The sequence below is a fragment of the Microcaecilia unicolor genome, chromosome 12, assembly GCF_901765095.1.
Source record: "Microcaecilia unicolor chromosome 12, aMicUni1.1, whole genome shotgun sequence".
Lineage (NCBI taxonomy): Eukaryota > Metazoa > Chordata > Amphibia > Gymnophiona > Siphonopidae > Microcaecilia > Microcaecilia unicolor.
In genome coordinates this window covers 73194684-73307489 of record NC_044042.1, presented here as the reverse complement: position 1 = coordinate 73307489, position 112806 = coordinate 73194684, and the positions used below count along the sequence as shown (strand labels likewise).

The window sequence follows — 112806 nt, the reverse complement described above, 5'->3', positions numbered from 1 at the left end:
AACTATGAGTGCACTGCTATAGGAACCCTGCATTGACTTGTCTAGTCCAACAGTGCAGATGAAGTCAAACACATTCTTGACTAAAATATGAACTTTGTGTGTAATTAAGTTGAACTAACAGCAGCTTGAATGCAAGTGTACATTGTTCATTGCGTTTTGTTTATCTTTTCTATCTGTGTACATTCGCCAAAGGCAAACATTTCTGATTAACACATATGCTTTCCTGAGTCACAGATGCAGCTACATGGTGGATAGTCTCAGAATGTTATAAAAGAATGGATTTTGCAACTAAATCAGACTTTTCTATGAATTCAGGCCCAAAGGAAACAATGAAAGAACTTAATAGGAGATTATTTGATTTTTTAAACCACATTCACCACTTAGAAGAGTCCAACTTGGTGCTTGAAAGACATATCCAGGAGCAAATAAAGAAAACTTCTTCAAACAACCATAACTGGAGCAAGGCGGAGGAACAATGTAGTGCTCTAAGACACTCTGTAAGTAATATTCTATTTGATTCAGTTTATTCTTCATATCCTGATTTTATTTTAAGCAGAGATCATTTTCAATAAGAATGTCTCCTACTTGCTAAGTTGCCACTTTGAATGTGCTTTTAGATGAACAACTGAAACACAGAAACATAGGGTGAGATGGTAAATAAGGACTGTAAAGCCCATCTAGTCAGCTCAAATGACTTCCTGTTGAAACTGCCATAGACTGCAAATTATCTCTAACTTTCCCTTCACTTCTGTGTGACCAAGGATCCTCTGTGTTTATTTCATCCTTTCTTGAATTCTATTACTGTTCATGGCTCTACTATCAGTACTGAAAGACTGTCCTTGAATCCACCACCATTTTATGCTACTCCTGCATACCCTTTGCTCTAGAATTTCCTTTCAACAGAAAAATGTTTGCTTCTTGTGTATTATAAATTTAAGGTATTTGAATGTCTCCATAATACCATCTCTCTTTCTCCTATCCTCTGAGGAAGGGGTGGGCAACTCCTGTTTGCTGGGACCCCAAACCGGTCAAGTTTTCAGGACAACTCTAATGAATAGGATAGGCATAAGATAGAGTTCTACACACCAGAGACAGTGCATACAAATCTCTTTCAGACATATTCATTAGGGATATCCTTAAACCTGGGGAATTTATGTCTTCTAAGATGTCCACTCCTGCTCTAGAATACATTTAAGCAGTATGTTTTTTCTAGCGAAAAATGTGCCGGTACTCAAATGCCAAGCCATCCTTCAGAGGTGGGGTATTCACTGAGGAACCCACCCCACAATAGCCAGGCCCCCTGCAACCAGTCACAGAATCTATGACAAGGCAGAATTGGTGTGTAGAGCCCGAGCTCTTTCTTTAAAACTTGGGGTTAATTTTAGCAGACAATGGAAAAGGTGCCGGTACTCAGTACCCCAAAGTACCCCCTCAAAAAAAGCCCTGCATTTAAGGTTTTGTTAGTCTCATTTTATAGGGCTTTTGGTGCAGACTCTGTGCATGCCAGTGGGTGCTTGGCCAGTCCCAATACTGAGAAATCCCCTACACTGTTTCAAGGGAAGAGTAATTTGTGTTCGGTACCCCAATTATTTTGAAAAGTTTGTTCATGTGCTGCACCACTTGATAGTGTGATTGGAAAGATAATTAATGACAACCATGAAAAAATTAATTGGCCATGGGATTTTATTTAGCACATATGGTTCTAGCCATGTTGGATCTTGCCAGATAAGCTATCAATGGTTTTTAATGCTAACCTCTAATATTGCTACTGTGCTATCTGACGCTTCCCAAATAATCACAGAAAGTCATGGCAGGATGCAGAGTGACTTGGAGAGGAAAATAAGTATTCTTTATGCTGAAGAGCAAAAATCTGGAATCTGTCATGAGACAATTTTATGGCTTTCCATTATAAATCGTATTGATTTATTTAATTAGGGAAAACAGCACACATCTGACGACAGCCAATTAAAACATTCAATATTTCTTTTTCAGATTTCTAAATTGGGTTTGGAGAATGCATTTCTTTCCCGGGAAATTGATAATAATCAGATGGACCTCGAGCATTTAGAAGACAGGTTGTCTTTTAATCTTTATTTTCAAATAGCAAACCAAAGTGGAATAAGGCAGTCTAGAACCCAGAAGCAGTGGCGTACCTAGGGTAGTTGACACCCGGGGCCGGTCATTTTTTAACACCCCCCCCCCCCCCCAAATCCAGTACTAGGCATACCGAGAATACAAAACATCAGGACCTATAGAGCGATTCTACCATACCATAAGCAGTCATTTCTACGAGTCACACAAGGAAAAGGAAAGCATCTTAAACACTACAGTGAGCACTAGAACATCAATTCACCTATTGTAAAACGAAACCAGACAGAATAGTACAGACTGTCGATCCTGCACAGTCAATGCCAACTGAAAGCCATGTCTTTTTCACAAACACAGATACACCCTAATCCACTATAGAATAAGTAGTAATATTTAAACTTTCTATTTAGACAAAAATTAAACTGAACCCCCAAGATGCCAGACTCTGCATACAATGCAACACCACAGAAACAGAAAACGTCCCCTAGTACTGTGCAAAATATAAAGACAGCAGATGTAAATTTGAAAAAACTAACAAATACCAATCACCACTTTACAAATTAACAAATAGAAATAAAACAAATAATATCATTTTATTGGACTAATACATTTAGCTTTCAGAGACCAAAATCTCCTTCCTCAGGTCAATACAGTATAGTGCTGTTACATTATCCTATCCTGACCTGAGGAAGGGGGTTTTGTTCTCTGAAAGTTAAGTCAAAATGTATTAAAATTAGTCCAATAAAATGATGACCTTATTTACATGTTCTACTTATAAACATTTATTAACACAGCTACAATACTATATCCTAAAGCAAAATAATTAAAATATATATTTACAGTTTGTTGTCTCTGGTTTCTGCTTTCCTCATCTTCTTTTCACTGTCTTCCTTCCATCCAGCATGTCTTCGCTCACTCTCTGCCATCCAGTGTCTGCCCTCTCTAATGTCCCTTCCATCCAGTGTCTGCCCTCTCTCTCTGCCCCTTCCATCCACTGTCTGCCCTCTCTCTCCCTTCCATCCACATCTGCCCTCTATTTCTGCCCCTTCCATCCACCATCTGCCCCAGTCTGCCATCTCTCTCTCCCTTCCATCCACATCTGCCCTCTATCTCTGCCCCTTCCATCCACCATTTACCCCAGTCTGCCCTCTTTCTCTCTCCCCCTTCCACCCACCATCTGCCCTTTCTCTCTGCCCCTTCAATCCATCTGCCCTCCCTCTCCCATCCATCCAAGGTCTGCCCTCCCTCACGCTCCCCACTTCCATCCAGGGTCTGTCCCCTCTCTCTCTGCCCCCTCTTTTCAGCCCCCTTATTCCACCTGCCCCTAGTTCCAGCCCCAGCCCACATCTCCCACCTGCCCCCCTTTTCAGCCCCACTATCCCACCAGTCCCCAGCCCTTTTCTCCCATCAGTCCCGAGCTTCAGCCCCAGCCAGTTCTCCCTGTCCCCTTTAAAGCCCCCAGTTTCAGCCCCTGCCCCGTTTCAGCCCCCAGTTCCAGTACTAGCCCCCTTATCCCAAATACCTTCCTTTTCAGCCCCCAGTTCCAGCCCCCTTCATCCACCACATGCCTTGCATCCCCCCTTTTCAGCCCCAGACCCATTCTCCCACCTGCCCCAGGCATGGACCCATTTTCCCTCCTGCCCCCTTGTCAGACCCCCAGACCCCTTCTCCCATCTGAGCACTCCCCTCCCCAATCCCCTTCTCCCCTATGACCACCCCCACCCTCCCCAATCCCCTTCTTCCCTCTGAGCACCCTCACCCTCCCCAATCCCCTTCTCCCCTCTGAGCTCCCCAATCCCCTTCTCCCCTCTAAGCACCCTCCCCAATCCACTTCTCCCCTATGAGCACCCCCACACTCCCCAATCCCCTTCTCCCCTATGAGCACCCCCACCCTCTCCAATCCCCTTCTCCCCTATGAGCACCCTCCCCAATCCCCTTCTCCCCTACGGTATGAGCACCCCCACCCTCTCCAATCCCCTTCTCCCCTATGACCACCCTCCCCAATCCCCTTCTTCCCTCTGAGCACCCTCACCAATCCCCTTCTCCCCTCTGAGCCCCCCCTCTCCCATCTGAGCCCCCCCCTCCGTCAAGAGGCCTGAGCCCTCTTCACCCTAAAGCCACCACCCTGCTTTTTTTTTTTAAATCCGTGCAGCGATGCAGACAGCGCCTCGCATCTGCCCTGCATGAACTGAAAAGAGGAAATCACTTTGCTGACGTCGGGCCTTCCCTCGCTTGTTGTCCTGCCCTCTTTTGAGGTAACTTCCTATTTCCTCGAGGGCGGGACAACAAGTGAGGGAAGGCCCGACGTCAGCAAAGCAATTTCCTCTTTTCAGTTCATGCAGGGCAGACGCGAGGCGCTGCCTGCATCGGCGATCGCTGCATGGATTAAAAAAAAAAAAACTGTCGGCTCTCGCGGAGCACCCCCCACCCGCTGACACCCGGGGCGGACCGCCCCCACCGCCCCCCCCCCTTGGTACGCCACTGCCCAGAAGGTGTACACTGTGTTTGCAGAATGACTTAACAATAAACAGTTTGCATGACTCAGGCACTAAGGGGCGAATTCTATATATAGCACTGAAAAAATTAAAATAAAAAAAGCGCTATTTTATAAGTTGCATTTAAAATTAGGTGTGGTTTATAGAATAGTGCTTATGCCCGGGAATCACACCTAACTATAGGCACAGCCATTTGTACCAACTGAAACGTGTGCCTAATTTAGGTGCATACATTTGCCCACATCTCCCTTATTCTAGAACAATGCATGTAAATGGAAGGAACGCCCATGCTCTGCCCATAACCCTCCCATTTCCACTCCCCCTTATTTTTTACTCATGCTTTACTCATGTTTACAATCCAATTAAATCTAATTAGTACCAATAATTGTTAAAAAGCCAGTTATTGGCACTAATTAACTTGTTATTCTATTAAATTGCACGTGCAAATTGGGCATGTGCCCAAATTTGAGTGAGCAATTTTGGGCAACTTTTAAAGAATTTGGGAGTATCTGCCTGCTAACTATGTGGTTTCTTCCATTTTATCCTATGTAATAATTTGCACCGCCAATGTTCCATGGCTGGCTGGCTGGGTTCGTAACATCTCCTGACGTCAGCCAGCCTCCAGCGTTCCATTCCCCCTCACTGTCCCACCCTCGCATCAAGAGGGCAGAACGGTGAGAGGGAAGGGAACGCTGGAGGCGAGCTGACGTCAGGAGGGATGCTACGAATGGAACGGAAGCCAGCGCCAGCCAGCCAGAGAACGTTCAGGTACAAATCGAGGGGAGGAGAGAATCACGGGACATCAAGGGGAGGGAGGGGAAGGGAAGGGAGGGCAGAACAGAGGAGAATTGATGGACATGGATGGGATGGGAGGACAGTAAAGGAGAGAATCGCGGGACACGGATGGGAGGGCAGGGAAGAGGAGAATCACTGGACATGGAGGGGATGGAATGGGATGGGAGGGGAGGGAAGGGAAGAATCACTGGACATGGAGGGGAGGGGAGAAAAAAAAAAGCTTACATCACAGCCTTCCTAGGGCCCGTTTCATTGTTGAGGAAACGGGCATGGTTCCACTAGTATATCTATAATTACTATTTGATTCTTATTAAAAAAAAAACTGGTCTGCAGAAAGGTCATGAATTCATGCTATCCATTGATTATATTTTTGTGACACAGAGTTGGACAGTGGGAGATAGGCCCAAAAACAATTTCTGAATCATACTTTACTATCAGGCTCATTTTCTAAAGAGATGGATGTCCAAAAAGTGACATAAATCGGCACTTGTATGGCCAAATCGGTATAATCAAAACCCGATTTTGGATGTCTTTCTCGGAAGTCAGTGCAAGGACATCCAAATCCCAAAGGGGCATTATCAGAGGCGTGTCAAGGTAGGACTTGGGTGTTCCTAAGACTTCGACATCTTTGAGCCATAATGGAACGAAGCAAAGGTGTCCAGGACTAAAACTTGGACGCTTTCACCCGGATCTGTTTTGATTATGAATAAGGCACAAAAATGTATCTGAAATGACCAGATGACCACTGGAGAGAATCGGGAATGACCTCCCGTTACTCTCCCAATGGTCACTAACCCCCCTCCCACCCTCAAAAAACATGATTAAAAATATTACTTGCCAGCCTTTATGCCAGCCTCAGATGTCATACTCAGGTCCATGACAGTGCATTCAGGTCCCTGGAGTAGTTTAGTAGTAGGTGCAGTGCACTTCAGATAGAAGGACCCAGGCCCATAACCCCCCCTACCTGTTACATTTGTGGAGGAAACAGCGAGCGCTCCAAAACCCACCAGAAACCCTCTGTACCCACATATAGGTGCCCCCCTTCACCCGTAAGGGCTATGGTAGTGATGTATAGTTAGAGGTAGTGGGTTTTGGGGGGGTTCTGTGGGGCTCAACATACAAGGTAAGGGAGCTGTGTACCTGGGAGCATTTTATGAAGTCCACTGCAGTGCCCCCTATTGTACCCGATTGCTGTCCTGGCATGTCAGGGGGACCAGTCTACTAAAAATGCTGGCTCCTCCCACATCCAAATGGCTTGACTTTGGACGTTTTAGACTTGGACATCTTTACGTTCGAAAATGGCCAAAAATCAAAGAGCATCCAAATCCAAGGACGTCCAAGGTATTTTCGAACACAAAGATGGACGTCCATCTTTTTTTGAAAATGACCTTTTCCCCGCCTCCGAATTTGGACATTTTACAAAGACATCCAAATTCCAACTTAGACGTTTCTTTCAAAAATGCCCATCTATGGGTAGATTTTGAAGGGGTAGTCAACGATGGAGATTTCCCAGATAGTTATATTATGATGAATAGGTTTGATCATTTTTTGATACAAAAGTGAAAGGACTATTGTATTACTAATGTTAAACATCAGGAGGACCCAGTATTATTTTGGGAAGCCTCAAAGGTAGTTTTAAGGAAGGGGAAGTGGTTTAAAATATGGGGAAAAAAGAGGGATATGGATAGTTCTGTTTTAAGACTAGAAAAGCAACTAACTTGTTAGTCTCACTCACACAAGGAGTGACTCGGGCTGCATATACTGCAGCAGGTCATGTTTATCCACTCCTACCCTAGCTGAGATAATATTTAACCATCTCTCTGACCTCATGTGCAACTTTCTTTAAATCAATCACCTTACTTTCTAACTTCTCCTATTTTCTTACCTATCTATATGTTACATCTTTGCTTTGTTCTATTACGTATTGTGTTGACATTGTAAGTAGTATACCATGCCATACTTTGTATTGTTTTTGAACATTTTTATTGCTGTAATTGCCTATTGCTCATGTTTGATCTATTCTTACTGTACACCACCTTGAGTGAATTCCTTCATAAAGGCGGTAAATAAATCCTAATTAATAAATAAATTGAGGATATATAAGAAGATTTTTGAAAGCTGCCTTGATAGAAAAAATAAGGATACAATTTTGACAAAACAGGTGGTTTTAAATACACTACTTCAAGAATACTGAAGGAGGAAAGATTTGAAATACTATAAGTACTGACTATATAGATTTGGTAACAAGCCTAGAAAGCTGTTGGCACATTTGATAATACCTTGGCTTGATCCATTATATTTAAAGCAACATCAAGAAATATTTTTCAAAGAAAGGGTGGTTGACTCTTGGAATGCCTTCCTGGTAGAGGACGGTAGAAGGGACAAAAACAGTAAAGGAATTAAAAAAGGTGTGGAACAAACACAGTGATTCTCTATATAGAAAGAGGATAAAATCAAAGTAGAGAGTATTTCCACACAAAGGAAAATATAAATGGCTTTCACGTTTCAAAAAAGGACAGAGGGGACTAACCACCTTACAGAGTAGTCAAGATGGACTATGCAGGTTTACATCTGCCATCATTTACTATGTCACTATGCTACTATTCTGTTCTTTGTCACAGTTGACAAATCAGCAAAATGTGATCCAATTCCTGCTTTTAATTATTTAATTCATACCTCATAACTGATGAAGACCATTGTGGCCCATCTGTTTAGAGCTTGATTATAAAGGCAGTTAGCACTGCATAGCAGTTCAGAATTTGATTCCCAGCCATTCACCCCAGGCTTAATCTCTGCTTTATAAGCTTTTAAGCTAATTAGGAGGATAGAAGGTTTAATTAGGGCACCTTCCTCAGACAGTAATTAGCTCTTAGCACAACAATGTTTTAGATCCTTGAGGAAAATATAAAATAGCATAGAATACAACTAATAAGCTTAAAGGATTTTAGTTTAGTTTATATACCCTGAATCCCTTAGTTACCTTAATTAGCAGCTCACCAATACTAAAAGGTAGGCGGCAGTCCAGCAGTAAGATTGGGTGAGGGGGAGGGGGGCTATCCATTTTTTCCACTGTTTCACATGTATGACTGTCTCCCAGTTGGTGAGAGGTATTATGTGTAAAGCTCACAGCACTCAGGGAATGAGTACAATTATTAGAAGCTGAAGACTTGGCGGAGTTGAGGCAGACAGAGAGGTATATAGACAGAGATGTATACAGAGACATAGTAGAGAGGTCCTACGTGCAACCTGGCAGCCTCTGTGCTGCTATGAAGAAGAAAAGTCACCTGTTGCCAAGACCTTCCCTCTAAGGATGTAATATCACCTTGCACTGAGAATGAATCTCCAAAGACATGTTCCCAGGAGGGAAGAGTTAGGACAGCTGTTATAGTTGGTGATTCAGTCATTAGGCATGTAGATAGCTGGGTTGCTAATGGACTTTAGAATCACTTGGAAACTTGCCTGTCTGGTGCGAAAGTGGTGTCAAGACTCATCAAGCCTACTGACCATTATCAATGCTACTCATCCATTTTGGCACAAATGATACTGCTAGGTATCCTACGAAACATATCAAATATGACTTCATGGTTCTGGGTCAGAGGGTGAAGCAGTTAGATGCATAGGCGGTGTTCTCATCAATCCTTGATGCTGAGGGTAAAGGCCAAATGAGGGAAGCTTGCATCCTGGAGCTGAATGTGTGGCTGCGTGCATGGTGCCAATGTGAGTGCTTTGGTTTCCTAGACCATGGGGATGATTTGCCAAGAGCTACTGAGCAGAAATGGTGTCCATCTATCAAAGAAGGGATGAAGTGTTTTTGTAACAGTCTGATTAATGTACTAAAGAGGGCTTTAAACTAAATTCACTGGGATGGGTGAGAAAAGCCCCAAAGTCATTAATAACCCTCAGGAATATAGACATCAAATACCTTTATAGAAATAGGGAAAAGGGTAATATCTGGAGAGCTTTGTATACCAATGCCTGTAACATGGGAACCGAATTTCTAAATCTAGAGGCTGTAATGGTAGAAGCCAACTTGGATTTAGTGGCGGTCATAGAGACATGGCTCACAGAGAACCATGACTGGGATATAGTTATACCTGGCTATAATCTATTCAGGAAGGACATTACTTCTGAAGTAATTCCTACATGGGGAATTCTGAAGTAATTCCTACATGGTGGAGGGGAGAGGAAAGACTACGCAAAACAGAGGAATTCAATAAATGGCTTGAGTCTTGGTGTAAAGAAGAAGGTTTTAGATACATAGGAGCATGGGGTAATACGTGGAAAAATAACAGGCTGTACTGTAATGATGGGCTACATCTTTCTGTGATGGGAAAAAGGATCCTTGGAGAGAAATTCAGACAATATGTTTCTAGACATTTAAACTAGAGGGTGGGGGGTGACAAAAGGAAACAAGGGATTTCAGAAAATCACCCCCAGAATAAACATGATGGCAGAGGGAATGGTCATGTAAATATAGTAAACCACCTAACTCACTAAGCACATGGAAAGCTATGTGCACAAATGCTCGTAGTCTAAGCAAAAAGGTTCAAGACTTGCAAGCCCTGATGTTTGAAGAAAACTTGGATATTGTTGCTATTACGGAGATGTGGCTCAACGATACTCATGAATGGGATGTGACCGTACCGGGCTATAATCTTTTTAGGAAGGATAGAGAGGGCCTAAGAGGTGGAGGAGTGGTGATGTATGTGAGAGACAATATCAGAGCAGCTGAAATGCGGGGAACCTGGGGAAAGGAAGAAGTTTTATGGATCATCCTGGAAAGAGAAGACATAACCCGTATCCACACAGGGCATATCTACAGACCTCCTGCGCAAACGGATCTGATAGAAGATATTCAAAAGATAGGTATGAAAGGGGAGGTGCTACTGTTGGGAGATTTCAATTTGTCTGACGTGGATTGGAACATCCCGTCTGCGGAATTGGAAAGAAGTATGGAGATTGTGGATGCCTGTCAAAGTGCCTTGCTCAGACAAATGGTGACGGAACCCACGAGGGAAGGGTCAATGCTGGATCTAGTGCTCACGAATGGGGGTAGTGTTTCCAATATCCGGGTGGGTGCCCACCTATGTAATAGTGATCATCACACCATATGGTTTGAAATAAGGGCAAAGGCGGAATGCGGACGCACAAAGCTCAAAGTACTGGATTTCAGATGTACTGATTTTGATAAAATGGGGGAATACGTGAAGAAGGAGCTATTGGCGTGGGAAGGCACAGGAGATGTGGAAAAACAGTGGTCCAAGCTAAAGGCTGCTATAAATATGGCGACTGATCTTTTTGTGAGGAAAGTAAACAAAAACAAGAGAAGCAGGAAGCCTACATTTGTTTTTAAGCACTAATGAGCACTGACACATTGGTTGAGAGTAACAACAACAGCAGCAGCACACAACAGAGCACAGGACTTGCCAAAGATAAGTGATGCAGTTTATCTGTATTGATAATTAACATCGACAAGAGACTGTATGATATGCTTAACAGCATCCAGTGAGAGAGGAAGGGTAGGCAGGTCCAGCGCTGTGATGGTTTGAAGTTGTTGTGCTAGATGCTGTTACCGTGATAAATGGTAAATTGGCACAGCAACACACACTGAGCACTGCATATTTAAAAATTTATAAAAATTGAATAATTCTGATTATTTAGGACACTGGTGTTAATTATTAACTACAGTTCAAATTAACAAATACCAGCTTGTAGTATTTTGAACCCTAAAGCAGTTTATAATTAAAATTTAATGCCAAGAAGTGTAGAGTGATGCACTTGGGGTGCAGAAACCCAAAAGAGAGATACCGAATAGGAGGGGAGAGATTAGTAAGCTCGACTCAGGAGAGAGACCTTGGGGTGTTGGTGTCTGAGGATCTGAAGGTGAAGAAACAATGCGACAAGGCAACTGCCGTGGCCAGAAGGATGCTAGGCTGCGTAGAGAGGGGCATAACCAGCAGAAGAAAGGAGGTGTTGATGCCCCTCTACAAGTCGTTAGTGAGGCCCCACTTGGAGTATTATGTTCAGTTTTGGAGGCCGTATCTTGATAAAGATGTAAAAAGACTAGAAGCGATGCAAAGAAAAGCTACAAAAAAGGTACGTTGCAAACTGTATGAGGAGACACTTGCTGACCTGAACATGTATACCTTAGAGGACAGGAGAAACAGCGGTGACATGATACAAATATTTGAAAGGTATTAACCCGCAAATAAACCTTTTTCGGAGACAGGAAGGCGGCAGAACTAGAGGACATGAATTGAGGTTGAAGGGGGGCAGACTCAGGACTAATGTCAGGAAGTATTTTTTCATGGAGAGGGTGGTGGATATGTGGAATGCCCTCCCGCGGGAGGTGGTGGAGATAAAAATGGTAATGGAATTCAAACATGCATGGGATAAACACAAAGGAATCCTGTTTAGAAGGAATGGTTCCGCGGAATCTTAGTGGAGATTGGGTGGCGACGCCGGTAATTGGGAAACAAAATGGAAGCTGGGCAGACTTCTACGGTATATGCCCTGATCGTGACTGAATAGATAGGGATGGGCTGGTGTGTAAATTTTAAGGGGCTTTGACGTTAGCGTCAGAACTTAGTACAAGAACAGTGGTGGGCAGACTTCTACAGTCTGTGTCCTGAGAAAGGCAAGGACAAATCAAACTCGGGTATACATATAAAGTATCATATACCATGTAAATGAGTTTATTTTGTTGGGCAGACTGTATGGACCGTACAAGTCTTTATCCGCCGTCATTTACTATGTTACTATGACAGAGTAGGAAAAAAAGGATACAGGAGTGGCATTATATGTTAAGAATAATATTTAAGTGATAGAATTTCATGACATATGGGGTAAAGAAGAAACACTGTGCATTAATCTAGAAAGAGGGAATGGAAATATATTTACATTGGTGTGATATACAGGTCTCCTTCACAGTCAGAAGAAATGGATAGAGATGTAATTGAAGACATTCACAAGATAGCTGTGAAAGGGGAAGTACAGGTGATTTTAATTTGCTGGGTGTTGATTGGGGCATCTCTGTTGTGGGGTCATCTAGAAGCAAGGGGATCTTGGATTCTCTACAGGAAGAACTGTGGGATGAGGCTATTCTGGACCTGGTGCTTACAAATGGGAAGAGTGTTTCTGATGTTACGGTGAGTGATCATTTGGCATGTAGTAATCACAAAATGGTGTGGTTCAATATTAAGACATAGGAGAAGAGGGCTTATTCAAGACTGAAGCTTCTAGACTTCAAAAGAACCAACTTTGTCAAAATGGGGGAATATCTCAAGGAGGAGTTAGTTGGATGGGAACAGCTGAAGGAAGTAGAACAGCAGTGGGCAAAACTAAAAGGGGCTATATTAAAGGCAACAAACCTATATGTTAGAATAATACATAAAAGTTAGAGGAAATTAAGGCTGCTTTGGTTCTCAGATGTAATAGCTGAAAACATAAGGGAAATAAGGTTAGCTTTATTTCCCTCCCTATCTCAGACAGCCTAAAAATACTCGGCGTCACAATCGATCGTAACCTTACTCTTGAGAGCCAAGTATATATTCCACTACAAACGGTCCACTCAATGTGGAAACTTAAACGTGTGTAACCTTTCTTCCCGAGGGAAATATTTTGTAATCTAATACAATCAATGGTACTAAGCCATGCAGACTACTGCAGCAGAATCTATGCGGGATGTAAATAACAACTCATAAAGGAACTCCAGACTGCCCAAAACACAGCAGCCAGACTGATATTTGGCAAAACACAATTCGAAAGTGCCAAACCCCTCCGAGAAAAACTACATTGACTCCCAATTAAAGAACGTAGTACCTTCAATATCTGCACCCTGGTCCACAAAATTATCTATGGCAATGTCCCAGGATACATGACAGACCTCATAGATCTACCAACCAGAAACAGAACCGGGTCATCATGAACATACCTAAACCTCCACTACCCAAACTGCAAAGGACTCAAATACAAAACAACCTATGCATCCAGCTTCTCCTATATAAGCACACAACTATGGAACGCACTACCAAAAGCTGTCAAAACAATCCATGACCATTTAAACTTCAGGAAATCACTAAAAACCAACCTGTTCAAAAAGGCATACCTTACTGACCCAACATAAATGCCTACATTCTGCAACACAGCATAACCAACGATCGTACTGGACATTATATAATCTTCCCTCTCTTCAAACCCCTTTGTGCCTGACTCTAATGTACCCCATTCGACCACAACATTACTTGTATTCGTTTCTCTGCCGGACCTGGTTAATGCCTTACGGCACTATGTAAGCCACATTGAGCCTGCAAATAGGTGGGAAAATGTGGGATACAAATGTAACAAATAAATAAAATAAATAAATTACAAGGCATCACAGAAAGAGGAAGACAGGCAAAAATATCTGGAAAAGTTGTCAGGAAAGCAAAGATGCAAATGGAAGAAAAGATAACCAATAAGGTAAAATTGGGGGACAAGACATTTTTTAGATATATAAGTGATAGGAGGAAGTGCCAGAATGGTATTGTGAGGCTCAAAGGTGAAGGGCAGGATTATGTAGAAGCTTATAAGGATAAAGCTGAATTGCTTAACAATTATTTCTGTTCTGTGTTCATGAATGAAAGGCCAGGGATAGGACTGCAGAAAACAAATGCTAATGGGAATGGATGTGTGGTGGACCAGGATCAATTCTCAGAAGACTGTGTTCATGAGTAGCTAGCTAAACTACAAATAAACAAAGCTATGGGGCCTGATGGAATACTCAGTGAACTCAGAGAAGTTCTGGCAGCTCCCGTCTGATCTTTTCAATACTTCCTTAGAGTCTGTAGTGGTCCTGGAGCCAGGGGCGTATCTGGCCTCCGGCGGTAGGGGGGGCCAGAGCCACAGGGAGGGGGCACATTTTACCCCCCCCCCTGCCGCCACCGACCCCCCCCCTCCGCCATTACCGGACCCCCCCACCGCCACCAACGACTCTCTCCACCCCCTCCCGCCGCCAGCCCTCCCCCGCTGCTGTTTCTTACTTTTGCGTCCGCTTCCTCCTGCGCCTTTAAAAATATTTCTTCAGCTGGCGGGGGACCCCAACCCCCACCAGCCAACCCGAGGTGACAACTTGCAAGTTCTTCCTCCGCCGTGGCCAACATGCTGGAGTTGAGCGTCTGAATCCAGTTCGGAGTCTGATGTCGCAGCACGTTGATGTCAGACTCCGAACTGGATTCAGACGCTTAACTCCAGCATGTTGGCCACGGCGGAGGAAGAACTTGCAAGTTGTCACCTCGGGTTGGCTGGCGGGGGTTGTGGTCCCCCGCCAGCTGAAGAAATATTTTTAAAGGCGCAGGAGGAAGCGGACGCAAAAGTAAGAAACGGCAGCGGGGGAGGGCTGGCGGCGGGAGGGGGGCCAGGGCAAAATCTGCGGGGGCCCAGGCCCCTGTGGCCCCACGCAGATACGCCCCTGCCTGGAGCTACAGGTAAGTATCTTTGATTTTTCTCAGATAAGTTATAAACCAATGGATATGAATAAACTATTCTAGGTTCTGAATAATTTTAGTTAATCAAGAGACCTTATAACTAGTAACAAAATACAAAATGATTTCCATCAGTAGAAGAATTATCTATCTTATAAGCAGAATAACTACATTAAGGTCTTCAATTGAATTGTCAATTGAGAACAAAATAAGTTATAATGCCTTTGTATCGGTCCATGGTGCGACCGCACTTCGAATATTGTATTCAATTCTGGTCATTGCATCTAAAATAAAATATATTGGAATTAGAAAAGGTACAAAGAAGGGCGACAAAAATGATAAAGGGGATGGGACGACTTCCCTATGAGGAAAGGCTGAAGCGTCTAGGGCTCTTCAGCTTGGAGAAGAGACGGCTGAGAGATATGATAGAGGTCTATAAAATAATGGAGTGGTAGACGTGAATCGTTTGTTTACTCTTTCCAAAAATATTAGGACTAGGGGGCATGCAATGAAGCTACAAAGTAGTAAATTTAATACGAATCGGAGGAAGTTTTTCTTCACTCAACGTGTAATTAAACTCTGGAATTTGTTGCCAGAGAATTTGGTAAAGGCGGTTAGCTTAGAGGGGTATAAAAAGGGTCTGGATGGCTTCCTAAAGGAAAAGTCCATAGACCATTATTAAATTGACTTGGAGAAAATCCACTGCTTATTTATGGGATAAGCAGCATAAAATGTATTGAACTTTTTCGGGATCTTGCCAGGTATTTGTGACCTGGATTGGCCACTGTTGGAAACAGGATCCAGGCTTGATGGACCTTTGGTGTGTCCCAGTGTGACAATACTTATGCACCTGTAGCAGCCTCTCACCAGCTCTGTAGGGGTAATTCTCCTTTCAAAACACTTCTTTTCAAGTAGCAATACCTATATACTGAGCCCTTTTCAATGAGTAGCAGGAACTCAGTTGAACAGCCACCACCCTTTGGACAGAACAACACTTTGACCTTACATTCCTGTCCTCCGCCCCCCCCCCCCACCCCCACCCCGGCTGTTTGTCTCAGTTCCAAAAGAAAACAAGAAAAAACTTCAGTATCAAAAAGTGCAAAGAAACAACAAGAGAGTCATTTTCACTATTTCAAGGTGAGTACCTTCCTTCTGTCCATCTTTGAGCCTTTTCTTCCATAGGCTCTCCTGGCTGGACTTGCTCAAGCCATGCAATCTCTCCTTTTCCTCAACTGGGGAATCTTCCTCCAGTACCTTCTTCTCCAAGCTTCTCCCCTCTCTGCTTTCTGAGGAGAACTTTTATAGGCCTTTAAAGCTAAACCCCACGCTTCCAGAATCCTCCCCCCACCTCTTTCAGCTGGGCTAGCTTTTCCTCAGTTCCTCCTCCCCCTGCTGGATTCTTGGAGAAAATCATCCTAACCCTAAGCCTTATATGAGTTGTAGTATCATTCATATTTAAAGAAAATCTACCCCAGGGAGTCAGAGCTCCCCCTGTGGCATCTTCATGTCATAATACCTCCTGTGCCTATCACACTTGTTTTTAAATGTTAGCGCCAGCAGCCTGGTTCCATTTCTGTTAAGGTGAAGTCTATCCTTTTGGAATAGTTTCTCCCTTTCCCAGAACGTTGCCCAGTTCCTAACAAATCTAAATTCTTTATCCTTGCACCAGTGTCTCAACCACACTTTGAGACTTTGGAGCTCTGGCTGCCTCTTGGATCCTGCATGTGGAACAGGGAGCATTTCTGAAAACCCTCTCTCCCACATTTTCCTATATCACTGGTACACACATGTACCAAGACAGTTGGCTCCACCCCAGCAACATCTAAAATCTCTATCTAGGTGACATGTGAGGTCTGCCACCTTGCACCAGGCTGGCAAGTGACCAAGTGATCCTCATTTCCATGAATCATCCAGCTATCTACATGTCTAAGGGTCAAATTACCAACTATAACAGCTGTCCTAACCCTTTTCTCCTGGACAGAAGCCACTAGAAACATATCCTCAGTGCAAGAGAATATTGTATCCACTGGAAGGCAGGTCCTGACTACAGGATTAACTACAGGATTACTTCCTATTTCACCAGGGTGATGCTCTCCTTTTAGGAAACTTCCCTCCTCCAAGACAGCACAGGGGCTGCCAGAATGGAGGTGGTACTTCTCTACTATGTCCCTGTAGGTCTTCTCTATGTACCTCTCTGTCTGCCTCAGCTCCTCCACATCTGCTACTCTAGCCCAGGGCCGTGCCTAGGGTCTCTGGCACCCCCTGCAGACTATCAGTTGGCGCCCCCCCCCCCCCCCCCCATGAAAATGATCGCTCACCACTTGCCACACTGAAAGGAATTGTCAGCAATATTCTTAGAAACAAATTGCTATACATTGCAAAATAAGATAGCAGATGTAAATTCTCAAAGTGGACATATTCCAAACGATAAAATGAAAATAAAATGATTTTTTTCTACCTTTGTTGTCTGGTGACTTTCTTTTTCCGATCATGCTGGTCCAGTATCTGATTCTGCTGCTATCTGTCCTCTTAACTCCATTTCCAGGGCTTCCTTTCCATTTATTTCTTTACTTTTCTCCTTTCTTCTTCATTTCTTGCTCTATATCCATTTCCAGCAATTTCTCCTCTCTCCCTGGGTCCTGCCCTCCCATCCATGTCCATTCTTGTCCCTATCTGCCCTTCCCTCCTCCATCCATAGCCAGCAATCCTCCTCTCTCCCCTCCCCTCCATTTTCAGCAATTTGTCCTCTCCCTGGGCCCTGCCCTCCCATCCATGTCCCTCTTTGCCCTTCCCTCCTCCATCCATAGCCAGCAATCCTCCTCTCTCCCCTCCCCTCCATTTCCAGCAATTTGTCCTCTCCCTGGTAGAGGCTATTATTAAAAACAAAATTACAGAGCACATCCGAGGACATGGATTACTGAGACCGAGTCAGCACGGCTTTTGTGTGGGGAAATCTTGCCTGACCAATTTACTTCAATTCTTTGAAGGAGTAAACAAACATGTGGACAAAGGGGAGCCGGTTGATATTGTGTATCTGAATTTTCAAAAGGCGTTTGACAAGGTACCTCATGAAAGGCTACAGAGGAAATTGGAGGGTTATGGGATAGGAGGAAATGTCCTATTGTGGATTAAAAACTGGTTGAAGGATAGGAACAGAGAGTGGGGTTAAATGGGCAGTATTCACAATGGAGAAGGGTAGTTAGTGGGGTTCCTCAGGGGTCTGTGCTAGGACCGCTGCTTTTTAATATATTTATAAATGATTTAGAGATGGGAGTAACTAGCGAGGTAATTAAATTTGCTGATGACACAAAGTTATTCAAAGTCGTTAACTCGCGACAGGATTGTGAAAAATTACAAGAGGACCTTACGAGACTGGGAGACTGGGCGGCTAAATGGCAGATGACGTTAATGTGAGCAAGTGCAAGGTGATGCATGTGGGAAAAAAGAACCCGAATTATAGCTACGTCATGCAAGGTTCCACGTTAGGAGTTACGGACCAAGAAAGGGATCTGGGTGTCGTTGTCGATAACACACTGAAACCTTCTGCTCAGTGTGCTGCTGCGGCTAGGAAAGCGAATAGAATGTTGGGTATTATTAGGAAAGGTATGGAAAACAGGTGTGAGGATGTTATAATGCCGTTGTATCGCTCCATGGTGCGACCGCACCTTGAGTATTGTGTCCAATTCTGGTCGCCGCATCTCAAGAAAGATATAGTGGAATTGGAAAAGGTGCAGCGAAGGGCGACTAAAATGATAGCGGGGATGGGACGACTTCCCTATGAAGAAAGACTAAGGAGGCTAGGGCTATTCAGCTTGGAGAAGAGACGGCTGAGGGGAGACATGATAGAGGTAAATAAAATAATGAGTGGAGTGGAACAGGTGGATGTGAAGCGTCTGTTCACGCTTTCCAAAAATACTAGGACTAGGGGGCATGCGATTAAACTACAGTGTAATAAATTTAAAACAAATCGGAGAAAAGTTTTCTTCACCCAACGTGTAATTAAACTCTGGAATTCATTGCCGGAAAATGTGGTGAAGGCGGTTAGCTTAGCAGAGTTTAAAAAGGGGTTAGACGGTTTCCTAAAGAACAAGTCCATAAACCACTACTAGATGGACTTGGGAAAAATCCACAATTCCAGGAATAACATGTATAGAATGTTTGTACGTTTGGGAAGCTTGCCAGGTGCCCTTGGCTTGGATTGGCCGCTGTCGTGGACAAGATGCTGGGCTCGATGGACCCTTGGTCTTTTCCCAGTATGGCATTACTTATGTATGTATGTACTTATGGGCCCCCATGTCCATCCTTGTCCCTCTCTGCCCTTCCCTCCTCCATCCATAGCCAGCAATCCTCCTCTCTCCCCTCCCCTCCATTTTCAGCAATTTGTCCTCTCCCTGGGCCCACATGTCCATCCTTGTCCCTCTCTGCCCTTCCCTCCTCCATCCATAGCCAGCAATCCTCCTCTCTCCCCTCCCCTCCATTTCCAGCAAATTGTCCTCTCCCTGGGCCCCCATGTCCATCCTTGTCCCTCTCTGCCCTTCCCTCCTCCATCCATAGCCAGCAATCCTCTCTCCCCTCCCCTTCTAGCAATTTGTCCTTTCCCTGGGCCCTGCCCTCCCATCGATGCCTCTCTGCCCTCCCATCCATGCCTCTCTGCCCTTCCCTCCGCGCCCTGGGGCCTTTATATCTTTTACTTCCGGTCGCAGCAGCGTCAGTGAAAGCGGAGCGCTGCCGACGTCTCCCTTCCCTTCGCGCTCTTGGTTCCCTCAATGTCCGCCTTCTTCTGACGTCAGAAGAAGGCGGGACACTGAGGGAACCAACGAGTGCAAGGGAAGGGAGACGTCGGCAGCGCTTTCACTGATGCTGCTGCTACCGAGGTAAAAGATTTAAAGGCCTCGGCGGTGTGGGGCGAGGGTAAGCACCGCGGCGGCGCCCTCCAGAAGTGGGCGCCCCCCTGCGGTGCTTACCCCGCTTACCGCATCGGCACGGCCCTGCTCTAGCCTCAAGAGACCGGCTTTTTTCTCTGACAGCTAGGAGCTCTTTGCACTGAGCACACATATATAACCTCTCGCCAACTGGGAGATAATCATGCATGTGACCCTTAATGCAAATGACCAGGTAGCACCCCTCTTACTGTTGCATTGCTGTCTCCATCTTAGAATTAATGAGTTGTTTAATTAAAACTTGTTAAAGTACTATGGTTAATAGACCATTATAAAGAGCCTTAAGATTATACTGTATATTGTGTGATTTATTTAGTGTTTGCTTCCCAGCAAGTATAAAAGTATTAAAGCCAATCACTTGCAGATGAAAATACTCTGTAATGGCAAACTACCCTCTTGTTAGAATTGACTATAAATTAAGACTGTAAATGAAGATATGTGCCAGGGGTGGGTGGGAAAGAAGAGTGAACTAGGTCCTGCTGTGTCTTCTATAGGCTATTTGTTAATGCTCTAGGCCAGTGATGGCGAACCTTTCAGAGACCGAGTGCCCAAACAGCAACCCAAAATCTAATTATTTATCACAAAGTGCCAACAGGACAATTTAACTCATTATGGGCGGGATCACCACATGACTCCACCCCTATGATAGCCACACCCCTTACACCAGCCATGGCGCATATAAACAGACATCATTGAAAATATTATACTAGTATAGGAGAAAAAAATAACATGATTTTTTTCATTATAAATCATTTCTGTAAGCTGTTACAGCTCCAGTATACCCAGTGCAAAATAAGATAGCAGATGTAAATTGGACATATTCCAAACACTAAAATAAAAATGATTTTTTTCTACCTTTGTTGTCTGGTGATTTTGTTTTTCTATCCATATTGGTCCTGTTCTCTTAACTCCGTTTCCAGGCTTCCTTTCCATTTATTTCTTTACTTTCCTCCTTTCTTCTTCATTTCTTGCCCTCCATCCATGTGCAGTTTTTCTCCTCCCTGCCCTCCCCTCCATCCACCCATGTCCAGCCACCCTCCTCTCCCCCCTGCCCACCCTCCCTCCCAGCGGCAGGCTTCCCACCCAGCACCAGGCCTCCCTCCCTCCCACCACCAGGCCTTCCACCCACCCAGCACCAGGCCACCCACCCAGGCCACCCGCACCAAGCCTCTCACCCACCCAGCACTTCCACCCAGCACCAGGCACCAGGCCGGCCTCCCACCCACCCACCCAGCACCAGGCCACCCACCCAGCACCAGGCCTCCCTCCCTCCCGGCACCAGCCCACCCGGCCTCCATCCCGCCCTCCGAGCATGAAATTTAAAAGTCTTCCTTTGTCGGGGTTAAGGCAGCGTCAGCAGTAGCAGCGAAAAGCGTGCTGCTGGCTCAGCGCACCTCCTTCAGCCTTCCGTCTCTCAAGCTCTGGTCCTGCCCTCATTTCCTGTTAGGGCGGGACCAGAGCTTGAGAAACAGAAGGCTGAAGGAGGCGCGCCGAGCCAGCAGCACGCTTTTCGCTGCTACTGCTGACGCCGCCTTAACCCCGACAAGGGAAGATTTTTAAATGTCCTGCTCGGAGGGAGGGATGGAGGCCGGGCGGGCTGGTGCCGGGTGGGTGGGAGGGACAAAGGGCTGGAACTGGCTGAGGCGACGGCCGGCACACATGCCAACAGAGAGGGCTCTGCGTGCCCTCTCTGGCACGCGTGCCATAGGTTCGCCATCACTGCTCTAGGCTGTAACAGTTAAGTTTCAACCTCTATCAGGAGTTCTGAGAGATGAGGGCATTTCTTTGGGTAAGCGAACCTTATTTTGCTCTGTGCTTTGGTGATTTAAAGGCTGAAATAAAAGAGAAATTGTAGGTTTATTGATAAAAGCAGTTTGAATTCAGACCTGCAGTCACTTAAAAAGTGAGCACTATTTAAAACATTTTGCCAATCAAGGTGTTATATATCATAAATGGTTAACTGCCTGATATTCAGCGTTATTTAACCGGCCAGGAACTGCTCCTGGCCAGTTAAATAGCCTTAAGCCGGCTAAGCTCTAATATTCAGCATAAGAAATCCAGCTATCTCAGCTGAATATTAGTGCTTAGCAGCTAACCCTGTCACCTGTTATGTTGTGCGACCTGGCCAGTTAGTGCCAATATTCATTAAGGTTAGCAGCCAGATAGACCAGCATAAATAGCAGGTCTATCTTTAGTCACTATAACTTAGCCAGTCAGATGATGAATAAATTTGCTATGTTCATAGGCCACTGCCCGCGGGAGGCAGCCCAACTAACTCCCGTGGTCTGAATATCAGCCCCTAAGTATCCTGCATGAAAAATGCGATATAAGCCAATTTGGCACAAGGTTTCTAGGAAGAAATTGGGATATCCAGGTTGAAACATGCACGGTTCACCAAATATTTCACAAAAGTGTTGCTTAATGCAGAGCTTTTAGTAAAAAAAAAAAGATTATATATATATATATATATATATATATATATATATATATATATATATATATATATATATATATATATATATATATATATATACTTGGAAACACATATAGATTGCAACATGTACAGCAGGAATAGGCATTTTAGAAAGGAACATGTGTAAAAAAAAAAAAAAAAAAAGAGTGGCATTACACTGGGTTTTGAATGTGTAAATGTCAATTTTATAACCTATACATGTGAGTGCTGGCATTTACCCTAAGTTCTAGATTTTACAAATCTGGATGTCCAGGAAGATCCAATTAAGGATCTTACCAGAAAATAAAAAACCTCTTCAGTTTTAATTTTTGAGGTTGTTTTGAACAACACAGTGATAGGTACAATTGCCTTCTTTAATTACATATGCAAATCCCATGTCCAAACAAACAGCTGACACACTTGCTTTGAAGCAGGTGTAAATGCAGACATGCATTTTTTTTTAAGTATGCACTTACTGCCACTGCAAAATTGGAAATTGTGAAGAAGGGGATAAGGGAACAGAGAGGGAGGGGTACCGGCGGAGGAGAAGACAACCCAGATTCTTAGCTCAAGGAGTTCCACATGTCAGGAGAAGGCATAGATCATTTTCCCCAGAGGGCTGGAGGCAGAGTAAAAACTACGATTCCCAGCAGCCCTTGAGGAGGTCTTACAACAGAATCAAAGACTTCTTATCCCAGCAGCCCCCGGTGGAGCCCAAGGAAAAGGCAGGTAAAGGTGAAACCCAAGACACGGTCGGGAGGCCAGGAATGGAGGGGGGAGCCTCTAAGCAGAACTAATCAGGGGGAGGAGGATCAGCTGGAGAATGGGTGGGGCGAGGAGCCCATGGAATGGAATGGGAGAAGAAAAGGAGGAGGAAGTGAGGCAAGAGGAGGCGATAGAAATTGCAGCTCTGGCAAGATCCAAAGGTAAAAGGCAGCAGGTAACCGCTTGGTGCGGGGTCTTGGTAAACAAGGGATGGCAGTGGCTATCGTGGAGGAGCCAGGAAGCGACGGGGTCAAGTGGGAGGAAGCCAGGAGATGGAGCTGGCCAGAAGAGGGAGGGGACCCCTGGGAACTCTCTGCCTCTAAACTGCTTGTTTGAACTATCTGTTTGGAAGTGCTTGTTTGTTTTCTTTGAACTGCTTCTTTTTCTTTATGGAACGGGGTTTTGCTTTTTGGAATTACTTGTTTTGAATTGCATCATTGGGGCTGCTGAGATTCATGTCCTGTTGGTTTATGAACATAAGTACATAAGTAATGCCATACTGGGAAAAGACCAAAGGCCCATCAAGCCCAGAATCCTGTCCCTGACAGCGGCCAATCCAGGTCAAGGGCACCTGGCAGCTTCACAAACATACAAACATTCTATACATGTTATTCCCGAAATTGTGGATTTTTCCAAGTCCATTTAGTAGCAGTCTATGGACTTGTCCTTTAGGAAACCGTCCAAACCCTTTTTAAACTCTGCCAAGCTAAGCACCTTCACCACATTCTCTAGCAACGAATTCCAGAGTTTAATTACACATTGGGTGAAGAAAATGTTTCTCCTATTTGTTTTAAATGTACTACACTGTAGTTTCATGGCATGCCCCCTAGTCCTACTATTTTTGGAAAGCGTGAACAGACGCCTGTTCCACTCCACTCATTATTTTATATACCTCTATCATGTCTCCCCTCAGCCGTCTCTTCTCCAAGCTGAATAGCCCTAGCCTCCTTAATCTTTCTTCATAGGGAAGTCGACCCATCCCCGCTATCATTTTAGTCGCCCTTCGCTGCACCTTTTCCAATTCCACTATATCTTTCTTGAGATGCGGCGACCAGAATTGGACACAATACTCAAGGTGCGGTCGCACCATGGAACGATACAACGGCATTATAACATCCTCACACCTGTTTTCTCTACCTTTCCTAATAATACCCAACATTCTATTCGCTTTCCTAGCCGCAGCAGCACACTGAGCAGAAGGTTTCAGTGTATTATCAACGACGACACCCAGATCCCTTTCTTGGTCCGTAACTCCTAACGTGGAACCTTGCATGATGTAGCTATAATTCGGGTTCTTTTTTCCCACATGCATCACCTTACACTTGCTCACATTAAACGTCATCTGCCATTTAGCCGCCCAGTCTCCCAGTCTCGTAAGGTCCTTCTGTAATTTTTCACAATCCTCTCGCGAACTAACGAATTTTAATAACTTTGTGTCATCAACAAATTTAATTACCTCACTAGTTACTCCCATCTCTAAATCATTTATAAATATATTAAAGAGCAGCACTGACCCCTGAGGAACCCCACTAACTACCCTTCTCCGTTGTGTATACTGCCCATTTAACCCCACTCTCTCTGTTTCTTATCCTTCAACCAGTTTTTAATCCACAATAGGACATTACCTCCTATCCCATGACCCTCCAATTTCCTCTGTAGCCTTTCATGAGGCACCTTGTCAAACGTCTTTTGAAAATCCAGATACACAATATCAACCGGCTCCCCTTTGTCCACATGTTTGTTTACTCCTTCAAAGAATTGAAGTAAATTGGTCAGGCAAGATTTCCCCACACAAAAGCCGTGCTGATTTGGTCTCAGTAATCCATGTCCTCGGATGTGCTCTGTAATTTTGTTTTTAATAATAGCCTCTACCATTTTCCCTGGCACCGATGTCAGACTCACCGGTCTATAATTTCCCGGATCTCCCCTGGAACCTTTTATAAAAATCAGCCTCACATTGGCCACCCTCCAATCTTCCGGTACCACTCTCGATTTTAAGGATAAATTGCATATCACTAACAGTAGCTCCACAAGTTCATTTTTCAGTTCTATCAGTACTCTAGGATGAATACCATCTGGTCCAGGTGATTTGCTACTCTACAGTTTGCCGAACTGCCCCATTATGTCCTCCAGGTTTACCGTGAAGTCAGTAAGTTTCTCCGACTCGTCCGCTTGAAATACCATTTCCGACACCGGTATCCCACCCAAATCTTCCTCGGTGAAGACCGAAGCAAAGAATTCATTTAATCTCTCCGCTATGTCTTTGTCTTCCTTGATCACCCCTTTTACCCCTCAGTCATCCAGCGGCCCAACCGATTCTTTTGCCGGCTTCCTGCTTTTAATATACCGAAAAAAATGTTTACTATGTTTTTTTGCCTCTACTGCTATCTTTTTTTCGTAATCCCTCTTGGCCTTCTTTATCTGCGCCTTGCATTTGCTTTGACACTCCTTATGCTGCTTCTTGTTATTTTCAGACGGTTCCTCCTTCCACCAGGTCTCAGTAATGCATATTATATCCAATTTTTCACTTAGTGCAATATATTCCAACTCTCCCATCTTATTTCTTAGACTTCTAGCATTTGCATATAGACATTTCAGAGTATGTTTGTTGTTCCTATTTGCATGATGCTTAGTGCTTGACACTATTGATTTCCCATCTTTTGTCTGATCTTTAGTTGTATTTAAAGGCACCTGGCCTGCCACGGTCTCTTGTGCAACCTCACTATCCAGAAACCCTACCTTCTCTGTTTGTGAGGTATCCTTGCAAGATACCTTATCCCGAACCATGCGCTGTTGTGTGACTGTCAGCCTTTCCCTCTTATCTAGTTTAAAAGCTGCTCTATCTCTTTTTTGAATGCTGACGCCAGCAGCCTGGTCCCACCCTGGTTAAGATGGAGCCCATCGCTTCGGAATAGGCTCCCCCTTCCCCAGAATATTGCCCAGTTCCTAACAAATCTAAAACCCTCCTCCCTGCACCATTGTCTCATCCACGCATTGAGACTCCGGAGCTCTGCCTGCCTCTTGGGCCCTGTGCGTGGAACGGGTAGTATTTCAGAAAATGCCACCCTAGAGGATCTGGATTTGAGCTTTCTTCCTAAAAGCCTAAATTTGGCTTCCAAAACCTCTCTCCCACATTTTCCTATGTCATTGGTACCCACATGTACCAAGACAGCCGGTTTCTCCCCAGCACTATCTAAAATCCTATCTAGGTGCCGCGTGAGGTCCGCCACCTTCGCACCAGGCAGGTAAGTCACCAGGCGATCCTCCTGTCCACCAGCCACCCAGCTATCTATATTCCTAATGATTGAATCGCCAAGTATGACAGCTGTTCTAACCTTTTCCTCCCGGTCAGCCATTGGAGATTTATCCTCGGTGCGAGAGGATAGTACACCTTCTGGTGGGTAGGTCCTGGCTACAGGAGTACTTCCTACTTCACCTTCTGGGAGACCTCCCTCCTCCAAGGTAGCACAGAGGCTACCTGACTGGAGGTGGGACCTCTCTACAACATCCCTGTAGGTCTCCTCTATGCAGTGGCATACCAAGGGGGGGGGGGGGGCGGTGGGGGCGGTCCGCCCCGGGTGCACGCTGCTGGGGGGGGTGCTGCGCGCCTGTTGGCTCTTCGTTTTCATGCTCCCTTTGCCCCGGAACAGGTTACTTCCTGTTCCGGGGCAGAGGGATCATGAAAACGAAGAGCCAGCAGGCGCGCGCCCCCCCCCCCCCCCAGCGGCGTGCACCCGGGGGGGGGGTTTCTTTCGCCAGGGGATCGGGGGTTCTTTTGCTGGGGGGGGGGGGCGTCGCGCTGTTCCAGCGGGGCGCATCGGCGATCCGCCCCGGGTGTCAGCCCCCCTAGGAACGCCACTGCCTCTATGTATTTCTCTATCTCCCTCATCTCTACCAAATCTGCTACTCTAGCCTCGAGAGAACGAACACGCTCTCTGAGGTTTAGGAGCTCTTTGCATCGGGCACACACATATGACACCTCACCAACTGGGAGATAATTATACATATTGCACTCAACGCAAAAGACTGGGTAGCATCCCTCTCGCTGCTGGACTGCTGACCCCCTCTTAGTGTTTTCAAGTTTCTCAATTTAAGAGTTGCTAAAGAGAGCTGCATTTTTGAAGCTGTGGAGATTCCTGAACTGCTTTGCTTTTGGAACTGCATTATTAAAAACTACTTTTTCTAAACTGTTTGTTTTTGGGATTGCATTCTTGAAACCGCTGGGATAATTTCCCTGGCGGATATCTCGGGAGCTGTGATGGAATAGTACCGCTGATGTACCTCAGGTCGGAGGGTACACCTGGAGGATTACAGGGAGTTGTACCTAAGTGGAATATCATATAGAAAACTTGGGCCGGAGGCCAGAGTTTTCCTGAGAGGAGCAGAGGGATCCTTCACAAAATATATGCATACTTTTCCAGCATGCACAGCATGTACAAAACACGCCTCCTTGAAAATTGTGCATGCCGAGGACATACACATGTAAAATTTTGTAAAATAGTTGTTGGCACATTTTGGTCATTTACATGGGTAAAAGTCATTATTTACACATGGAAAATCCGTGCAAGCCTTCTAAAATGACCTTCTATTCATCTTCTCATTACTATAATCCATACATCTCTCATACTGAGGTTCTGTAACTCTCTGTATTAAACTTTCAGGTGGAAGATAGAACAGCACCAGTGCAAATTACTGGAAGAAAAACTTAAATCACTGTATGGCTTGAAAGAACAGTTCACTCAGTCTATCCCTGGGCTAACAAGTGCAGTTCAAGAAACATGGGAAGAATACACCTTCTTAAAGATAAATCATCTGGAGGTAATGTATCTATAAGCTCCAGTTAAATACTGTAAGTAGCAAAAGGGTCTTTTAATGTATGGGCATGAAATATGCAGTCTCTAATGCTCCTTTATGACAACCAAGTTTCCAAGGCTGCCATCCCTTGTAGCTGAGGACACAACCTGGCTGATGGCTGCATGGTTCCCTGACCCTTCCTAGGTGGGCACAGCTCAACCTACCTGGATGAGTCAATGGGCACTGGATGAGGGGGGGGGGGGGGAGTTGAGCAGGAGCTGGTGGCAGGCTTTAAAAATGGTCATATGATCCCACCTCAAGGTGGGAAGGGGCCAGAGCCAAAGGTGGGGGGGGGAGCACATTTTGATCGCTACCCTGCCGCCGCCCCCCTCTGCCGCCCACTGTTGCCGCTGTACATCTTGGCTGGCGGGGGTCCCCAACCCCCGTCACTGAAGCACCACCACTGCAAATACCTTGCCTGGCAAGGATCCCCAACCCCTGCCAGAGGAAGATTTTGTCCAGCGCTGGTCTCTGGAGCTGCCGCATTGCCTGCCCTGCTCTCTCTTCCCCTCACATCCGGCACGCTCCTTTTAGTGAAACTGAGCATTTTCAGTAAAAGGAACATGCCCAACTGAAGGGAAGAGAGAGAGCAGGGCAGCCAATGTGGCAGCGGCGCCACAAACCAGTGCTGGACGAAGTCTTCAGCTGGCAGAGGTTGTGGACCCCTGCCAGCCAACCAGGGGCCCAGAGCAAATTTGGGGGGCCTAGGCCCACATCACTGCTGTGGAGGCCATGCTGCATGAGGTACATCAGGAGAAGATGAGAGCCAACAGGCCACATCTATATCACAGGATATACAGGCCCAGGACACAGATCCTTGACCTTACTAAAAAGCAGTGCATAGGCTATTTCTGCTTCGACAAGGCAGCCATTCTACATCTCCACCCCGCCACTCAAAGGAGGCAGCCCATGCTTGTGCACCTCAAAGTCAACTCTGCACTTGCTTTCTGGCCACTGGAAGTTGTCAATCTGTTCTGGCAGCCACTGCAAGACTTAGCCAGTCAGTCATTTCCCAGTGCATCACACACACCAATGACTATATTGCATTTCCCCAGACCCAGCTGCAGAGACAACACACAATGACCAATTCTATTAAGTTCCCAATTCCTCTCTGTCTTGATGTCATTAAGAACATAAGAGTAGCCATACTGGGTCAGACCAATGGTCCATCTAGCCCAGTATCCTGTTTCTAACAGTGGCCAAGCAAGGTCACAAGTACCTGGCAGAAACCCAAAACATGGCAGCTCCACGCTATCAATCCCAGGGCAAGGATTTGTTTCCTCATGTCTGTCTCAATAGCAGACTATGGACTTTTCCTCCAGGAACTTGTCCAAGCCTTTTTTAAAACCCAGATATGCTAACCGCTGTTACTACATCCTCCGGCAAAAGGTTTGACTGCACCCATGTGGCCTCAGGCAACAGAAGGACTTGGTCCAGTAGGTACTGGATTTTAAGAATGGGGACAGTGCATCTTGTTTTTAATTGTACATACGTTAGTGGGGATCGGTTCTTAAAACATTGTAAATAATCACTGGTTTTTAAGAATGGGGACAGTGCACCTTGTTATTATTTATTTATTGGGATTTATTAACTGCCTTTATGAAGAGATTCAACCAAGGTGTTGAACAAGACCATGGAGATGTGCTTTGAAAAAAATGATGCCAAGGTAGCAGAATGAGTCAACAGTGAAGGTGGGAGAGCTGAAAAGATTAGGAATTATAGAGAGGGATAGATTACGGTCTTTTATAGATAAAGAATGAGATGATTTTTGAACAGCCAGACAGCCACTTCATCAAGACAAGTTTGAAGAGGCTTTAAATCAATGAAACAATTATCTATATAGTCTATCAAAAGAATATTGTCTGCATAGTAGTGGGCACTGATATTGAAGGACTGAATGAAGGGAGCCAGAGAATTGAGGAAAATGTTGAAAAGGACAGGGGAAAGGATGGAACCCTGCGGAACTCCACAGGACAGGGGCAAGGAGGAGAAGAGCTGAGCAGTAGAGGTGGATACTGCAAATGAATAGTTTTCTAAGAAAGAGGAGAACCAACCAAGGACCTGACCAAAGATTCTGATTGCCGACAGTCTATGTAATAAGAGAGGATGGTGGACTAGGTCGAATACAGCAGAGAGGTCTAGGGAGACCACAAGGGCAATGTAACCTTTCTCTAAGTAACTGTGAAGTTCACAGAGAAGAGAAGAAAGGATGGTTTTAGTGCTATGACTATATCTGAACTCTGATTGGCACAGGTGAAGGGCATTAGTGGATTCAATATGAGTGATGAGTTGATGATAGATGATATTTTCCTATGAGTCTAGATTGGAATGGTAAGTTAGAAATGGACCAGTGTAGAAGAGGTTAGACTCTTCTTGATTATGGATTGTAATTTTATTTTCTTTGTTCTTATTTCTCTCCATGATGGGGGCTACTAGATTGGTTTATTATTATTTTGTTTTATTTATTTCTATTTGACGTTTTTTTCTGTTTTACTTGTTTTAATATGCAATGTATATAATACAATTTGGAGAAAAAAAAGAAATGGGCTAGAAATTAGCAGGAGCACTAGGATCAAGGGAGGTCTTTTTTAGGACGGGCCATACTATAGCCGACTTCCAAGAAGAGGGAACAGTGCTAGACAAAAGACTCTGGATTATGATCTGATGAGCATGGGGAAAGAGGAGATTTTCAGCCTTTCAGGTGGAACGAGATCAAGAGAACATGGAGCAAGGTTCATAGAGGAGAGGACATTGGAAAGGTAATCAATTGAGAGAAGATTAAATGCACTCTAGGATGAGGTCAGAATGGTTGGGAGAACCTAGCATTGGAGGCTGGTTGGGAAAGCAAACTTTGTAAATCATTGATCTTGGCATGAAAATATTGAGCAAGCTGAACAGAGAAAGGCACATGTGAGGTGGAGTTACCCTTAGAATGGGTAGGGGAGGTTAAAGAAGTATATGCACCAAATAGCCATTTATTAGGTTTAAGTGAAGAGGATATGAGATTAGAGAAATATATTTTCTTGGCTTTCTTAATCTGAGTGGTGTAAAAACATTGTTACAATCTACAGGTATGAAGGGCATTAGAAGAGTAATATTTTTCCCAGATTCTTTCGGCTCTGTATACTTGACATTTGAGCAAGCGGAGGCCATGATGATACTAGGGTTGTCAACGCTGAATGGAGAGACAAGAGAATTGACCTAGTCATTAATGAGATTATTTAACGTGGAGTCCCAGCACTGAACTTTCTCTTCAAGACAGGAAGCGGAGAAATCTTCAGGGAAGGGGGAAGAAAACAGTGGAATGGTATCACGGTCAAGACATTCAAGTCTGGTCCAGTACCCAGATGGAGGGGAACACTGGTTGAGAGCAGGAGGGACAGCATAAAAGAGAGGAGAAAGTGATCCAACCAGGACAAGGGGTTTCCTAGTAAATCAGAGATCAAAGAAATCAAAGAAGTCAAAGAAATAAGTAGGTCCAAGGTATGCCCACCAGAATGGGTGAGATAGGATACAACCTGATGCAGTCTGAGATCAGAAAGAAAAGTAAGAAAACAGGAGGTGCTAGGATTCACAGTGTCATCAATGTGCAGGTTAAAATAGCCAAAAGTAAGAACATTATTTAATACATTGGCAGCATCAGCTAAGGTCTAGTAAACCAGCTCCCATTCACTGGCAGAGGGTGGGAGCAATAGAAGAGGAGCAAGTAGAAAGGAGGTTTAGAGTGTAGGATAGAGGAAAGTGAAGTGAGGATAACTCTTTGACAACTAGTCTAGGAAATGTAATTACAGCAAGGCCACCACCATGTTTAAACAGTCTTGATGAGTACAATACTGAATAATCATGTGGGAGGCATTGAAAAAGACAGGCTTCATTCATGGGTCTGAGCCAGGTTTCCGTTTGACAGAGGAGGTCCAATTGGTGAGCATCAATAAGGTTATGTGTGAGGGAAGATTTAGAGCACAGAGATCAACAGTTAAAAATGACAGCATTGCAGCAGGAAAACATTGAGAGTAGGGGGAAAGAACAGCAGGAGACAAGATTGCTTACCTCGTGAGTCCGGGAAGATTGACGAAGAGCAGGGACGCAGTGGCCTCTATGAACTGAGATGGTAGGTGCTGAGGATATGGATCAAAGAGAAAACTCCAGAGGTAGAAAAAATACCAAAGAGTTTAAAGATTGTAGGGCTAGCCGGTGGTATGGGGTAGTTCAAAGATGGTCAATGGAGGGAAAGCCAATGGCATATCAGATCTTGATGGAAATTGCTCCTCGGAGTTTGCTCCAAGGAACTTGATCAAGGAGCAAGACCTGCTCCTTGGGTGCACACCCACAATATGTGCCATCACAGCACACAACACCACAGGGTTGTTGAATAAATCAGTTTGTCAAGCATGAATGACGTCATAGTCATGTGGGTGGCAGCATCTTGGTGCTCATGAGAGAGCCAGAATAGGTACCGGATGGCAGTCAGATTTCTGCAGAGGGAGAGAATACAATATCAAACTCTATAGCACAAAACACAGTCAGCCACAGAAAACCGAGTAGACAACAGTGAAACACTGCAGGGCTGTTTAATAAATCATCACTTTGTCGCTCAAAATTGAGTCACAGTCACATGGTGGAAGCATCTGGGTGCACACGGGAGAACTGGAATAGGCACCGGATGGCAGTCAGATTTTTTTTTAAATTTATAAGAAGTCTTTATTGAAATTCAAAGGGTGGGGCAAAAATATAAACAGCAGCCAACAAAAAAACAACAATACAGACAATAACTTTTGGATCATAGAAACCAGCAAGGTAATATAGCCCTGAAAACAATCTCATAGGCCACCCCTTGCACCAAATGGAAACACTATGAAACTTCAAACCTACCCAAACCCCCTCCCCAACCCCCCCCCCCCCCCCCCCCACCTCAAGGAAACCAGGTACAGGAGAGGAACCAACTGTAATCAAAGAGATCATCAGTCAAGCAGAACAATGACTAAGAAAAGGTTCCCAGGTGACTTCCCATTTATGAAGCAAGTGTCGATGAACAGCAAACAGACACTCCATTTCACAAATGTACCATAATTTACTGAGTCACTTCACCAGCGAAGGAACAAACAGTCTGTTGTTTCCAGTGCTCTGCCTTGGTAACTCGAGCAGCACACATAGCGTGGTGCACCAAAAGAGCTTGTGGAGGCTTAAGTCCAGGCACGTTATTGGGAAACAGGAAAAACAATGGTGACCAAGAAATTGGGTGGTCCAACCAAACTTGAAGTCTATGTTGAATCATTCTCTAAAAATCCCGAGCCTTCACAGAAGTCCACCAAATGTAACCCTTTATACCAATCTCCCCACACCACCTCCAACACAAGCCAGAGGCTCCAGGGAAAATGTGCTGAAGGTGGGCAGGTGTTAAGTACATAAGTACATAAGTACATAAGTAGTGCCATACTGGGAAAGACCAAAGGTCCATCTAGCCCAGCATCCTGTCACCGACAGTGGCCAATCCAGGTCAAGGGCACCTGGCACGCTCCCCAAACGTAAAAACATTCCAGACAAGTTATACCTAAAAATGCGGAATTTTTCCAAGTCCATTTAATAGCGGTCTATGGACTTGTCCTTTAGGAATCTATCTAACCCCTTTTTAAACTCCGTCAAGCTAACCGCCCGTACCACGTTCTCCGGCAACGAATTCCAGAGTCTAATTACACGTTGGGTGAAGAAAAATTTTCTCCGATTCATTTTAAATTTACCACACTGTAGCTTCAACTCATGCCCTCTAGTCCTAGTATTTTTGGATAGCGTGAACAGTCGCTTCACATCCACCCGATCCATTCCACTCATTATTTTATACACTTCTATCATATCTCCCCTCAGCCGTCTCTTCTCCAAGCTAAAAAGCCCTAGCCTTCTCAGCCTCTCTTCATAGGAAAGTCGTCCCATCCCCACTATCATTTTCGTCGCCCTTCGCTGTACCTTTTCCAATTCTACTATATCTTTTTTGAGATACGGAGACCAGTACTGAACACAATACTCCAGGTGCGGTCGCACCATGGAGCGATACAACGGCATTATAACATCCAGCACACCTGGACTCCATACCCTTCCTAATAACACCCAACATTCTATTCGCTTTCCTAGCCGCAGCAGCACACTGAGCAGAAGGTTTCAGCGTATCATCGACGACGACACCCAGATCCCTTTCTTGATCCGTAACTCCTAACGCGGAACCTTGCAAGACGTAGCTATAATTCGGGTTCCTCTTACCCACATGCATCACTTTGCACTTGTCAACATTGAACTTCATCTGCCACTTGCACGCCCAATCTCCCAGTCTCGCAAGGTCCTCCTGTAATCGTTCACATTCCTCCTGCGACTTGACGACCCTGAATAATTTTGTGTCATCGGCGAATTTAATTACCTCACTAGTTATTCCCATCTCTAGGTCATTTATAAATACATTAAAAAGCAACGGACCCAGCACAGACCCCTGCGGGACCCCACTAACTACCCTCCTCCACTGAGAATACTGTCCACGCAATCCTACTCTCTGCTTCCTATCTTTCAACCAGTTCTTAATCCATAATAATACCCTACCTCCGATTCCATGACTCTGCAATTTCTTCAGGAGTCTTTCGTGCGGCACTTTGTCAAACGCATTCTGAAAATCCAGATATACAATATCAACCGGCTCCCCATTGTCCACATGTTTGCTTACCCCCTCAAAAAAATGCATTAGATTGGTGAGGCAAGACTTCCCTTCACTAAATCCGTGCTGACTTTGTCTCATCAGTCCATGTTTTTGTATATGCTCTGCAATTTTATTCTTAATAATAGCCTCCACCATCTTGCCCGGCACCGACGTCAGACTCACCGGTCTATAATTTCCCGGATCTCCTCTGGAACCCTTCTTAAAAATCGGAGTAACATTGGCTACCCTCCAGTCTTCCGGTACTACACTCGATTTTAGGGACAGATTGCATATTTCTAACAGTAGCTCCGCAAGTTCATTTTTTAGTTCTATTAATACTCTGGGATGAATACCATCAGGTCCCGGTGATTTACTACTCTTCAGCTTGCTGAACTGACCCATTACATCCTCCAAGGTTACAGAGAATTCGTTTAGTTTCTCCGACTCCCCCGCTTCAAATATTCTTTCCGGCACCGGTGTCCCCCCCAAATCCTCCTCGGTGAAGACCGAAGCAAAGAATTCATTTAATTTCTCCGCTACGGCTTTGTCCTCCCTGATCGCCCCTTTAACACCATTTTCGTCCAGTGGCCCAACCGACTCTTTGGCCGGTTTCCTGCTTTTAATGTATCTAAAAAAATTTTTACTATGTATTTTTGCTTCCAACGCTAATTTCTTCTCAAAGTCCTTTTTTGCCCTCCTTATCTCCAACGAAACAGAACTTTAACAGCGTTTTCCTTAAAGGGCACAGAAACTGAAACCTTCAACAGTGCTTTTTCCAGAGTGCTCCACTCATCCTCAGCCAAATTGAAGCCTAGCTCACGCTGCCAAATCAGATGATGTAAGGTGTAAACAGGTGACTGTGAACAAAGATGTTTATATAAACAAATTATCAGACCCCAAGTACTTCTCAAGTCCTCACATAGGTCTCCTAACAAGGAATCCTCCCAAAGTACCTTAGAACAAATACAGGGTGAAGAAAGAAAATGGGATAGTTGAAGGAATGCATACCTAACCTGGGGCAAAAGAGGGTATTCCTCCAGAAGAGTAGAGAAAGAAAGCAAAGTATCTTCCTCAAACATCTGACCCCAAGTCTTGATGCCAAGGGAATACCACCTTGTAAATGCTTCGGGGACAAGCCTAGTGGGGAACAGAAGATTAAAGGCTATGGGAGTGAGATGAGACAAGATTTGATCCTGAGACAGAAAAAGACTATCCCAATAATAAAATGTAGTATAAATTGAGGGACACAGCCTACTACCAAGACACCTAAGTTTATGAGAAAGCCACATTAGGGCATCCAATGATCTTGGACCCAGAGATATCTGTTCCAAATGAACCCACAATTTGTGAGGATGTGCCTAATACCATTCCAGAGCCGCATGAGCCTGAGCCACTCTATAGTACTAAAAGACGTTGGGAACACACAGGCCTCCTTTTCGCTTGTTCTGGTAGAGAAAAGAATGGAGTAAACTAGGTCTTTTACCGGACCAAATAAAGTGAATGATTCGGTCCTGCACCTTAGAGAGGAATCCCTGAGACAGACAGAGGGGGAAAACCTGGAATAAGTAAAGTAAACATTGTAAGACAGTCATTTTAACTGTAGCTAAACCAAGATAGATCCAAACCCTTCCAACGGTCCAAGTCACGAGAGAGGTCCCGAACAAAACCAAGATAATTAGCAGAAAATAAATCCGAATAGGACAGAGTCAAAAGAACCCCTAAGTAGCTAATTCCACGTGAGGCCCAAACATACCTCCTGGCCTAAAATACAGACAGACAGACAGGGCGAGCCTTGACCGGTCTGGAGGGTCTAGAGGAAAGAAAATTAGCAGGTAAGATCTAATTTCACCTTCCTCCACGACCCTCCAGACCGGTCAAGACGCGTGGGACGTACCAAAGCAATAAATATCCTATGGGCGGGATCCACGAAGGCCAGAGGTCAACACTGCAGCCCCAAAGCCTGCCTCTTCCTTGGCATGCACATCAATCCTATAATGCTTAACAAAGGAATGCAAGGAAGACCAAACCGCCGCTCGACAAATATCTAACGGAGGAATCATACTACACTCCGCCCAAGAGGCCGCCATTCCCCTGGTAGAATGGGCCGAAAACTCCTTAGGAGCCAAGCGACCTTTTAGCAAATAAGCCAAAGCAATCGCCTCCTTTAACCACCTTGCTATCGTTGCCTTGGAAGCTGCTGCTCCCTTTTTTGCACACCATGCAGAACGAACAAACGATCAGAAACTCTATACTCCCGAGTTCTGGAAATATAACAACGCAAGACTCTCCGCACATCTAGCTTTGCCAGACGACGCTGCTCCGTATCCCCCGCCAAATTACCCAAAACTGGCAAGGAAATGACTTGATTAACATGAAACTCTGAGACCACCTTGGGCAAAAAGGACGGCACTGGCCACAATGAAACCTTTTCCTTGGAAAAAATCAAAAAGGGTTCTCTACAAGACAAAGCATGAAGCTCCGACACCCTCCGAGCTGAAGTAATGGCCACCAAGAAAACCGTCTTTAAGGAAAGATCCTTGTCCGAAACAGAAACCAAGGGCTCAAATGGCGGCCTAACCAAAGCATCCAGAACGAGATTCAAATCCCACGGAGGCACCATCCGCCGCCGAGGCGGTCGCAGCAGCTTAACACCCTTCAAAAAGCGAACAACATCAGGACTAGAAGCTAAAGACTTCCCCTGAACCTTCCCCCGAAAACAGGACAAAGCTGCCACTTGTACTTTTAAGGAGGACAAGGCCAGACCCCTGTCCATACCATCCTGCAAAAACTCCAATACATCCGTCACCAACGCCCGAAAAGGAAGAACCTGTCTACCTGCGCACCAATGTTCAAAGACTCTCCAGACCCGGACGTAAGCCAACGAAGTAGATTGCCTACGAGAGCTCAACATTGTGGCGATAACTCTGGACGAAAAACCTTTCTTCTTTAACCTGTGCCTCTCAAGAGCCAGGCCGTAAGCGAGAACCGATCCTGGCATAACTATCGGTCCCTGACACAACACCACTGAATCTGACAATGGAAGAGGATCCGCTACCGCCAGCCATACCAGATCTCCGAACCACGGCCGACGCAGCCAATTCGGGGCTATCAAAATCACCCGTCTGGGGTGCCGAGCTATGCGTTGAACTACGCGTCCGACTAGCGGCCATGGAGGAAAAACACACAGCAACTCCTGAGGCCAGGGCACCAGAAGAGCGTCGATCCCTTCCGCTCGAGGGTCCCTCCGATGACTGAAAAACCTCAGAACGAGCATTGTGGGCCGTTGCCATCAGGTCCACCTCAGGAAGCCCCCAGACCGACACAATGCGCTCGAACACCGACCAATGCAGAGACCACTCTCCGGGGTCTAGAGTATGCCTGCTCAGGTAATCTGTGTCCACGTTGTCCACTCCGGCCACATGTGCCGCGGAGAGCGCTAGAAGGTGACTCTCCGCCCATTGGCACAACAGCTCCGCCTCCTCCGCGACCGCCTGACTCTTCGTGCCCCCCTGATGGTTGACATAAGCCACGGTGGTGGCGTTGTCGCAGAACACCCTGACTGCTTTCCGGAACAGAAGACTCTGAAAAGCCTGAAGCGCGAACCGAATGGCCCGAGTTTCCAAACGATTGATGGACCACTGAGCCCACCGACCTTGAGCTACTTGCCCGAGACAATGAGCTCCCCAGCCTTGTAGACTGGCGTCTGTGACGAGGACCACCCACTGCGGGGCCTCCAATTACTACTACTACTACTATTAAACATTTCTATAGCGCTACTAGACTTACGCAGCGCTGTACAAATTAACATGAAAAGACAGTCCCTGCTCAACAGAGCTTACAATCTAAATTGGACAGACGAACAGACAGCTAGGGGTGGTGAAATTGCAGTGGTAGGGGTGATAAGTGAGGGTGTTGAGTAAGAGAGTCATGGTTAGGAGTCGAAAGCAGTAGCAAAGAGGTGGGCTTTAAGCCTAGACTTGAAGACAGCCAGAGACTGAGCCTGACGTACTGGCTCAGGGAGTCTATTCCAGGCAAAGGGAGCAGCGAGATAGAAGGAACGGAGCCGGGAGTTAGCAGTGGTGGAGAAGGGGGACGACAGGAGACATTTACCCAGCGAACGGAGTTCACGGGGAGGAGTGTAGGGAGAGATGAGAGCAGAAAGGTACTGAGGAGCTGTGGAGTGGCACTTGTAGGTCAAAAGGAGAAGTTTGAACAGTATACTAGGAAATTCACTTTTTCAGATTGCCTGTGTCTAGCCACCACCGGAGACTGAGGCGTGGGATTACTGACAGCTGAAGACGAATGTCCAACTCCTGACTCAGTGGTGACCAACGACTGAGAAGAGCTAACTGCAACTACCGCATGTGCGCCTGGGCCCACGGAACTACCTCTATGGTGGCCGCCATCAACCCCAGGACTTGCAGATACTCCCGGGCCGTCGGTGCTGATTCCGCCAGAAACCGATGAATCTGACCCTGCAACTTGTGAATCCGGGGACCCGGCAAGAATACTCGACCCTTCTTGTATCGAAAAGCACTCCCAGATATTCCAGAGACTGCGACGGCACCGGATGACTCTTGCCGAAGTTCACTACCCAGCCCAGAGACTGAAGAAACTGAACCACTCGAGCAGTAGCCATCTCACTCTCCGACCTGGACTTGGCCCGAATCAGCCAATCGTCCAGGTACGGGTGCACCAGAACACCCTGCCTCTGCAAAGCCGCCGCCACTACAACCATAACCTTGGAAAAAGTTCGGGGAGCCGTTGCTAGTCCGAAAGGTAGAGCACAGAACTGAAAGTGCTTCCCTAATACCGAAAAGCGAAGAAATCGCTGATGAGCGGCACGAATAGGAATGTGGAGATAAGCTTCCGTCAAATCCAAAGACGTTAGAAACTCTCCGTCCTGAACCGTGACAATGACCGACCGCAACGTTTCCATGCGAAACGAGGGAACCTTGAGAGCTGCATTGACTCTCTTTAGATCTAAGATAGGCCGAAAGGCATCCTCCTTCTTTGGGACCACAAAATAGATCGAATAGCAGCCCGAGCCGCGCTGAGCGAGGGGAACCGGTACCACCGCCCCCAGCCTGATCAGACGAGCCAAAGTGTCCCGCACTGCTGCCCGCTTGAGCCTCGAATGACAAGGGGACTCCAAGAACCTTTCTGGAGGCGAACTGTCGAACTCCAGGGCATATCCGTCTCGTACCACCTCGAGAACCCACTGATCTGAAGTGATTTGGGCCCAGTTCTGGTAAAAAAGACTCAGACGAGCCCCTACCCGAATCAGAGCCTGGGCCCACACACCTTCATTGTGCATTACGCCCCGAAACCTGACCTCCCGTGGAAAAGTCACGCCCTCTGCGACGACTCCCACGAAAGGACTGGGTGTGCTGGAAGAACTGCCCTCTAGAAGCCCCACTAGACCTCCCTGGCCTATACCGACGAGCCTCCTTAAACCGACCTCGGGAGGAAGTACCCCTGGAAGCCGCCTCGGGACGAAAATCCGGAACCCGAGGGGCCTTGGCAACACTGAGACCTTTCACCAATTTATCCAATTCCTCACCAAAAAGCATGGACCCCTTGAAGGGAAGAGAACACAGCTTAGCCTTAGAGGCCGCGTCCGCAACCCAACCGCGTAACCAGAGGGCCCTACGCGCCCCCACTACCATAGCCATATTTTTTGCCGAAGCACGCAATAAATCATAAAGAGCATCCAACAAAAAGGACGATCCCATCTCCAGCTTGGCTAACTCCTGGACCTCCCGAGGAACCAACATCCACCGAATCATCCAGAAGCTTCTCGGCCCAACGAAAACACGCCCGAGCTACCAGGCCCCCACACACCGAGGCCTGCAAGGCGAGAGCTGACAGATCAAAACTACGCTTGAGAAATGATTCCAGCCTCCTATCCTGGGGGTCACGGAGAGCAGTACCTCCGTCTACCGGGATTGCCGTGGCTTTAGTAACTGCCGTCACCACGGCATCCACTGTGGGAGCCATAAAGGAATCCCTATCCTCCTGCGGAAGAGGATAAAGCCTCGCCATGGCTTTCGCGACTTTACATGGCGCATCCGGAACATTCCACTCCTGAAAAACCATATCCCGGAGATCCTTGTTCATGGGGAAGGACCGGGCTTTCCGCTGGATACCTTTAACTAAGGGATCCACCTGTCTAGCCTCCCCCATGGCTATCTCTGGCTGATCAAACTTAAGGGTGGCCAACACCTGATCTATAAGCTCAGACAGCTCATCCGCATCCTGCGAGCCTTCAAACCCCTCTGGGTCCCCCAATTCACTAAGCGCTCCGTCAGAACCACTCGGAGAAAAGAACTCCCCGTCATCTGACCAATCCACCCGTGGTCTTTTTGCCAACGAGGTACTAGCCCCCTCCTCCAATTGGGGGGGTCCCGTCCTCCATGCCTGATAGAGGGTCCACACGATCTCAGGGGGGAAATCAACCCCTACAGGAGCCTCAGACGGGCCTTTTGCGACCAAAACGGGGGCAGCGGGCCCAAAAACCGCTGATTCCAAAATGCACGCTGCTGACAAAATGGCGGACGTTCCCGCCAAAACCGGAGCCGCTGACGATGTCCCAAGTGGCGTCCCCGCTGCCCCAGCAACTCCCGAAACTGCCGGGACCTCTGCAGTTAACTCGGGGGGAGCCACCGCCACCGGCACCTGCTTCGGTTCACCACAAAGACGACACTGAGCTCCCGGGGATTCAACACCGCGGCACGCGCGACACCAGAGCAGTTTGCCCGCCATCTAAACACGAGGGCAAAACAAAAAACAATGCCGCGCGAGACAGACCCAAAAACTTCTTACTCACTCAACACACTCGCGCTGCTCTCACGCTCTAACAAAGAACTGAAACTCCGTTCGTTCCAAGCAGGAGAAAATTCACTGTTGCTCTAAAAGAAACAGGAACATCAAATTGGCAGCTGAGAATTGTGAGGCACTCAAGGCAACAGTACCAGGAAAGCAGCCGAGGCACAAAGCTGCCAGGTTCTCCAAACAGAGAGCAGCACAGGGGGAGGGACCCAAAATAGGTGTGACACCCCAGGGGGAAAACACTGGTCCCCACTGGACCCAGGGCCCCGAAGCACTTATTTATTATTATGATTTTTTTTTTTTTTTAAACACACGTACAGGGTATGCCAAGAATCAGAAAATGGTCAGGAAACCAACGAATCCCCGTGACCTAGTATCCAAACTACCTCACCAGACTATTGAAGACTGCACAGGCTGTCCTTCTACCTCTGCTGAGACTGAGAAAATACTGGCTAGTGGATGTACTGCACAGGTTATATATACAGTATTCAAAAGCTCAGTGTTTCTCAGTCTTCCTCTGCTGGTAGGAGGACATAACCCACGCGTCTTGACCGGTCTGGAGGGTCGTGGAGGAATTGCACATTGAGTGAAGAAACATTTTTTCCCATTCATTTAAAATTTACTACATTGTAGCTTCATTGCATGTCCCCTAGTCCTAGTATTTTTGGAAAGCGTAAACAGATGTTTCACATCTACCCATTCAACTCCACTCCATTATTTTATAGACCTCTATCTTATCTCCTCTCAGCCGCCTTTTCTCCAAGCTGAAGAGCCCTAGCCGCTTTAGCCTTTCCTCATAGGGAAGTTGTTCCATCCCCTTTATCATTTTTGTCGCCGTTCTCTGTACCTTTCCTAATTCTACTATATCTTTTTTTAGATGCAGCGACCAGAATTGAACACAATATTCGAAGTGTGGTCGCACCATGGAGCGATACAAAGGCATTATAACATCCTCATTTTTGTTTTCCATTCCTTTTCTAATAATACCTAACATTCTATTTGCTTTCTTAGCTGCAGCAGCACATTGAGTAGAAGGTTTCAACGTATCATCAACGACGACACCTAGATCCCTTTCTTGGTCAGTGACTCCTAACGTGGAACCTTGCATGACGTAGCTATAATTCGGGTTCCTCTTTCCCACATGCATCACTTTGCACTTGCTTACATTAAATGTCATCTGCCATTTAGATGCCCAGTCTCCCAGTCTCATAAGGTCCTCTTGTAATTTTTCACAATCCTCCCACGATTTGACTTTGAATAACTTTGTGTTATCAGCAAATTTAATTACCTCACTAGTTACTCCCATCTCTAGGTCATTTATAAATATGTTAAAAAGCAGCAGTCCCAGCACAGACCCCTGGGGAACCCCACTAACTACCTTTCTCCATTGAGAATACTGACCATTTAACCCTACTCTCTGTTTTCTATCTTTTAACCAGTTTTTAATCCACAATAGAACACTACATCTTATCCCATGACTCTCCAATTTCCTCTGGAGTCTTTCATGAGGTACTTTGTCAAACGCCGTTGTATCGCTCCATGGTGCGACCGCACCTTGAGTATTGTGTTCAATTCTGGTCGCCGCATCTCAAGAAAGATATAGTAGAATTGGAAAAGGTGCAGCGAAGGGCGACTAAAATTATAGCGGGGATGGGACGACTTCCCTATGAAGAAAGGCTAAGGAGGCTAGGGCTATTCAGCTTGGAGAAGAGACGGCTGAGGGGAGACATGATAGAGGTATATAAAATAATGAGTGGAGTGGAACAGGTGGATGTGAAGCGTCTGTTCACGCTTTCCAAAAATACTAGGACTAGGGGGCATGCGATTAAACTACAGTGCAGTAAATTTAAAACAAATCGGAGAAACTTTTTCTTCACCCAACGTGTAATTAAACTCTGGAATTCATTGCCGGAAAATGTGGTGAAGGCGGTTAGCTTAGCAGAGTTTAAAAAGAGGTTGGACGGTTTCCTAAAGGACAAGTCCATAAACCGCTACTAAACGGACTTGGAAAAATCCAAAATCCCAGGAATAACATGTATAGAATGTTTGTACGTTTGGGAAGCTTGCCAGGTGCCCTTGGCCTGGATTGGCCGCTGTCGTGGACAAGATGCTGGGCTCGATGGACCCTTGGTCTTTTCCCAGTATGGCATTACTTATGCCTTCTGAAAATCCAGATACACAATATCAACCGGCTCACCTTTATCAAAATGTTTGTTCACCCCTTCAAAGAAATCTAGTAGATTGGTGAGGCAAGATTTCCGTTCACTAAATCCATGTTGATTTTGTCTCATTAATCCATGCTTTTGAATATGCCATGAAATTTTGTTCTTTATAATAGTCTCTACCATTTTGCCCGGCACTAATGTCAGACTCACCGGTCTATAATTTCCTGGATCTCCTCTGGAACCGTTTTTAAAAATCGGTGTTACATTGGCCACCCTCCAATCTTCCGGTACCACGCTCGATTTTAAGGATAAATTAGATATTACTAACAACAGCTCCGCAAGTTCATTTTTCAGTTCTATCAGTACTCTGGGATGAATACCATCCGGTCCAGGAGATTTGCTACTCTTCAGTCTGTAGAACTGCCCCATTACATCTTCCAGATTTACAGAGAATTCATTAAGCTTCTCTGACTCGTCAGCTTCGAATACCATTTCTGGCACCGGTATTCCACCCAAATCTTCCTTGGTGAAGACCGAAGCAAAGAATTCATTTAATCTCTCCGCTACGGCTTTGTCTTCCCTGATCACCCATTTTACTCCTCAGTCATCTAGCGGTCCCACCGATTCTTTTGCCGGCTTCCTGCTTTTAATATACCTAAAAAAAAATGTTTACTATGGGTGTTTTTGCCTCCAACACAATCTTTTTTTCGAAGTCCCTCTTAACCTTCCTTATCAGCGCTTTGCATTTGACTTGACATTCCTTATGCTGTTTCTTATTATTTTTAGTCAGTTCCTTCTTCCACTTTCTGAAGGATTTTCTATTAGCTCTAATAGCTTCCTTCACCTCACTTTTTAACCATGCCGGCTGTCGTTTGGTCTTCCATACTACTTTTTTAATACGCAGAATATATTTGGCCTGGGCTTCCAGGATGAACAGCATCCACACCTGATGTAAATTTTTGACCCTCGCAGCTGCTCCTCTAAGTTTTTTTTCCACCGTTCTTCTCATTTTATCATAGTCTCCTTTTTTAAAGTTAAACGCTAACGTATTTGATTTCCTATGTATACTTACTTCAAAGCTAATATCAAATCCGATCATATTATGATCACTGTTATCAAGTGGCCCCAGCACCATTACCTTCCGCACCAGCTCATGTGCTCCACTAAGGACTAGGTCTAGAATTTTTCCTTCTCTCGTCGGCTCCTTGGTTGTTGGTGAAGTCTTACCTGGAGATATAGCGGAATTAGAAAAGGTTCAAAGAAGAGTGACCAAAATGATAAAGGGGATGGAACTCCTCTCATATGAGGAAAGACTAAAGAGGTTAGGGCTCTTCAGCTTGGAAAAGAGACGGATGAGGGGAGATATGATTGAGGTCTACAAAATCCTGAATGGTGTAGAACGAGTAGAAGTAAATCGATTTTTTTACTAGTTCCAAAAGTACAAAGACTAGGGAACACTCAAGGAAGTTACGTGGAAATACTTTTAAAACAAATAGGAGGAAACATATTTTCACTCAACGAATAGTTAAGCTTTGGAACTCTTTGCCAGAGGAAGTGGTAACAGTGATTAGCATATCTGGGCTTAAAAAAGGTTTGGACAAATTCCCGGAGGAAAAGTCCATAGTCTGCAATTGAAGCAGACATGGGAAGCTACTGCTTGCCCTGGGATTTGTAGTATGGAGTGTTGCCACGATTTGGGTTTCTGCCAGGTACTTGTGACCTGGCTTGGCCACTGTTTGGAAAACAGGATACTGGGCTGGATAGACCATTGGTCTAACCCAGTATGGCTACTCTTATGTATGTTCTTATGGCCATATCTTGCTAAAGATGTAAGAAGAAGTGGTCTAGAGGAAGGTGACAAGAATGATATGGGGCTTATGCCAAAGGACATATGAGAAGAGACTGGAAGACCTGAATATGTATACCCTAGAGGAGAGGAGGAACAGGGGAGATATGATACAGATATTTAAATACTTGAAAGGTTTTAATATAGAAACAAATATTTTCAGAGAAGGGAAAATGGTAGAACTAGAGGATATGAATTGATGTTGTGGGGTGGTAGACTTAGGAGTAATATCAGAAAATTATTTTTCACTGAGAGGGTGGTAGATGCCTGGAATGACCTCCCGAGGGAAGTGGAGGAAAACAAAACTGTGGCAGAATTCAAAAAGGTATGGGATGAACATAGAGGATCTCTAATTAGAAAATGAATTATATAAAAAAACAAGTGGTGCTTAGATGGTGACTCTAGCTACATCAACTAAGGCTGGTGCTGGGCTGAGGTCTGAGTCCCGCATATAGTCATCCGGTTTAGGATGGGCTGGAGAGAGCTTCGACAGAAACTCCAGTAATTTGGAACATAAGGACAGTGCTGGGCAGACTTTTATGGTCTTTGTCCCGGAAATGACAAGACTGATTTGGATAGGCTGAATAGGCTTTGATGGCAACTCGAGTAGTTAGAACATAAGGATAGAGCTGGGAGGACTTTTATGATCTATGTCCCAGAAACACCAAAGAAAGACCATGATCAAATATATAATACTAGTAAAAGAGGCCCGTTTCTGGAGCAAATGAAACGGGCGCTAGCAAGGTTTTCCTCCCCAACACCCCTCCCCTTCTCCCTCCTTCCCTACCTACCTACCGACCCCTTCGTCATTCTGACACCATTGCTCCGCACCTCCTGAACGCACCGTACACCATTGCTCCACCCGCGGTGTGTGACACCATTGCTCTGCCCTCGACGTCATCACGTTTGACGTGAGGGCGGGGCCCCCGAGACTTGGCGATTTCGGTGGCTTCACCACCACAAACCCTTCGAACCCGTCTTGAAGGAAGTGACGGAAGTGACGTCAGTGTCTTCAGAACGTTGAGGGTGAGTTTTATTATATAAGATCATGTTCATTGTTGATTTAAATCTTGAATTGATAATGAATGTGACTGTTGGGCAGACTGGCTGGATCATTCAGGTCTTTATCTGCCGTCACTTAATATGTTACTCTTGTGTCCATCAGCTGTCAAAGTCACTATTTAGACTGCAGCAACAAATGCTGTCATAGCAGTCTCTTAAAAATTCCCAAGTTCTTCTGAGCCCTGAGGGTTCTAGGGAGTTTATGCCACTCTGTCAGACTAAAACCAGCCTTAGTTGCCTCCTAGTATCCTCCATGTTTATCCCATTTCAATAAATCTCTTTGAAAATAATGTGAAAAGTGCTTTCCTATTTTAATTAAGTCCAGGCTCTTGAAAGAAATCAGAAGAACCCACCTCAGGTTATTTTAAAAGCCTCCTTTGTTTAAACAAATATGTGTATATATACAAATCCAAAGTTTTAAAACTGGACTCAATACACATATAAATTCTAGAGGTTTTTGTCTATCATAATTGCATTCTCAGACTGCATTACATTAAGGACCTAATTAACTAGGGGTCCTTTTACCAAGCTGTGGTAAAAGGACCCCTGCGGTGGTATCGGCACATGGGTTTGCCATGCGCCATGTCCCCTTTTACCACAGTGGCTAAAAGGCCTTTAAAAAAATGGCCATGTGGTAAGTTAACCACTTGCCACACAGACATTTCATGGGGAGCCCTTACCTCCACTGAGTAAACCCCTGGTGCTATAAATGTTAAAATATTTTTTGAAGTTTCATAAATAGCGCGCGGTGGGGGCAGGCACTACCTTCAGGCTCTTGCGGTAGCCTGGTAGTAGTGCTGGCTTGCCATGCTTTAGTAAAAGGACCCCTAAGCATTTTCTCCTTTGACTATGGAGAGAAAAAGAACAGTGAATAAAATTCTAAACTAATTTTCACAAGAGATTTGCACAACAGAAGAATGTCAAGAGGTTGTTAAAAAAGGAGCTCTGCATCTTTAAACATTCTGCTACTTCCTCTCTTGCTGCAGGCAGTGCGGGCTCTGCAGCAGCTGGTTCATCCTATCGATGAGGTTCAATTAGCCAAGGTGGAGGATGGGAGTGAAATGGAATTGTCCCAGCTTCTCAATGAGATCAGAACTCACTATGAAACACTCATCACCGGCAATCAAATGGAAAACATCTTTTCAAGCAGGACTCAGGTAATAGTTTCATAAACACAGGCACCTGACAAGATGAAATGATGTTATGTCTTTCCCAGATCTGCTTCGGTCTTTCTGAGGTACAATATTTCTTTTTCACTGTGGGACTACAAAGGACTTAGAGTTTAATATACTGTATGCTATTGCTTGTTGAAAGTCAGTTTTATTCATCTGATTTGCATCTTCCTATGTAATATATTTGCCTTCCTTCATTTACAACAGCTACTAGACTAATGTGTTTAAAAATATGATGACATGCAAGGCTGTACTCTGGCCTAATTTTTATACATTCCTCTGGAGGAATAGCTTTCAGCACCATCATATAGCAGCCATTTATATAAAGGATTGTTTACCTTCATAGCACATAATAAATCAAAGTATATCAATAAAATCTGTAAGCTAGTCAAGGTATATAAACATTTACGTTATTACTCAGTACCATAGTAAGAGGCCTAAGCATTAAAAAAATTATGTTAGCATTTAACGTGCCCCCAAAATTCCACTTAGAGGCGTAGTTATCAATGTTGCTACTGTTAAGATGTGTTATTTTACCATTAGCATGCTATTTTAGCACAGGTCCCATATTATGCAATGAAACCTAGTTACTAATATCTAGGGTTAGCACTACAATAATGTCTCAATGGTAGCCCATGTTGATGACTTCCCTCCTTAACAGTTATGTACTAAGGGGGGAAGTTATCAAAGAGGGCTACCATTAAGATGAATTATTTTACTATAGTTCATACCATTTTATGGGATTATGGGCTAATAGCATGACTTGTGGTAAAATAACCTGTCTTAAAGGTAGCCCATGTTGATAATTCCTGCCAAAATTTTAGCAAGCAGGCAGTAGTTATTACAATAAAATGGTCACACATACACTAACCTATCAAACTTTAATTTCTTTTTATTTATTTATTTATTTATTTTTATAGTCGCAATACACATTGCTAACACCCTAGATTAAAGAGACAGCAGTCACAACTGATCTGTACATAAAAAGCTGCAATATCAGAATTTAACACATACTAACTTTATACAATGTACCATCCAGTATTGGGAACCCCCCATAGCCCCCTGCATTGAGTTTTTGTGTTACCCCTATCTTCCATACACATTCAGATCACCTCCCAAACCTTATATATCTTGCCACACCATACACCCCCATACACCCTCCCAGTCTATACTCCCCGTTCCCCCCTCCCTAACCCATCGTATTTAGACAAGAGGCCCACAGATAAGCATATTGTCGATTAATCAGTTTGGGAGAGCCGCAGTAGGCCTGATTCTCATATTTGCCCACCTCTCTCATACGGATTTTCCACATTTCCCCTAATACCGGTTCTGAGGAAATCCAGCAGTGCAATATAGTTTTCCAGACCAGCTGTAACGAGACATACAGGAATCATCATTGCGGTTGCCTAAGCCCCTGACTCACCAATAATGATTGATCCCCCAATAATAGGGTCACATAGTCCCATTCCAAGGTTGTGTGTAATACATTATTTAAGATTAAAAATGCCTCGTTCCAGACCACCAGAGCCAGACATTCCAAAAAGCAATGAAGGAGGGTTCCCCCTTCCTTGCCACATTTACTGCATCTATCAGTGTTCCAGAGACCCATGGTGGCCCCTTTATATGCTCTATGTAAAATCTTGTAGTGTCTCCTGCAGATCTACTGCTTTGACCATATTATGTGGTGTAGGAAAAAGTTTTCCAAATGGTCCCAAGATGGTCCCAAGATCCTCATTCCAGCGGTTCACCAATTTCTCCATACCCCCTTAGGCCCTTTCATTGTTAGGACCTTATACCAAGTGGACAGGCTGTTGGCCTTACTGGGCATCTGCAGTAAGATTTTATCTATCGGGCCCCATGTCCACCTATCCCCGTGTTGCCCCCTAAGTGATGACCAGTAGTGCCGAACCTGCAAATATTGTAGCAAATTGCTATTTGGGACCTCCCATTTCTCCTTTACTTGGTCAAAGGTAAAGAAAACCGTCTGGTTATCGTCCATGAGTTGACCCAGTATCTTATACCCCCCGGGAATGCCGCATTACCCGTCATGCTAAGATACGGTGAGGCATCCGGGGTACGTTGTTGTTGCCGCCTCCACCATACCCACGCTCTCCTTATTGGTCTCAGGAATTCCAGTTTACTAGAGAGCCGGGGATCCCCACTGGAGCCTAAATGAAGCAAAATAAGAAAATTCCATGGATGGCTCCAGTCCTCGAACCCCTCTCTGGGAAGGAATCGTGGGCAGCCTCCTACTCCCCCATAAATGAGTCTCATCATTGCTGCCGCATTATATCTTCGGAGGTCCGGTAAGCCCAGGCCCCCCTGAGCTTTAGATAAGGATAATTTTGCATACCCGATACGTGCCCCTTTGCCCCGCCAAATGAACTTGCCAATAAGGGACCTAAACAAGTGCTCTTCTCTCCTGAGAACCCATATCGGGGCTACTTGTAGTGGATATAAAATCTTTGGTAGTAAAACCATCTTCACAAGGGCTACCCTTCCCATCAGCGAGAGGGGCAGATCTTTCCATTTATCACACAGCCTTTTTATTCTATCCAGGGCCTCAACCACATTTCGCTTATAAAATGCTGATGTGCTGATGCTCAGAAAAATCCCCAAGTACTTCATTGCCCCCCCTACTGGTTGTATAGGGAGCCCCCCCCCCCCCATCCCAGGATCCCCCCGAATCCCTGAAAGCGGTAATAATTCCAATTTATTGTAGTTCGCCCTCAGCCCCGACAGGTCTCCAAAATCCCGCACTATATCCAGAGCCCTCCTTAAATCCCTAGGTGCATTAGCCACATATAACAAAATGTCATCCGCATACAAATTCACGCGTAGTTCCTTACTGCCCACCCGAACAAACTTTAATTTCTAGTGCTGATAGTATGAATGAGCTAAATGGTATAAGTACATAGAAAAAAATAGCATGCATGAGCTTTCTTAATGCAAAGCTATATAAATCTAAGCTGGGAACATAGGGCTAGTTGTCAGAACTTGGGACAGAGATGGGAGAATATCTGGACGTCAGGAAATTAAGTAAAAAAAGATAAATGCCTTTCATGAATGTAGAAGTCAGACATAAAATATGTGCCCAAAGTATTGCCAATGAAGAAAAATACTGACAGAATAAAAAGCTTTAGCCAGCTCCAACATATCTGTCCCATTGATAGCAGGGAGGAAAATCCAATAGCCATTATTCAGAAGTACATTGATATTTACATTGATATCAAACCCATTTTTGGGATACTGTGGGTTATAAATGCCATAATAATAACAATAATAACTGTCTCTTCTCAATAGGTGCTCTCTGTTGGGGGCACCAAAGCCACAATGACAGCTGTTCATGAGGAAGTCCTCAGAATATTTGCACTTGATTTCGGACAGACTTAACTCAGGGGCGTAGCCACAACACATCTGACTTCCAAGAGCCGCCAGCAGTGTAAGAATCTCTGCCGCTGCTGCCAGCTGACCCAGAAGTCTTCTCTCTGTCATGTCTCCCCCTCCCCAGCTCTGATGAATATTCCTCTTCATAGCATGGGAGGAACATGGCAGAGGGAAGGTTTCCGGGTTAGCCGGCAGCAGCGGCAGCGATTCTTACATGATGCCTGTGACTCTTTGAAAAATGCTGCGTGGGGGAGGGGTGGTAGGAGAGAGGGAAAATTGTTGGGTATGGGAGTGGATGGGAAGGAGAGGAGGAATGAAGGAGAGATGCTGCACAGGGTGGAGGTGTGGTAGGAGAGAGGGGGAAACTGTTGGGTAATGGGGTGGATGAGAAGGAGAGATGCTGCATGGGGGGAAGGGATGGTAGGAGGGGAAATTGTTGGGTGTGGAGGGTGGATGGGAAGAAGAGATGCTGCATGGGGGTAGGAGAGAGGGAAATATTTGGGCATGGGGTTGATTAGGAAGGAGAGATGATGTGGAGGGTAGAAGAGAAGGAAAATTACTAGATATGAGAAGGGAGGTAGGGGAAATTATTGGATGTAGGATAGAGTAGGGTGGGGAGAGGGAGGGAGAGATGCTGCACAGGGCAGTGAAGAACAAGACAGGAAGAAATGTTGGAAGAGATGCTGCATAGGTGAGGTGAAGGACACGAGAGGAAGAAATGTTGGACCTGGGAGGAGGGGAAGGGGAGAGATGCTGCACAGGGAGTAGAGGAATGAGACAGGGAGAAATGTTGTACATGGTGATGGAGAGGAGGGAGAGATGGAGGAATGCTGCACAGAGGAGAGAGGGACGAGACAGGGAGAAACGTACATGGTGGTGGAGGGGAGGAAGAGATGGAGAGTGTCATGGCTCCACCATGACTGTTGTACAGTGGAGGCTGGTGTCAGGCTCACCTGCTCTCCCATGTGGATATGGATGCCACTTCCAGTGGCCTGCGTGTCTGCCCTACTCTTCAGGCATGCAATAATTTCCAGGAATCCTGCATCTGGATGACATCACACCTGGGCTGCATTTAATGGTGGTCCGAATTTTGGCTGACACTTTCGTATCTACCGCATCCTCCTTGTGAAGATCATGAGTGGATGTTAGCTACCTGTTCCAGTAAGCCTTGCTCTTTGAGAGCTCTGCTCCAACTGTTCCAGCGAGCCTTGCTCTTTGGGAGCTCTGCTCCATCTGTTCCAGCGAGCCCTGCTTCTTGTGAGTCCTGCTCAAACCCATTCCAGTAAGCCTTGCTCTTTGGGAGCCCTGCTCAAACCTGTTTCAGTAAGCCTTGCTCTTCAGGAGCCCTGCTTAACCCATTCCAGTGAGCCTTGCTCTTCAGAAGACCTGCTCAATCTGTTCCATTGAGCTCTGCTTAAACCCGTCCAGTGAACCTTGCTCTTCGGGAGCCCTGCAAGCCCCACCAGCGACCTCCTCTAAAGGTGACCAAAACTCCCTTCTACTAAGCTTGGCAGATGGTGGCAGCATCCTTGAGTCACCGACAACTAAGCATGCATGGGGTACTGGAATTGGTGGTTCAAGGAATTGCTGCTGCTGCTGCTTGCCAAGCATAGTAAAAGGACCATCTACGGAGGAAGTCTTCAGCTGACAGAGCTTGGGGATCCTCATAAGTACATAAGTTTTGCCATACTGGGAAAGACCAAAGGACCATCGAGCCCAGCAACCTGTTTCTAACACTGGCCAATTCAGGTCACAAATACCCGGCAAGATCGCAAAAATGTACAAAACATTTTATACAGCTTATCCCAGAAATAGTGGATTTTCCCCAAGTCCATTTAATAACGGTCTATGGACTTTTCCTTTAGGAAGCCGTCCAAACCTTTTAAAAACTCCGCTAAGCTAACTGGCTTTACCACATTCTCTGGCAACGAATTCCAGAGTTTAATTACACATTGAGTGAAGAAAAATTTTCTACGATTCATTTTAAATTTACTACATTGTAGCTTCATTGTATGCCCCCTAGTCCTAGTATTTTTGGAAAGCGTGAACAGACGCTTCACATCTACCCGTTCAACTCCACTCATTATTTTATAGACCTCTATCATATCTCCCCTCAGCCACCTTTTCTCCAAGCTGAAGAGCCCTAGCCGCTTTAGCCTTTCCTCATAGGGAAGTCGTCCCACCCCCTTTATCATTTTCGTCGCCCTTAAGTACATAAGTACATAAGCACCGCCATACTGGGAAAAGACCAAGGGCCCATCAAGCCCAGCATCTCCGACAGCAGCCAATACAGGCTTCAAGAACCTGGCAACCCCCCCCCCCCCCCCCAAAAAAAAAAAATTAATAATGTTCAATGGACGTTTCCCTCAGGAATCTGTCCAATCCCCCCTTTAAATTCCGTAAGGCCAGCTGCTGTCACTACATTCTCCGGCAACGAGTTCCAGAGTCTAACTACACGCTGAGTAAAGAAAAACTTTCTCCTATTTGTTTTAAATCTACCATATTCTAGCTTCATCTTGTGTCCCCTGGTTTTGTTGTTGTTTGAAAGTGTAAACAAATGCTTCACATCTGTCCGCTCTACTCCGCTCATTATCTTGTAGACTTCTATCATATCACCCCTCAGCCGCCTTTTCTCCAAGCTGAAGAGCCCTAACCTTCTCAGCCTTTCCTCATAGGGAAGCCGTTCCATTCCCTTTATCATTTTCGTCGCCCTTCTCTGCACCTTTTCTAATTCCTTTATATCATTTTTGAGATGTGGCGACCAGAATTGGACACAATACTCGAGGTGCGGTCGCACCATGGAGTGATACAACGGCATTATAACATTATAACTGCTCCTTTTCTAATTCCACTATATCTTTTTTTAGATGCGGCCAGGGGAGGGGTGGGGAGTGGAGAGAGAGGGTGAATGGCAGAGAGAAATTTTTGTGTCTATCCACTTTGGGCTCAGGCCCACCCAAAATTGGCTAGCTGGCTATGCCACTGACTTAACCACAGTAATGACAGCAATGTCCATTTCTGTAAACTTGCAGAGCAAAATAAGGCAACTGATATCTGCACTATGTTCCCCTCCCCTGAAGCTCTCCCTTCTCCTTTCTGCAATAGCTACACGTCTTGCAATTCAGTGGCATCTGTCTAGAGGGCAAGTGACCAGATGTGGAAAGAATGAAGTAAAGCAGTAAAGCTTAGGTGAGAAAAGCTGCCCCATGAGTATCCCTCATAGTTTCCACTACATGTCTTCCAGTAGAGACTCATGGCTCAACTGCTACAGTATTTACAAACAAAAGAATATAAGAATAGCCACACGGGGTCAGACGAATGATCCATCTAGCCCAATATCTCTATCCATACTGCTTGTTAAAGTTCTTTTTTTTTGGTGGGAGGGGGTTAGTGACCACTGGGGGAGTCTGGGGAGGTCATCCCCGATTCCCTCCAGTGGTCATCTGGTCATTTAGGGCACTTTTTTGGAACTTGTTCGTGAAATAAAAGGGTCCAAAAAAAGTGACCTAAATTCTTGCTAAAAACGGCTATTTTTTTTTTTCATTATCGGTGAAAGCCACCCATTTCTGTTCGGCTGATAACCACACCCCAGTCCCGCCTTCACCACACCTCCGACACGCCCCCGTCAACTTTGGCTGTTTCCGCGATGGAGTGCAGTTGAAGACGCCCAAAATCGGCTTTTGATTATACCGATTTGGCTGCCCACGGGAGAAAGACGCCCATCTCCTGATTTGGGTCAAAATATGGGCGTCTTTCTCTTTTGAAAATAAGGCGGCAGGTGTCTTTAAATAAAAAGCAGACAAAAGATTGCAAATTAACTGCTGAGCAAGATGTAAATAGGAACAACAAACATAGTTTGAAACGTCTATATGCGAATGCCAGAAGCCTAAGAAATAAGATGGGAGAGTTTCTATATTTTGCAATAAATAAAAAATTAGATATAATAAGCATCTTTGAGACCTGATGAAAAAGGATAACCAGTGGGACACTGTCATACCATGGAACAAATTATATTGTAGTGATAGGATGGATCAAATTGGTGGAGAGGTAGCATTGTATGTTAAGGAGGGCCTTGATTCAAATACATTGAAAATTCTGTAGGAAACAAAACACATCTTGGAATCCCTATGGATTGAAATTCCATGAGTAAAGGGGAAAAGGATAGTGATAGGAATGTACTACCGTCCATCTGGCCAGGATGAACAGAAAATGTATAAATGTTATCAGAAATTAGGGAAGCTAACAAACTGGCGAAAACAATAATAATGGATGATTTCAATTATTTCTAATATTGATTGGGTAAATATAATATCAGGGTATGATAGGGAGGTAAAATTCCTTGACGAAATCAAGGACTGCTTTACGGAGCAGCTGGTACAGGAGCCAACAAGAGGACAAAAAATTCTAGACCTAGTCCTCAGTGGAGCGCACGATCTGGTGCAGGAGGTAATGGTGGTGGGGCCGCTTGATAACAGTGATTATAATATGATCAGATTTGATATCAGCTTTGGAGTAAGTACACACAGGAAATCCAATACATTAGCATTTAACTTTCAAAAAGGAGACTATGATACAATGAGAAGAACGGTGAAAAACAAAACTTAGAGGAGTAGCTGTGAAGGTCAAAAATTTACATCAGGCATTGATGCTGTTCAAAAATACCATCCTGGAAAAGAAGGAAGAAAGACCAAATGACAGCTGGCATAGTTAAAAAGTGAAGTGAAGGAAGCTATTAGACCTAAAACAAAATCCTTCAGAAACTGGAAGAAGGATCTGACTGAAAATAATAAGAGGCCTCAAATGCTAAGGAAAGCTCCTTTGTTAGTCACCCAACTTAAGGGAGCAACCTTTCATTCATCATAGGCTAAAAAACCTCTTAGATGTTGCAAAAAACCTCTTAGATGTTGCAATCTTACACTTGAACCTGATTGATATCTTAAAGGTTCTAAGGTGCACTTATCTCAACAGCTGTAGTCGTAATTCACCGGTGCACCTTAGAACCTTTAAGATATCAATCAGGTTCAAGTGTAAGATTGCAACATCTAAGAGGTTTTTTAGCCTATAATGAATGAAAGGTTGCTCCCTTAAGTTGGGTGACTAACAAAGGAGCTTTCCTTAGCATTTGAGGCGTTTCCTCGTTTAACTACAACATAATATACACACAGAGTAATTGGATATCTTGGTATGCTTTATCGTGGATAGATTTTGAGGATAATCCAAGCCTTGATTTGATATTTAGAGTTATGAAAATATTAAGAAACAGCATAAGGAATGGCAAGTCAAATGCAAAGCTGGCAAAAGAATCAGTTGGATCGCTAGATTACCGAGGGGTAAAAGCGGCACTAAGGGATGACTAAGCCATAGCAGAGAGATTAAATTAATTCTTTGCTTTGGACTTCACCGAGGAAGATTTGGGAGACATACTGGTGATAGAAATGGTATTCAAAGCTGACCAGTCAGAGAAGCTGAATGAAATCTCTATAAACCTGGAAGATGTAATGGCACAATTTGACAAATTGAAGAGTAGCAACTTGCCTGGACCAGATGGTATTCATCCCAGAGTACTGATAGAATTGAAAAACTAACTTGCAGAACTATTGTTAGTAATATATAATTTATCTTTAAAATCAAGCATGGTACCAGAAGATTGGAGGGTGGCCACTGTAACTCCGATTTTTAAAAAAGGTTCCAGAGGTGATCCGGGAAATTTAAGACTGGTGAGCCTGACGTCAGTGCTGGGCAAAATGGTAGAGACTATTGAAAAGCATGGATAAATGAGACAAAGACAATATGGATTTATGAACAGAAATCTTGACTCACCAATCTATTACATTTCTTTGAAGGGGTGAACAAACATGGATAAAGGTGAACTGGCCACTATTGTGTATCTGGCTTTTCAAAAGGCATTTGACAAACTACCTCATGAAAGGCTCCAGAAGAAATTGGAGAGTCATGGGATAGGAGGTAATGTCCTATTGTGGATTAAAAACTGGTTAAAGGATAGAAAACAGAGAGTAGGGTTAAATGGTCAGTATTCTCAATGGAGAAGGGTAGATAGTGGGGTTCCTCAGGGGTCTGTGCTAGGACCACTGCTTTTTAACATATTTATAAATGATCTAGAGATGTAAGTAACTAGTAAGGTAATTAATTTTGCTGATGACACAAAGTTATTCAAAGTGGTTAAATCGCGAGAGGATTGTCAAAAATTATAAGAGGACCTTATGAGACTGAGAGACTGGGCATCCAAATGGCAGATTACGTTTAATGTGAGCAAGTGCAAAGTGATGCATCTATAGCTACTTAATGCAAGAATCCAAATTAGGAGTCACCTATCAGGAAAGGGATCTAGGTGTCAATGTTGACGATACATTGAAACCCTCTGCTCAGTGTGCGGCGTTGGCTAAGAAAGCAAATAGAATGTTAGGTATTATTAGGAAAGGAATGGAAAACAAAATGAGGACATTATAATGCCTTTGTATTGCTCCATGGTGTGACTGCACCTCGAATATTTAAAGGCTAAAGCAGCTAGGGCTCTTCCGCTTGGAGAAAACACAGCTGAGGGGAGATATAATAGAGGTGTACAAAATAATGAGTAGAGTGGAATGTGTAGACATGAATCGCTTCTTTACTCGTTCCAAAAATACTAGGACTAGGGGGCAAGCAATAAAGCTACAAAGAAGTAAATTTAAAACAAATTGGAGAAAATATTTCTTCTCTCAACGTGTAATTAAACTCTGGAATTCATTGCCAGAGAATGTGGTAAAAGCAGCTAGCTTAGCGGGGATTTAAAAAGGTTTGGATAACTTCCTAAAAGAAAAGTGCATAAGCCATTATTAAGATGGACTTAGGGAAAATCTACTGCTTATTTCTAGGATAAGCAGCATAAAATGTATTTTACTGTTTTGGGATCTTGCCAGGTACTTGTAAACTGGATTGGCCATTGTTGGAAATAGGATGCTGGGCTTGATGGACCTTCGATATGTCCCAGTATGGCAACACTTATGTTCTTATTTCTAAGTTGGAGTATATAGCACTAAATGAAGAGGTAGATACAATAGGCATCTCAGAGACTTAGTGGAAGGATACTATCAGGCTTATTTTTGAAAGAGAAGGGCGCCCATTTTTCAACACAAATCGGGAGATGGGCGTCCTTCTCTCAGGGTCGCCCAAATCGGCATAATCGAAAGCCGATTTTGGGTGTCCCCAACTACTTTCCGTCGCAGAGACGACCAAAGTTCCCGGGGGTATGTCGGAGGCATAGCGAAGGCGGGACTGGGGCATGCCTAACAGATGGGCGTCCTTGAGCATTAATGGAAAAAAGAAGGGCGACCCTGACGAGCACTTAGGCGACTTTACTTGGTCCATTTTTTCTTACGACCAAGCCTCAAAAAGGTGCCCGAACTGACCAGATGGCCACCGGAGGGAACCGGAGATGACCTCCCCTGACTCCCCCAGTGGTTACTAACCACCTCCCACCCCAAAAGAAACAACTTTAAAAACTTTTTTTGCCAGCCTGAAATGTTATACTCAGGTCCATCGCAGCAGAATGCAGGTCCCTGGGGGGGAGGTATGTGTGTGTCAGCAGAGACATAGCGAAGGCATGGACGTCCTTCTTTCAAACATTTTGGATATCCTGAACTGCCTCCCTGTCACGCCACTGCCGACGATCCGGAGTAGTGAGCCCTTGGACTGCTGCCAGAGATTGGCAACAGCAGGAAGACCTCCCCACAAGGAAGTGCGAACTACACCAACAGACTGGACAGGAACCACAAACTAGAACAGACTTGGCTTGGCTGGTCTGGAACCACAAGCTGGAGCGGACTTGGCTTGACCGGACTGGAACCACAAGCTGGAGCAGACTTGGCTTGGCTGGTCTGGAACCACAAGCTGGAGCGGACTTGGTTTGGCTAGACTGGAACCACAAGCTGGAGCGGACTTGGCTTGGCTGGACTGGAACCAGATTGAAGTACTCAGCAAGGCAGACACAAACGGGGAAGGGCTAAGGCTAAGGACAACCAGGGTGGAACAAGCAGGCAGGGAACTATAGCAGAAGACAGACAGATCAGGGACACAACAAGGAACTGGAGCTAGGCAGAGCTGATACAGCAGCAAGGAACTAAAGTTAAAGACACACAGGGCTGAAACAGCAGGAGGGAAACTAGAACTGACAATGAGCAAAACAGCACCAAACAGTAAGGAATTGAAGCTAGGCAGAGCAGATACAGCAGCAAGGAACTAAAGTTAAAGACACACAGGGCTGAAACAGCAGGAGGGAAACTAGTATTGACAATAAGCAAAACAGCAACAAACAGAAGGAACTGAAGCTAGGCAGAGCAGATACAGCAGCAGGGAACTAAAGTTAAAGACACACAAGGCAAAAACAAACAGAAGAAACTAAAGGTAAGGACACACAAAGCAGATACTAGCAGAGCTAGCCAGCAACAAACACTCTTAGACAAAAGCACATCTGAAGACCTCTGTTGCCAAGGCAAAGCCTGAAAGTTCTCAGGTGCTTAATAAAGGAATTATAGATGATGTCACCGGTGAGGCTGGGCAGCAGAACTACCAAGGCAAGTCGGGAGAGCTGGAACATCAGGACCACAATGAGACCTGGAAGCCACCTGGGAAACCGAAAAAACAGTCCACTGCAACCATAAGACCTGGTCACCCGGAGGCAAGGCGAGCGCAGGCATAGAATACAGTCACAGTCGTGACACTCCCCCCCCCCACCCCCCCACAGGGACAGCCAAATTTCAAGGGAGTGGAGTGGAAGAGGGACAGAGGCATAGTGACGGACGTCCTTCACCCATACTGTAAAAAAAAAAAAAAAAGACATCCCTGACAAGCACTTGGACATTTTCACCTGGACTTGTATTTTTCTAAGGTTGTAGATGGCAATTTTTTTTTTGTTACATTTGTACCCCGCGCTTTCCCACTCATGGCAGGCTCAATGCGGCTTACATGGGGCAATGGAGGGTTAAGTGACTTGCCCAGAGTCACAAGGAGCTGCCTGTGCCTGAAGTGGGAATCGAACTCAGTTCCTCGGTTCCCCAGGACCAAAGTCCACCACCCTAACCACTAGCTTGTCTGTATGTATGAAGCCGTCTTTGGCATGCGCAGAGCAGCCACGCATAATGCTTGGCTACTCTGCACTGGCTTCCCCTCCTTGGGAAGGAAATTGTGTGCAAATGAGCTAACAGTGAGCAGCTCATTTGCATGCGATTTCCTTCATGCATGCCTGTTCCTTTCCGAATCGCTAAGGGATCGGTAAGGGAAGGGCTTTTTCCATTCAGTTAGTGCATCAGTTAGTCCACTGCAGTGCCCCCTAGGGTGCCCAGTTGGTGTCCTGGCATGTCAGGGGGACCAGTTCACTACGAATGCTGGCTCCTCCCATGACCAAATGAGTCGGATTTGGTCATTTTTGAGATGGGCGTCCTCGGTTTCCATTATCGCCGAAAACCGGGGACGACCATCTCTAAGGTCGACCATCTCAATGTTTATTTATTTATTTAGATTTTTCTCACACCTTTTTTCAGTAGTAGTTCAAGGTGAGTTACATTCAGGTACACTCTAAGGTCAACCTACGTTATCGAAATGAAAGATGGACATCCATCTTGTTTCGATAATACGGGTTTCCCCACCCCTTCGCCAGGACGTCCCCATTCGATTATGCCCCTCTATATTATCAGGCTAGAAATTATATTGCAACGATAGAGAGGATCAAATTGGAGGTGGCGGGTGGGGGGGGGGGAGAATTGTGCTATATGTTAAAGAGGGAATTGAGTTAAACAAAATAAATATTCTACATAAAACAGCAGTGTGGAATCCTTATGGATAGAAATTTCATGTGTGAAGGGAAAGAGTATACAGTTAGAGCTGTACTACCATCCACTGGGACAGAACGGACAGATGAAGAAATGTTTACACAAATTAGGAAGCCGGCAAATTGGGCAACATTATAACAATGGGTGATTTCATTTACCCCAATATTGACTGGATAAATGCTACATCAGGGAGCACTAGGGAGGAAAAAATCTTAGATGTAATGAATAAGTACTTCTTGGAGCAACTGGTCCAAGAACTGACAAGAGAAAGAACTATTTTAGAACTAGTCCTTAGTGGAATACATGGCATGGTACATGAGGTTACAGTGTTGGATCCACTGGGAAACAGTGATCATAACTTGATCAAATTTGAGCTGATATCTGGAGTGAAGTCACTAAAGAAATCTACAGTAGCAGCGTTTACTTTTCGAAAGGGTGACTATGACAAAATGTGGAAAATGGTTAAAAAGAAGCTAAAAGGGTCAGCTGCAAAGTTTAGGACTTCAAATCAGGCATGGAAGTTGTTTAAAAATACCATCATGGAAGACCAGATCAGATGTATCAACAAAGGTGGAAAGAAGAGCACACGACAGCTAGCATGGTTAAAAGGTGAAGTGAAAAAGGCTATTAGAACCAAAAGAGCCTCTTTCAAAGAATGGATACAGGATGTGAATGACAAAAATAAGAAGCAACATAAGCACTTCCAAGCTAGATACAAAGCATTGATCGTGAAGGCCAAAAGAGAAAATGAAGAAAACTTGCCGGGGAGACGTGAAGGGGCATAATCGAAAGGGACGCCCAAGTTTTGATGAGGACGTCCTCGCAAAACGTCCCGATGGAGGGGCAGGGAAACCCGTATTATCGAACAAGATGGACATCCATCTTTCTTTTCGATAATAACGGTCGGGGACGGCCAAATCTTGAAATTTAGGTCGTCCTTAGAGATGGTCGTCCCTAGACTTGGTCGTTTCTGATTTTCGGCGATAATGGAAACCAAGGAGCCAACATTTCTAGTGCACTGGTCCCCCTGACAAGCCAGGACACCAACCGGGGCACTCTAGGGGGCACTGCATTGGACTTCATAAAATGCTCCCAGGAGCATAGCTCCCTTACCTTGTGTGCTGAGCCCCCAACCCCCCCCCCCAAACCCACTACCCACAACTGTACACCACTACCACAGCCCTTACGGGTGAAGGGGGGCACCTAGATGTGGGTACAATAGGTTTCTGGTGGGTTTTGGAGGGCTCGTTGTTTCCTCCACAAACATAACAGGTAGGGAGGGGGATGGGCCTGGGTCTGCCTGCCTGAAGTGCACTGCACCTACTAAAACTGCTCCACTGACCTGCATACTGCTGTGATGGTGCTGAATATGACATCTAAGGCTGGAAAAAATATTTTTAAAGATGTTTTTTGAGGGTGGGAGGGGGTTAGTGACCACCGGGGGAGTAAGGGTAGGTCATCCCCGATTTTCTCCGGAGGTCATCTGGTCATTTCAGCCACCTTTTTGTACCTTGGTCGTAAGAAAAACAGGACCAGGTAAAGTCGTCCAAGTGCTCGTCAGGAACGCCCTTTTTTTTCCATTATGGGTCGAGGATGTCCATGTGTTAGGCAAGCCCAAGTCCCGTCTTCGCTATGCCTCCGATATGCCCCCTTGAACTTTGGCCGTCCCTGCGATGGAAAGCAGTTGGGGACGTCCAAAATCGGCTTTCGATTATACCGATTTGGACGACCCTGTGAGTATGCCCATCTTCTGATTTGTGTCGAAAGATGGGCGTCCTTCTCTTTCGAAAATGAGCCTGAAAAACTCATAGTATCACCTTTTTTAGATTCATTGGAAGCAGAAAGTCTGTGAGCGAATCAGTGGGACCGTTAGATCATGAAGAAGCAAAAGGGGCATTCAGGGAGGATAAAGCCGTAGCAGACAGATTGAATGAATTCTTTGCTTCGGTCTTTATGGAAGAAGATGTAAGAGATCTACCTGTACCAGAAATGGTTTTTAAGGATGACGATGCAGACGATGCAGAGGAACTGAAAAAAATCACTGTGAACCTGGAAGATGTACTGAGCCAAACAAACAAACAAAAGAGTAATACATCACTTGGACCGGATGGTATACACCCCAGGGTACTGAAAGAACTCAATTGCTGATCTGCTGTTAGTGATCTATATATGTTAAAATCTTCCATAGTACCTGAAGATTGGGAGAGTGGCCAATGTAAACACTGATTTTTAAAATGGTTTCAGGGGGTGATCCTGGAAATTACAGACCGGTAAGCCTGACTTCAGTGCTGGGGAAAATAATGGAAACTATTATAAAGAAAAAATTTATGGAACACGTAGACAAACATTGTTTAATGGGACAGAGTCAGCATGGGTTCAGCCAAGGGAAGTCTTGCCTCAACATTTGCTTCATTTCTTTGAAGGAATAAATATTTATTTATTTATTTGCGGTTCATTTGTATCCCACATTTTCCCACACAAGCAGGCACAATGTGGCGTACAGAAAAATTAGGAAAATTTACAGTTTAGAAAACAGTGTAAAGCTAACAAAGAATAAACAAGGGGAGCAGTTGCTAACAGTAGAAAACTAAGCAGGGTGGGGGTCACATTGGGACTATCAATCAGCTGAGTAATCAGGGGAGTACGTTTTAGCAAAGAAGTAGGTTTTTAGCAATTTCTTGAAGAGGATGTGGTCCGTTTGCATTTTGACGTGCTGCGGAAGTGCATTCCAGTATTTAGGACTCCAGTAGCGGAAAGAAGAGGTGAAATCAACTTATATTTTACGCCCTTGCAGTTCGGGAAGTGTAGTTGGAGATATGACCAAGCAGCAGGTGTGGCATTCCTTGGTGGAAGATCAATCAGGTTAAGCATATAGTCCGCGGGAAAGACCATAGATGATTTTGTGGGTTATGGAGCAGATTTTTAAAAAGAATGTGTTCCTTTACAGGCAGCCAATGTAAGTTGTAACGCAGAGGCTCAGCATGTGCAAATCGCCGCTTTCCCAGGATCAGTCTCGCGGCAGTATTCTGGACTGCCTGGAACTTTTTAATAAAGAGACCTTACAGCCCGCATAAATCCTGCTGCAATAGTCAAGGTGGGACAGGACCAACCAATGCACAAGGGTACAGAACAGCTCTGTGGTAAGGAAATACCTTATGCGCTGGAGCCTCCACATAGCACTAAACATTCTTTTGGAGACCAAATGCACATGATCATCTAATTGCAGGTGCTTGTCCAGATTCACTCCCAAGAGCCGCAGATTGTTGGAAATTGGAATAACAGAATCCTTGACGGGAAGCGTTATGTCGGATATTTGGTTATGGGTGGACGAGAGTATAAGACATTGAGTTTTTTCCTTATTTAGTTTAACGGTGGAGAAGCTAGCTTCAATGAGATGAGTGATTTCGGATATGGTGGTATGAAAAGGGATGTAGATGGTAATATCATCAGAATAGATGAATGGATGTGGCTAAAGGTCAGTCGATTGATGTAGTTTATCCAGATTTTCAGAAAGCTTTTGACAAAGTTTCTCATGAAAGACTCCTCAGAAAATTTAAAAGTCATGGGATAGGAGGAAATGTTCTGTTGTGGATTAGGCATTGGTTATTGGACAGAAAACAGAAGGTTAAATGTCCATTTTTCTCAATGGAGGAGGGTGAATAGTGGAGTGTCACAGGGATCTGTACTGGGACTAGTGCTATTTAACATTTAGGAAATGATCTGGAAATTGGAACCACGAGTGAGGTGATTAAATTTGCAAATGACACAAAACTATTCCAAGGGATTGTGAAAAATTGAAGGAAGACCTTAGGAAACTGGAAGATTGAGCATCGAAATGGCAGATGAAATTTAATGTGGACAAATGCAAAGTGGCACACATAGGGAAAAATAATCCAAATAATAGTTACCTAATGCTGGGGTCCACCTTAGGAATCAGCACTCAAGAAAAAGATCTAGGTGTCATTGTAGACAATATGCTGAAATCTTCTGCCCAGTGTGTGGCAGTGGCCAAAAAAGCCAACAGGATACTAGGAATCCGGGCTTTTTTTGATGGGGTACTTGGGGGTACTGAGTAGCCGGCACCTTTTCCACGTCTGCTAAAATTGACCCATGGTCCTCGTATTTTAATGAAAGAGTTCAGGCTCTACACACTAATTCTGCTTTGTCACAGATTCTGTGACTGTTTGCAGGGGGCTTGGATATTGTGGTGTGGGTCCCTCAGTGATCACCCCACCCCTGAAGGGTGGCCTGGCATTTGAGTACCGGCACCTTTTTCGTTAGAAAAAACGCACTTGTAGGAATTATTAGGAAAGGGATGCAAAATAAGACCAAGAATATTGTAATGCCTCTGTGTCGCTCCAAGGTGCGACCTCACCTTGAGTATTGTGTTCAAAAAGATAAAACAGAATTAGGAAAGGTTCAAAGAAGAGCGACCAAAATGATAAAGGGGATGGAACTCCTCCCATATCAGGAAAGGCTAAAGAGGTTAGTGCTCTTCAGCTTGGAAAAGAGGCGGCTTAGGGGGGATACGATTGAAGTCTATAAAATCCTTAGTGATGTAGAATGGGTAAAAGGCTTGCCATATGCCAGTCCAGTACTACCACCGGAATACTGCAGGAACCCAGCAGTAGGTCCCACCCTCAGTGAACGCCATTTCTGGGGCAATAAAAAGTACTCCCCGCTGAAATGGCCGCATGGCAAGTGGTTCATTTACCGCGTAACCATTTCTTTTCCAGAAAAAAAGACAGCCTTTTACCCACTGGGTAAAGGGGGGCCTCAGCCGCATCAAATCACGCGCTGATGCTAGCACAGGCCCCCTTGTACTGCAGCTTGGTAAAAGGACCCCTGAACGTTTGGAAACTTTTGTAAGCAATTATCTCATTATATTGAATCATACTCATGTTTATATCATCACAATTTGGTTTTGAACCCAGCACAGCACTGAATCTCTTTACTAACCTTGACATCAGTTGTTCATAGCTATTTATGTAAGGGCAAGCAGTTACTCTTATTAGAATATGATGATATATTTGCTGCTTTTGAATCAGTGGATCAAAGGTTGTTGATGACAAGCTTGAGTGAATTCAGTGGGTTCTGTTTTGAATTGGTTTAATGAGTTTTTGTGTAATCGTTCATACTGTGTTTGGAAAAGTGGTGTTCAGTCCAATAGCTGGCGTTCGGATTGTGGAGTGTCCCAGGGTTCTCCTCTATCGCCTATCTTATACAACCTTTTTATGAGTACCCTTGGATCTGTTTCTTCCAATAATGGAGAATGATTGTTTTCCTATGTGGATGACATTTTGATGTTGGTGCCAGTATGTAATACTTTGGAAGATACATTTGATCGGGCCTCAGATTTTATGGATAAAATTCAGCATTGGGCCCTGGCAAATATGCTTCAATTAAATCCCACCAAAACTAAAGAGCTCTGGTTTTCTAATTCTGTGTTGACTATTCCTGATATAATACCATTGCCAGATGGAAAAACTTTAAAGGTGGAAAGACAATCCTGGATTTTAGATATAATACATGACTGTTTGTTTATAGATCTCAAGTAAAAAATGTATGGAGGTGAACAATTTGCCATATGAGACAATTGTGACTGCTTAGGCCCTATTTTTCTGAGTCACATTTCAGTATTGGTCTAGATGATGGTACTGTTTCAACTGCATTACTGTAATTCCCTTATGTTGAGTGCCAAATTGCTATATATGTTGATACAAAATACTGCTGTACGTTTAGTTTTTCAGGTGAAAAAAATATAACAGATATCTCAATATGCTAGTAAATTACATTGGCCTCCTATTAGGGTTCATATTATTTTTAAATCGGCTTGCTTGATTTTCATGTTTTAAATGGTAGTACCACGGAATTGTTAATTTCATCTTTTTCAAATTTATTTTGTTTGCGGATAATTTTATATTAAAGCTTCCTTCATTTTCTGGTGTTCGATGGAAATGTCATTTTGAAGCTATGTTCTCTTTTCAGGCTATTACGATTTGGAATGCGCTCTCTTTCAGTATTCAGTCTGAGTTTAATTATATTCAATTGTGTAAAAAACTGAAGACATTTTTATTTGATAAATTCTGATTGTTTCTATTTTTGTTTGTAGTTCCTCTTGCTGTTCTGAGTCTTCTTTGTTGTAAACTGCCTTGAACCTCATGCTGGGAGTAGTGCGCTCTATAAATTTCAGATTAGATTATTCCAAAAGGACAAATACAAAATGAGGGAAACGTTCATCTACTGTCCAATTTTCAGGCAATACAAATGTGAATTTACATTGTCACATTACATTTAAGAAGAATCATGCATAAGGCAGATGATCATATGCTTTCTTCTGTCATTTACTCATTAACCCTCTAATTCTATACCAGTATGCTTAGTGTTAAGTGCCATATGCATGTGTATATTTATAGAATACTAGCACTCACATCTCCAAATGTGCCAGTGCTACCTGTGCTCACAACAGTATTCTGTAAGATACGAGCATAAATGCCTTAGTTTGCAAATGCAAGGGGGCATATTCTTGGGCAGAGCATAGACAGGACCAACATTTATGTACACAGTTTACATACTGTAGGTTATGTGCACACCTGCCCCTTGTAGGCACACCCATTTATGCCTGCCACAGTCCAGGTGCAAGTGGGCATGCCTAAATGTAAGCATATTTCTGCTGTCTTACAATAGTATTCTATAATGGCATCTTGGAGCACAGATGTCATTGTAGAATTGGTGTTCAGCACATAGCATTGGCAAGCCTAACTGGAGATGCCCAACAGGCCTGAATAATGCAGTTAATGGTGAGTATTAAGGTAGAATTTTTCTCAAATTTACCCCTGTGAATTTCTCCTCTATCGAATGTTGATCAAATTAATATCCTTGATACATGAGCCATAACAGTAAGCCAACCTGGAGAGTTAATAGATAAAGTGACCAGCTTTAATTTTATGTATCTTTTGGTGATAGCTGGCAGAAGATACAGAGAGAAGAATGGAAAAAGATAAAGCAGCTTTAAAGGATGCCAGGGCAGAGCTGAACGAAGCAAGACGTCGGTGCCAACATCTACAGATGGAAATTGAAGCTCTTCAGTCTTTGGTAAGATTGGAAAATCGTGCTAACTTAGACAGTTCTGAATTTTAAACTCCATGCTTAGATACAAAGTAACCCTCTACCTAATTTTCAGTAGAAAAGGACAATGCATAACTGTTGTTAGAAATCTTTTCAGAGATACCAGGTACGTGCATACTTTGAACCTGCTTTTTGCATAAATAAAACTTCAACAGAAATAAAGCATTCAGATTTAAAAATCCAATCTACGTAATTATTTTCCTCTCCTGACCTAACAACACCTCTCAAAACACTTCCATGCAGTCCATTTAAGAGCATACATACTATGGAAGACAACAGGGAGGACTGTACCAAGATACTGGCCCATGGTTTTTTTTTTCATACCAGCCCATCCAGCCCATCTCTCTCTCTCTCTCTCTCATCCCCTTCCCTCCCCTACATACCCTTTATATTCAAAACCATTAACTGACCAGGAATGGCACCTTTCCGGTTAAATGCTACATAGCCGGCTATCCATTGATATTCTGCAGAGCATAACCGGCTATCTCCTGCTGAATATTGCTGGTTAGCAGCTAGCAGGTAGCTGTCCACCAATTTTTAAAGCTGGTTTAGCAACCATATTTGGCCACATGAAAACATGGGATATCTTTGGCCAGTTTAAGGTAATCAGCTAGTGCTGAATATCAGTTTAGCTAGTTATCTTTAAACCAGCCAAAAATAAACCGGATATTCAATGCTGGTCACCATTAAATATCTGGGCTTAGCACCAACTGCAGGAGTTAGCCAGTCTAACTCCTGCAGTCTAAATATTGGCCCCATAGAAAATAACTGCAAACAAAGACCATATGATCTATTCATACCATCAACTATTCTTTCCTCTCCCTTAGAAGTCCTATGTGTTTGTCCCACACTTCCTTGAATTCAGATATAAACTTTGTCTCCACCTTTTCTGTAAAGAAGTATTTTCTTAGATTACACAGAGGCATATTTTCAAAGCACTTAGCTTTCCAAAGTTATGGAACTTTGGAAGGCTAAGTGCTTTGAAAATATGCCTCACAATAACACACAGTAACACAGTAAATGACAGCAGATAAAGACCTGCATGGTCCATCCAGTTTGCCCAAGCATGCGGGCCCAGCCACACATGCTTCAACGCTGGTTGTCAAGTCTCCACCATGCCAACCGTATAGGCAGCTAAACATGATCATCCCCAAGTATTACTGACAGTACTGAACTTACCAGTCAAGATGTCCTCTTCTGTCTGTTGAGCTGCACAGCACTCTCAATCACAGCAAGTGACTGTTTTATTGTCACTTGCAAAGTTACTTACCTGTAGCAGTAATTGTCTGGGCTTTATAACAAGCCATAAGAGCTTCTGTGGAGAGCGAGACACACTCCAACATGCATGAGCTGGTGCTTTTCCACCCACCACTCATGCGCAGCTACCGCAGTTAAATGCTTCAGCAAGAAAAATTAAAAATAGGAGACAACTCCTAAAGGAGGTATATTGTAAGAACATAAGCTCCGCTGTCCTTGGAGAATACCTGCTACAGGTAAGTAACCGCTTCTCTGAGGACAAGCAGGGCATTAATTCTCACAAGTGGGGAATCCCTAGCATCCAGGCTCACAGAAAACAACAAACATTGGTCAATTGGACCTCGTAATGCTGAGGACATAACCCAGATCGACCTTAAACTATATACAAACTGAGTGAGAGTACAGCCTGGAACAGAATAAAACAGGCTTAAGGGGGTGGAGTTGGATTCTAGACCCCAGATTCTGCAACAATGTCTGCCCAAACCGACTATCACGTTGGGTATCTTGCTCAAAGCAGTAATGAGATGTGAATGTGTGGACTGAAGACCATGTCACAGCCTTGCAAATTTCTTCAATGGAAGCTGACTGCAAGTGGGCTACAGATGCAGCCATGGCTCTGACATTATGAGCCTTGACATGACCCTCCAGTGTCAGCTCAGCCTGGGCATAAGTGAAAGAAATGCAATCTGCCAGAAAATTAAGAGATTTTACACTTCCCGATGGTGGCCCCCATCCGGTTGGTATCAAAAGAAACAAAAAGTTGGGAGGGCTATCTGTGGGGCTTTGTCCACTCCACTTAGTAGGCCAATGCTCGCTTGCAGTCCAAGGTGTGCAAGGTGCTCTTGCCAGGATGGACATGAGGTCCGGTAAAGAATGTTGGCAAGACAATTGACTGGTTCAGATGGAACTCTGACACAATCTTTGGCTGAAACCTAGGATGTGTGCGGAGGACTACTCTGTTGTGATTAAACTTAGTTTAAGGTGCATCCACCACTAGGGCCTGAAGCTCACTGATTCTACAAGCTGAAGTAACAACACCAAGAAAATGACCTTCCAGGTCAAGTACTTCAGATGGCAGGAATTCAGTGGCTCAAAAGGAGCTTTCATCAGCTGGGTGAGAACGACATTGAGGTCCCATGACATAGGAGGAGGTTTGACAAGGGTCTTTGACAAAAGGAAACCTCTCATGAAGTGAACAACTAGAGGCTGTCCAGAGATGGGCTTACCCTCTACATGCTGATGATAAGCACTAATTGCACTGTGAACCCTTACAGAGTTGGTCTTGAGACCAAACTCGGAAAGGTGCAGAAGGTATTCAAGCAGGGACTGTGTAGGACAGTAAACAGGATCTAGGGCCTTGCCCTCACACCAGACAGCAAACCTCCTCCATTTGAAAGAGTAACACCTCTTAGTGAAATCTTTCCTGGAAGCCAGCAAGACTCAGGAGACACCCTCTGACAGACAAAGAGAAGCAAATTCTAGGCTCTCAACATCCAGGCTGTGAGGGTCAGAGATGGAAGGTTAGGATGTAGAAGAGAACTCTTGTTCTGTGTGATGCGGGTTGGAAAACACTCCAATCTCCATGGTTCTTCAAAGGATAACTCCAGAAGAAGAGGGAACCAGATCTGCCGAGGCCAGTAAGGTGCAATTAAGATCATGGTCCCGTGGTGTCACGGTTGTGCCCAGGTTCCTTGCGCTCAGTCATCTCGCCCCCCGGTGGTTAGACCTGGTGGCTGCTGTGAACTGATGGCTTACCGTTTCCCATGTTCCAGAGGATATGCTGGTCCATTCCGGATCTTCCAGCCTTCCAGAGTGTTTTGGGAGTTTTTTGGAACTAAGCAGTACCCGTACCTGGTGAACTCCCTTGTATGCTGCCTTTATTAACCACCTGGGAAGGTCTCTAGTTTGCCTTGCAACAGAGGTCCTCAGAGGAGTTTCCTTTGGTGAGAGTTTGTTGCAGTGCTGCTGTGCTATTTCTCGATTGTGGCTTTGACCCTGTTTGTCTCCTGGTTTATTCTTCTGTCTGCTGCCCGCCCAGATCCGGCTTGTTTTCTGGTTTATTCTGCTGCTTGCTGCCTACCTGGAACCTCAGTGTGTTTTCTGGAAGTTACCTGCTGTTCGCCAGCCGGCTGCTGTTTCCTGCAGTTCTGCCTTCCAGCCTTGTCCGGTAAGTCCTGTTGGCCGCCTGCACCCAGGGGCTCAACTCCTGTGGAACGGCGGTCAAGTGCAGGTGAAGTTTGGGCTGAATTCCTGTCCTGCTTGCTCCAGCTTGAGCTGCCTTGGCTGCAGTCTCTGCGTGGTAGTTCCAGTTCTGGGTTTGCTGGTACGTCTGTTCTGCCTTGTCTGTGTTTGGGTGATTCTCCTGCCGCTGCCTCCCCGCAGCAGTGGCCCAAGGGCTCACTAACCCCAAGGTTCCACGAGAGACGTGACAGACTGCAAGGCCATGAGCTCGGAGGGATCATCCATTGTGCAGGCGCTGCAGGAGCATGCTACTGCCCTCCACGCCCTGGGGGCACATATGGACCAGCTAGAGAGACTTATGTCATCATCCCTAAAGGCAGCAGCAGATGCTTCTAGTTCAGGTCCAGCATCAGCAAGAGCTCCGGCCACGCCAGGGGTCCGTCTGAAGTCACCACCTAGATACGACGGCAATCCCAAAGACTGTAGAGGTTTTCTCAACCAGTGTGAAATAATTTTTGAGCTCCAGTCCCAAGATTTCCCCACTGAGAGAACCCGGATAGCTTATATTATGTCTCTATTGTCCAGTCAAGCATTAGCTTGGGCGTCACCTCTTTGGGAGACGGACGATCCAGTGCTTCATGATCTCCAGGGTTTCCTGGATCAATTTAAACGAGTTTTTGAAGAGCCTGGGAAGGTTACTTCCGTAACTTCTGCACTCTTGAGACTCAAGCAAGGAACACAGACCCTGGGTGACTATCAAGCTCATTTTCAAAGCACTTAGCCTCCCAAAGTTCCATAGAAACCTATGGAACGTAGCCTCCCAAAGTGCTTTGAAAATATGCCTCTATGTGATCAGGTTCCGCACTTTGGTTTCTGAATTAGCCTGGAACAATGAAAGTCTGATTGCGACCTTTTGGCAGGGATTGGCACCGCAAATTAAGGATGAGCGGGCTGGACATGAACTTCCCACCAGGTTGGATGAGCTAATCAAGATTTGTAATATGATTGATATTCGATTCCAGGAGCGTAGCCAAGAATGGCGTTCCATAGAAAAGATAGGTATTAAGACACCTAGCCATCAAGTTTTACTACAGACTTCTCATCCGCAGGAGGTTCTCCCCCCCCCCCCCCCCCCAACAACCACCAGTAGAACCCATAAAACTAGGTCATACTCCTCTCACGATTCAAGAGAAACAGAGGTGTCGGACCCTCAATCTTTGCCTGTATTGTGGTGATACGGGACACTACGCGGTCAACTGTCCACAGAAACTCGGATCCGTGGGGCCAGGTCTGACTGCAGGCACAGTAATAAGTCAATCTTCTAACCTTCTGCGTATCAAGTTCTTAATGTTAGCAGTGCTCAACCTAGGTCACAGACATGAGCATACTGAGGTCTTTCTGGACTCCGGGGCGGGTGGAAGCTTTATAACCGCGTCTCTAGTCCATCGACTTAACATTCTGACACAAGAATTACCTAAGACCATCCCGCTCTTTTCAGTGTATGGAAGCATTCAAGGATATGTAAACACTCAAACGGTTCCCGTGAGCTTGCGGATTGGCGATCACAGAGAGGACATTTACTACTACTACCACTACTACTTAGCATTTCTATAGCGCTACAAGGCATACGCAGCGCTGCACAAACATAGAAGAAAGACAGTCCCTGCTCAAAGAGCTTACAATCTCTCTATATGTCCTTCCCTCAGCAGTGCAGCCCATTGTATTGGGTCTTCCATGGCTACAGAGACACAATCCGGTCCTGGACTGGGGAAAGGGTGAGATATTGGACTGGGGTGAGTCTTACAGAAAACTTTGTTTTATCCCTGACACCGATAGTGTGGTCGGTGAACAGCCGGACCAAGACTCAGATGCGTGGACGGATATTAGTGACTCCCAGGACTCTAAGACTTTTACGAGGGAAATGACCTGCGCATGTGCGTTACCCCAGATCAGCCAGTGCCAAGCGGAATCCGGTAATGTGCCCAGGCCCCAGAGCCCAGCCAACAGGAGTTCTAGGCCGACTCCTTGGGGCCGGTGGTCCCGCACCTTACGTAAAAAGCCGACCCCAGGCACTAAGCTTCAGGACAATCCGGAGATCCGGAGATCTAAGAATCAGAAGTCTAGCTCACAGCAAACCATGGCCCATAGCTCTACTCCAGCGCCGGGCACTCAACCCAGCTCTGTGGACAAAGCCCAGTCTCGCCGTCAACCGGCCATCTCATGACCCGCGCCTAATGATCTGGACATTGGTGACAGCCGATTCCACCAAGAAGATCCAGGGAAATCCAGACCTCCCGAGAAGTCCAGGGAGGCCTTAAGGGGGAGGTACGGTTGTGCCCAGGTTCCTTGCTCTCAGTCACCTCGCTCCCCGGTGGTTAGACCTGGTGGCTGCTGTGAACTGATGGCTTACCGTTTCCCATGTTCCAGAAGATATGCTGGTCCGGTCCGGTCCGGATCTTCCAGCCTTCCAGAGTGTTTTGGGAGTTTTTTGGAACTAAGCAGTACCCGTACCTGGTGAACTCCCTTGTATGCTGCCTTTATTAACCACCTGGGAAGGTCTCTAGTTTGCCTTGCAACAGAGGTCCTCAGAGGAGTTTCCTTTGGTGAGAGTTTGTTGCAGTGGCTTTGACCCTGCTTGTTTCCTGGTTTATTCTTCTGTCTGCTGGCCGCCCAGACCCGGCTTGTTTTCTGGTTTATTCTGCTGCTTGCTGCCTGCCTGGAACCCTGGTGTGTTTTCTGGAAGTTACCTGCTGTTCGCCAGCCAGCTGCTGTTTCCTGCAGCTCTGCCTTCCAGCCCTGTCCGGTAAGTCCTGTCGGCCACCTGCACCCAGGGGCTCAACTCCTGAGGAACGGTGGTCAAGTGCAGGTGAAGTTTGGGCTGAATTCCTGTCCTGCTTGCTGCAGCTTGAGCTGCCTCGCCTGCAGTCTCTGCCTGGTAGTTCCAGTCCTGGGTTTGCTGGTACATCTGTTCTGCCTTGTCTGTGTTTGGGTGATTCTCCTGCCGCTGCAGTGGCCCAAGGGCTCACTAACCCCAAGGTTCCACGAGAGATGTGACACATGGGTCTTGCTTGAGTTTCAGCAGAGTCTTCCCCACAAGAGGAATGGGAGGATACACATGCAGAAGACCTGACCCCCAATGCAGAAGGAAGGCACCTTACGCTAGTCTGTCATGGGCCTGAAGCCTGGAGCAGAACTGAGGGACTCTGTGAGTCAGTTGAGTAGCAAAGAGATCCACCAAGGGGGTGCCCCATTCTCGGAAGATCTTGTGGGCATTGCCCATATTGAGAGACCACTCCGGTTGTACAATTCTGCTCAGTCTGTCGGCCAGACTGTTGTTTTTGCCTGCCAGATAAATGGCTCAAAGGAACATGCTGTGCTGGCGAGCCTAGCACCACATCCAGATGGCCTCCTGACACAGAGGGTGTGATCCTGTGCCCCCCCGCTTGTTGGTGTAATACATTGCAACCTGCTTTTCTGTTTGAATGAGCACACTTTGGTTAGACTTAAATGTCAATGGCCAGTTACCAGCAGAAGGCAATTACCCACACAGCATTTCTATCACCAGGACTTGTACTTCTGATCTTTTATTAAGCTTATTTAATCTCTGTGGGAGCAGAGTTGTGGTGGGAGGAGTTTTCTATTTAACAATGTTGACGTTAGTCAACACTGTTAAATAGAACACTGCTTCTGAGGCGTTGCACCTCAGATGTTGCGCTCAAGGGGTGTGCCAAAGGTGCGGGACACACCCCTTTGTGTGCCCCTTCATGCATTAGTTCTTAGATTTAAAAGTTTGGATGACAATATTGGAGCTGTTCTCTATTTTTTGAGTACTCCTACACAACCTTATTGTAAGTTAATAGTTTTTAGATATATATTAGTTATAAAATGGATTGGCTATTATATTTGTTGACCTTTTCTTGCTAGGTGAATGGAGAACTTTATATTCACATGCTATGTCTAACTGTTATATAACGGTGCACTCTATAGATGTTTGAACTCATCCTAGATCCTATAAACAAAAATGTTACAATCAGGTAATATGGAAACAAATTAGATCTAATAACATAGTAACATAGTAGATGACAGCAGAAAAAGACCTGCAATGTCCATCCAGTCTGCCCAACAAGATAAACTCATATGTGCTACTTTTTGTGTATACCTTACCTTGATTTGTATCTGTCATTTTCAGGGCACAGACCGTATAAGTCTGCCCAGCACTATCCCCGCCTCCCAACCACCAGCCCCGCCTCCCACCACCGGCTCTGGCACAGACCGTATAAGTCTTGCCCAGCACTATCCCCGCCTCCAAACCACCAGTCCCGCCTCCCACCACCGGCTCTGGCACAGACCGTATAAGTCTGCCCAGCACTATCCCGCCTCCAAACCACCAGTCCCGCCTCCCACCACCGGCTCTGGCACAGACCGCATAAGTCTGCCCAGCACTATCCCCGCCTCCCTTAGCACTGATAATGGCAATTCCCAGTCAATCTCTTTCCCATGTTATTATTTAAATATAAGATCTGTGGGCAACAAGGCCCATTTAATTAAGCACTGGCTAGAAAAACACCAACCAAGCTGTATATTTTGATGGAAACATGGATAACGAATGAAGATGATCATATTATTAGGGAGATATGTCCAACTGGTTATAAAATATTTATTTATTTATTTTTATTTATTGGTATTTATTAACCGCCTTTATGAAGAGATTCACCCAAGGCGGTACATGGCAGGCAGTTTAACGTAAAACTTACAATTTTATTAACAGCATAACAAGAGTAAAAATGGCCAAACATAAACATGAATACAATCCAGAAAAGGGGAAAGGGGTGGATTGTTCTGATTTTTAAAGATATTTTTGAACTCAGCTTAACAGAGTAGATTAATGTACCTGAATTAGAGATGTTAGCATGTCAATTGAAGGACGATATTCTAGAAGGTGTTTTAACTTTTATGTTATTGTATTGCCCACCAGGAAAATGGTCTTTGGCACTGGATATTTTTTATGATTTTATATTTCAAAACACATTACACTCTAAGAATAATCTTCTTATAGGAGTTGTTAATATGCATTTAGAAATATCTTCAAACACTACAATTGAAGATTTTTACTCATTTCTGACTGCTCTGAATTATCATGTACCATTCCCACAAATAATTCATAAGAAGGAATGTCAATTGGACCTAATGGTTTATATATTAGATCCTGCATTAAAGATGACTTTTTCAGATTATCTTGAACAGCGAATTTATGGTTGGACAATTATCTGCTTAAATCTACTATCAATTGGTGGCAAATAATAAAGAAAACATCTAAGCCTAAACTGACCTATTATGTAAGAAAAAAAAGTTGAAGTTGATCAATTTTAGAGGAATGCTAATTTTAATGAAAAAAATTTAGATTTAGTAGTATTAATTGAAAACTGGAATAAATTAGGAGATGAAGTTCTAGATAAAATAGCTCCCAAATACAACTCTGAATTTTTAAAGTTAAAACAGATTTGTCGTAAAGACAATGGAATAAGAATAGTAGTGTTCAGAATAAACTTAATTGGAGGAAAGCTAGGAAGGAATAATACTCTAAATTGATAGGTCATGATCCCACTGACACCAAAATGATTTTCTACTAATAATTTACCCAGTGCCAATCAATTAGCTGACTTTATTCAGAATAAAGTTGAATTTATTTGATTATTTGCAAACAATTGCACAGATGTTGAAACTTATTGGTCTACTTCAGCAAATGATATTGTACCAGCAAACAGAATGTGGAAAAAACGTCTCTCTTATTGAATAGACTAAAATGAATAAATTATATAAAAAACTAGTATAAAAGGCCCGTTTCGGTAGGCAATGAAATGGGCGCTAGCAAAGTAATCCCCCCCCGTAGCGTCCTTCCTGTCTCCCCTGCCCCCCCTGCAACCAACCATCTGGTCTCAGGACCCCCTCCCCACCAACCTTCCTCTGCCTCTGCAGCCACGCATGTGCAGTGGCCCTCCCTTGTTGGCGAACCTATGACACGCGTGTCAGCACTCACACGCGTAGCCATTTTCGATGACATGCGGCGTTCCCAGGCTTGCTGACACCCGGGGCGCGACCTCCCCCCCTGCAAAATCACACTCCCCCCGGCGAAATCACACCCCCCTCCGGCGAAATCACACCCCTCGGTGCATGTTTACCTGCTGGGGGGGGGGGGTGCCGTGCGCGCTCCTATTGGCTCCCTCTGAGTCCTCCGCTCATTCCCTCCCTGCTGCTCCCTCTGCCCCGGCTCCTGCACGGCCGTTAGGGAATCTTTGACCTCACGTCCAGCCGGCGGAGCAGAGAGCAGTGGAATGCCGTGGGGGACGCATCTCTGGGGGCCCTGTGATCGCAGTTACCAGCAACCACATAACCACAGCAACCATCATCCAATCTACTGTTCTGGGGTGTCGTGGATTTCTAATTGACCATCATTACTGAGATAGGTGAGGGGAGGCTGGGAGAGGCGAGGGCATGTGCTATGGGTGCCTTTTCCCGCCATTAGAAATAGCGGCAGCCATCTTAATTTACATAAGGTGGTCAGTTAGCTAGTTAACCCCTAATTGCCTGCAGGTCTAACAGGCTATCTATAATTCTATCTTCTGTCACTACCCCCCTGATGGAGAACCCAAAAAATAAAAAAACAAGGTTAAGTAAAGGAAGTGGTAGTAGCAGTAGCCGACCCTTTCAAGTGACATGGACCGAGATGTATGGCATTATAGAAAAAAATGGCAGATCATTTTGCGTTCTATGTACTGAAACGGTAGTAAGCAGAAAGTGGAATATAGACATTTTGAAACTAATCATTCCCAGCTCTTGAAAAAGAGTGAGGATGAAAGGAAGGAATACATTTCCAGGCAGCTACACTTTTATAAGAGCCAATCTAATTCCATCCTTAAATTTGTAAAAGGTTCGGTTGGTCACGTGATGCTGTGAGCAAGGAAAGACGTGGAACTTTCTGCTGCTGGGAACCCTGCCCGAAAACTGAACTTTTAAAGGTGTCTCCGACCCCAAAATAGATAATCTAGGACGCGTTCGCTCCCCCAGTGTATGGACAAATACCTAACAAGATCGGCGATGGCGCAAACCGGGAAAAACATGAAGAAAAAGAAGAGAAACCGAGACTTGGCGAATCCAAGATGGCGGCCCGCCTCGCCGGCGAACTCACCCTCCCGCCCGGCCTCTGACTTCACGCTGCCAGAACTTACGGAAGCAGTGGTGGGCGCGCTGGCCCCTCAATTTGTCGGCGCTCACGACGGAACTCTCACGTCGTGCGGGAGAGCTGGAGGCCCGGGTTGCGGAGGTAGAAGATGGTCAGCAAAATAACTCGGGGGAGATAGAAAGATTACAACGCCTAGTCCAGGAGAATACGCAGCACGTAGAAGATTTGGAAAACCGCTCGCGCCGTGATAATCTCAGATTTGTGGGATTCGCAGAATCCGTGGCAGATAAAGATTTAAAACGAACATTGGAGACATGGCTGCAAGCGCACTTCCCGGAGGCGGGTGAAGGCCGAGCGATCCGAATTGAACGTGCACATCGCGTAGGACCCAGGCCAACAAGAGAATCGAGGCCTAGAGTGGTGATAGCAAATTCCACTGTTACGCTCAAAAAGCGGCAATATTGCGATACTATAAAAGCTGCAGGGAAACTACAAAGTATGATGGGACTTTAATTCGTATCTTTCAGGATTACTCCGCGGCTTTGGCAGCACAACGACGAGCTTTTCTACAGTTTGCACTTGCCTGGTGGAAAAAAAGCTCAAGTTTACTCTGCAATATCCAGCAACGCTGAAGATCCTGGAGAACGGAACCTGGACGGCTTACACTAACCCAGAAGCTGCAGTGGATTGGTTGAATCATCATCAGACCTGATCCTGGGGGATCGCTAATCTAATCAGTAGATGGTTTTAACCATGCTGGTATGTTGACAGTGTTCTTGGTTGGCGGTTGCCGGTTGGATTTCTAATTTGATTGAGTTCCAGAAAGTTCCTGTTGGATTGCTAATGCCGACAATTGACTGTGGAATAAGAGTGAGACCGAGTTGATTGGTGAACAAGATAGCAGACCGGAGACACATGGCAGAACGGTTCAAGAATGGGCTGGACGGGGAAGATATCCAAACACCCTGTACCGTGATTCTTGCAGCTCTTTGGGATATGTGAGACATTAACTATGAAAATTCTTGATTTGAAAGAAGGGTAGGGTTCCTATAGCATCTAGACCTCTGCCTTCTACACTCACTAGAACGGAGTGAGGTTGGTAAGATAGGTTAGATGAATAGTGGGGGGAAGATGGGGGGAGGGCAGGGGGGGGATAAAGAGGGGTGGGGAGGGTGGGAATAGAGGTAGAGGCGAGCAGAATGATGATGGGGAAAAAAGATGGGCTGTGGGATTGGGTAAAGCTTGGTATAACTATGTGATATTTGATATAATGAGCCTTTGGTTGGGGCTGGGCAACCGGGGCGCTATGTTAGCTTTGTTACATGTTAATTTGACAACTTTTAGGGGATCACCCTGACTGAACCTTTACGATTAGTGACCTGGAACGTGGCTGGGATTACCTCTCCGATTAAGAGATCAAAAATTTTAGCACATTTGAAACGCCTAAAGGCTTCCATAGTCTGCCTACAAGAGACTAAACTCTCAGATGAGGAACACCGAAAGCTGCGCCAACAATGGGTGGGGGAGTGTTATTACTCCTCTTCCGGGGCTAGACGGGGAGGAGTGGCCATTCTGATTAGGAGAGGGCTCCCATGCACTTCTACATTAATAGGAAAAGACCCCAAAGGGAAGATATGTCTTGCTCCATCTTAACATTATGGGACAGGAATACTACCTATGTGCTATATATGGTCCAAATGGTTATGATGCAGATTTTTTCCCGACTCTGATAAACCTAGGTCTCAAATATGACACGGCCCCTTGGATTGTAGCGGGAGACTTCAATCAGGTGCTGATCCGGACCTCGACCGCTCGACGGTTGGGGCATGGAGTGCACTACCCGCAGCAAAGGATTGCCTTATCTTTGTAAGCTAATGGATCTAGTGGACCCCTGGAGGTTACTATTTCCACAGAGGCGGGATTATACTCACCTCTCGAAGGCCCATAAAACCTGGTCTCGCATAGACTACCTTTTGGTTTCCCACATCGCTTTTTTTCCCGGGTAATTAATACAGACATGGCAACTATGGCGATCTCAGATCACACTCCAGTTTGGGCCGATATAGCACTGGGACACAATGTGGACAGATTTAAGTCTGGAGGTTCCCATCCTACTTAGCTGGGGACAAAGACTTTGGTAAATTTCTAGTACAAAAATGGAACTTGTTTGAATCTGATAATGTGGCCCATAAAGATAATCCGACATTATTTTGGGAAAACTTCTAAAGCGGTTATGAGAGGGGAAATCATTAGCTACTTAAGTGCAAGACACAAAAAGATCTCCCAAGGTGAGCGAAATATCAACAAGCCAAACGTGCACACATACGCTGTCGAACCCAGACAAACTATGATAATGTGATTGCGGCACAAGTGGCCCTAGACTCACTGCTCCACGAACGTGCTAAGAAGCAAGCCTTTAGTCGTAAATATCAATATTTCAAATTGGGTAACAGACCTGGGAAATTGCTAGCTAAAGTTGCAAAGGCTTGGTCAGAGAGGACATTCATCCCTACGGTGCTAGCGCCTGATGGCTCCCGTAAATCTTGTCCTAAAGATATATTGACCATATTCCGAGATTATTTTTCCCGAATGTACCAACCGGAGGCGCAGCAGGGGGGACCAAAATTAGAAGATTACTTGAGAGATGCAGGCCTTCCAGTGTTGTCCCCTGCAATCAGAGATCAGCTGAATGCTCCCCTCCAGGCCCGAGAGATTCAACAAACGATCAGGGGTTTATCTTTGGGAAAATCTCCGGGCCTGGACGGATTTCTCTACGGAATATTATAATTACTGTCGACCCAACTGAGTGTTCCCCTGACGCTTCACCTTGATGCAGCTGTGGTAGTGGGGAGGCTGCCCAGGGAATCGAATGAAGCTCTATTGTTCTTATCCTAAACCGGGTAAGCCAACTGATCTGCCGGGGTCTTATCGGCCAATTTCCCTTCTTAATGTTGATGTAAAAATTCTAGCTAAAATCCTTGCTGATAGATTGGCCACATATCTCCCGGCTTTGGTGGGGGACCACCAGGTGGGGTTTGTGCGGGGGAGGACATCCAGGCCTAAATGTACGTAGGGCCCTGATGGCTGTGGCGCAAGCTGAGGCCACGGGTCACCCACTATTGCTGGCGGGCCCTGGACGCTACTAAAGCATTTGACCAAGTGAATTGGGACTGCCTCTTCCAAACACTTAATACATAGGGTTGTTCTGGGTGGTACTTACATGCAATAGATACATTATATACTGATCCTGGGGCCCGAGTCCTAGTGAATGGAATGTGTACTCCACGTTTTTTGGTAAGACGGGGCACAAGACAGGGTTGTCCCCTATCCCCACTCCTGTTTTTGATCTACTTGGAGCCACCTGTTGCGCAACATCATAAAAGACCCAGATGTAAGGGGAGTTCAGCTGCCGCAGCTTCATATCAAAGTATTGGCTTACGCGGACGACATTCTCCTAGTGTTGACGCACCCCCAGACATCGTTGCCAATAGCCTTAGATCCATAGCAGAGTTTGGATACTATTCGGGTTTCCAACTTAATTCACAGAAGTCTGAGGTGCTACCAATACCCCTTTCAGTGCGGGAACGCTGGGAGGGACGGTTCCCGTTGAAGTGGACCACTGACTACCTGGTTTACTTGGGGATTAGATTACCAACATCGTTAACACAACTTTACAAAACCAACTTAGCCCCCTTGTGGAAAGAGACACAACACACCTTAGAAATGTGGCAGCGCCTTCCCTGTCTTTGTGGGGGCGCGTAGCTCTGTACAATATGGTCTTGGTCCCTAAATGGTTATATGTGGTCCAAGTACTGTCTCTATTCTTCTTACATAAAGATGAGCGGAAACTACATAGGCTTACTAGCTAGATATCTATGGAAAGGGAAAGACCCAGGGTTACATTAAAGCAGACATACCTTCCAATACATAAGGGAGGGTTGGGTGTACACAGCATTCAACGTATGTCAGTGGCGGGCTGCATGAGACACCTTACAGATTGGTTTAGGGGCACATCCTATTTTTTCTTTTCCTGTTTCTGAAACTAAAATGGTGAGCAAGTATCACTTTAGTTACTGGCTACATGCGCCAACTGGCAAAGCACCTACTGCCAAGGGATACGCCCCTATTTTTGCGCCACTGAGACGTACATGGCGATGGCTGTGCAAAACTGGAGGGTTGAGTGCCACTCTTCCCCTTCCTACCGATTGGAGGTAATGCGGATTTTTCAGTGGGCACGGATACTGGGACCTTCCAGGCATGGAGAGAGGGGGGGACAATATTCCTGTTCCAAGTACTAACAAAAGAGGGCAAATGTAGGTCCTTCAAAGACTTGTGTGAGAACGTTGGACTTCCAGCACGGGCTACCCTCTCCTACTTACAATTGAGTCATTACATTGCCTCCCTCCCCCGAGTTTCGTTGACCTCGCAGAGACGGAGGCAAATCACAGATTTGCTGGATCTGGAGGCGCAGCTTTCGGTTCCTCTTAAATTTTGACCATTTTAAACTTAAAGAGCTTTGCCCGGAGATACCATATGACCAGACGCTGGGGCTTGGACTAGAGATTTGGGCTGTCTTATTACTGGCGCGATGGTACAGGCTAATCTGACAATTGGATATAGGACCTTTAAGGATGTGATACTACAGGAATCCCAATATAAATTCACTATGAGAATATTATCTCACCACATAGAGCGTTTAGAGCTGCCCTACGACCTTTGGATGACTGCCCTAAGTGGCGGGGATTCTGGGGCGCACTTGGGACATATGTTCTGGTTGTGCCCTCCGGTCCGTGCCTTCTGGATACAACTTTGTACATTCGTCTCGACTATCTGGGGGGTTGCAATGGTGCCCCTTGCCTACTCTTTTGTTTGATAAATACAAAGTGAGGGGAATCCGAAGAAGGGGCATGTTGCCATTCCTCCGCAGGGCGACTGCTATGGGAAAGAAAACGATCTTATTGAATTGGATCTCATCGGAACCACCTTCTGTGCCACGATGGCGATCCCTTATGATTTCCCTAGGTGCCCTGGAACGTAGGGAAGTAAATGACTTAGCATCCCCAAAGGGAGATCGACTATTACAATGTTGGTTACTGTTTTGGGATACCCTGACCCCCACGGCTCGCAGTAGAATCTTGAACGGGTAAGCTCGCGGGGAGGAGGGTGGGTGGGAGGTGGGACGGTGGGGGGTTAGAAGGGCATAGGATGAAAATAAAATCATAGATGGCCAGTTTGAATATGTTGGATGTTCATCAGACTATTGGAATACACTTGTAATGCAATGCTTTTCTCACTTTACTGTCACTTGATATTTTGGTCATCAATAAAAATGATATAAAAAAAAAAAAATTTGTAAAAGGTTCTACAAATTTAACATCTGCAAGTTTGAGCATTGCTCACTCCATTGCTCAGCATGGAAAAGCACTCAGTGAGGGAGAATTTATTAAAGAAACTCTCCTAAGATGTGCACCAGTTCTATTTCACGATATGCAGAATAAAGATGCAATTATTAAGAGAATATCTGAGTTACCACTCAGTAGAAATTCACCGACTGAAACGACTTAATGTCAGTTGTTACAAAAATAGTTAATTTAATAGCTGCTCGCCCCCTTCACAAGCGAGAATTTTCTGCACTTTTACTGGAGGTTGATTCCACCTACAGTGGACTGCTGATGTACAATAATGTAAGATGGCTGAGCCGAGGCAAAGTTCTTGAGCGCTTTGTGGAGTGCTTTGAAGAAATTAAGGTATTTCTTGAGGATAAGGATCTGGGAAACTTTCCTCAGCTCAATGATGATAAGTGGGTCAACACCCTGATGTTTTTTACAGATCTCTCTGTTCATATTAATGAACTGAACTTAAAGTTACAAGGTTTTGGCAAAAGTATTGACGTTATGTTTGGATACATAAAAGCTTTTGAAAGTAAACTTAAAATTTTCAAGCGAGATGTAGAAACTAAAACTTGTAAGTATTTTCCTCGAGTAACAAAGTATTTTGAGAAGGCCAGTGCAGCTATACAAAATGAAATGGAACCCTTGCATATAAAGTACCAGCATGTTTTAGACTCGTTACTTGACCAGTTCAGTGATAGAGTTAATCAATTTAGAAGCCTAGAACAGACCATGAAAATAATTAAGTATCTTGATATAGTAGTCTACAGTAGTTTGGAATTAAATGGTTTCCAATGGATGCAAATTGATGATTTGGAGATGCAACTTGCAGAATTTCAAGACAGCATCTGGCTCAGGTGTTTGTCGACTTGAGGTCAAAGCTTGAGAATCTGGAAAGGAGCCGCTTGGAGACTCAAGAGGAGTGCCACTACGAACGGGAAATTTGGAGTGCCTGGAACCGATTACCAGACACTTTTAGCACCCTGAAAAATATAGCAATGGCTTTACTCACAATTTTTCTCTCTACGTACTTTTGTGAAACCTTATTCTCAGCGTTAAATAATATCAAAACCAACAAAAGAAACAGATTGGCAGATGAAGTTAGTAGCGCTTGCTTGGGCTTGAAGTGTACAAAACACCAACCTTCAATTGAAGATTTAGCCAATGAAATTCAGCAACAAAAAAGTCACTAATAGGCAAGTTAGTTAAAGAATTCCCCCTCCCCCTCACTTATCTTAGTTCACGGCACCACACACAAGTTAAATAATATCAAGACCAACAAAAGAAACTGACTGACAGATGAACAAAGAAGTCACTAAGCAGGTAAGTTAAATAATTAGTTTATGGTTTATTAAATACAGTTATATATTACAATTATACATTTTTGTTATTTAAACTATAAATATCGCAAAATTATGGGTTTTTTCTCGAAGTGACACACCACCCGAGTTATGCTCGGTTTTTTGGCGAATTTTGGCACACCAAGCTCAAAAGGTTGCCCATCACTGGAATAGACTAAAATGAATAAATTATATAAAAAACTAGTATAAAAGGCCCGTTTCAGTAGGCAATGAAACGGGCGCTAGCAAGGTAATCCCCCCCCCCCAAAGCGTCCTTCCTGTCTCCCCTGCCCCCCCCTGCAGCCACCCATCTCCCCACCAACCCTCCTCTGCCCCTGCAGCCACGCATGTGCAGCGGCCCTCCCTCTCCCCTGCTCCCCTGCAGCCACCCATGTCCAGCGACCCACCTCTCTCCCCTGCCCCCTCTGCAGCCACCCATGTCCAACGACCCTCCTCTCCCCCTGCCCCCCCCCCGCAGCGTCCCTTCTGTCTCCCCTGCAGCCACCCATCTGGTCTCAAGACCCCCTCCCCACCTCCCTCTTCCCTGCCCCCCCCTGCAGCCATCCATGTCCAGCGACCCTCCTCTACCCCTGCAGCCACCCATGTCCAGCGACCCTCCCCTCCCCCCTCGGCGCATCACCCAAACCCCTACCCCCCCTCAGGCACATCAACCCCCTCGCCACCCACAGCCACCAATACTAACGCTGTCCAGCCGCTGCTGCGTCTTCTGTTGAGCAGCAGTGGCCGATACAAAAGAAAAAAAGCCAAAAAAGATTTTAAACCTGAAACACGGCTCCGTAGACAGCCATCTGGCATTGGCTGTCATCTCTGCAGCCGCTCCTCCTCTCCCCTCTGACATGTCGCTGCGCTCCTCCGGGGTCTTCCTGCAGGGGCAGTGACGTGGAGGGGAGAGGAGGAGCGGCTGCAGTGATGACAGCCAATGCCAGATGGCTGTCTACGGAGCCGCGTTTCAGGTTAAAAATCTTTTTTTGGCTTTTTTCTTTTTATACCGGCCGCTGCTGCTCCTGCTCCACAGGGGGGGGGGGCACTGAGAGCTGATTGGTAGGCTCCGTGTGTTTCCCTACCTCCCCTTGCCTTGGAATCAGCTGTCAGTGACATCACTGACGTCAGTGCATTCTAAACTGCCTAGCAGACCACCTCCGAGGGAGCCACAGTCCCAGGCACATTAGAACGTTGGAGGTGAGAATTATTATATAGGATATGTAGATTCTTATTGTCAGCTTGATGCTTGCCCTCCCTACCACTGAGAACAGTGCCAGTTAAATTTAAATTCCTGCTTCTGGACTGGATATAAACTTTATTAATTAACTAGTAAAAAAGGCCTGTTTCTGACACAAATGAAACGGGCGCTAGCAAGGTTTTCCTCGGAGTGTGTATGTTTGAGAGAGTGTATGTGAGAGTGACTGTGTGTGAAAGAGAGAGTGAATGTGTGAGTGTGTGTGTGAGAGAGAGAGAGTGAGTCTGGGTGCGAGTGTGTCTGTGAGAGAGATTGTATGTGTGTGAGAATGAGAGTGTGTGCAAGTGTGTATGTGAGACACAGTGTGAGAGAGAGTGTGTTTCACACAGATACAGTATGTGCGAGAGAGTGTGTGTGAGACACAGACTCTGTGAGACTGAGTGTATGAGACCAAGAGAGTGTGTGAGTGACTGTGTGACACATACAGAGTGAATGTGATACAGTGTGAGACATAGAGTGTGTGAGAGACAGTGTGTGAGAGTGAGAGAGAGAAAGACATTGACTGTGAGAGAGAGTGTGTGTGTATGACAAGAGATACCTCACCCCCCTCTCGTGTCAGGCCCCCCCCTCTCTCTCTGGTGTCTGAGCGTTACTGTGCAGGGCACTGAGCTCTGGCTGTGCTTCAAGGAACTGACCAATCCTATTTAATAGAATGCACCTCCAACATTCTGAAGCCGAGAAACCTCATGTGGTTGGTCACTTCTGCTTGTGACGAACCCGGAAGTACGTGATGTCAGTTCAGGAGATGGATACAGAGAGCAGGAATGCCTCAGCCATGCAGTCAGCTTCAGAATGTTGGAGATGCGTTTTATTATATAGGATGGCAGTTTTCCTATAGTAAAAGATCCAAAGTGTAATGCTTTCCGCAAGGAGAGGTGAGCCCTTGTACTCGATGAGGGAAACCCCTCACCGGGCTGTCGGTCAAAAACCTCGAGTTCCCCCTGTGTCTCCCATCGTTCCCCAGAGGTTGACCCCCTGACTGCGGGTAGCCAACAGCAGAGAGAACAAAGTCCAGCACAAAGTCCACAGGGTTAGACCAGGCAGCAGAGAACAGAAGATCCAGGGACAGGCAGGGGTCGATACCAGGCAGCGGTCAATAGCATATCCAGGAACAGGCTGAGGTCGATACCAGGCAGTGGTCAATAGCAGATCCAGGGACAGGCAGAGGTCGATACCAGGCAGTGGTCAATAGCAGATCCAGGGACAGGCAGAGGTCGATACCAGGCAGCGGTCAATAGCAGATCCAGGGACAGGCAGAGGTTGATACCAGGCAGCGGCCAATAGCAGATCCAGAGGCAAGCAGAGGTCGAAACCAGGGACACTGCAACTAATCAGCGAACTGAGTAGAAGCCGAAGCACGGAAGGACTGAGAGTAGAGTCTTAAATAGTGTAGAAATTAGGCCCAAACTAGCACAGCTGAAATCAAGATCGCTGCCCCCATCGGTGACACCCTACGCCCAAATATGGGCTTCCTTCCTGAAGCTGCCCTACTCCATGATGGCTGCCATAACCTAAGCTGCCCCCTACTAAGATGGCCGCCCAAACCTGGAACAAGCTCAAAACCAAAATGGCCACCTGGTCCTCCGGTGCCCATACTCTGCATAGACAGGGAACGTGACACAAAGGAATCCCAGTAGCATCTGTCCCTTTATTTGTTAAGATCATAGAAGGTTTAGTAGCTACACAAATGACACATTTTTAGAATCTTACAATATATAGCATTCTTCCCAGTCAGGACTCCATTCAAATCACAGTATAGAGACAGTGGTAGGGTCAAATTAGATAAAACTAAGACAGTAGTAAATGAGAGGAAGAAAGAACTAATTATGCAGTTTGATCTTTTGTCAGTCCGGAAGAAAGCACTAATTATGCAGTTTGATCTTTTTGCCAGTCCCTGCTGCCCACAGGCAGTAAACTGTAAATGACTCATGGGGTTGCCACAACTGTGATAGTTTCATTGGCATGCCCTAAGTGGGGTAAGATTTCCAGCACCATCTCTGGCCATTCCAAAACAACAGAGCGGTAAGGTGGCTCACCCAAGCCCACAAGGAGCTGATGTAGGATTTGAACCTGGGCCCTTCTGGTTCCCAGCCCACTGTTCTAACCATTAGGCTACTTCTCTGCCCTGTGCTTATGCCATGATGATATTTAAATGTCTGTATCATATCTCCCCCTCTCCCACCTTTCTTATAAAGTATACATACCGGATCTTATACATACTGAGATCTTAAGCCTGTCCCTATATGCTCTATGATAAAGACCACTGATCATTTTAGTAGTTGCCCTCTGGATCAACTCCATCCTCTATATATCTTTTTGAAGGTGCAATTTCAAGAATTGTATACAGTACTCTAAATGGGGTCTCACCAGAAGCTTATACAGAGCCATTATCTTGCGGATCCTTTTTCTGTGGGTCAATCCTCTCCCTAAGCACCCACACACATCATTCTGGCTTTTGTTGTCACCTTTTCTACTTGTTTGGCCACTTTAAAATTATCAGATACGCTGCCACCACCAGGTCCCACTCTTCTTTTGTGCACAGAAGTACTTCACCCCTATACCACTCCCTTGGGTTACTGCAGCTCAGATGCATAGCTGCATTTTTTGGCACTAAATGCTAGCTGGCAAATTCTTCAAGCTTTGATAGATTCCTCCTTATGTTATCTCCATTGACACTGATGGCTAGAATAATCTCTGCAGCCCAGGCTGCAGCATGAAATAACTAAGCAAGGGTCCTCCAAGCTGCAGCAGGACTGAAAGCCTGCTTTGTTCCTGCACCCTCTTTCAGCACAGGCTTTCTCAGGAAAAAGCCATATGCCAAAGGAGAAGGTGGAACCATGGAACAGCCTTGAGTCATGCAGCAGCTCAGAGATCCCATGCTGATTTTTTTACTTCTTATTTGCTTCTTCAGCAGCAGTCAGGGCACCTTTCATATGCATAGCACTGATGTTCCCTAGTCTTCCAAATGTCAAATAGGGCTATCCTACCCTGGAAGACTATATTTTATCCGGATTCAGAAATAGCAGATTTCATGCAGTAAACATATCTATGTAAAAGGCTTTGAAAACTGCCCTGTATGAAGACAATTTTCAAACTATCCTACATCATCTGCCACTTGGGCGTCCAAGTAGCAGATGAAATTCAATGTTGACAAGTACAAAGTGATGCATGAGGGTAAGAAGAACCCGAATTACTGCTATGTCATGCAAGGTTTCGTGTTAGAAGTTACGAACCTAGAAAGGGATCTGGGAGTCATCGTTGATAAGACGTTAAAAACGTCTGCCCAGTGTGCTGCTGTGGCTAAGAAAGCGCACAGAATGTTGAGTATTATTAGGAAAGGGATGGAAAACAAACATGAGGATGTTATAATGCCGTTGTATCGCTCCATGGTGCGACCGCACCTCAAGTATTGTGTCCAATTCTGGTCGCCGCATCTCAAAAAAGATATAAAGGCAGTAGAAAAGGTGCAGAGAAGGGCAACGAAAATGATAAAGGGAATGGAACGACTTCCCTATGAGGAAAAGCTGAGAAGGTTAGGGCTCTTCGGCTTGGAGAAAAGGCAGCTGAGGGGTGATATGATAGAAGTCTACAAGATAATGAGCGGAGTAGAGCAGACAGATGTGAAGCGTTTGTTTACATTTTCAAACAACAGCAAAACCAGGGGACACAAGATGAAGCTAGAATATGGTAGATTTAAAAAATAGGAGAAAGTTTTTCTTTACTATTATTATTATTATTTATTGCATTTGTATCCCACATTTTCCCACCTATTTGCAGGCTCAATGTGGCTTACAGAAACCTGTTATGGCATCACCATAACAGGGTACAAAGATACAATTGATGTTGCAGAGATATGAAGGTTTAGTTAGACTCTGGAACTCGTTGCCAGAGAATGTAGTGACAGCAGCTGGCCTTATAGAATTTAAAGGGGGTTTGGACAGATTCCTGAGGGAAAAGTCCATTGAACATTATTAATTTTTTTTTTTTTTTTGGGGGGGGGGGGGGTTGCTGGGTTCTTGAAGCCTGGATTGGCTGCTGTCGGAGACAAGATGCTGGGCTTGATGGACCCTTGGTCTTTTTCCAGTATGGCAGTGCTTATGTACTTATGTAAGAGATCGCTGGACATGGAGAGGGGGAGAGAAAGGGAGGCCAGAGTGAGAGAAGAGATCGCTGGAGAGGGGACAGCAGGGGAGAGAACAGATCGCTGGACATGGAGAGAAGGGGAGGGCAGGGGAGAGAAAAGAGATCGCTGGAGAGGAGGGGAGGGCAGGGGAGAGAGGAGAATTGCTGGCCATGGATGGAGAGGAGGGCAGGGGGAGAAAAGGGGAGGCAGCGGGAGAAATGCTGGATGGGGAGAGAGGGGACAAGGGGGAAAATGATGGATGGGGAGAAAGGGCAAGGGACAAGTAGAGAAATGCTGGATGGAGAGGAGAGAGGGCAAGGGGAGAAATGCTGGATGGGGAGAGAGGGGGCAAGTAGAGAAATGCTGGATGGAGAGAGAGGGCAAGGGGAGAAATGCTGGATGGGGAAAGAGGGGACAAAAGGGAGAAATTCTGATGGGGAGAGAAGGGCAAGGAGAGAGATGCTGGATTGAGAGGGCAATGGGAGGAATGCTGGATGAGGAAAGAGGGGACAAAAGGGGATAAATACTGGATGAGGAGAGAGGGGACAAGGGAAGAAATGCTGGATGGGGAGAGAGGACAAGAGGAGAAACGATGGATGGGGAGAGAATGCAAGGGACACGTAGAGAAATGATGGATGGGGAGATAAGAGCAAGTAGAGAAATGCTGGATGGAGAGAGAGAGAGGGCAAGGGGAGAAATGCTGGATAAGGAAAGAGGGGACAAAGGGGAGAAATACTGGATGAGAGAGGGGGCAAGGGGAAAAATGCTTGTAGATTGGATAGTAAGAAAGAACTAAACGTGGATAAAGGCAGAAAATAAAATTGAAGAAAGCTGAAAGGAACAGGAGGAGAGAAAAATGGCACACAGGAAATCCTGGCAATAGAGTTAAGAAAATATGAGGAAAGTAGAAACCACAAACTGGGACCAACATAAATGAAAAGAAGTGTCACTTAACCCTCCATTGCCCCATGTAAGCCGCATTGAGCCTGCCATGAGTGGGAAAAGCGGGGTAGAAATGTAATAAAAATAATAAATAAATAAATAAATACATGGCCAGTCAACAAAGGTAGAAAAAAGAATTTTGTTGTTATTTTAAGATAAAGTGGTAGCTGTGCTTTTTATTTTGTTTGTTTGTTTTATTTGTAGTTGTTAATTTGTAATATAGTGATCGGAATATTTGAAATTTATGTCTGCTATTTTTATTGCAAGGTGAACATTTTTTTGTTTTTTCTGGTGATATCCTGCATACCAGAGTCTGGTTTTGGGAGGTTTCAGCTGATTTTTTTGTCTACATTTTTATTAGTTATAATCAGTCTTCAGTGTTCTTGTTTTGGGCCTAGGGACTTGTGTAATTTTCAATGTTACATTTTTATATGCTCCATGGCTAGTAAAATGGATGTGGCTAATGTGGGGGTGTGGCTACTATGGGGCGGAGCCATAGATAGTGACCCCGCCTTTAAGGTTGGCATGGTATGAGTACCAGCACCTTTTTTCCTACAAAAAAAGCACTGGTTATGAGCAGAAAAAATATATACAGTTTCTTTGTAAACTCTACATAAGAAGTTCAGTTTAAAGGACAGTATACTTTTACAGTATGAATGCACAGAACAGCAAATATTAAAATACAGCAGGGTTTAAAAGAAATCTACAAATGTAAGCCCACCTGCAGCTAAGAACTAGCAAAAACAGTCAGATTACCTTTCTGCATATACAAGGAAGGATGAGTCCTATGCATAGTGCCAAGAATACAGCAGGAGTGATGGCAGAGCCATGCTTTTTCAGTGGCAATTCCTCAATTGTGAAAATCTCCCCTTGGAGAATTGGCAAGACTGTAATCTTTGGTCTTCAAGAAAAAAAAGTCAAAACATGGCTTTTTCCTGAGGTTAATGGTGATTAATGAGCATAGTCTTGTTGGGTGAATCTTGGTTTATATATTTTCAGCAGTATTCTGATTAAATTCAATTGTTATCTGGTAATATGGCGCATGCTTCTCCCTCAGGAATAGTGCAGTCAATGTTGTTTTACATATTTCTTTTTATGTACACTGCTTTGGAGGAGGAAGCAGTTTATAAATTTTGAGGTTCATATTTAAAGCAAGTTATCCAGTTAGTAAGTGCTGTTAGCCAGATAACTCTCATTTAACAGGCCCAGGCAGTGATTATCCAGATAATAGGGAAAATGTGGGATACAAATGCAACAACAGATAAATAAATAAATAAATAAATAAATAATACTGCTGAAAATCATGGCTGACCACCTTAGCACTATCCAGGTAGTGTCAGGATAGTCCAAGGACAGAGCTAAAGCAGAAGAAAGTTATCTGGGTACTGCTGATATTCTGCACCAGTATCCAAATAACTATAATGACAAGTTAGATCACATAACTGTCCTAATTTGCTGAATTTCAGCAGTCATTGACTACCTAGATTTTGAGCATCAGTATCTGGGTACGGCCCAGTGCAAAACTCATGGCAGCCAGTTTTTTTTAAAAAGTGCTGACTGCCATGGGTGTAATTTTACCTCCTTTATAAAAAAAAAAAAAAAAAATTTACAAACAAATGCCAGACAGACATCCAAATACTTTCCTGTTATTAAAACTGGAAAAAGCATATATAGATGCCAACTATCTAAAACTATGATTTGATTTTTACAGGGAAAGGGGTTGAAAGGTTCTCTGAATGCCATGGAGCAGCAGTACCAGATGCAGCTACAGAATTTAACATCAGTGATTGAAGGTTTAGAGAAAGAACTTCAGGATGTGAAGAAGGGGATTGAGAACAACTTTGTGAGCATAAGATACTGCTCAACACCAAGATGAGACTAGAGCAGGAAATAACAACCTATCGCAATCTGCTGGAGAAGGAAGAAAACAGGTAGTATATATCTAATGGATGCTAAAGGCAAAAATGTTTTTTTTTCTTACTATAATGCCAATGTTAACAGTGTCTAGCCTGTGATACTGTAATATGTAAATCAGGCCTCGACAATTTTTCACTATATCTAGGAGCCAGCCTAAACACATAGGAGCCAGCAGCCTCGCTTCTCCTTCTCCACCCCTCCAACATTACAGTGAATTTTAATTTTCTTGCAGGGTGGGGGGGGGGGGGGGTGCAGAAGAGGGGTGAGAATCTCTTACCAGATCAGCAGTAACTCTTTCAGACTTCCCGAACCTCCCGCACAGTGCGGCTCAAGTATGTGGAGAGCCCGATCACTGTGCAGACCCAGGAAAGCCGTTTCAGAGACAGCACTGCAAATAGGAAAAGAAAAATTTGAGAGAGTATGAAATCTTGTGGCCAGGGTGCAATTTCTAAGCACCATGGTGATCTGGCACCAGGGATTTGTCGAGTCCTGCTGTAAATTCATTACAATTCTGTAATATTCACTATAGAAAATTTTACCACTGCACATTTGTAAAAGCTTCATGTGAGTTCTTCTATAACATTCTTTGGATCAACTGAAATGTTTTTTTAAAGGATGTTTTAAAAGAAATTAGAATACAATGATATTTAAAGACTACATAGCCCTATCTAGTCCAGTGTTTCAAGCCAAGGCATGTTTGCATTAACAAATAAGTTGCATAGCATATCAAGCTCCATGGAGTGAGAAGGGAAGGCAACAAAGGTTACGAATGATCTAGGGGCCTATTTACTATAGCTTAGCATACACTAAGGGAATTAGACATGCTAAATAGGTATCAAATGGGCTTCTTAGCATTTAGCATGTGCTAATTCTGTTAGCATGCTAAGCTGTAGTAAAAGGGCCCCTTAGTGCACTGTATTAAGAAGTCTACACCTAGCTGAAGAGGACTTGTTAGATTTATTTGAATTTAGCTTACACCTTTTTCATTAGTAGTTCAAGACAGAGTTGTCTGGATGGTGCAGTCGCACAGGGTTCAAGGGAGGGAGGAAGCAAAAATTGTCCTCATCCATTGTCTCCCCTGCAATGGCTGAGGTGCAGTGGGGGGGCAGGGGTACTACTATTGTGTCAGGGCACAAGTTCAGCTCAGGACATCCTGGCTCAAGGTGAGGTGAGTTATATTCAGGTACAGTATTTATTTCTCTGTCCCCGGATGGCTTGCAGTCTAAAAAAGCAATTCTATAACTACGAGTGTGTAGTTATGTGCACTTTGCATGCATAAGTACATTATACCCTATTCTATAAGGAAGGCAGCACATATGTATATTAGCATGTAACTGCAAGGGAGCAGGGCTGCCGAGAGACTGGGCCAGGCCCGGGACAAGGCCCCCCCGCCCCCCCCCCCTGAGTTCGCCGCCGCTCCTCCTCCACCCGTCCCCCTCCACCCACCACCGGGCTGGGCCCCTGCATTGACATCACAGCGCCTTACCTCCATGTGAAAGCGCTACAGGCAGCAGCAGATCGCCTCCCTCCTTCGGGCCTCCTTCCCTCCCTGTGTCCCGTCCTCGTCTGACATAACTTCCGTGAGGGCGGGACACAGAGAGGGAAGGAAGCCCGAAGGGAGACGATCTGCTGCTGCCTGCAGCGCTTTCACACGGAGGTGAGAGGCGCTGTGATTTCAATGCAGGGGGCCCGGCCCGGGGGCAGACGGTCGACAACAGACAGGGCCGGTCTTAGCAACTGCAAGGAGCTGTGCAGACCAGTTCGCTGGGGCCCCCCCCCCCCCCCCCCACCCACCCCACCCCCCAGTATACCCAAAATGACAGAAACCAAATTAGCATACAGATTCTGCATGCAGCACAATACCAGAAAAACAAAACATTGCTATACATTGCAAAATAAGACACCAGATGTAAATCCTCAAATTGGACATATTCCAAATATTAAAATGAAATAAAATGATTTTTTTCTCCTTTGTTGTCTTGAGACTGTTTTTCAGATCATGTTGGTCCACTCTGATTCTGCTGCTCTCTATCTGCTCCCTTAACTCCACTTCCAGGGTTTCCTTTCCATTTATTTCTTTACTTTCCTCCTTTCTTGTTCATTTCTTGCCCTACATCCATAGGTAAAAGCTGGGTCCTCCGTGGACTTGACTGGAGGAGGTATAGAGTGGATCCAGCTTTTGCCTATTTTCTCCAGCCATGTGCAGTTTTTCTCCTCTTTTCCCTGTCCCTCATCTCCGTCAGGATGCATCTCCTTCCTCTCTCTTCCCTCTCCTCCATCCATGTTCATCTTATGTCCTTCTCTTCCCTTCCCTCCATCCATATCCAGCATTTCAACTTTCCCCTCTCCTCCATCCGTAGCCAGAATTTCTCCTCTCCCCTCCATCCATGTGCATCTCCTTCCTGTCTACCCTCACTTCCATCCATGTCCAGCATTTCTCCTCTCTCCTCTCCATCCATCAATAGCAACTCTCCTCTCCCCCTACCCTCCCATGTCCAGCAATTCTCCTCTGCCCTCCCCTCCCATCTATGTCCAGTGATCTCCTTTGCCCCCGTCCTCCCCTCTCATTCACATCCAGTGATTTTCCTCTGTCTCCTGCCCTCTCCTCTCTCTCCCCTCCATCCATTTGCATCTCCTTCTTGTCTTCCCTCACTTCCATCCATGTCCAGCATTTCTCCTCCCCTCCCCTCCATCCATCCACAGCAACTCTCCTCTCCCCTGCCCTCCCATCCCCAGTGATTCTCCTTTGCTCCCTGTCCTCCCCTCCCTTCCCTTCCATGTTCAGTGACTCGCCCCAGGCCCCAACTTACCCTCCTTTTCACACACACCCCCCCCCCCGAGTTTCAGTTCCCAGCCCCAACTGTGCCCTCAGTTTTCCACCACAGCCCTCCTTTCCTTCCAGCCACCCTGCATTTAAAAGTTGCAGCGGCTGGAAGGAAGGAGGGCTGTGGTGAAAAACTGAAGGCACAATAAAGACCTTTACAAATTAAAAAAAAGTTGCAGCGGTGGCGAAAAAGCAGGCTCACCTTCTTTAAGCCCTTCCCCTTCTCTCTCAGCGTGCACTGTGCCGCCTTCGCGGAAACCGGAAATTACATCAGTACACGCTAAGAGAAGAGGAAGGGCTTAAAGGAGAGGTGAGCCTGCTTTTTCGCTGCCGCTTGTTAAATGCAGGGCGGCTGCCGGCCAGCTGGAAGAAAATAAGCTGAGCAACGCCAACGATGTGGCAGGGAACAACAGGAAGCGCCGCGGGTCCCCTGGAGGCGTGAGGCCCTGTGCGACCGCTCCTGTTGCCCCAGCCTAAGAAGACTGCTCTGACAACGGAGGGCAGGTGGGACTGCGGCGCCGGGCCCCCTGGAGGCCCGGCCCTGGGAATTTTGTCCCCCTGCCCCCCCCCCCTCGGCGGCCCTGCAAGGGAGACATACACGGGTGGGGCATAGGCATGTATCCAACTTATGCACTCAATTTACAGAATACTATAGATTACATGCATAGTATGGCACACTTAGGTGCACCATTTATGCCTGCCACAGACCTGGCATAAATGGTCATGACGCCAGTGGAGTTTACACTGGTTTCTGTAATGTAATAGGGGCATCCAAATGCCATTACAGAATAGGCACTCCCCACCATTATTAGAACACGTAGATGAAAGTGCCCTGTTATAGAATTGTCCCCTAAGTTTGTACTTGAGGAAATGGTGACAAGAGAGAGAAGGAGAGATACTGGCCCCGTAGGGTGGGTTGCATGAGAAAGGGAAGAGAGAAGGGAGAAGCTGAAAACATTCCACCAGAGGATGGAAGAACTCAAAGGGTGAGGGCTCAGGACAGAGAAGAAAGGGGTGATTACTTTTTTTTAAATTTTTTTATTTATAACCATTTTAATTTTTACAAGCGATAAAACAAGTTGCTGGAAATACAGAGAAAGTAATATGTAGGAATTATTTCAGTCAGGTAATTCTATTCTCTTCTCTTAGACCACTAAATAGGGAGAGTGAAACAAGATAAGGAGATCAATTAAACAGTAAACAGAAAAACCCCCCGTGGTATTAACCTGATTATCCCCAGATATTACTCGTCTAATTCATTATTCCACATTGATCATCTGGTTGGCTTCTTCAGGCCAATACGGTGTATAGTCAAATCATTTCATTGAAAACATACTTATTGTCCAATATTAGTTAGAATAATACATCTGATTACATTCTTTCTCTTTTAAAAACCAGAAATTATTTAACAATACATATACTGTACTTAAGTCTCTAATTCAAATCCCACTGATTAAAGTAATCCCAGTTTTCAAAGGCTTCACTCCTTTTAAAGTAATTTGAGGAAATATTTCTGAGGAAACTTTAGGAGCCATACCCGGAACTCTGGGAAAAACAATAATCTCGATATTAATCATCTATAATATATTCATTTTATTATTCAAATTTCTGGTCTATTATCATTTTCAAAATCATAACCACTTCTTGCTCATGTAGAATCATTGTTATATCAATTTTTTACTCTCAAAGGGTTCAGTTGAATTGTCCATGTAACTCTCCAATAAGATTATATCTGAAACAAAATTATTTACTGCCACTGTTAGGTCCCGAAGCGCCTTCCAGATGGTTTCAATGTAACCTCCACGGGAGCCAAAACTCCAAGTTGATTGCTCATAGGTGTTTAGGTGTGGTTCCGCCAATTCGGGTTCTGCTGTAAACGTCCTCCGTTTCAGCATATACCTCTAACTCACTCCTCCACTCCTTTGGACATGGTGGTTGAATAATTCGGGAGCGATGGAGTTGTTTTTTCCAGGTCCAAGAGCGCCGACGCTCCTTCGCCAGCGCTAATCAAAGGACTCGCCAACCCTTTCATCTGTGGGCAGTTCGTCGTGCAGCGGTCCCGCACTTGCTGCTCAGGGGATAAAACGCTGGTCATCGGCGCTGACCGCCGGTTGTCCCCTTCCTCTCAGTTAAGGTAACTGCAATTGCAGAGAGGAAATCAAAGGCTGGTGATTACAATGTGGTGGTACATAGAGCAAAGCCCAGGTAACAATGTACTGTCTGATGCCCATTAATTCCCAAACCACAAGGCTCAGACTGTAGATAGAAAGGTTCAGAAGGTACCACTGCATGTACTTAGACAATTGTGTTCAATTCGACATTTTTTGACCATGATTCTTTCCAAGCACTCATCTTGTCTTTATTTACAAGACTAGATTATTGCAACATAGTATACCTAGGATGTAACCAGTCACTTCAGAAAAACTGCAATCCCTACAGAATACTGCCACGAGACTCCTTTGTCACGCCCATTGTTCAGTTCATATCTCTTCACTGCTTAAGATGCATCACTGGCTTCCAAATGAGCAGCGCATTCTCTTCAAAGTCTTATCTCACTTTCAAAGTTCATAGCTCTGGCAGTCAACCCAATCTAGTATTTCTGACCATCCCCTATTCACCTTGCCGGTCCTCCGCTCTTTAAACGACTATCGGTTACTTCTTCCCAGTCCAAAGAATGCCTCTCTCGAATCTATGAAACACTATACTTTCTACTTTGCTGCACCTGCTCTCTGGAACTCACTATCTCTTTTCATTCATTCTGAGCTTTCTTTGCAGAAATTTAAATCCCTGGTTAAAACCTGGCTTTTTCATCAAGCCTTTCCTGCTCCTTAGGGTTAAGTCCTCCGAATTTTATTTTGCAGTCGATTAACCTCAGTCCTACCCCTAAGTGTTTTCCCTTTCTTCTCCTTTTCCCACCTAGGTATTTGTCTAATCTCTCCCAGTTGTTGTATGCTTGTCTGTGTTTTGCTTTCCTATCCATTATTGCAGCTCCTTTTCCTTACTTTGAATATATGTTTTATGATTATGATTACTGTACACTGCTTTGAAAGCAAAGGCGGTATAGAAAGTCTGGAAAATAAATAAATCGGATTAAATAAATAAATGTTCCAAAGGTACCACTGGTTTCTCTGAACCTGAGCATCAGGCACTAATGATTTTTCTATAGCACACCTGATCAGGTCTGTTCATTTTCCTATGCTATCACAGATCCTACTTGATCGCCATTTTCGCCCTAAGTCTCCAGTAGTGCTTCTCGCGGGTTTTCTTGAATTCCACTGCTCTGTTAGAAGGTCATTTAATGTATCCACCTGTCGCGTGCCCGAGGACCTTGGCACACTGTCAGGCTTCTTCCCCGGGAGCACTGGTTTCGTGAGTCCTGGACCACTACCGTGGAGCGGCAGTGGCAGGCAAGATCACCTACAAGGTAGAGATGAGACAAGACTGGACTGGAACCCCGGACTGGAGTTCTACACAGGAATACTCAGAACTGGAACGCACCGGACGGGTGCGCACTGGAGTGGGGCCCGCTGGACTGGACACACTGGAGTGGCCTCACAGGACTGGAACATACAGGACTGGAACATACAGGAGTGAAACCCGCTGGACTGGAACCCACTGGACCTAGGCTTCACCTACACTTGACTGCCTTCCCCCTCGGGTTGAGCCCTCAGGTTCTGGCAGCCGGTAGGACTTACAAACCGCAGGAATGAAGGTCCAGGAGTGCCCCCTGGCCCCTAGGCGATGGCAAGGCAGACAGGCAGGGAATGTCCGGGTTCTGGCAGTAGGCAGGTTCAAAGCAATGGTCACAGAAGGGCTGGAAACCCACAGAGCAATAACACAGAAGGGCTGGAAACCCACAAAGCAATAAGCACAGAAGGGCAGAAAACCCACAGAGCAATAAACACAGATGGGCAGAAAACCCACAGAGCAATAAACACAGAAGGGCTGGAAACCCACAAAGCAATAAACACAGAAGGGCTAGAAACCCACAAAGCAATAAACACAGAAGGGCTAGAAACCCACAAAGCAATAAACACAGAAGGGCTAGAAACCCACAAAGCAATAAACACAGAAGGGCAGAAAACCCACAGAGCAATAACACAGAAGGGCAGGAAACCCACAAAGCAATAAACACAGAAGGGCTGAAAACCCACAGAGCAATAAACACAGAAGGGCTGGAAACCCACAAAGCGATAAACACAGAAGGGCAGAAACCCACAGAGCGATAAACACAAAAGGGCTGGAAACCCACAAGCAATAAACATAGAAGGGCTGAAAACCCCCAGAGCAATAAACACAGAAGGGTAGGAAACCCACAGAGCAATAAACACAGAAGGGCTGAAAACCCACAGAGCAAATAACACAGAAGGTAGGAAGCCCACAGAACAATAAACACAGAAGGGCTGAAAACCCACAGAGCAAAAGACAAGGAAAGCAAACGGTGCTAACAGCACACTAACCTCGGGACCTAAGGCACTGCGGAGGAAAGGCAATGCAAAAGGCCAGGACTGTAGTCTCCAAGTCACTAATAAAGCTCATCAACACCAGAGCCACAGCTGCAGCAATCACCTTGCAACCAAACAGAGGCTTGACACACAAAGCAGTCATCCCATAGGAAGGAACAGCGGGAGCCATCTTGGATACTGGCAAGGAGGAAGCGGCAGCCATCTTGGAAGAGGCAAAGCCCACACAGGTGAGATTCAGTAGGGCAAGCAGCACACAGAGCCAGAGAGAAACTAAGACAGAGACAGACACAGAGACAAGCAGAAGCCAGCACAGCCACTGACTCCCAGAAACAGGGTAAGTATGAGGGTGGTCACGGCCACAGACGTGACACCACCACTACCTGTGAAGAAAAGTCCATTTATGCTTTACCTGATAAGTGTTATCTTTGAGTTCTGCCAGACCAGTCCAGCCCAATGATAATATATCCTCCTTCCAGCAGGAGAAAATGACAACTTCATCTGCCATCCGTTATATATGTTGATGCAGCATGTGGTCTATCAGTATTCTTTCAGTAAGCTGTCACTCAGCTGAGCCCTTAGATCTCCTGTTGCCTGTTGTCCAGTATTTATACACGTATATCCAAACATTCCCTTTTTTAGTCATGCAACCAGCAGCATCTCCCTCTCCCTTTTACTCCCAGCACTCCCAGATTCCTTTGACATTTTCCTGGATTGGTCTGACAGGACTCAAAGAAAGACAGTTATCAGGTAAGGCATAACTGTACTTCCTCTTTTTTCATGCCAAACCAGCGTAGACCAAAAGGATATGTAGAAGTCCTCTTCAACTTTACTGCCAATCTGTTCTAACCAAGAAGACCTCAAAGGCACTCTCCAGAGCCCTAAGGAAAGGGGGAGGGAGGGACAATACTCCATATCACAGGAATGCAGGCAAGTAACTCTAAGGGGCCCAGGCCCTGCTCAATGGTGAAGCCCAGAGCAACCAGAGCTTTTAGTTCTCTTTCTTGACCTGCTGTACAATTCATCATCTCCTGCTGGAAACAGTGCAGATACTGACAGGCTACTTGCTACACTGCTATATTTAGTGGATGGAGCAGGACATTGCTCTGTCTCTCCCTGATGGAGGGACTAAATATTCCCACTGGTCTGGTCTGGCATGGATGAAGAGGACCATTTCCTTGTGTTACTCCTGAGTTCATCATCATAAAATCAATACTCTAAGGCCCTTATTTTAGAAGCCTGATTCTCGATTTACATGTGTAAGTATCAGCATTTAAACGTATATCTTGAACAAATGTTGAAAAAGCTAGAATTTGCAGGTGAGCATATGGCAAAGGGCAAGGTTTGGACTAGGACAGAATGAAAAACTACATGTGTATATATCATTTCAGAAGGGGAATACATGTCTATGATTACAGAGATCAATCTTGGGATTTACAGCTGATCTTGAGTATATGTAAGATTTGAAAAAGCATTTGGGCAGTGCTTGACGGGAGGCATTAAGTGAGGTCACACCCTCCCTTAATCCTCTAGTTTTTTCCCCCTTAAAACTGATAGTGCAGAAAGATTATTTATTTGATACATTTGTATCCCACATTTTCCTACCTATTTGTAGGCTCAATGTAGCTTACATAGCTCCGGAGAGGTGAATACAGACTCCGGTGGACAGATACAGCGTGGAAGTACAATTAATAAGATTTGGTGTGGATTGTCCCATGTCGTTTTTAAGAGTGGGATTGTGTGGATACGGATTGAGTATTGTCTGTTTCTTAGTTTAGTTGTTGTGATACATTATTCGATGTTTATGTTGGTTCTGCAGGGTATGCCCTTCTGAAGAGATGAGTCTTTAGGTTTTTTAGGCTTCTCTACTTAATTATGGACATTTAGATGTGGACATTTCCACTGTCAGCACTTACCCATCTATATTATGAAATACTAACTTACGTGTGTAAGTGCTGACCCTTAGAAATGTAAGTTGCTATGTTTGTAATTAGGATTTTTTTACCGCATTTTTGAAGGAATTCACTCAAGGCGGTGTACAGCAAGAATAAGTTAAGCAACAGACAATTACAGCTATAAAAATATTTAAATAACAATATAAAGTATGGCATAGTATGCTACATTACAATGTCAACCCAATATGCAAAACATTTTAATAGCATAGGGTATAAGATGGCACATATAGATAGATAAGATAGAGTAACAGGAGTATGAAAATAAGGGACTAATTTAAAGAAAGTTGCATAAGAGGTCAGAAAGATTCTTGAATATTAGCTAGGGTAGGAGTGGATAAACATGTCCTGCTATATAGTATGTGCAGCCCTTGTCACTCCTTGTGTGTATGTGACTAACAAGTTTGTTACTTTTTCTATTAAAGGCCTGGTTGAAAAACCAAGCTTTCACCTGCTTCCTGAAGTAGAGATAGTCTTCTGTTAAATGAAACCATTCAGGGAGTGCATTCCAGAGTGTGGGGGCTACTCTGGAGAAGGTTTGCTGGCAATTATCACAATGTGTGATATCCTTTGGAGAGGGTTTGGATAGGGATACCTTAATGACCTTGGAGGTGTGTAGAGGGAGATCCTGTTCTTCAAGTCCTCTGGGCCATTTCCTTTAAGGGCCTTGAAGATTAGACAAGTGGGCTCATTTTCGAAAGAGAAGGACGCCCATCTTTCGACATAAATCGGAAGATGGACATCCTTCTCCCAGGGTCGTCCAAATCAGTATAATCGAAAGCTGATTTTGGACGTCCCCAACTGCACTCCGTCGCAGGGACAGCCAAAGTTCAAGGGGGCATGTCGGAGGCTTAGTGAAGGCAGGACTTCGGCATGTCTAACACATGGACATCCTTGACCATAATGGAAAAAAAGGACGTCCATGACGAGCACTTGGACGTTTTCACCCGGATCTGTTTTTATTATGACTAAGGCACAAAAAGGTGCCCAAACTGACCAGATGATCACTGGAGAGAATCGGGGATGACCTCCCATTACTCCCTCAGTGGTCACTAACCCCTTCCCACCCTCAAAAAACATCTTTAAAAATATTTTGTGCCAGCCTCAGATGTCATTCTCGGGTCTATGACAGCAATATGCAGGTCCCTGGAGCAGTTTTAGTGGGTGAGTGCACTTCAGACAGGCAGACCCAGCCCATCCCCCCTACCGGTTACATTTGTGGAGGAAAGAGCGAGCCCTCCAAAACCTACCAGAAACTCATTGTACCCACATCTAGGTGCCCCCCTTCACCCGTAAGGGCTATGGTAGTGGTGAACAGTTGTGGGTAGTGGGTTTGGGGGGGGGGGCTCAGCACACAAGGTAAGGGAGCTGTGTACCTGGGAGCAATTTATGAAGTCCACTGCAGTGCCCCCTAGAGTGCCTGGTTGCTGTCCTGGCATGTCAGGGGGATGAGTGCAGTAGAAATGCTGGCTTCTCCCACGACCAAATGGCTTGCATTTGGCCATTTCTGAGATGGACATCCTTGGTTTCGAAAATCGCTGAAAATCAGAGACAAACATGTCTAGGGAAGTCCATCTCTAAGGACAGTCAAATTTAAGGATTTGGACGGCCCTGACAGTATTTTTGAAATGAAAGAAGGACGTCCATCTTGTTTTGAAAATACGGGTTTCCCCGCCCCTGGATCAGGATGTTTTGCAAGGACGTCCAAATCAAAACGTGGACATCCCTTTCGAAAATGCCCCTCAGTGTTTAAAATTTAGCCCTGTATCATCATGGTGGCCAGTGAAGTCTTTGCAAAAATAGTGTGATGTGGTCATGTTGCTTACAACCTTCTGTTAGTCTTGCTGCAGCATTCTCAATCAATTGGAGCTCTGCGGTCAGACCAGTGTAGAGTACATTACAGTAATCAAGTCTGTTGCCTCCATTGATGTTTCAAATGTTGACAAATGTAAAATGGTTGCTCTCATCCACGTATCTGGCACATGCATGAAAAGGCTCTTTGTCAGAATTAGACATGTCCAGTTTCTATGTTAGAGAATGACACAGGATAAAGTTTGTCCCCTTCCTCGCCATGTTCCTGTGTGTTATGTATCCACTTGTTCTACACCACTCAGTATTTTCTAGACCTCAATCATATCTCCCCTCATCCGTCTTTTTTCCAAGCTAAAGAGCCCTAACCTCTTTAGTCTTTCCTCATATGAGAGGAGTTCAATCCCTTTTATCATTTTGGTCACTCTTCTTTGAACCTTTTCTAATTCCATTATATCTTTTTTGAGATACGGTGACCAGAACTGAATGCAATACTCAAGGTGAGGCCACATCATGGAGCGATACAGAGGTTTTATAGTATTTTTGGTCTTATTCACCACGCCTTTCCTAATTATTCCTAATATCATGTTTGCTTTTTGGCTGCCGCCACACACTGGCAGAAGATTTCAGCGTATTATCTACAATGACACCTAGATCTTTTCTTGGGTGCTGACCACCAAGGTGGACTCTAGCATCAGGTAACTATGATTTGGATTATTCTTTCTAATGTGCATCACCTTGCATTTGTCCACATTAAATTTCATCTGCCAATTGGATGCCCAGTCTTCCATTTCCTAAGGTCTTCCTGCAGTATTTCACAGTCTGCACATGTTTTAACAACCTTGAATAGTTTTGTGTCATCTGCAGATTTAATCACCTCACTTGTCATTCCAATTTCCATATCATTTATAAATATGTTAAATAGCACCGGTCCTAGTACAGATCCCTTCGGCACTCCACCCTTCTCCATTGAGAGAAATGACCATATCACCCTACCCTCTGTTTTCTGTCCAATAACCAATTCCTAATCCACACCAGGACATTGCTTTCTATCCCAAGACTCTTTAATTTTCTCAGGAGTCTCTCATGAGGAACTTTATCAAAAGCTTTCAGAAAATCTAGATACACTACATCAACTGGCTCACCTTTAGCCACATGTTTATTCATGCCTTCAAAGAAATGAAGCAAACAGTTGAGGCAAGACTTCCCTTGGCTGAACCCATGCTGACTCAGTCCCATTAAACCATGTTTGCCTATGTTCCGTAATTTTATTCTTTATAATAGTTTCCACTATTTTGCCCGGTGATGACGTCAGGCTTACCAGATTGTAATTTCCTGGATCATCCCTGGAACCCTTTTAAAAAATCGGCGTCACATTGGCCACCCTCCAACCTTCAGGTACTACAGACGATTTTAACTCTAAATCTACCTTTCCCAAGTTTAAAAGCAATTTCCCAGCAAATAATTTACAAATAAAGGTTTCTCCTGCTCTGGAAGTCCCTTACGTCTATCCCTAAAAGTAAATGGGGAAGTGACCACAGATAGATTTAGGGTATGATTTTTTTGTTTGTTTTTTTGTTACATTTTTGTACCCCGCGCTTTCCCACTCATGGCAGGCTCAATGTGGCAGGCAATGGAGGGTTAAGTGACTTGCCCAGAGTCAGAAGGAGCTGCCTGTGCCAGGAATCAAACTCAGTTCCTCAGGACCAAAGTCCACCACCCTAACCACTAGGCCACTCCTCCACTGTTGCTACTATTTGAGATTCTACATGGAATGTTGCTATTCCACTAGCAACATTCCATGTAGAAGTCGGCCCTTGCAGATCACCAATCTGGCCGCGCAGGCTTCTACATGGAATGTTGCTAGTGGAATAGCAACATTCCATGTAGAATCTCCAATAGTAGCAACATTCCATGTAGAATCTCCAATAGCATCTATTTTTTTTGTTATATTTGTACCCCGCGCTTTCCCACTCATGGCAGGCTCAATGTGGCTTACATGGGGCAATGGAGGGTTAAGTGACTTGCCCAGAGTCACAAGGAGCTGCCTGTGCCTGAAGTGGGAATCAAACTCAGTTCCTCAGTTCCCCAGGACCAAAGTCCACCACCCTAACCACTAAGCCACGCCTCCACTCCACTTTTGAAAAAGCACGTCTTCAAGTGTAGGTCTCTTCTAAAATCTAAATATCTCTGCCCCCCAGAACTGACGTAGAAAAAAACATGTGGCAGCTCTACATGTACAGTCACAAAATGGTGAGAGTATAGATGTTCAAATCCCTGCATGACCCAAGGGGGGTATGTACATAGAAATTATGGGAAAACCATGAAACATGTATAATCACGCCATTACCGCTACACACACATGTATTCTAAGATCCTGTGTAAAACACAGAAAATGTGCTGCACTGAAAAGGCTGAAACCCATTTATGTTCACCCTTTCAGCAAAACACACATTTAATGTTAACCGGGTTGCAGGTTCAATGTGTAGGCCTCTATATTGATCAGTACTTGGGCTAAGATCAAGTGTGTAGGCCTCTATATTGCTCCATGGTGCAACCTCACCTTGAGTATTGTGTGCAACTCTGGTCGCCGTATCTCAACAAAGATAGCGGAATTAGAACTAAGGTTCAAAGAAGGGTGACCAAAATGATTAAGGGGATGAAACTGCTATCATATGAGGAAAGGCAAAAGAGGTTAGGGCTATTCAGCGTGGAAAAGAGACGGCTGAGAGGGGTTATGATAGAGGTCTACAAATCCTGAGTGGTGTAGAATGGGTAAATGTGAATCATTTGTTTATTCTTTCAAAAAGTACTAAGACTAGGGGACGCTGAATGAAGTTACATGATAATACTTTTAAAATGATGGGAGGAAATATTTTCCACTCAATGAATAGTTAAGCTCTGAACTCATTACCAGAGGATGTGGGAACAGCGGTCGTATCTGGGTTTAAAGAAAGGTTTGGATAAGTTCCTGGAGGAAAATTTCATATCTTGCTATTGAAATAGAAATGGGGAAAGCCACTGCTGTCCCTGGGCTTGGTAGCATGGAATGTTGCTACTATTTTAGATTCTGCCAGGTACTTTGGACCTGGATTAGCCACTGCTGGAAGCAGGATATTGGGCTAGATGGACCATCAGTCTGCCCCAGTATGGCTACTCTAAATGTGAAGAGTCATCATAATTGCCATGTTGGCTGTCACTTACATGGCTTCACCTGCACTGTCTGCGGCCTGGCATGAGCTACTGTGTGGAACCTAAGCATACATTTCTGTCCTGTACGACACAGTGGCCACTAATGGTTAACTAGTAACACCTTCATTCAGATGCAGAATGGCTGTCAGAAAGGAGCATACTTTCTCCTAGCAGGAGAGCAACCTCCTGGCAGTGATTGGTTAAATGAGCACCGTATGTACAGGAAGGCCATATCGTGCAGCTACAAGACGAATTTGGAAAAAATCTAGATGACCCTGGTAGGTTAAACCTCCACATGGCCTCCAAGGCCCCCACTCACACCATCTACATTTTACTCAGCCAAGGGATACAACCTACACAAACAATAGACTGGCAGTACATGCACCCAGGAGCAGATCTCTGTGTCCAAAGTACAGTGCTAGGGTGCCCTCATAACACTGATAGCCCAGACCTACAGCGCAACCCGATGTCACTATAAAGGAAGGCTATGTAATGTACAGGTCATTATGGGAGCTCTGCCTGAGATAGGTGGTGCACAGGTGTCTCCTTATTGGTAGATGGAGAGAGGAAGGCTCAAAGGGCTATGTCAGCTATGGAAGTGGAAATTTAACGTGTGTCCTGTAACACCTACTATCCTTGCAACTGCTATATAAGCTAAACATATGCCATTTGTTGTCACACAATAGAGGGAGGAGTTAGCAGCAGTAGGAAGCAGAAGAGGAAGCATGGGCTTGAAATTCCACATGAAAAGGGGAAAAGGACAGTGATAGGAGTGTATTACTGTCCGCCTGGCCAGGACAAGCGGACGGATGCAGCAATGTCAAAGGAAATTAAGGAAGCAAATAAATTGGGCAATGTAATATTAATGGGTGATTTCAATTATCCACATATAGACTGGGTTAATGTAACATCGGTACACACTAGGGAGGTGAAATTTCTTGATGAAATCAAGGACGGCTTCATAGAACAGCTGGTTCAGGAGCCCACAAGAAAAGGAAAAATACTAGACTTAGTCAATACTGGAGCTCATGATCTGGGGGGGGTAACGGTGCGAGGGTCACTTGATAACAGTGATCATAATATGATCAGTTTTGATATTGGCATTGAAGTAAGTGAACTTAGGAAATCAAATACACTAGCGTTTAACTTTAGAAAAGGTGATTACGACAAAATGAGAAAAACGGTGAAAAAAAGACTGAAAGGTGCAGCTCGCAGGGTAAAAAACTTGCATCAGGTGTGGATGCTGTTTAAAAACACCATCCTGGAGGTACAGGACAAATATATTCTGCTTATTAGAAAAAGGGAAAAAAGACCAAACGTCAGCCGGCGTGGCTAAACAGTAAGGTAAAGGAAGTCATTAGAACCAAAAAACAATCGTTCAGAAAGTGGAGACGAGATCCGACTGAAAGTAACAAGACAAAACATAAGGAATGCCAAGCCAAATGCAAAGCGGAGATAAGGAGGGCAAAAAAGGACTTTGAGAAAAAGTTAGCGTTAGAAGCGAAAATACATAGTAAAATTTTTTTAGATACATTAAAAGCAGGAAGCCGGCAAAAGAATCGGTTGGGCCGCTGGACGAACATGGTGTTAAAGGGGCGATCAGGGAAGACCGAGCCATAGCGGAGAAATTAAATGAATTCTTTGCTTCGGTCTTCACCGAGGAGGATTTGGGGGACACTGGTGCCGGAAAACATATTTGAAGCGGGTGAGGAGAAAGTAAACGAATTCTCTGTAAACTTGGAGGATGTAATGGGTCAGTTCTGCAAACTGAAGAGTAGTAAATCGCCAGGACCTGATGGTATTCATCCCAGAGTATTACTAGAACTGAAAAATGAACTTGTAGAGCTACTGTTAGTAACATGCAATCTATACCTAAAATCGAGTGTGGTACCGGAAGACTGGAGGGTAGCCAATGTTACACCGATTTTTTAAAAGGGTTCCAGAGGAGATCCGGGAAATTATAGACCGGTGAGTCTGACGTCGGTACCGGGCAAAATGGTAGAGGCTATTATCAAGAATAAAATTACAGAGCAGGTACAAAAACATGGGCTGATGAGACAAAGTCAGCACGGATTTAGTGAAGGGAAGTCTTGCCTCACCAATCTACTGCATTTTTTTGAGGGGGTGAACAAACATGTGGACAATGGGGAGCCGGTGGATATTGTGTATCTGGATTTTCAAAAGGCGTTTGACAAAGTGCCTCATGAAAGACTCCTGAGGAAACTGGAGAGTCATGGGATCGGAGGTAGGGTATTACTATGGATTAAGATCTGGTTGAAAGATAGGAAGCAAAGAGTAGGGTTGAATGGTCAGTATTCTCAGTGGAGAAGGGTAGTTAGTGGGGTCCCACAGGGGTCTGTGTTGGGACCGCTGCTTTTTAACATATTTATAAATGACCTAGAGATGGGAGTAACTAGTGAGGTAATTAAATTCGCAGATGACACAAAATTATTCAGGGTCGTCGAGTCGCAGGAGGAGTGTGAAAGATTACAGGAGGAGCTCGCGGAACTGGGGGATTGGGCGTCCAAGTAGCAGATGAAGTTCAATGTTGACAAGTGCAAAGTGATGCATGTGGGTAAGAGGAACCCAAATTACAGTTATGTCATGCAAGGTTCCGCATTAGGAGTTACGGACCTAGAAAGGGATTTGGGAGTCATCGTTCATAAGACGTTAAAACGTCTGCCCAGTGGTCTGCCACGGCTAAGAAAGCGCACAGAATGTTGAGTATTATTAGGAAAAGGATGGAAAACAAACACGAGGATGTTATAATGCTGTTGTATCGCTCCATGGTGCAACCACACCTCGAGTATTATGTCCAATTCTGGTCACCGCATCTCAAAAAAGATATAAAGGAATTAGAAAAGTTGCAGAGAAGGGCGACAAAAATGATAAAGGGAATGGAACGACTTCCCTATGAGGAAAGGCTGAGAAGGTTAGGGCTCTTCAGCTTGGAGAAAAGGCAGCTGAGGGGTGATATGATAGAGGTCTACAAGATAATGAGCGGAGTAGAGCGGACAGATGTGAAGCGTTTGTTACACTTTCAAACAACAACAAAACCAGGGGACACAAGATGAAGCTAGAATGTGGTAGATTTAAAAGAAATAGGAGAAAGATTTTCTTTACTCAGCTTGTAGTTAGACTCTGGAACTCGTTGCCAGAGAATGTAGTGACAGCAGCTGGCCTTACGGAATTTAAAGGGGTTTGGACAGATTCCTGAGGGAAAAGTCCATTGAACATTTTTAATTTTTTTTTTTTTTTGTGGGGGGGGGGGGGGGTGTTGCCGGGTTCTTGAAGCCTGGATTGGCCGCTGTTGGAGACAGGATGCTGGGCTTGATGGACCCTTGGTCTTTTCCCAGTATGGCGGTGCTTATGTACTTATGAGAAGGCAGGCAGTGAAGCAGCACCAGGTCTCCCTAGATTTGAGCCAGTGCTTCTGGAGGAGGGAGGAGCAACAGGGTTCCCAACCCTGGAAAATGTACTGCAGGGGAGGAGAAGCAGCAGCAGCAGCAGATTCAGGTGGAAGTGGAAGGGCAGCCTAGGGGCCAGCAGCTGCAGAGGGAAGATGGTACCCAACTCCCTCTACCCCCACCCTTGAGGACCCATTTGACCATGGCTCACATCATCTCCTGAGGATGCTGGCCACACAGGACCAGAATATCCCCATGGGTGAACTCTATATGGGTGACTATGAGGCCCAGCAGTCAGTGGGTGCTCCATGAGGTTCAGCAACAATTCCAGTCTCTTAGACAGGACCAGCTGACATCCCTACAGCAGGACATGGGCCTTATCACCCAGACAAAATCTACTAGAGCAGAGCTCCATGCCTTCACAGAGGTCAGGTCATGAGGCAATTTGGGGCAAGTATCTCTGTCACCTCACCCAACCACCAGCCTTAAACATCCTCCATTAACATCACCTTTGATGTGCTGTGCTTGTATCATAGTGTGTTCTTTTGGCTACCGATTGTTCATCCTGGACTGTTTGTACCAGGTTTGTATATTGATCACTGCTCCTGGTTTGGGTTTGTATGTTGATTTCTGCTCCTGGTTTGCCTCTCTGTTTGACCACAAATATCCTTGGGGGTAAGCAGCATAAAAGTTTACTACTTCTGAGACACTGACAGGTACTTGAGACCTGGACTGACCACTGTTGGAAACAGAATATTGGGCTTGGTGGATTTTTGTCTGACCCAGTATGGCAGTTGTTATGTTATGAAAGAACAAACCTTAAAGAAACTCCAGACCGCCCAAAACACGGCAGCCAGGCTTATATTTGGAAAAACATGATTTGATAGCGCAAAACCCCTCCGTGAAAAACTACACTGGCTCCCAATCAAAGGACGTATTGCTTTCAAGATCTGCACCTTGGTTCATAAAATCATTTTTGGTGAAGCCCCGGCATACATGACAGACCTCATAGGCCTACCATTCGAATCATCACGAACATATCTAAATCTCCACTACCCAAGCTGCAAAGGACTTAAATACAAATCAACTTACACATCCAGCTTCTCCTACATATGCACACAACTATGGAATGCACTACCAAAAGCCTTGAAAACAACATACAACCACCTAAAATTCCGGCAATCACTTAAAACTAACCTGTTTCAAAAGGCTTATCCTACCGACCCAACTTAAATGCCTGAACTCTGCAACACCGCAAAACTAAAGTACGCAATGGACATACCGTAATTATTACGCTTTATAATTCCTTAATGTGACCGCTCCACAGGAATCTTACCCACACATCATTTTGTATTTGTTCACACCGGAGTCAGCAAACACCTCTCCGGAATTATGTAAGCCACATTGAGCCTACAAATAGGTGGGAAAATGTGGGATACAATGTAACAAATAATAAATAAATAGCATTTAGCAGATTTATCCTTTCAACATTAAGGTTTTAAAAATGGAAAATGAGAATTCATTAGCCAAATAAATTATTGTTTTATATGCTACTAGCTTTTCTTTACGTAATTAGTGCAGTCACCTGCAAGTCTCATCTCATATCTGACGATGAATTCCCTGCAGGCAG

General features: G+C 45.0%; 2 protein-coding genes across 2 annotated transcripts in view; both read left to right on the top strand.

Moving 5' to 3' along the window:
• Window positions 1–228: 228 nt before the first annotated feature.
• Window positions 229–93562, top strand: LOC115482215 (keratin, type I cytoskeletal 18-like). The gene is given in 7 exon segments (XM_030221837.1): window positions 229–497; window positions 1993–2075; window positions 27658–27814; window positions 47417–47587; window positions 67780–67908; window positions 93324–93444; window positions 93447–93562. Coding segments are annotated over 7 exon segments (984 nt in total). The 5' UTR covers window positions 229–275; the 3' UTR covers window positions 93548–93562.
• A 17894-nt stretch (window positions 93563–111456) lies between these two features.
• KRT222 (keratin 222) overlaps window positions 111457–112806 on the top strand; it is a 140476-nt gene continuing 139126 nt past the window's right edge. Inside the window, exon 1 of the mRNA XM_030220475.1 lies at window positions 111457–111608. Within this exon, the coding sequence (XP_030076335.1) occupies window positions 111457–111608 (152 nt within the window). The remainder of the gene's footprint in view (window positions 111609–112806) is intronic.